The sequence below is a fragment of the Mizuhopecten yessoensis genome, unplaced genomic scaffold (assembly GCF_002113885.1).
Source record: "Mizuhopecten yessoensis strain PY_sf001 unplaced genomic scaffold, ASM211388v2 scaffold9157, whole genome shotgun sequence".
Classification (NCBI taxonomy): Eukaryota; Metazoa; Mollusca; class Bivalvia; order Pectinida; family Pectinidae; genus Mizuhopecten; species Mizuhopecten yessoensis.
In genome coordinates this window covers 502,818-627,651 of record NW_018407907.1, presented here as the reverse complement: position 1 = coordinate 627,651, position 124,834 = coordinate 502,818, and the positions used below count along the sequence as shown (strand labels likewise).

Sequence of the window (124,834 nt, the reverse complement as noted above, 5' to 3'; positions counted from 1 at the left end):
ATTTTCAGCAGAAAATTGCTCAAACTTAGTCAGAATCATCTTGGGTAAATGAGAGTTTTACTTTGTAAAATTAGGATTCCTGCCCCATCCCCAGGGGCTAGGGCGGGGCCCCAAAGGGAACATTTACCAATATTTTCAAATTCTTATCCATTGATGACATGACAAGTATTGTATTTCACTTAGTTTACATGCTGATTTCCACATCACATCTAAACAATAAAATAAAGCTACCAGTATCTATGATATAACTCAGGTGACCGCTAAGGCCCTTGGGCCTCTTGTTCATATAACTATGATACACCTTTATACCAAACTTCAGGTAAAAATTTGGATAAATGACCGAGTAATGATGTTTTTGATTATTACGATCGACAGCTTGGCACACGTGTGTGAATAGAACTCGACAGATTGTAAAGCGTCTTCAAACAAAATCTCTAAAATTAATCTATTAAGTAAGCGACATCAGAAGATATGTTATTCATATATTTTCACATCTTGAATCCCGTCTGGTAGGGGATGCGTAAGTGTTGTGAAAGCGTAAAAAAGTTCTTCTTTTAGCGTAATTGTCATCAGGTAACTTAGTTACAACTTTTGTTGTTAAACAGGACCGTGCGTTTCGGTGCAATTCAATTCGCGCGAACACGTTTTCGCGTCACTGTTTTTTTGCGATTGCTGCGGTTTTAAGTATTGTTAACATACCATTTGTAGATATTAAAAAGTATGTTTTCTTCCACACACTTTTCCAGTCCCCTAGAAGTTTGATGATGTGATTCATCAATTCGCAATTGTTGTTTTTCCAACCTTTTGGAATTGCACAATCTCGATTCAATCACCCTGCGCTTAATCGTTGGTAAAATCTGTACTGACCAATATCTTCCTAAACGTGTTCTTTACGACTCGTCAATCTTTTGTGCAATGGTATTGAATTCTTTTATTGAATCACAATTCAATAAATCATCTTCACCAAAGATTGATGACATGATCGGGGCCTTTTCTTTATCAGTCATGCCAATTTTAACTGACAAATGTCTCGACACATTTTCCTGTATGTGTCGTGTACAGAAAGGTTTTGACTAGCGTTGTTCTGTCAAAGACTGCGCTAGTCGCCTGCTTAAACGACCCTTTTCAGGGCCACCATCTAACTCAAAAAGTCATGAGAAACTTGAAAATTATGCATCCCCTCCCACTATATTAGTTATAATAAAAAAAATATAAAGATAATTAAACACATTGTTAATCGTAATTATTCTTAGTCGGTAACAGTTAAAATCTACATTGTTCAATAAATACGATATTGTTATTCTTGACACATCTGATTAAAGGGGTATCAATGTTTATATAGCAATATATTCTAACTGTGTTACCTATGCCAGAGACGTATAACACATACACGTCTCTGCCTTTGCGAAGCCCTACGTATACCCTACGTACACATATGTGGCACAGCGTATAGCTAAATATCTGTACATCGTATGAATTGAATTCACGATAACTCAATCATTTTTCAACAAATCAAATTAAAATTTGGTATATAATTGTATCATAGTCATATGAATAACATATATCTCATGATGTCGCTTACTTTATCAATTATTTTAAGAGGTAAAGTCTGAAGACGCTTCTTGATCTATAACAGTTTTATTAACACACGTGTGCCAAGCCGACGATAGTAAAATAATAAATTCACGATAACTCAGTCAATTTTTCATATATCTAAGTGAAATTTGACTCGATAACTTTTTCAAATATCGAGCTGAAATTTGGAATACATATCAATAAAAGTCTTAACTAATAACATATCCTCTGATGTCGCTTACTTTAGCGGGTAATTGTAACGATATTATCTGGCGACGCTTTCTTCACTTTACATGCTAATACACAAATATGTGCTACGCTGCAATCGTAAAAATTCAATTCATCATAACTCAGTCATTTTATCATATATCAAATTGAAATTTGGCACAGAGGTGTATTATAGTCATATTAGCAACATATCTTCTGATGTCGCTTACTTTATTCAGTATTTTAAAAGATTTTGTCTGGCAACACTTGTTGTCACTTGAAGACGCTTGTTGTCGGTTGAAGACGCTTTTAAGTGAGACCGCAAAATGTCTAATCTACATCTAATACTCCACAGAGACCAGATTGGCTTTAATGTGGAGGAGGTTAAGTATACATGCAATATTTACAAATGTAGCTTCAGTCCTGTCTCGATCATTTCTCTAAAGGTTTTAAGCTTGAATATACCTACTCCAGTATATTGGAATACATAAAAGTTGAGGGGAAATGCAGCCACAAATATGAAATTATAACCCTTTCTATAGCAAGCCTTCAACATTTCGAGGGTCAAAAGCCATTCAAGGAGGTCATTTACATAATGTACCCCAATGCCACATACAGGGGTTAACTGGAACCCTGTACTCTTGTAAAAGATGTTGATTAATTAGGTCGCCTTACAAGAGTCAGCTGTAGGAAATTTCTTTTTAGCTCAGCGGTCGAGCAATGGGCTGGATAGTCGAGGGTCACAGGTTCGATGCCCAGCGACGGCACTATCTTTATCACTATTCCTTTATCTTAGTACTTTATGCTAAAATTTTACTGGACAGCTATATAATGGCTATAAAGTTTTACTGTGTATTTTCCATAAATATCAGCAGCGTCGTTAGGTGTTGTGGTTTGAACAGTTTATGATATGATATATATATACTGTTAGCTCTTCCTCTTGAGTACCTTAATTATAAAGTTTTTGCCATTTTTCTGTGCTTTCTACTAACAGCAGAACAGAGAAATTAAGAGAACTAAATGCTATTTTTGTGTAGCCTTAAACCTGTTTTCTTGATGTAATGCATACTTGCCAACTCTCTATTTAGGAGGGGGGTTCTCGATTTTGGACACTTGGATTAAGTATATCCAACAAGTGAAATTGCTAAACTATTCCAACATTCTAAGATCTAATTATTTCATCGGAAAGAACGACTCAAATTGAGTCATTTTAAAGGTTTATTCAGTCCCGAGGGGGTTCATCTATGATTTAAATTTTGAGCACATGGACTCTCACACGTGAAAATTTCAAAAGGTTGGCAAGTATGGTCATATGTATTCAGCTGGACTACAACTGTTTTGACTTAAGTTTGTTTCTGTTGCACAGAAAAGCAGCTCTGCCCGAGACAAGGATAAGAGTGCTAACTTACCAATAGAGTACCACTGCCCGAAGACCTCATGTCCCTATAGCCTTTCCTCACCTAGACACTTCTCCTCCATGAAGCTGCTCAAACAGGTGAGCTACCACAATGCATGATATATATTTGTTATAAGGGGTAAAAGTGTTTGAAAAGTATTGTTATTTTTCAATCTCTGTATTTTGTTAGGTCATCAACTACAGTACATTCCTGATGGGAAAATGATATGACTTTGAGCTTTTTTTTGTGGCACAGTATCTGTCGTCCATCCGATTTCTTTAATTAACTTCTTATGAATTATTGACAGGATTACCAGGTATGGTCATGATCATTGCTAGTACTAATATTAAAACCGGGCCTCCTCTGACGTCGTCAGAAAGCTACAATATTGCAGCTAGATCATGGCATGTAGCTATAGCATGGTGGGAAGACAAGCTATGATTATTTATTTTTTTCAAATTAATAACTGAAACTTTACTGTCTTCAAAAATCAAATAGGTCAAAAATGTTAAAAATCAAAAAACAAGAAGCTTTTGATAATAATATGTATATTTGACATGTAGCTTGCCAGAGTGAAGGGCTCTCAACTTTTTCAAATAACCTAGACCAACTTTGAAGTAAAATCATTGAAATTAAAAAACACATTAGGTGTAGAATACTGATATTTAGTCAGTTTAAGGTAATAGGATTGTCGCCATTTCTCAGTAGAATTTATTCAAATTTTGTAGTTATATTGCTTTGAAGTAAAGAAAATGTTCTGCCACAAAAAACATAGGTTGTAAGAATTTGAAGGATTTTAAATGGAAATTTATGTAAAAAGGAGTGAATTTTTTTTTGCAAAATAATGTCAATAAAAATGATACTAACAAAGATTAGTATTGCATTAATGTATATCCATTTCATAAATGCTGAAATTGTGTAAAATTAATTATCTATAAACGATTAAAAATTGACATTTTATAATAAAACCATATACACATAGTAATTGCATGCAAGAGTTATCATTCTTGAAAAACTTCACAGTAGTAAAATAGGTAGCCGGTTTCCTGAAGTACAGAAAAATGGACACATGTGACTCATTGATTAAAAAACAACTGAATTAATGCCTGGATTGCTTTGCAATACTTTAATATTGAAAGAACACACTGTTCTGTCAATAATAAGTATACAATATTCATCAGTTTAATATTAAACATTAGAATATGCGGAAATTGTGATACTGTCTCCCTACATTGGATTTTTCGTTTAGCAATACACTCCTATGACCTTAAAAGAAGAAATACTTTACCTTGACCCACTTATCAGGTCACAGATGTTTCAGATGTGTTTTCCAAGATCATTGGATAAGAAAGTGAGCAATGTATACAGACCTTTTTTGCCTCTTGTCAAAATTTGCAGAACACCAGCACTGTGTTAAAGTCATATTGATCAATGTTTTATCTCTTTTTTTTAATTCTTTTGTTGTTACTACTTGATGTTTTCTTATATTATTATGTAATCGCTGTATCTTATTCGATCTAATAAGAATCCGGGCACTTCAGTTGCTTATGCGTATCCCAGTTGAAACAGTTCTGGTGGCATGTACAGAAATGCTCCGGGATAAACAAAGGCTCATTGACTGGATCAGTGCCGAAAATTACGAACGTAGCCAAAATGTATACCTTGTTTTTAACAAAGGATAGATAGCTTAGTAGGATGAATAGAATACAGTATGTAGAATTTGTATTATCATGAAATGGAGTAAGGCACTCTGAAAATTTGATATATTATTTTTCCTGCATTCACGTGCCTTATTAAATCTGTCATTTTATGAGATTATCTCCCCTTATTAAATCTGTCATTTTATGAGATTATCTCCCCTTATTAAATCTGTCATTTTATGAGATTATCTTCCCTGTTTTACAGCACTACAGTAAGGTCCATGCAGAGAAGAAACACAAGTGTGAGAAGTGTGGTGCTGGGTTTGGCTTGAGCCGAGACAAAGAACGTCACGAGGTTCGATGTGGCATCGTCTACAAGTGTGGGACCTGTCAGTGTCCCTACACGACGCGCGAGGCCATGCTCACACACTGTCAGCGCAAGTCACATGACCTGCCGGCCGAGATCATCAGGGCAAGAGAGGAACAATTGACTGCACAGTCAGTATATCATCCTGTTTCCATTTTGTTGAAATGTAAAGCATGAATTAGTGATGTGCTGATGATGATCTATTATAATCCAAAATAGGTCGGTTGGCTGGCCCTTTCCGATTCTGATTATCGATTACACATTCCATAATCGGTATATGGTTGATTCATTATTGAAATAAGAGTATTTAAATGTCTTCTAGTTAAAGTATGCTTTGAAAGTCACCTATTGTCAAGATTTATACTACCGTATATGATTGATAAAAATGCATAAAAGTTGCTTGGTATACTTTCATTATGAAAGAACAAAACCAAATGTATAGTGAACAACTCTGTCTATTGATGTAATAATAGTGTTCTCACTTTATTTGGGTTTCAGTCCCATAAAATCATAAATTGATTATGCAATTGATCTTTGATCGGTTTACTACTTCGGATTACAAACCGATCATCGGTTATGGTTTTAAACTGATTGCCCATCACTAGCATAGCTTCAATCAACCTGGTATTGATTCTGAAGTTAGCTTTAAGGGCCTTCTGTAGCAGCTGTAGCCTGGCCTTATTTTGACATCTACAGAGGGGTCTTTTATGTTGAGACATTGAGCCTACAGCTAAAAGCTTAAGGGGCAAGAATAATTGCAGGTCTGATCAATGCAAAAATTTCTATTGAAATGTCCTATTTTACAGCATGCTGTATTATAACTTGTCATATTAACAATGAACAGGCAAAATAGCTACTCTTAAAGAAATAGAAAGTTTACAGCTAATTTGGGGCAAATTAGAACTGAATTTGTTTTTATTATTTGTTTTCATAAAATGTACTGGTATATGTATGAAATTGTTTGGACCAGTATATTTCTCCTCATGGCAAGTACTTCTTTTACTTGCCAATGGTCCAAATACAAGTTCTTTTCCCTGTATAAAAAAGTACAAAATGGACACAGTTTATGAAATTAAGTATTTGCAAACTATAAGTTTATATCTACAGTATCTGGAAAATTGTAAAAGTTATCACTCACCAGATACACCTTGTAGGTGAAGTATGAAGTTAATTCTTATGTATGTATTGTGTGTTTACAGAAAGATGAAGAAGTTAAAGAGACGACAGGTAGAGAACCAACTTCCTGACCCCTTCAGGGGCCACCCACCTCCGAAAGTAATCCTGGTCAACATCCAACCGACCCCACCAAGTCTTCCAACAAAGCTGTGCGCACGTGGCACAAAAGTCACACACCACAAACCCATTCTCTGCAAGCCAACTCCAAACATCAATTTGATCCCCTTAACCAGGGTCACAGTGACTCTTGACAATGTTAAAGTAAACCAGAAGAAAGATAACGCTGAACGAAATATTGCCACTGTGAACAGTTCACAAGACAAGGGAGATAATTCAAGCGATGTGCAGAGTAACAAGAGTTGTGACACGAACATTGGTCAATTCCAGATTGCAAACACTCAAACACCAGCTCCAGTGATGGAGACGGGTATGCAGACAAATGTTACGATTCCCCTCAGGAAGACGACAGGTCATCAACGGAACGCTGCACAGACACAGACAACAGGGGACCTCATATTACAGGCTGCCATGGCAACTGCCAATATTCCAATTCATAAATCGTCTGTTGGGACACAGATGACCCCAAGGTCAAAGTTAAGGGCAATCAAACAAGGCAGTGTATGTTCCAGTGAGACACAGACAGTAAATGTTCAGGCAACCGCCAGGAAACGACGACGACGTAAAGGACCGATCCTCGGGGCGCCGTTGAGAATGGACTCGACCTGCCAGACAACTGCTGGTCGGCCACTTGCTCTGGTCACCATGACTAGTGATTCAACATGTCAGGTTGAGAGCGTGGGGATGATGAGTACGTGTGTTCAGACTAACAGGATGGTCGACAACATAAGTCAGACTCAAGATGTCAACCCTGACGATGTCTCCCTGTACGCCTCTTCCACTGCACAGCAAGTAGCAAGTAACAACCAATCAAAGACGAGACCTCTGTTTGTGTCTCCCATACCAGACACCACAGACAATGGAGTTAATGATACAAGTAGACACAGAGTTACACGAAAACGGTCGAGAGCCACAGTTAATAATCAACGTAGGAAAAGTACTTCAACGGCAACAAGTTGCTCAGCAATGAAAGTGCCGAAGAAACATTCTGGCAGCATGGCTGTGCAAACTACACCAAATGCTGTTCCCAACTTTGGTCCTAGAGTTTCATTGAATACCAGTAGTAATTTAAGCCAGGGAACATCAACAGATCTAGACCTTGGAGATGAGTTTCAGAACTTTCTGATGTCCACTTGTCGAGACATTTCTGTGGGGACGGATATTGACGACACCCAGCCTACCACTGCCAGTGACGCAGTTTATACAAAACGCATGTCTACTGCAACCTTTAATGCTTTTGTAGAAGCATCAACTCAAGTCACGGATATCAGGAACCCAACAACGTCCAGTGCTACACAGTTCAACGTTACACCAACCAGTGTGTTTTGTGGAGGCACTGCAAGGAGTCATGATGCTGGTTCAATGACCTGCGACCTGCAGCAGAGCATCAGCGGGTTTGTTTCGCTGACTGACTCGGAAGTGCAGACTTTGTCGTCTGCATCTGACCTTGACACGCTGTTACAGACAGCTCAGACTAACACTGATGCCCCGGACACGCTGATGGACATGCATACTCAGACCATCAACGACTTTGATGTGTTTGACTTGTTAATGAACAACATGGAAACCCAGACAACGGATGACCTTGACCTCGATACCTTCACCTTCACGGATATACAGACTCAGACCATGTTTGATTTCCAACCAATGGAAGACCCAATGTCTATTGTGGGAGAAGAAACTCAATGCTCTTCGACACAAACCACGGCCAACAAGAAAGGCGGGATCGTTGACACGGCACACCAGAGCGAGGCTACTCAGACCTCCCAGGTCGATTCGACATCTCTCACAGACACACATACACAAACGCCCCTCCCTGGTCTCTTTTCCTTGACCGACACTCACACACAGACCACTCTTGATGACCTAGCCAATATCTTTGCCCAATTTGATTAATGTTAACTTTGACTATGTAAGTGAAATTATTTATATATTATGTTGTTGTTTAAACTTGTATTGTACAAGGGAGTTAACCCACACAAATGTAAAACTTGGGTCTGAATTTTTAATACAAGAAAGTAAAAGATTTGAATGTTAGTCTAAACTGATCAAATTGAAAATAAATTAGTCTTTTTGTTTCTGTGTGATATAATACACTCTAATTCGTTTGAGATGTAACAGGCCATTTGAATGGGAGATCAAAAGAATTTACGACAATATAACCATGATATATTAATATGGCTATTGTTACTGACGTCAATGACCGTGAAACATCATAAAATGGATTATTAATGACCTCACAAACAATAGCTTGACCTATGTAGTTCTGCCTCAGTTTGAATGTGTAAAATTGTCGTTTCTTTCCTTGGCACTGGCTGATGTGAATTAGAGTGTGAATAATGGTATATCATGATTATATTACCGCAAATATCTATTTCACTGGCTCTGCTCAAAAACCCAATTTGCGAACGTATAATAACGATATACCTCCACAAATCTAAAACTACATTGGGTTATCCCTAAGTGTTGAATCTGATAATTTTGCAAAGTAACGCACAGAAAGGTGAAATTTGGGTCTAACTTTTCTTTCAAGAGAGTGGATATTTGAGTGTTACTCAAAGGCAACAATTCATCATTTTGTTATCTATTATTTATTAGAGTATTGAAACTTTTTACATCTTTGCACCAATTTTTTCTGTTGAAATATCAGCTGACCGCTCACTTTCACTCTCTGTGAAGAGTAGCTTGGTTAGCGAAGATGATTTTCCCCATAACAGAACAGATGTTCGAGGATTAAGTTTTTGGGGATAAAAAATATCAACAGTATATATATATATATAGTGCTACCTCACCATAAAAGTTATCGCCATTCTAGAAAAACATCAGGCAGACACACAATATTGGCCTCATTTTGTATCTAAATGTTTAAAAGAAGGCCATCTTGTACAATGTTTTTTTCAACTAGAAAAGAAATGATAAAATATAGTATGGGGTGCCCCCAAAATAGTTAATTCATATGACACTGTTATTAGGTGTTACTTCAAAAATATTTGCAAAAATTGGTGACCTATAGCAGTGCAGTGGATCTTTTCATCAACAGTGCATAATGTCAATGCATGACCCATAGCTTGTTTGAAAAAGTTTGTTAAAAAAACAAATTCCATAAAAAACTTAATTTATATAATATTGTACATGGCAGAAAAAGAATAGTTTAAGATCATTCAATGATATTCAATACTCATTTTTTGTATGATTGTGTTATACATGGTCATTTTTTGTTTATCATTCTACTGCACCTTTACTTATTCACGTAGGGACCCTTTAACTCATTCACCCCTGAAATTTCAAAATGAACTATTCCATCCTTTGAACTGGAAGAGTTCAAATGTGTCTTCAGGGGTGAATGAGTTCCACACTGGTCGTGGTGTGGAAATGTTCGGGTAAGGACCCTTTAACTCATTCACCCCAAAAATTTCATAATGAACTATATATTCCAACCTTTGAATTGGAGGAGTTCAAATGTGTCTTTAGTTTAACTGATCACGGTGTGAAATTTTTCGCATTGACACTGTTTCGGAAATGTAATTATTCTACATGTATATTTCAGTATTTTATATAATCTATGAAATATATATTCATGTGTGGATATTTTTCACACAAATTTACTCAACACAAACAAATGAAAAATTCCACACCGCAAAAAATCCCACTGTTACAGATCTTTTTAAATTCAGAGAACTTATACAGAAACATAGTCTTATCTCTTGGTGGTTTTTTTACTTGTATGTATTGCAATTTATTGATATATATATATATATATATATATAAACACAGGTAACTTTTCTTGTCGCATGTATATATTTATTAGGTTATACATGTACTTTACTGTAGTTGCTTTTTTATATATTTACATACATAGATCAGACTTGTTACATTGTTATTGTCAATTTGTGATAAAGATCTTATTGTGAATTCCCTTTTCTTTTTCTTTTTGCTGTATTTATTTTAGACCGAGTTAATTGTTAAAAATTAAATTATTAACTTGAAAGCTTGTCTTATGTTCTTATGTTGTTTTTCGTAATTCTATATTATTTTATTTATTATAATTATTATGCTTATTGTACTTAAAATTATGCAAATTTTCAACTTTTATTGTTGGGAAATTTTAAGTCAAATTCTATTTCTCATTCATTATACCGTATTTGACTTCAAGTAAGCGCCAGCCCCCCCCCCAAAAAAAAACCCACCCCCACACACTTTGATAATTGCTATTTCTTTTATACATCATAAACAATTATAAATATACATGAAATGTAACGTGCTCAGAGATGAAGCCATGAGAACATCCAAGTTGGCAGACTTCCATCATGCTAAATGTTTGTGAACAAGTGGGAATTCCCGTAATTAACCCCCCTCCTCTTCGACCATTTGGTAAGCCTTTATTCACTTTGGGTGGGGACCGATTTGCAGTCAAATACGGTGAAGGTATGTCCACATGTGCGCAAACTTCCACTGTACAGTAAAACCTCGTTATAATGCCATGATTTGTCAAGAAAAAAATTGGCGTTATAAAGGGCTTTGGCAATGAATTCAGGGAAACATACGAAGGAATTCTTAGGAAAATGAGAAAAATGGACCATGAAATATATTGGCGGTAAGTGGGGTTGAAAATGAAAGGAGGGGCATAATATCGAGGTTTTAATGTAACAGTTTGACGGACACAGAAATGTCTATTTCTTAAAGTGATTTTAAGAAGTCTCAGCTCTGTGTATAGTGTATCTCCAAAGGAGGATGAGTTCCAATTCGTTTTCTGAGTGACCATATATATTCTCTCCAATTTACTATTGGAAATGGTTGTGTACAAAAAATATTTTGATTTCCTTTTTCAACAAAACACCTCCATACCTCTGGATTATAAAGCAGGGAGCACTTTCCAGTTTAGATCTACAATGTATTGCTCACTGATTAAAATGAGTGATTTTGTGAAATTACTAAGAGACATGAATTGTATCCTAGTCAGGAGAATATGCACGATTCACTGTCCTATACCGGCCATACTATTTGTTTTAAGTTTGTTTTTATTTGTGGCCAAGTGGTTAAGACATCTGACATTCTGCTACCACTAGCCCTCCACCAGTGGGTCGCGGGTCCAAGACCTACATGGGGCAGTCGCCAGGTACTGGCCATTGGTAGGTGGTTTTTCTCTGGAAACTCTGGCTTTCCTCCACCATCAAAACCTGGCACGTCCTTAAATGACCATAGCTGCTAATAGGACGTAAAACACAAACAAACCAAAAGCCGAAAATTAAATATTTTTCTGAAAAATTACTGCAGACTATTTCAGAATGAATTATCTCTGCAACTCATATTCCAATTATATGCAAATACCTGGGATATAGAAAACTTTTTTGAAAAAGAGCTTACTGGTAACTTTGTAATGCCTATACACAAAAAAAGAATTGATGGGACTTTCTATAATGTACCTTACAAGCTATTTCAATGATAAATTTCAACAACAAAAAAAGAAACAGATTCATTTATGTTAAAAACATGGTTTATTGTCATAAATCAATAAAGTAATCTGATATATCAAGAAGTGAATTTTACAGAAGTCTCATACAAACTTTGCAGTTTGACTTATTGACTCATTCACCCCTGAAACTTCATAATGAAACATTCTAACCTTTGAATTGGAAGAGTTCAAGTGCGTTTTCAGGGGTAATTGAGTTCAATACTAGTGTGCTATACCCTGAGCATGGATCTAATGCAGTGTTATTTCCGCATTTATGTGGAAAATTATCAACTTGAGAAATGTTGGATTTGTGGTTCTAAAGATGGCCTGATCTGTATAGTTATTCCTTGACTGCAACTGTTAAATTCACATTTCCGCGGTAGTAACACTCCAATAATCCGGTAATACAAAAGTGCATTTAAAAACAAAAATAGACTTTTTTTTTAATACAAAAGTGCATTAAAAACAAAAATATACTTCGCTTCCGATTCCGACTGCAGTAATAATTAAAATTGTACACATCAGCCTGATCAACGGTTTCTTCCCGAAGAGAAGTCTGAAGTAAGAACATATTATCTGTGAAACCACTTTATACCCTAGTACATGTACATATGTGCTTGTGTCAAAACACTGGTTTCACCTTCTCTCTAAATCGGACAAAAAGACAGCTCAGAGGAAGACGTAAAATGCATTTGAAAATAGTATCTTGTCTAATAAATCAGTAAGGTGCCCTCTTGGGAAAATATTTTCCTTAACATTAGTTTAACAAACGTTTATAACTGTAAATGTACATATTTTAGCAGCATTCAAATTTTAGAAATTTCCATACGCTGATCACTGTGCTAATTCATGATTGCACCTATTGGGTTTCTGTTGAGTTTTCAATAGCATTCATTGTCAGTGTGCCAATTCAATGATACGCTAATCTGTTATAATTCAACAACACAGCATTACGCTGAAAAATTGTGTCAGCTGAAATAAGTACTCTTAACAGTTCTTTGTTAACTAATGTCGGATCTTATGATAAATTTGCCCCAGTTACAGAAGGGGGACAAAGGCGAAAGTTGAAATGTGGCGAAAATTTCCTGGTATATCGTACCTTCGCTTGAAATTGGTGATGCCCAACTTCACCGAACACTTACGAGCCACAACTGGTCAAAATGAACCAGGTACACAGGTTAGATTAACATAGAAACGTTACTATTAGACCAAAATATTAAGGTCACTTTGTTAAGGTTTCCTATTAAAATGCTCATTACTCTGAACTATCCCTAAAAAAAATCATAGAATTTTTTCAATAGAATGTCACCCTGGTAAAATGCTAGCCGCTTCCTACTGACTCGGCTAGGGAGAATTTCCCTTTAGCTCATTTGGTAGAGCATAAGACTAGTAAGCCAGAGGTCCCGGATTCGACTCCTACCAGAGGCATTGTAGATAGTAAATGCATATATTTGAGTGGTATACTGTAAGTTCAGCACTTATCCCCCTTTTCATAATTGTGCTAAAATTGAGCACAATATGAAAAGGGGGATAAGTGCTAAAATTACACATAAACTTCAATTGGTGCAATCATCACTTCTCTGTATATATAATTGCCTACAGCATGCATTGTGAGTGTGCTAATTCATCAATGCACTTATCTGTTAAATTCCATAATACACCAAAATTTGAGTCCACTAAAATAAGAACTTTTACAGTACCTGGTAATTCATAATTTAATACCTTGATATTACGGTATCTGTATTTTATTTTGAGCAAGCAATTGAAAAATTTTGAGTAGACTACAGAAGAACTACAACCAAATTTAACATTATATACATAACAATATGGTACACAGTGTCTAGAGTGGACTTGGTATTTTGTCTGGCTTGGTAGTGTCAATGTCTGGAGCGCTTTCACTGGTTGTCCGCGAGGCCCCTCTCTGTTTGTATTTCGGACTGTTGGATTTTACCGGCAAAACTCCCCGGTCGACCATGTCACAGATCTGTGCTACGAGTGAATTGAATGGTCCTGGTTGGTCGGCATAAACATGGTGACCCGCCCCCTTCACCACCTGTTTGAAACAGACATCACTACAGTTAGAACAACAGAATTATACACGGTGATACACCTAAACAAACGTCATTTATGAAGTCTTAAAAACAAAATACACGACACACATTTTTCCTACAGCCTCATTAGTTGGATCATAATCACATGGATGTTGGTGATTTGGGGCATTGACTTGGTGTTACTATTTTTAGAAACAGGTTAAAATTCACTTCCTGACATTTCAATCGTAACATTAAATGTTCTCTGCCAAATGTAGTACTTTCCTCCATTCAATTCCTTTCTTGTTAAATGATTAAAACTACATCTAATATAACAATTAAGGACTTTTATTTCACTGAATATGTGTTTCTATTGACCTGTTGAAGTGATGTCGACCTCAACTTCATCTCGGTCAATATTGCTTTCTTTGGTCTATAAAACCACATATTCACCTCAACAAAAGTCCATATAATATACAGTGTATCAATATTAGTGAGATTTAACTTGCTCTAGTACATCCTATTCAAATATCCCTGTGCACAACATTAAGCAGAACGCTGGAGACAGTTTAAACAAACACTTTAAGAAATAATAAACCTGAATTAATTAGCAAATTATAAACGAATGCCTAACATCTAAGTTGGTAAACACATTTGGAGCATGCATGGGGAAGGAGTGGGGGTGGTGGTGGTTTTAAAACTTTTCTATTCTTAAATGTTTTGGCAGCCTAATCGGACACCAAGGTAGAACCCAGAATTATGAATGGACCGAAACATATATCAGCACATTGTGAAGGCCATGAGAGGAACATTGTACAATTTTTAACCGAAATTCCGCAAATTTCACCTGTACGTCTACGTAGCTGGTGTTCCGTAGATACTTGACAAGATTCCCAGTGTTACTGTCCATCCATGATTTGGCTCCGTAGACCATCGTGATCGGGACGTGGTTCGCGATGTCAGTAACCCTGTGGATCATGGGTCTCTTGGCCCAGCCAATTCCCATTGTCATGTTCTTGAAGGCTGTCTCTCCACTAGTTATGTAATAAATGATAAAAAACGTTGCTTTTACCAACAACCATTCTTCCTATCAAACTGTACTAATTTAGCACATTATATACCAAATTATAAAGGATATATAATGGTTTCCCATTGAACACCATATAAATTTCATGATTTGACAGAAAACAAATACTTTTCAAAGGTGCAAAGCACGAGTGAAAGTATTGGTATGTAGCGGAACTACACTGGGTTGATCATCGGCAACCAGGCAGCTCAATTGGTTGAACGATGGTCTAGAGTTCTGAGGACCCAGGGTTTGAACCCCGGTCTGGCCATGCAATTTTTCAACTCCTACTACAGGTATATTCTGCCATACGAGTGAAATAAATATGGCATTCAACCAGGAAAACCAGGACATTTAATTTTCTAGTTATTACATTTTAAAACTACCTCTAATGAAAACAAGAGGCCCAAGGGCCTTAGCGGTCACCTTAGTTATATCATAGGTACTGGTAGCTTTATTTTATTGTTTAGATGTGATGTGGAAATCAGCATGTAAACTAAGTGAAATACAATACTTGTCATGTCATCAAAGGATAAGAATTTTAAAATATTGGTAAATGTTCCCTTTGGCGCCCCGCCCTAGCCCCTGAAAATATACCTAAAAGGGGGAACGGATGGCTCAGGGACCTGAAACTGACAATTTCAATAAAGCTCCTGATGATCTTTCTATCCATGCACTGAAATTGACTGTAGTACCTCTGAGTCTGGAGAAGATGATTTTTGAAATATTGGTAAATTTTCCCTATGGGGCCCGCCCTGGCCCCTAGAGTTGGGGTAGGAATCCCGATTTTACATTTTAAAACCATCTTCCTACAAAGATAATTCTCACCAAGTAAGAATAATTTCCTACAGAAAATTGTAAAAATATACACAAAAGTGTTATTTCCCTATATTAACTATAGTAAACTTTACCCCCTCCCACAGGGAGAATGGATGGTCCAGGGGTTCCTGAAATTTACAATTTAAATAAAGCCCCTGATGATCTTTCCATCCATACAGAGAAAATTACTGTACCTCTGAGTCTGGAGAAGATGATTTTTGAAATACTGGTTAATTTTCCCTTTTGGACCCCACCCTTGCCCCAGTGGTTGGGGTAGGAATCCCAATTTTACAATGTTGTAACCTCATCTACTAAGGATGATTCTGACCAAGTTTGAAAAAATTCCATCAAATGGTTCTTGAGAAGAAGTTGAAAATGTAAAAAGTTTATGCACAACAGACGACACACAAAGTGATCGGAATAGGTCACTTAAGCAAAGCTCAGGTGACCTAAAAATGTTACTACATCAAAACAGCTGGGGATATAATAGCGTAATATTTGGCACCATATTCTAATGGCAGAACAATGCTTGAATGAAGTAAAAACACAGTACCATTCTGATTGGTCCAAAAGTGATAAAGCATAGTCTCCTTATTTTTTAAAATTTTATTTTACCTACCCTGAACTATGTACATTTATATAACATTGATAATGACAGCAAATCTTAATAACAATAATGTTTGAAGGGAAAAATTAACACTGATAAAGTGTAAATTTATTAGTAAATTGTATTTTGGTGTACGCAACTTTAGCCTTTGCCAAGGCAGTTAGAGTTAGCTCCCTTAGCTCCCCATGCTAGTTCCGGTCTTTTAACAGCATTAGCAGAGCAAGATGGCAGTAGCCTCACAGTGCTTTATATAAATATAAAATCCAGCGACATCTCGATGAACGCTTACAATCTCAGAGAGCGATCAAGCTCACTAATGACATTCCTCCAAAATGGTGACAGCGAGGAGACCGATGATAATGTACATCGGAAAGAAAATGCTTCTCAATCTAGTGACGAACATCAGGGTGATGATGGCCGGCATGGTGCCTGTGGAGGCCCACCACCATCAGCGATGAGTGACAAACCAGAAGCCGAGCTCGAAAAGGAACTCGATAGTTTAAAAGCGGAGTTAAGAAAAGGGGCTCTCTGCAAGGAGATCGAATATTGTCGGCGGAAAATTTATGAACAAAATCGCCCCTTCGTCTCCGCCCCTCCACGTGATCGCCAGGAGGGTGGGTCATCAACAGAGAGAGAAAGACCCAGCACTTCAGGTATGAACAATTTAATTGACTTAAATTTCCAGACACTGCTGCAGAATGTGAACAATACAAAAAAGTCTAAACCCCGCCTTGTACACAATTATCTTTGGCGCGATCCCACATTGATAGACGAGGACGAAATCGTCACGTTCACCACCACAGGGGTCAAAGTAAACCGTAAAATGGACAAAGATTACTACAAAATCAGCGTTGAACAATGGGGCTATGGTAATAGCAGAATTTTAGAAGAAATGATCGAGGCAAACGAGGTGGATGTTCGTGGTATCCGTGACTACCTGGATTATACAAAAACGATAAATCGACTCTTCAGCAAGTATGTGCGCGGCAGTGTTATGCTGTATGACCGGGAATATCGGGAGGCCCAACATAGTGAAGGTTTTCGATGGGGAACGCCACAAACCGCGATACAGAACTTTCAACTTGTACCTAAGCCACCCCAAAATTGTGACAGCGAGGAGACCGATGATAATGTACATCGGAAAGAAAATGCTTCTCAATCTAGTGACGAACATCAGGGTGATGATGGCCGGCATGGTGCCTGTGGAGGCCCACCGCCATCAGCGATGAGTGACAAAAATCCATTGGTTATTGGACAAGCGATGCTGTGTTTAGATACATAGAAACAGATTTTTCGCAAAAATTGATAACGGCAATAAGGCATCAATGTCCAGAAATTGCAAGGGAAAGGGACTTTTTGTGCGAGTCCAAGACTTTTTTTTTTCTTTTTTTTTTTTTTATATTACAACAATAACGACCCCCTTAAATAGTTTTCTCCTAACTACAAGAACTGATTGGGTTGGGGATATTTTTTCATGATTTTTGTTAACTTTATTGTTTGAAAAGAAATAATTATTGTTAATGTTAATTGTGGTTGGGATAACCAAGTGAATAAATTTCTGCCCTGTTAACGTTTGTATTTGTTGATGTTTTCCACAAACTTTAGCTAGTGGAGGTTGAACCAAAATATTAATTTCACATTGTTCCAGTAAAGGGCAAATACAGGTATGTGACTGGGTGAATATGTACATTTCCTGGCAAAAAGGTCTTGGCTTACCTGGGAGTTTGTGCATTGCAGTGGTAAATATAGTCAAATATGGTATCATCATCATCCGAAAATCTGAGTTTTAAATCAGGCCGAAAGTTCCTAACAAGACTTTTACCTGGAAAAAAAAATCTATAATTATCAATAAGTAAATTATCAAGTGTTGAAATGTAATGCTTTGCCAATAACAAATTTAAATGTATGCAGATCTTATTTTTCAACATGACAGTAATTCAATGAGAGGAAATTAGGATGAATAAAAGGGCTGATTTTAATGTCATTAAATGTCATTTTTTTTTATCTTTACAAGCTTATCAGAAAAGGTAACAAAATAATCGTGAAAAAAAAATCTTCTTCATCAGAGATGGGTTGAATGGACCATAGACCTGTAAGTTAAACATATACATACATGTATACAAAAGTTGTCATCAAATGATTCAGTCAATAAAATCTGAAGTCTCATGATCAGTTTGGGCCAGCTTGTGAGACCAGAAGTGTTGTTTGATACTTTGATGTACCCGGTACATCAAAAGAATCTGTTGGTCGCGTGACAGTAACACTGACTTGCTTTGAAGTTGGGTGCCCTCCTCTTAAAGAGGACATGTATCAGTCTAGCGGTTGGTCAGATTTATTTTTACCCGACACCAATCAAATGGCTATAGCCGCTAGCTAATTTTGCTAGGACATATTCCAGGTGTGTAGAGAGTGAAAATGAGCATAACACCTGGCCCATATTCATGAAACCATTCTCATGCTCAAGTATGGATTTTGTGCTCAGGCCTAATTTCTTGTTCTTTTATAACTTAATGAATAAATCTTATTTTGTCAATGATTTGGAAACATTTTGAAGAAACTTAAAGCCAAATACTGTTTTCAATATTTACATTTGACTTTGTGATCATTTGACATTATCTAAGCGGGTTGCAAAAAAGAGGGTTTGAGCACAGAAATTGTGCTTGAGCATGAAAACGGTTTCATGAATACGGGCCCAGGAGTATCAAGGATGCTACATACCCAGAGGACCAGCTCCACGTATAGGGGCTAGTGGATTGAATGGAGACATTAGCGCTACAGAAACTTTGATCCAGAATGGAAGCTGCCGTCTTAGGTGTTTTGGAGGCTGCTCAGGAAAACCCCAAGGGTCAACCAGCACCAAATGTTTAACGCATTCCGGGTGTTTGATCGCAAACGAAGATGCTATATAACCGCCAAAACTGTGTCCAACTAGAATAAAACTGTCAAGTTTCATTTCTTTTCGCCATTCTTCCACGGAATCAACAAACTGCATCTCTGCCATGGTAGCATTCTTGCTGAAGGTGGGTCTGGCACTGTGACCGAAACCCAGCACGTCAAACGCATACACAGGTGCATTCTTGCCTAAAGAGTTCAAGTTTTGAGCCCAGAGACCTAAGCCACCCCCGAAACCATGCACAAGAACGATGGGGGTGGTTGGGCTCTTGTCAGTCCTCACAAAATCCTCATTGACTGCAATGGTCCAAATCCTCTGCTGACTTCGAGGTAACAGGACAAATTTCCCAGTAATTGCATGTTTCACACCTACAAAAGATATTTACAAGTTAAATTGTAACCTTGCAAATGTAATAGGAGCAGAGAAATGTACAACCAGACCAGAGTTCGAACCCAGGACCATTCAAACTCTAGACTGACGCTCTACCAATCGAGCTACCTTGCCACTGGCGATCGACCCAGTCCAGTTCCGCTACACAAAAACCAAAACTAATAAATATTCAATGCAGAAACTTTTATCTATAACATATTAGCTTTTAACTGAATTTCTTTGTAAATTGTAAGCTTTAAATAAATTGTTGAATCATGCTTTAACTCATTCACCCCTGCAACCTCATAATGAACTAGTCCACCCTTTGAATTGGAAGGGTTAAAATGTGTCTTCAGGGGTGAATGAGTTAAAGTAAAGTTAAACTGATCCAGATAATAATAACAGCATGTAATCAGCTTAAGTACTATTTACCTGATGAGGTGCAAACTACATGTACAAAAGTTTAAAAATTCTGAAAAATCATAAATTGTCTCTTTCATCAAACCCAAAATATTTTTTTTATCTAAATTACTTATACTTGTACAAATTACATACTAATATTCTAACATGCATGTCAACTATCCCTTTTTGCGACATCCTGACAATACTCCAGGGGTTTCACTCACCTACGCTCTCTGCACCTCTGGAATATGTCATAAAGCAAAATTGAAGTCACGCACCTATATTTGATTGGTCTCAGGTTAAACAAACCTGACCAATTGCTAAGCCTATACCATTAAATTTTAATTTACTGTCACGCATACACAGCAGCATTCATTTTATAAATATCAAGGATCCAACTAGTCTTTTCGTCTCAACCACAAGGTGGCGCATACTGAGCCTTCAATTTTGCTTTGTCATATCCCAGGGGTGCAGAGCATTTAAGTGAGCAAAACCCCTAGAATATCAAGGAAGTCTTTGAGAGGGATTGTCCCTCTCAACCTCAATATTTGCCATTTGATCCATCCAAAGGCATATAGGGCCCAGTCTGGTCCCCTATCTTGTAATTCTGACCAGATTTGTCCTTCTATGCAGACAAAGGTCCCTCTTAGAGGACAATGCCATCTTTGTATAGTTTATAATGCAAATTATACTATAAATAACTTTCAACAACACCTCATAAAGAGGTAAGAATGTCAGTCAGACCTGAACTTATTAACTCATCCACCCCTGAAGACACATAGGAACTCCTCAAATTCAAAGGTTGGAATTGTTCATTATGAAAATTCAGGGGTGAATGATTTAATTACCTCTAATTAACCTTAGAACCCCTGACTATGGATCACTGGTTGAATAGACAGGATAATATAGCTTATGAGTGCCACTGGAAGTGCAACTATATGATGATGTGAATTTAACTGTTCAAAATAATATAGGATTATAATTTAGTTGATAAAACAAAGTTTCATCCCAACACGGAACTGAGAAAGTCTCTAGAAAAGTTCCGTCTTGGGGAATTTGCTCAAAGGGACAAATTCATCTGAGGATGTGTAACATCAAATTTTACTTTATTCACAAATAATGACAAGTTTTGTACATTGTTTGTGCATAAACGATAAAATATACTTTGATATGACGTATTTCCAAACTGATGAATTTTATCGAAGACACAACATCTGAGGATGCATGGTCCAGAGGTTAAAACTTACATGTACATTAATGTATGTTCTAATAAAGTTTTTCAAATTAACAAAAAATAAAAACAAATTTGTATGTTATAGTGAAAAATACAAGATACTTACACTGCAAAAGTTTATTTTCTGCCTGAGCAAGTTGAGCCATTGATGTTGGTTTCCATGATATCCAGTTACTTGGAGCAAACCATCCTAACCTGAAACACACACATATATATATATATGTGTACCTACATTAATATAGCATCAAAGGTGAGGGTGGGGATTGGGATGCAGGGAACTCATAATCTCAGACTCAAAAATAGGGGGCTGGGCTTAGTATTTGTTGGGCCTATTAACAGAATCATATGGTACAGCATTATAATGAATTTTATTCAACCCATCCTCAAGACTCTAGGGTTAACGCTCACTTGCGCTTTCTGCACCACTGGGATATGTCATAGCAAAATTGAAGGCATGAAAATAGTTATTTGATAGGTCTTAAGGTAAAGAAACCGGACCAATTCCTAGGCTGATATATATATATATATACCTGCATGTCCTTTAATTTGCAGATAACAGAGGAGCGACACCCGACTTTAAAGCCAGTCAATTTTACCTAGACGCCCGTGAGATTCTTTTGATGTAGGATGAAGGATGAAACTAGTATTCTTGTCTCGTCTCATTCAAAAAGTGGCACACACGTGCACTGAGCCTTCGATTTTGTCATGACATATTAGGGGTGCAGAGAGCGGAAGTGAGCGTAACCCCTAGAGTATCTGGGGAAAACAAAGAACAATGTTTCCCTGCCACAACACAATAAATGTATATCATCATTAAAATAACTAAAATTTCATTTGATCGATCGCTGGTGACCAGGCATCCTCAAGCTTGATACCCCAGGGTTTACGCTCACTTACACTCTCCACAATAAGTGAGCATGTACCCCTGGAGTATTGATGATGGCAAACAGGTATCTCAATAGTTACAGCATTTGTCTAGTGTTTGGAGGGATCTTGGTTCGAATACAAGTCTGGCCGAGCATTTTTCTCTCCTGTTAAATTTAGCACCCACCTAAATATACCCACAGAACGGGTGATATTGCATGTCATGTTTATTAAGGGTCAAAGACTTTGATAGAACGGAGGTATGTAGCGGAACTGCATGAACGTTGTCGATTGCCATTTGAGGTAGCTCAATTGGTAGAGGGTCTGTCTAAAGTTGGAGGGTCCCAGGTTTGAATCCAGGTCAGGCTGTGCATTTTCCCTCTCCAGGTTCCTAGTCGGATGCTCTACCACTGAGCTAGAAGGCGACCTTAATCCTATGTACAATTAAAACCTGCCACACAATAATAACATATACATGGATATATGCTGTTATTGATAATAATTATAAGTTTCTGTGATAATTAAACACTGGAACAAATGTATCTGATTTTGAGCAAAGTAGATATGTAACTTATAAAGAAACATTGAAATATTACTTTTCAGAATGTTTTAAAAATCTGCTGGATATATGTACATGTACATGCAAGTGGTGATAATGATCTGCATGCACTTTTGGTATTTTGGGTAGGTAGAAAACTTTCAACAAAAAGACCTCAAAGACAGGCTGACCTATATATATATATGCCCGACTTCTATAGCTACAGTTCGTCTGCTGGATAACCGATACACCCGGTAGTGAAGCGGACGTAAAACCTATCAATCAATCAATCAATCAACTATAGCTACAGTTAAATTAGGACACAGGTACTAGCCTCATCTGTCATTACACCCATGATTAGTATTATGGGTGTATTGACAGACGAGGCTAGCACCTGTGTTAGGATGACCTGACACAATGACCTACAAAATGACCCAGTAAGATTAGAACGTCACGACCTCATTCCACTAAATAAACCGCTATGTCAACACTGACCCGGCTCCCCCCTTAGCTACCGTGTGTAGGCTAATTCCATAACTGGAATTAATGGACTAGGTCTGTATTATCATTCAACATTGAAAACCCATATCATCACCTTCTACCATGTCATGAAACAATGACGTCAATCGTACAACATCAACAGTGCATCGCTATTTTTAGCTATTGTTTACATTATAAACTTAAAGATTGCGAGGGTAAAGTTTGTCTTGAAGCTGTTAAATTAGTAATGGCGTTGGTGTAGCCTGGGTGGGTATATACTCACAGCAAACCGAGGGTGTGCATCAGCGCGTCTACGTAAGATCGAATAACTGTGGCCAAAAACCTACAGGGCATCATCACCGGGGGACATCACCGCATATCGTCCTCCTTTTCTAACCATGAACTAATAATGATAGGACGGATTTCTTCGTTGCTTATGGTGTACAATTCAGAGTGGTTCCGATCGGATAAATTAACCTTAATAATACGTGCGGTGATCTATGAACGGTCTTGTTACACGTTGTGAATGAAACGTAAACAATGCGTCAAATGCGTATACTAAACTAGTTGGTCGGGTATGTGATTTATCATCATGAACTGGATGGGCCTACTGTACTACGACGTACGTATACGTATAACGTATAGTACAGTAGGCCAATCGGGTTCTTTCCAAGTACGCTTGTACTGAGAAATATTTCGTAGTTTTCTGTTTGTAAATGGATATAATTTAAAGTAACTTTATCAACATAAATCAGTGGCGTACTGTAACTGTTAGGTGGGGCAGATATATTATGTAATAACTTGTAGAGGATTATTTAATGGTGTCTTCAGTATTAATAATAACAAATATATTTCACGAGTGTGACTAATATTTTGATATTTTTCTCGAGTGCGCAGCAAAATAAATGTCAAAATACTAGCCACCCTAGTGAAATATATTTGTTATAACTGAAGACACCATTCATATTTTCTATTTATTACATTTTTAAGGTATAAAACATGAAAAATGTTATGCATTAAAAACGCACGAGTGAAAAATATAAAAATAGTATAGCCACCCTCGTGAAATATATTTGGTATAACTGAAGACACCATTAAATTTGCTATTTATTACATTTTTAAAGTATAAAACATGAAAAATGTAATGTAGGGTGGGAACAGAGACGATTAATACACGTCTCTGGTGGGAATCAGAAGCGTAATAATTAGCGCCATATTCTAATGACGTCACGCTTGACAATTAAGGCTGCGCGCCATTTTTAATGGGATACTCAACGTAATTCCGACGTTTTCTGCTATTTTCTGGTATGATTGCTCATACAAAATGTTATTAATTGTATATTTATGTAAACTTAAATGCGTGTACCAAACATTTACCATAACAACCACTTATTCTACAATCCCTTCATTATGTTTCCCCTTCGAATAAAGGGAGACATATATTGTATTTGTACTGGATCTTCTTCTTCTGTCCGGGCCATAACTTTTCAACAATTAAAGATATCTTGATGAAACTTAAGATATGCATGCATAAGATGACCACTCACAGAAGGTGCATGTGCAGTGGACTGGAATTAGGTCATTGTGACCTTCAAACTTGAAGTATACCTGCATCACCCAGAGAATGTGTGCAGTGCACTGGAATTATGTCTCATGTTTCACTATACACAGAGTTATCACCCTTTGTTTAATTTTAATACCGAATTAGTTTGTCCGGAGCATAAGTTCCATGTTATTACACCTACAATGACCAATCTTACCATATTTATGTATCATGGGAAGGCGGAATCTCTCGCACTAAAATCAGGTTGTGTGCCCCACTATATACAGAGTTATGGCCCTTTGTTTTATTTTTAATACCGAAGTTTGTCCATGGTATAACTTCTAAACCATTAAAGATATTTTAATCAAACGTGAACTTTACCTGCAACACCCACAGAAGGTGTGCAGTGCACTGGAACTAGGTCTTGTGCTCAACTATATACAGAGTTATGGCCCTTTGTTTATTTTTAATACCGAAGTTTGTCCAGAGCATAAGTTCCATGTTATTTCACCTACGTTGACAAAACTTTTAAGTATCTTGGGAAGGTGGAATCTCTCGCACTAAAATCAGGTTTTGTGTCCTACTATATACAGAGTTATATCCCTTTGATTATTTCTAATACCAAAGTTTGTCCACGGCATAACTTCCATATTATTTCACCTACGTTGACCAAACTTGCTATAGTTTTAATGTATCTTGGGAAGTAGGAGAGTCGCATTCTGAATTCGGGTCTCGTGCCCCAGTATATACCGAAGTTTGTCTATTGGTTAATAAGGGGAGACATATGTTTTTGTTCACAAAAACAAAATACTAGTTTCAATCTGCATTTGAATCTGAACTAAAAAATCGTTGCCATTGGATGCAGCGAATGGAAGATACCGTTATAATTGGTCAATATCAAAAAGTGATATTTTTTGAAAATATCACTTTTGATATTTGTCACAGTGTGAAAGATATCAGTTTTATCAAGTTGATAGAATCCGATATTTCACTGGCAAAAATGTAATAAATACGTCTCTGACGTGGGTAGGCACTTGGACAAAAGGCTGGTAAGCCTGCTCTCCGAACCACGAGGTGCTACGGTGGCGATCCGAAGGGTCCGGTTAATCCCGTTGCATACGGCAATTAGATTCTTCTTTCCCTATTCTTCTTTTTATAATTAAAACATGTTCTGTAGTTTAGTTCTTTTTAAGGTAATTACGCTTTTAGCTTACCTGACAAGAAGTAGTGGCAGGTGATCCTGATTGATCCTATGTTCTGGTGTGTTGTCCGGCGTACGCGTCCGTCAACTTTTCAGGGGTCAAACAACTTTTGAATATTCAGGAGGCCCAGGGTAATACAACAAGGCCAGTAGGTATCTGGCATGAAGTGCTGTATATATATATTTCCTCAAATAAATGACCTTGACCTACCTTAAAGATCACAAGGGTCAAGTGTGTTTAAAACCTTTAAACAACTTCTTTTGAATAACTAGGAGGCCCAGAGTACTGATACTTGCCCAGTAATTACCTGGGACAAAGTGTTATAAAGTTTCCCCCAATAAATTATCTTTACCTACTTTCAAGGGTAAAAAAACACCCGACATGTTGACACCGAAGGTAGGGGATGTCTTGATGTTACTACCAAGAACAGGAAAGTTCTGTATAGGAAAATTGAAATTGTGTCGCTTATCGTACAGTTTAGAAGAAAAAAAACCCGTTCCAATGTTCGCTTTGGTTTAGCTGTCTGAGTAAGTGAGCCCATCCACGTTCTTAAGGACGCATAAAGACATACACATATCCAGCGCAAGTATCGATATAAAAATATCTGTATAAAAATAAAAACGATAATAGACCTAAGCTATTTACAACAAATAGTTTGACCACCGTGCCATTCTCTCTTGCAAACGGAAATGACTCCCTACATTTACTAACTGATTTAAACAAAAAGTGTGGCATCCTTGTCCCTGTTTCGACCTAAACATGACCAATAGTAAAATCAGAAGTAAGATTTTCTATTTCCGCAAATTTAGATCTCTCATTTGGAACTAGTATATCTATCCTCGTGTCCATAATCTGAAAAAATATCTTCGATATGTGCCGAACATCACTTTTTACAGGCCATCAAAATTGCTTCTTTGATCAATCCTCCATACCCCAGGGGTTACGCTCACTTTCACATTTACTTCCGAAAAACCGATGACGTCAACAAATTTGCGGTATGCGCGCTGCGATGCGCAAAAAAAAGGAGTCATATTCAGTATAGAATAACTGGACCTCTAACAATACCCAAGTCGATTTAACCATAATATCTGTGGAAACATTTTCTGTTTTATAATTTCTGACATGTTTCTCGTTTCCGTCTCCTGCCCAATAAATCACAACCTTTCCCGGTCCCCCTGACGGTGGCGTCCATACCGTTTGACTCAAAGCTCACGGTATCCATTCCCGTTCCCCGTCTCTCATCGGACCGCTGTCCGCCACTCTCTGAAAGACAAGATTTCTTGGGATACTTACATCTGAATATTTATGCTAAACTCTCCGAAACGGTTAGGATCCGGAAATATGGTTTAGTTCCAGGATTGTTCCCGTTGTATGTGTGACGTTTTTCATGACGTCATCAGTTAACTTCAAATACGTCAGCAACGTCATAGGCAACATGTGTATAGAGTTTTTAGTCCCTTCATGATCAGTTGACTTGCATCTCCGCTCACTCATGAATATATTCGTCCGCGCAATAAATGAGTGCTTTCTGATTCGTTAGAAAAATACAAGTGTGCAGTCTTGCATGTGTATAGTATAGGGTGGAGATCTCCACCTCGGGAGTCAACCCCTCCATGTGTACAAGTTTTAACCCCCAATATGTAACTACGGATGTTTTAAGTTTAATTTGGTGAAATTATGTCCAGTAGATCAGGAAAGGATGCCTTTTGTAGAGTTTGTTGGCGGATTAACGAAGCGGGTGAGCTAAAACTGAGTGGAAAAGGTCATCTTCTACCGTAGTAAGAAACTGTGCACTGCTAACCAAATGCCCTGTGTATCTCGACGTTTGGTTGCGACGTCCATATAACGAAGTTCGAATGTACAGTAAACCTACCTCATCCTAACCGTGATCTTTCCAATATAATCCTGATGATGTTATCGGCACTTTCAATTTACTTTATTCAAAACCGCAAATATTTTGTTTAGATACAGATGAAGCGATGGTAGAATAAGTCAAGGTTGTTTTAGTACATCTTTCCTATACATACACTTTGATAGGCAGCTTGAATGTTTTCCCATTGCAGTTTGTAATCAGTGTTTTGATTGGTCAAATCAGAAACAGTTATCGTTTTCACCAGTGAAATAATAAATCCCGAATTTTAAAACGGTAATTTTCATCTTTTCACTCGTGATTTGTTTTTTTGCACTAGTGAAAAATATCACTTTTATAGGATGAATAACTTTCAATATTTCAATGGTAAAAATGTAAAAATGTAGGCCTATGGTATTTAACGGTAAACCATTGGTCATCCACGGGCTGTTTTATTTCAGATGTTTTGTATAGTCTTATTTTCAAGTTGTCACAGATTGGAAGTATGCTTTTGGTTGATTTACTTGCAACATACATTATGGTATTCATTTTTTCAGGTAAAAAGATTATATTTACCGTTTTAGTATTACGTATCTATTATTTTTGTCATGTCGTCTAAAAAGATTCTACACAAAATTTCCAACACTTTTCTCACATGAGACGTGTACTGCCAGTCTTTATAGTAAAAAGATAATCTTAAGCTCTCGATGTTAATGCTTTTATTATTGCATAAAGTTCACATACCATATTAGAGTCCAGATTAAACACACACCTTTAAACCGTATACACACAACCGTATCTCGTCGATCCGGTGTTACGTGGAAATGTGACCCCTGTAGAACCGTACTCCGGGTTCAAAATTCAACGTTACACCGAGCTGTATTAACTTAAATCTATGTTCAGTTTTGTTTAGATGACAATTTCCTTCTTAATAAGCCACACAGTCTCCATTTGTAAAATTTTCTCCTGTTGGAATCAGCACCAGGGACTACGCATGCGTGGACAGGTGGTCCACACCTCAACAATCCCGTCGGCACTTTCCGTAATTTTCTCGTTCACGGAAAGTACCGTCGGTTCCCGATTGAATATTGGAAATAACCTATAGTTAGGATACTTTGGAGACTGAACCAGGGATCTGAAACTCTTGTGTGATTTTCAGTTCAGCAATGTCATCTTCGTGCTCGTCGTCACTGACATGTATACCACCGGTCAGTTCCTGATCTGCGGCACTGACCAAACCGGACTGGTCAGCGAGTAGCCGATCGCGCTCACGCTTTTCCTCAGAAGACACGCTGATAGTCCGAACAATTCCAGATTTACTGTCCACGATATTTGGATGTGGTAGATGGGTACACAGATAATCCGTAAGTTTAAATGTATCTATGTACTTTGTGACGTATGAGGGGCAACCACGGGGATCATGTGTACCCTGTTCCACTGGGGGGTTCCAGAATTCGAACTGTGTCTTTGAAAGCGGTTTGTTTTTGTTTAACCTTATTTCTTCCAGCAACCATTCTGTTAATTCCTCATTGAAATAAATCTCGAATAATTTCATATATTTGTCCTTAGAGCGCACGAGTTTCATTTTGGCCACTGTGTTTGGGTGCAGAAATACTTTGATGGCCTTCCAGACACCCTGGAACAAAGGGTTATGGTTGAGACAGATAACAAGTCCGAGGCGTTCCGGGTAAAAGTTAGACATGACTTGTGTGACCCCATAACCAAGCTTCGGGTTACATGCCGTCAGCGTCATACCTAAAAGTACAATAAAGCAATTTTCAATTAATATGAAACTAGTGGTGAAATATCTACCTATTTAAAACAGGATACCTTATTTCAAAGTGGGGATGTCACATGCTTTACGAGTATCTTGCACACAATGGAAAGCATTGCATTCTCTATGGTAATCTCCAGTAATGCTGACTCTACAAGTTACCAGATATATAGCATGTACAACACGCCAAAATTAATCGATAGTATGTCTAAAGAAAAGAAGTTGTCAGATTGCATTAGTTTTAGGCCATCTGCACAAATGACAAAGGGCGTTAATATAAACCAATTATGACTTTTGTTGAGGTGAATATGCGGTTATATAGAACTAAGATAGTTATATTAACGTCAAGGTTAAGCACCTTTTTAGGTCCATATAACCACTTATTATATGACTGGTGCTAATTCCCAGCCCTGATTGGAGGAGCGTCGTCATCTGACGAGTCTGTAAATATGTTACAGACCTCGTTCTATGAATAGAAAGTGTTACAGACCTCGACCTATAAATAGATAAGTGTTACAGACCGCTACTAATAATAGGCCTAGGTAATTTCCCAGTCATCGATTAACAGCTAATTGCAATCAAATCATCTGTTACAGACCTCGTTCTATGAATAGAAAAGTGTTACAGACCTCGACCTATCAATAGAAAAGTGTTACAGACCGCTACTAAAAATAGGCCTAGGTAATTTCCCAGCCATCGATAAACAGCCAATCGCAATCAAATAATCTGTTACAGACCGCGTTCGATGAATAGAAAAGTGTTACAGACCTCGACCTATTAATAGAAAAGTGTTACAGACCGTTACTGAAAATAGGCCTAGGTAATTTCCCAGCCAGTCTGTGATTCTGTTACCAATCACATTACTGAATTCAACTACAAATAAATTATCTCATCAAATTCTGAACTATGTGAATATTGATGATGTCGATTGTGCAAATATTATTTACTTGAAATTAAATACCACGTGAATTGAATCTGAAATTCAATTTTTGTGTATGTTATTTTGTATTTGAAGTCCTTCAGTCTGTGATTCCGGAAATGGTCCATGCCATCCATAATCTCATTGTAAAATGTCATATGATAAAACAATTGTGGATTTCAGTTTCGGTCTATCCCTGATTTACGGACCTGGTCTGAATACTATTCACCTCGGCCGAATATTGTTCAGACCAGGTCCGTAAATCAGGGATAGACCTCACCTGAAGTCCATAATTGTATAATATTCACCGAAATAAAAGTCCTTAATTGTTATATTAGATATAAAACATCTTTTCATTGTTACACTAAAAAGAACGTATGAAAATTTCAAGGAAAAAGGTACTGCGTTCGACAGAGAGCATTGTGATGTTACATTTGTCACAAGTGACATCACCAAGACAATATTGACCTACTGTTTCTGAAAATAGCTATACCGAGTCAATATCACAAATGATCGACCAAACACTTTTTACCACGGACTGTTCCTGACATATTTGTACCCAGCATGTTGTTGATTAAAATATTTATTCTTTTATTCCGTCTTTGCGTATTGCAGAGTAATCTTCTCTTGGGAGCAAGTATTCATTGTTACGTCATTGGTTTGTGTGAGAAAATTACGTCGTTTTCTCAAAAATTGATGACGTTACTCTCCCAAACCAATGACGTAACAATCAATAATTGCTCCAAAGAGAAGATAACTCTGCAATACGCAAAGACGGAATAGCCTCATGCAGTGCCTCTACCATCTCTACGTTAAGCCGTTTTCATTTTACAAAATACATGGATCTAGATAACGTCAATAAAACAAATAATTCTAATTAAATCACGTGACTGTGATTCTATTTCGTGTTGTAAAATACATCTGGTACTTCTATTCATGATTGCACGTGTACACGTATCTAAATATTAGCGGGAACCGCCGGTACTTTCCGGATACGAGAAACAGTTTATGGAAAGTGCCGACGATTCCCGATTTATCTATAAATCAACATGAGCAAATAGACAGGTTTTTGACCATATCAAAGCATAATTTCGATATTCTACCTCTTTAATGCAATAGACAAGAAATTAACCATATAAAAACTGAAACTCAGCGATGGACCGGCAGAAACGGAGCTGAGAAATAATAAAGTCTGTTTATTTAGCAGTGACAGCCTACATCAACTGGATCCCTGTAACGGTCAGACTATGAAGCTACAACAGCTGTTTCTCTACGTTCTGAAGCGACAACATCGATTGTGTGTAAATAATGGCCAACACCTACACAGAGATTGAATTTGTATAAAGGAGATTAATATGTTTTTCTGTTGAAGCTTATGGGATATATATATATATGTAGTCATTCAATTTGGCGTTGTGTCTCTCATCTTCAATGCAGTGCACAATCACAGGGACCTGATAATTTGGTATGTTAGTAAAATTATGTCATCTCTGTTTTCTCAAAAAGATCGCATTTCATTTCGATGTTTCAATTTTTTNTTTTTTAATTTTTTTTTCCTTTTTTTCCTTTTTTTTTTTTTTTTTTTTTTTACATATTTATGAATGTGACGTCGAACTTGGCTGGTAAGTTCTTGTGTCTTACCTCTTCGTCACACAATTGGTGTAAGATTAATTAATGTAATAGACATAAAATGAAGTTGGTTATTTTTTCGATAGAAATCAGGTGCAAACAAATAAATAAATAAAAAGGGAGTACTGAATGTATGTCTGCATATTTTTATATATATGGATTCACAAAACTAGCAAACGAGATTGGAGTTGTTCGCACAATTATGACGTCAGTCAATCCAGTGAATGAGAGAAAACGACACAATGACTGAGGGAGACTTTGACACAACGAAAAGGCGTGTGTTTTATTCGAGCAAACGGATACCATGGCTGTGTAAGGAGACCGCATTTTTTCGTAAAAGTACCGCAAAGTATAGTTATGTTTACCAAAGCTATAGCCATGCCGAAGAAAAACAGTTTCCAGCACCCAGTTACAGTTTTTTTTAGTGGTACGGGGATCCTTAAATCAATTAAATAGGCATAGCCGTTGGCGCTCAACATCTGGAACATGCTTCACCCGAACCTTGGTTCCCAACCAATCTAGTAGTGCCCGTCCCCCGGGTATACTATTTACCTGAGCAATCGATGACCCACACCCACGTGCTGACACCTAACGCCATCGTCCTCTTGGCGTTCTCTATGAGGTAAGTGCAGTGGGTGACAGAGTCTTCTACGGTGTTCTTATGTGTAGAGGCTTGGGCAAAACTCGAGTAGATGACAGGTCGGCCACTCTCGTCAAATCCCACTTGTCTCTGTAAGTGCACGAACGAAATACAGGTTATATAACATTTTATTGTTCATCTACATATATTTTTCGACAGTACCTAGGCCACGATTCTGTACCGGTAGTGACGTCATTGCACTTCTAGTAAATTGTCCAATCGGAAAACCACTCATGCCTTCCTTAGGAACTAAGGCAAACTCCCCAGGGGCACAAGGCGGTGCTTCTAATATCTAAAGGCCAACAGTACGTTTTTTATAGGTATGTAAAATTTGTTCGATCATATACTGTGAATAATAACAATAATAATAATGTTTATTTCAGGAAATGGATCATAGACATCACATGTAACATGACAGTTTACATACATATTACAGTACAGCATACATATATATTACTAAAAATATTAAACAGAATACCACAGGTTTTTGGGGCAGTCCAAGGAGCAGGTGATTGTGCATTCCCTTCCTACAAGCTCTCCGGACGCTCAAATATTAATGAACCTACATGCATTAACATTGTATTATCTTAGAATATTATATTATATATGAACTAAAATTCATAACGGAATAGCATTTTGACTTTAGATATGGGGTTATAACTTTCAACACGCCAATCACAGGGATTCAAATAACAAGAAGAGGAACGGAAGTGACGTCGTTGTAATCATGAGATTTTATTTCCCGTCGGCAAAGAATAGTATTTTGAAAAGTGGTAGTACTAACAGTTGAGACGATATTCAAATGCCTCATACATTTGGTAGTTTTTTCTATTAAACATGTAGACTTGCCATTGAATGAAAAGGCGACTTATATTACTGTACCATTGAATGATAGGGTGATTTAAATATATATATATATACCGTTAAACAACAGACTGACTTACCATTAATTGACGATGGACCTACCATAAAAATGACAATGTGGATTAAAATTGATTGACAGAGCGACTTACCATTGAATGACTGGGCGACTAACTATTGGATTACAGAGTGACTTACCACTGCATGACATGGCGACTAACCATTGAAGGACAGCGTGACTTACCATTGAATGATGTCCTGACCGCTCGTGGCACCAGTGACAGTCCATGTGAAGTGGTTTTGTGCTTCTGCGATGTTCCACTGCGGACTTGAGAAGGACTTCTGCGTTATCCACATTCCATTCACGGGCTTTCAGGAACCGGACTAGCCTGTAAACCCCACAAACATCCTTTTATAGAAAATAAACACATTCAATGAACCAGGGTGAACAAAACATGTGGGTTTTAAGAGTCTTGTGCAAGTGTTTGGGGATCATATTGTCCGTTACATCTAAATGGATATGTCGGGCTTGCGCAAGTCTAGGGACATCCCTAATTTTTGAACTGCTCGATTTGCGCACAACGGTCAACCACTGGCGTTCTCTTCAGATTTTCAGTTTCAAATTTCTTAAATTTCAGTTTTATAAGAATGAAAATATCATAATCACCTACTGACCGGTAAGGCGGGCAAATCGTTTGATTGCAATAAATGTTAAGCCGGTGGAAGCTAGATCTGCATGTTTTACCCGCTAAAGATGGCGGCTTAAGGACGCATAGGTAGTTTTCTAATCCTTCGTTGCAGGTATTACAACCCCTACATGATGTTGGATTCAGTGCTCGATTCAAATATCAGCTGCTTTCATATACTGGCGTAAGCCGGTTCCTTCTATATGTAGTAGACTTTACACAACGAATCGTTACATTGCAACCCATAGACTTGCACAAGACTACGGAAAATCAATGTGTCCTTGCCCTGTCATGACATGACCGAACCAGTTTTATCAGTTCAATTTTTAAAATATCATTCAGATATTGCCGGATATATCATAAGCTTATACGATAACGTTCCCTATCATATGTTTATTGAAATGTACATTGAACTCCTTAACTATGCACACTCATTATTTCCCAATACTTAAATAAATATATTTATGCAAAGTCTACATCTATTATCAAACAATATACGTACGTCTGGTCATTATTGAAGAAGTCCTCCTCATCCTGTAAGGGGGGCACTTCTAGCATCCGTAACCGAAACTCGGCTACCTTCTCCATGCTGAGTACAGGGGTGCGGAGTACAAGTACCCGGATGTACCTCGAGAGGTACAGAGTCTGTCCGTGTACTGGTCTGACGGAGCCACAGGAGCATCCTCTACACGTCAGGAGATCGATCGTTTATCTGAAAAATCGAAAGTTGCATGTTACGTAGAGACGTCCCCGACGCACCGTATGCAAACACAGGGACGCGATAATTTGTTACAGTTGGTACGCTAAGACGCCAACCTATACATATTTAAAAAGGTGACTGAATGCACGAGAAAAACTTTGAAAGATCGAATGAAATCGCGTGTGTTTTCGTTGGAACCGGACATCATTTCTGTAAAAGGGGAATACATTTTTTTCGTGCATAAAGAAAGATTGTAAAAGAAAATGTATCCATCATTTCCATCTTTTTAAAAAAATGTGTCTTTTTATGCGAGGAAGTGAGGTCAGTTGGGGTGGGTTTTTTGACAAAAGTCGGTATAAACCCTTCAAACCTCGAACATTACTCTTTATACACATCAGGATAGGTCCAAACATTCGAACTGCTACAAATTATCGGGACCTTGTGCATACGTTCCCATGCAGTATCACGTGAAACCGGATGTCGACAGTTCGCTATAAGTTTACATTCCCATAGGAACACTTCCATGTCATACAGAACAATGTTGTAAGGTTAGCAGTCTATCGACCTGACCATTGTTTTAGAACGTTGTCTCGATGATGCTCAATTCGCTTTATTAACCAGAATAAAAACTCCATTCATTGAAATGTCGCAACCCCATGTGTTTTATTTGTTAAATGTCGGGTATGACGTTTTGATCGGTGTACGCCCCTTCTGGAATAAACATGTTTAGTGCCGAGATCGACATGAGTTCTGCATTGATGATTGATTGATTGATAGGTTTTACGTCCGCCCCACTACCGTGTATTTCGGTTATCCAGCAGACGAAGAACAGAAAGGAAAATGAGTAGAAGGGATTAAGTATGGAGTAAAAGAGTAGAGGGGGCAGATAGGTTAGAGAAGGGGCCGTCTATCCTATATATATTAACTGTACATAACTGTACAAGTCTAGTTTTTGTAAGACGGCTCCTATGCCTAATAATGCTTTAACCTAACACTCATCGTACAGCATCACCAAGTCAGGACCGGAAGTGGGGTACTGTGCCGCCTTCAGCCACACCAGTCCCTGCCTGTTCTATGAATTTGGTTTGTATATAAAATTTGGAAGTCCATCTAAATGTCTTAATAACGAGACCCTATTTCTAACGATCTAAAGTTTTGGATAAAATTTTCGCTATCCTCTGTGTCGGCGTTTACGCGCCTACTCTTTATCGAAAAACCCAGAGGGATGTTTTTTCCGTGCGAGATTGGACAGTTCTCACACGGGTCACCATTTATAGTCCCATCCGACGGACTGTATATTAGAGGTTAGTGTCATGCATGTGTTGTTTTTTTGTTGTCCGTTCCATGTACTCCTCTCCTCATCATTCGTCACTGAGAATAAACCTGACTATACTTGTACCAATGTCATCTTTCTCATAAAACTCGACTTGTCTTTCACTTATTTCTGCTCATCGTTTCGACATTAATGATTTTTAGTGAATAGTTTGATTATTAGTATGGGTTTAAAGAGGGAAAACGGGGAGGGTGTGTGGAGGGTGGGGGTGGGTGATTAGTGTTATAGTTGTGTTATAACCTGGATGGGGGCTGGAGGGGATGGGGGTTGAAAAGACGTGCTGTGTGTCATGAGATGTGCAGAAGGGTTTATGGGTTTTATAAATTGCTGGGGATGGTTTGTGGGATGGGACCTGATCGCTTTTGTAAGCTCGTTTTTGATTGGTTATGTGTCTAAAGTAGGAGGTGTTTTCTAAGAGTTGGTTCGAGTGAATTTCGATCCCACCTGGTCGGAATTGTGTGTCCAGAAAGTCTTTTTTTATAGATTTCATTAGTCGTAGCTTTCTTACCTCAACCTGAAGTGTTATGTTTTAGGTGTTTTTGAATTTACTATATGTTTATTATCTTTTAAGATTAATTTACTTTGTTTATTATTTGGAGTGATTGGGTATTGTTGTTATTACACTATTCGCTGTGTTAGATAAACAGATATTAATTTATTAGTTCGCTATTTGTTTATCTCGTTATTCCTACCTAACTAATAGGTCCATATAGCACCATTGGCCTCCCTCCTTTACCCGCGCTAACCTTGTAGGGTTTGACGCCGAATGAGCGAGAGGACATAATTTAAGGGTCGTATTATACAGTTTATAGTGGTAACACAGTTCTATCCTATTTTATATCCACCGTTTAAGCTTTGTTCACTCTAAAAACGGCGTACCGCTTCAGATTATACATCGCCCCACGGTGGTACATATATATATATCCATTTGTAGGTACTCATGTATATATATATATGAACGGCTAGACATAAGATTGCTGTGGGGTGGCAGACTCGTTATATGTCTGTAAAGGGATCACGGGATGGCGCAGAGCCAGTTAAACCTGTAATCCCATCGGGAACCCTCGGCGTTTTCAATAAACGAGAAAATGATTCGTTTACGGAAAGTGCCGACTGTTCCCGATTACTTCAAACCCATGGCATGTAGTACACAATATCATCAACAACGCTCATGTCGGCTCCAAGTTTGCCACTATTAGGGTCTGACAGAAATCAATGTTGATATTTAAGATATGGAAGGTGACCCTTTTATAAACAACCGACATTATGGTCTAACTTTTAATCGTTAGCTTTAAATGGATGGTACAGCATATCTGGTTTCTAATGTTATTTTCGGTTTTTGAACTATCAAAATTTACTTCGACAAAATATACTGTAGCCTACGTTTGAGTTTGACCTTAGTGTGAAGCTACAAGCTTGAATGTGCAATCTTCATGTCATATTGTTAGCTATTAAATTTTCATCATTTTGTTTTAGATCATAACGTACAGAATCTTGCCAGCAATATTGAGTCACACACTAGAAAACAACATAATACACTCGTGAGAACTTCACTATACACGAAGTTCTCAGATGAATAGCTATGTATAAAAGTGCGTCTTATTGGGTTAAACTGATCATATGACGGAGAAACAAAACATTGTGTTTCCCTCATGCGCTCGAGTTTCCTCGGTCATAGTTCCAAGAGACTGAAGCAGACGACAACTACGGCGCGTAGGAATGATCATCTATGCTGCTGTGTTCGTGTCATAATACGTTGTACATTGTTATACACGACCCTTTGTTTCCCCGAGATTATTAATGTTTAACAAGAGCCGCAAATATACAACGTTTATGAAGCACCTAACATCTGTACGACGTTTATGAAGCACCTAACATCTGTACATGATTTCTGAAATTACTGTAGAGTTTCTTATTTTAATGTGAGACATAGATCTATTTGATTGTGTTATTCTTATTTTATTTTTTTCGTATTCAACGATTTAATCTCAAAGTCATATGTACTCTGTATGTCTAATAATGACTATCACTTTAAGGTTGATCTATCGATTTTACTAATAATTGATACCACTAGATTGATGTGCGTCTATATCTTTACCCTTGGTAAATTACATATGTAAATATGTCAATTCTAAGATTAAAACCATTATTCTTTTATAAGTGCATCAACGATGATTTAATCCATGAGTATTACAAGAATAAAGATGGGTCCGTATATATGAAACCTTTTTCATGCTCAAACTCAAACTTTGTGCTCATGCCAAGTTTCTTATTCCGCTGATGACGTAAAAAAGTTCACATTTTGTCAAAGATTCGGAAGAATTTTAGAGGGATTTATGGGCGAATACTATTTTCAATATATAGACTTGACTTTTTGACCATAAAACGTTTTATGGAAGTTACAATAAAAATGGCTAAACCACATAATTGCTGCTACACCATGAGAACGGTTTCAGGAATACGGACCATGATTAAAGCTCTATGCTTTGTTTTCCAACATTTTCAATGAAATATCAACTAGAACTTAAAACAGAAGATTTTCCAAATTTTGGTTATTACCTTATTAATGACCGGATTGATTATTCATAATATTTGAAATAAACCTCTTAAAATGTCGAAACGCAAAGCATTTGACGGACGGACTAACGGACGGATAGTAATAGTACGGACTCAAAGACGGATGTCACATCTGGTATGGGCCATTTATTTGCTGAAACTTCTCTTTGGTCAAGAGCAGGGTTTTTTTCTGTCCATATACTAGTATATTGCTATGTATAGAGTAGACTACATACTTTGGAGTGACTTGACATGACAATGAGTAGCCATGACAATGTATTTAGGTCTCAATCTGCTGTACAGTTTATTAAGAAGTATTTACGACAGAAAATTCGATTGATCCAATATACAATATGTATCAAACGTAAACACACAAGTAGCAGCGATATGACTTAACAACATAAAATGCTTATTGAACATTTAAGTTTTGATATAAATCGATGCCTAGTGTAAATAGCTAGAAGACAGCTGCGCCAATGAAACCCTGTGTAGAATCGTGCCCCGCAATTCCTACGTGTATGTAATGTAGATAGCTGCGGACGATATAGCTTTTTATCTTTAAGTTTGGACCGTTCTGTATTCTGATACGCTTCGGTGTCTTTTGTCCTATCAAGACTGCCTATTTTTTCCACAGTTTTTTGCTTTCGCTTTCCTTTTATGTTTTGCTGGGGGTTTAACGTCCTTGCCGAACACCTAAAATGATATAAAGAAAGATGCCTAAAGACACACCGTCGATAAAAAGAGCAGGGCCAAGTGAGAAAAGGGGAGATGGAGATCAAAATAGTTGCAGAGTAGGGCAGCAAATCATAGTTGATTTCTTTAATCTTCCCTAAGCAGAATAAAAACCCTGATCTTGCATTGGTCCCACATTAGTCGCCTCTTGCGAATTACCGTTGGGTATAGTATACCTATTATATCTCCTATACTTCCGGGGATTGTTTGGTTTGGTTTGGTTTGGTGTAACTTCCTATTAACAGCGTGTAATGGTTTGTTATACCAGACGTATACACCCATTGTATAGTTTAATCAACTGACAATCGCTTGTTCTATATAGGAAATATCCCGAGGGGTTCCGATAATATTATTATATTACGCATGGCCAAGTACAATAGATCAAATCGGCTTTAAAAAGATTTCAGCTTGGGGCATCTATAAATTCTGTTGATTGTGAGGGTTAAAATGGAAATGACAATGATTTGTACGTTTCACGCTAAACAATAGTTACCAAACGATCAATTTATCTTTAGTATCAAGTGAAGCTGTCAGGAATAATGAAAGGTTCCTGTTAATTGCCACATTCTAGTTCACGATAGTCCGCCATTACAGCAAGTAAATAATTCTATTAATGGATTTCAAATGTTATAGGGAAATCAAATCAAACGGATATTTGATGCGGACCGAAATAGTCCTAATGACCCCCAAAAAGGTAAACGACGCATTAAATTAAGTAAAATTATTTGTATGCAGTACATGAACACGTGACCGGAAGTAAACGAAAATGGGTCCACCAATATTTTTTGTTGCAGATTTGAGTCGGCATTCTTATCATATTAAATCAAAATCATTTGTTTATTTGTATTGCTGACATGACCTCTTTGCAACAATTAGGGTCAAATGACGACGGTGTTCAATCACTGAAGATGGGGCCATTCCGAGCCATCTTTTTTTTTAAACCGCTACGTACACCAACATGTAATAATTTTGACACGTGATGGCGTGACATCACAGCTGTTGACATTATTCCGACTGCAAGCTACACAGTCAGATGTTCCTAGAGAAACACCACAGTCGGTAACAGGGAGGCACGGTAGCTAGTCTAGTGGTAGGACGCCGGGCTCGTGATCGAAGGGTTGCGGGTTCGAGTCACGGTACGACACTATGTTGTATCTTTGAGCAAGATACTTAACTCCGCTTGTTCCAGTCTACTCATGATCAGTTGTTAATGAGTACGTGGTTTGTCAGTGCTAGAATGGTTGAATGCGAGCTGTGAGCGCCGAAATGGCAGCACCGACTGTATGCTCCCCCAGGGAGTTGAGAAAGCTATCGGCTGGTCATGGTTGCAAATACCCTATAACCGCTTGTGACCTCTTGTCATACACGTAGTGTGTCTAAGTGTAAAGAAAATATCTGATGAAGCATTCACATCTGGCAAAAACCTAAATGTTGTCATTCTAAAATATTCGTTGACTCCACGTACTTTTAATCAAATCATAAGTGTTCGGTTCTTTGTTGCTTTAAAAACTACGTAAAACCTGCCTTTGTATAACAGAATATAAGTGATTTTACTGTGATCGGACATCAGGACACCGAGGCAGATACCGAGTTGCCGACAATAATGGTTTTGTGATATTGTACAAAATATACTGACCTATCTTACATTTATTTGTAGGATAAATTAATTGCAAATGTCACGTACTTGAGACAGATACCAAAACGCAAGTTAACATATCATATACGAAAGTTTGAAACTAAAAAGTTCATGTGTAGTACGATGACGTAAAATAGGTTGAAATGCTGTGAAATCAGATATTTTCGTTGGGCCCAAATTTCGTGATTTTCCTGACATATTTTCGTTGGGCCCAAATTTCGTGATTTCCTGACAAAACCCCATTTTGTGGGTGAAAGAATTCTAGAATTACGAATACCCACTCAAACGGAGAATTGCTTTATATAGAACTTGTAATTACTTCGTCGACCTTTGAAGATTACACACGAAATCAGCAAAATTGAAAACCCCTCGAAAATTAAAGATTTTGCAGTACCAATCACTAATCATCGAGATAAAGATAGAACCATCGTACACATATTCATGTAAACAAGAGTGAAATCTACCTTATTGAGGACAGATGCTGAGAGACACGTAAATATCATTAAATTTTAAGAAAAGATTCAATTAAAATGTATTTGTCATGTGCAATATTTCCTAAAGAGTGATTGTATTTAAGGTATATGCTTCCGTAAACATTATTCCGTCTTTGCGTATTGCAGAGTTATCTTCTCTTGGGAGCAGGTATTGATTGTTACGTCACTTGTTTGTGAGAGTAACGTCATCAATTTTTGAGAAAACGACGTAATTTTCTCACACAAACCAATGACGTAACAATCAATACCTGCCCCAAAGAGAAGATAACTCTGCAATACGCAAAGACGGAATACATGTACAGGTAAAGGAAGTAATAATTCATAACTGCATTGGCGTTATTAAAGCATGTATTCCTTTGTACTATCAAATGTTTCATTAGTAAATTAACTTATTCCCTAATTAGTATCCATAAGACATATTTACCATGTTTCGCAGTGTGGAAATCTTTCGGAAAAAAGCATACCAGTAAGATAGCATACATCCTTAATATCCTTTAAAAATAGGGAAATTCACTTTGTGTATAGTCTTTGTCAACACGTGTGTTTGGTAGATAACTGACAAGCGTGTAATTGAATCAGACTCGGTAGCTTGAAAACCATTAATGTGTATATAATTGAGCCAGTCATTTTAATAAATATGTGTTGCGTAACTTAAATGCCGCGTCAATTAACTTCAGATTACAGGCAGTCGTTTAAATAAGACTCACCATTTATAAGTGCAATTAACATGCTATGACTGCATGTAGTTATTAGAAATTATTGTCGCTATGACAACTGGGCGTTCTATCGGAATATGACCTCGTCCCTATGTGTTCACTGATTCGAATTAAATGTCAGCGAAAACATCGACTCTAACAAACATTCAAGGGAGTCTGAGTCCCCCCCACGGCTCTATACCGAAAACGGATGTATGATATGCCCATCCGAATATAACCTTGAGTTGTTGTGTGATGCATCACACACACACAGGTAATAGACACAACATATCCTATGCCTATATTCTAATATGTAATTAGTAATTACTAATTACATATTAGAATATAGGCATAGGATATGTTGTGTCTATTACCTGTGATCACACAGGGACATGATAATTTGTTACAGCTTTATTTGGACCTAAACTAATAAAGGTGTTCAGAGTTTGTTAAGTCCAAACATAGCTGTAACAAATTCTCAGGTCCCTGTGATGCATCCCAATGACTAAAAAAAATATGATTTGTATAATGAACTCCAAGTACAGTACTAAAACTGTTGCAGGCCTATCTGACGAGTTTGACAGACATTTATCGTAAAAGAAATATAAACCTCCTACACCCGTTTTAATAAACTGAACTTATAGGTAAATATTATTATGGCTAATTCATGTGATGAGTTTTGGGAAACCACTTGGTATAATATCTTATATCTGGCTTGTGAAGAAAAATTAACTGTTAAAACAAAATAGATTTTGTAGCAGTTTTGAAAAACGCCGAAACATATATAGTCAGTTAGAGATCGACGATGCTCTGTCCATACATGCATGTTTCGTCCGATTGTATATGTTTGATCATAAAAAAAATACTTACCGCACGTAGTGTTTGTTCGGTCCCGTGGATAATTTGTCTGTGTGTCACAGGATCTGTCTGTGCGTCCTAGGCCTGCCGATGACCTGTTGTGATTGTATGTACTATACCAGCCAGCCGTGTGGGAGTTTGCCTATCAATACCAGCTGTCGCTTTGAGGTAATTATTGTCCTGTACACTACAGTATCACTCAATACGTGTCCTATTACTGAATACATGTATGTACGTGGTGGCCTGTCACCAAATCACTCGAGTATACTGATACGTGTGTATATTTACAAACATTTACCCACATGTCAGTGTTATTTTCAATAAAAGCACCCTTTTTAATATTTAATGCATCGTAGCTAGCATACCAATGGTATAATTTTTATGCATGTGTGACATTTAATCCGTGACATCTTTTTGCGTTATACAATATTTAAATATCTATTCATTTCACGAAAACAGTCCTGAATATATAGTTCACAACACCCCCAAGCGCATATTATAAACATATATATGGTAGCCGGTTAGCGCCAAGCATCAAATCTCGTAATCTCGCTCTCTCGACGTAAGAACGAGAAAGCAGTAATTAATACGACCGGGTGACACTAACCTCGCTTTCCCACCTACATCATTTGGTCTGTCTCTTGTCGCATTGTCGCTTAAAGGTATGTAGCATTAGAGTACACTCAAGCCGTATCTTGAGGGATCAAGACAACGCGATTTGTTATTAGGTCCTCATCGGTCACCGTACATTCAACAAACATACAGATATGATCTTAAATCTTTAAAATTTCATCTAGGCTCCATCGAGCTATAAAACAAACAACCTCGGGTGCGGTTGTATATATCAAGTCTGAATTAGAATGAAATTTAATTCAATACCTTTTAGTTTCAATTTTACAAGAATGTATGTGTATGTTGCAAAAAAATCTCTCTGACCATTGTCAATTCTTGAGCGTCGCCATTTTGACTTCGTATCTTACTGCCTGCTATTCGGTATCACAATATAGTGACGTCATTTCGTTCTTATTATAACGTCAAAATAGGGAAATGTGCAAAACATATGACATGAATATATATGCACTGCGCAGCTAAGTAATCTAGTCACGCGATGTCGGTGAGTAATAAATATAATCACACCTTTTTACATTTGCACCGCATACTTAAGATAGATTTGGCGGGGTGGCCAAGTGGTTAAGGCGTCTACGATCACTAAGCCCTTTACTATTGGGTCGCGGGTTGGAGGTCAGCTAGGTACTGGTCGCAGGTCGGTGGTTTTTCTTCGGGTACTCCGGTTTTCCTCCCTCACCAAAACCCGGTACGCACTTAAATGACAATTGGAAGAGCGATGTGAAAAATTATCGCCCTACTGCTCTTTTAGTATTTTACGATGGTGGACGTAGCAAAGCAGCTTATACTTTCGTGCAAGGAGAAAACACTTGTGTACAAGATATCTGATAAAATAGGGACCGGTTTGAGTTCATCTTTTGTGAATCTTGTCGGGTGGAAGCTAGACGGACCTTATTTATTTTGAAGGTTGGGTGATGACTATCAAATACTACTAATAATTATAATAAAAATTCGAGGTTCTTATAATGCCGCTTTATTACAACCTAGGTCGTAGGTCTTCTCAAATCGTTTCACAAATTAGTATCCGTGGTTATAGGGCCTCTGGAACAAGCCTATATCTTTTTCAACTCCCTGTGGAGCATACAGACGGTGCTGCCATTTCGACGTTCACAGCTGTCATTCTACAATTCTAGCACTGCCCAACTACGTACTCGTTTACAGCTGAGTAGACTGGAACAAGCGGAGTAAAGTATCATGCTCAACACAGTGCCGTGCCGTGACTCGAACCAGCAACCCTTCGGTCACGAGCCTGGCGTCCTACCACTAGACTACCGTGCCTCCATAATCACTGGATGAATCGTCGTGCCACTTTGGTTAAGCTTCAACAATTTTCTTCACGCTTCAATTTTTCCGGTATAATATAATCTCTTTGTTGTTGTTCGCACACACTCAATTCAATTCATTTATTAACTTTCGGCCTTACGGCCCATCAGTACAAACATATCAATACAATGCATAATATACACAATAACACGGCTCACAATACACAGTGAGAGAGTGGAGTAAATAAATAAGATTTTTAACTTATTAGCTTCAAAAATATATTTACCAAGTTGACATAATTCCTTAGTATTGTTAACACACAATAATTGTATAAATTTAAACATGGATAGCTTTTTCCAATAGTACTTTTTAATAAGGCGACTTCTTAAGTTTTGGTTGGTTTTACATATCAGAATGAAATGGTATTCATCTTCGACTTCTGTAGCCAAATTACAGTTCGTACAATATCTCTGTTCTCGAATAACATTGCGATATCTACCGGTCTCGATTGCTAATGAATGTGCAGACATTCGTAACTTTGTTAGACTAATTCTATAATTCTTAGGAATATATTTGGTTAAATAATACTGAATGGAAAAGTGGTCTACGATACACTTGTATAAAAAAAAACACTTAGAGGAAGTCTCTAGTAAACCTCTTAAATGTTGTTGACCTTGGTCAAAAATTCTTTGACGAATAAGCGGTAAAATTAATTTAACATTAGTCGACGATTGGCTGTGCATGTGTCATTGGTCAACGTCGAGGTCTGTTTAAATTCTGCTTTCCGCTTACGTTGACGCGCGGCCTATTGTTTTCAAATATTAATTATATCCTATTATATTTCCATCTTGTTTTTTGATGTAATGTAAGTGTTCTGTGTTTTTCTCTGTGTCGATAAAGGAGCAGATTGCTCCACAAATATGACAACCTAATATTGCCTACACTGTTTTAATTACTTCCTTGCCCACTATATATGTAGATTTATATATGCACAAATTTGTGCTTAAATAGTGTCAAGAGCAAGGTGTATCCGTGTGGTGTCTGTCGTCTGCTTGGTATATTTACTTTAATTCATACTGTCAGTGTAATTGATATCGCCAACAAGGTCATTGGCGTCAGGTGCGAATAAGTAGAATTTGGCTTCATAATGCAATGTTGTAATCCGCCCGAACGATGTGGTTTGGGAAGTGCAATTGAGTTGATTTGGGAAGAGCTTATCTTGTGTTTTGTGATATAAGCAAGATATCTGACCGTCTGCAGCACAAAGGGGCTAGATACAAATTTGTCAATATTGGATTCAACGGTAAATTGGTTCAATGGTAAAATAAATTTAAAGATCAGAAAACAAAAGTAACGGGTTGGAACCGTACTTTGCAAATACCGAGACTGGAGCGCCACAAGGTTCGATATTAGGACCTCTTATATTTGATTAGTATAAATATCATTGCTAATTATATTGATTGGTTGAGTAAGCTCTGTGCTGACGATACATTTATTAACATTATTGTTAAACTAACCTTGTAGGCAGTTGAGCGACTGAACAATGATTTAGAAAGAAATGCGAGTTAAAGTTTGGTTATTGGGTTTTAATTCACGGATGGATCGAGTGTATGACTATATCAAAGAAACGAAATTATTTTATCAATCTGGGCCTCTATCTTAATAATATCCGCTGAGAAGTCGAGAACTCTCAAAATATTTTGGTGTTACTCTGTTCGGAGAATGTAGCTGAGCCAGACATATTGATGATATCATTAACAAGGCATAGAAGGCGAAGACCGAACTTTAATATGTTACGGGAATACGATTTACCGTCGATAGAAAACGCTTATAGATAGCGTAAAAACCAAGGAGTAAGCGAACAAAATGCTGCCTTATTGGCAAGCTATAGTTTTTTAACGAGGCGAGTTCAGTAACGTCGAGCGGTCATAGTTAGTGGCTAGATGGATGCCCGATTGCGCGTTGCGTTATTATACTTAACTATTTTTAAGATGTGCTTTTGAGATTTTTGTAATCTAAGTGCATGTAATGAATATATAAACAGACTCGAGAAGAGGTAAGAATAGTATGTGATACAACAAAACTTACAAAAATTGGAAAAACTGTATGTAGAAATCGGTTGGAGATATTAAGTGGGAAAAAAGAGGTTACGTAAATTTCAATTACCATTCAAAGTGCTTTATCGTTTCACTTCTGGTTATCTTTCCCAGCTTGCGCCTTCAAGTATTTCTGAAATATATTACTACAATACAAGGCAAGGGAACGATCTTTCAGATGTAATACGTACAACTGAGTTTTTAGAGCGAGTTCTGAATATCTGTGGGATACAGTTGGCGTTTTACATGTGAATAAGATCATGAAATAAATTCCAACTCAAGTTATTCCGTCTTTGCGTATTGCAGAGTTATCTTCTCTTGGGAACAGGTATTGATTGTTACGTCATTGGTTTGTGTGAAAAAAATACGTCGTTTTCTCAAAAATTGATGACGTTACTCTCACAAACAAGTGACGTAACAATCAATCCCTGCTCCCAAGAGAAGATAACTCTGTAATATGCAAAGACGGAATTCCCGGAAAGAGTTTGGTCCTTCCGGAAGATAGGTAGCTGCGCACACACTTGAAGCCGCCCAAAGGCTTGCTGATAGCTTATCCTGCAAAATGTCTTCACAAAAAATCCAACAATATCATACTCTCTATCATCCTCGAAAGTCCAAGGGTTACGCTCACTTATATGTACGTTCTGTGTATGGTTCGAATTAACATTTGTGAGTTACTTATAGTAACTGCAGTACAATCTACCAGATATTTCAGCTCTTTTTAGGATTCTCGTTCCTCAGCCAAAAACTGTAACTTAGTATTGAAATATGATTTTTCAGGCATGACTTTTTCTTTGATAAATCATTTCTGAAAAGAAAAGAAAAGAAATACCCTGCAGGACTTGTATGAGAAGTAACGAAGATCGAAAAAAATAATTTTGTAATCAACAATTGTGTTCTGATTAAAAATGAATATACAACGGGCTAGACCAGCATATGACCATTTGACTTCAAATTGATATACTTTCGCGCTAGGCGATTGAGCTACCTGGTCAATGGAAGTGTCCTGGTCCAATTGTTCTGCCGTTATACTGTATAGGTACGGTAGTCTAGTGGTAGGACGCCGGGCTCGTGACCGAAGGGTTGAGCGTTCTAGTCATGGCATGGCACTGTGTTGTATCTTTGAAGAAGATACTTTACTCCGCTTGTTCCAGTCTACTCAGCTGTAAATGAGTACGTGGTTGGGGAGTGCTAGAGTTGTTGAATGCTAGCTGTTATCGCCGAAATGGCAGCACCGGCTGTATGCTCCCCAGGGAGTTAAGAAAGGTATTGACTTATTGCAAAGGCTCTACCGCTTCGAGACCACCTACGAACTAGGTTGTGATAGAGCGGTATATAAGAACCTCGAATTATTATTATTACTATTATTATACTAAAAATAACAGTGCAGTGGGATAAGGATCCTTAAAGAAGCAGCCTACGAAACACGACCACTTTTAAAAAGCTCAATTGCAGCATTTTCATATAGTATAAGATACAATATGCAGTAAAAGCTCACTTTATGCTGGTTTCCAAATGGTGATATCTCAATATGACTTGGATTGCAATTAAATAGATTTGTCCAATTTGAAATAACACAACGCCATGTGCGGTAAATTGAACATAGTGTTAAGCGTGGGGGCCTTATGCGCCTACTGGCGCGGATAGACTTAAGGTTGTGGTAAGGTAAGACATAGTGTTTAGCGTGGAGGCCTTTTGCGCCTACTGGTGCGGAGAGATTTAAGGTTGTGGTAAGGTAAGACATGGTGTTTAGCGTGGAGTCCTTTTGCGTCTACTGGCGCGAAGAGACTTAAGTTTGTGGTAAGGTAAGACAAGGTGTTTAGCGTGGAGGTCTTTTGCGCCTACTGGCTCGGAGAGACTTAAGGTTGAGGGAAGGGAAGATATAGTGTTTAGCGTGGAGTCCTTTTGCGCCTAATGGCGCGGAGAGACTTAAGGTTGAGGTAAGGTAAGATATAGTGTTTAGCGTGGAGTCCTTTTGCGCCTAGTGGCGCGGAGAGACTTAAGATTGTGGTAAGGTAAGACATAGTGTTTGTATATTTTGGTGAAGTTTGTAATTGTTACTCTGTGCTTTTCCATTAGTTTTATGGTTTCTTTTGTCTTATGACAAGTTGTATGCAATACATCCTTTATGTGAACTATCCATATGAACTATTTGTCGGACTTTTCTGAAGTCGAGATATCTGTCATGTGACCCAGACTTTCCCAGTTTTCTGTATAAATTTCGGAAAATAAAGCAATCGGATGTTTTTAAATGTTCAACTAGAAATGATCGTTCAGGACGAGAGTGGTACAAACATCGAAATGTATGGCTGTGTTAAAGATGAGGTCATTGTGTTTTTCGGGGTATTATCTTATGTCCCCAAACGAAGTGGGGGACTTATGATTTTTGCTGTGTTCCTTTTTCTTCGTTTTTATCTTCTCCTACTTTCGCCTTCTTTTCTTTTTTCTTCCGGGTGTGTTCTCAGAAACTACTGGTCGCATACTTTACCACGGCCGCCTGGCGTCTGATTTATGGACACATTTATGTGTGTTCGTCAAGGCTACGCCAAGTTGCCAACAGTCCTTCTCTTTATCTGATTTTGCTCAAACATATTATGTACATTGGACATGAATTATTATATTGAAAGTTTTATCTGGTGCCTCATTTGCGTCTATGGGAGCAGTTTTGGGGACTTGTGTAACGGTCTCCGTTACAACTTAAGCTTGTTCACAAAGATCTTACAGATACACGTATCTTAGCGAGTTTCTAATCTTCATATAAACAACAGAATACCATCTCAAAATTCGCTGACTGTTGATCAACTTTATGATGGGAGTTACTTCCCGTGTATTGTTTCTGTTGATTGACGTTCAATTGAATTAAATAACTCGCGAAATATACCGGTTGTTCAGTCGTCAGTAATAGCGATACAAACGTATTTCCCATCTGATTTGCCTATGATGTGTATGAAATCTAATAAGCTAGTGAAAATTGCCACGTTTTCTTATGCTACATTCAAAAAAGAGAGCGGAAATCCTTGGCAAGACTTGCCAGCATTTCTTGTGTTTCTCTGTACATTGAATAAATGTTATCATTTTTTGTGTGTGTCATATTATATTAAAATTACTACTTCTATTGAATTAAGATTACGCAAAAAATGCCGATTCGGTATATCCATCGCTATTCAAGTACCTGCATACAGCTGCTGTTGTTGCTGCTTAACCGTTGTTGTCATCAGACAGGTCCATCCATCGTCGAGGGTTTCAACCCCTTTCCTGGAACTCTCTCCGGATGGTGGGTCAGCAGGGGTGATCAGTCCCTACTCTTCGACGGTTGGCTTCCAGCTACTGTCTTCTCCCCGCATCCATAGCCATCGTGATGACCGTTCCGTTTCATTCCCCAACTCTCTCACTGCCGGCTTCCTTACTCCTCCCGTGATACCGAGGGCTCCTAGCATTCTCCAGCATGATTGGGCCGGGAATCCTCTGCAGCCTACTTCCAAAGGAAAGTTCCATGCCTGCCAGTCTTTTCTGCCAAACTCCTCTGTCAGCTCCGCATACTTGCTCTTCTTCCGTTCGTGCGCTGATTCACACCTCGTTTCCCACGGCACAGTCAGTTCCACTATCACCAGTTTCTTCTTGCTGGGTGATAACAACACTATGTCTGGTCGTAGTGTTGTATCCAGGATATCCAGAAAAAACAATTTCCTCCCTCCAAGATCCACACGTATCTCGCAGTCTCCTGCACCTCCAAGAATACCCAGGTTGGTATTCCTTGCTGTTCCCGATGGTGTCTGTCCCTCTCTGTGGAACCGATTGAACGTTGGTCCCTTTTGTATTCCATGTGTTTTCTTCTTCCTTTCCCTCTCAAGTGTGTGAGCAAGTTGCCCTAACACCTGGTTATGTATTCAAGTGTATCGGCCCTGTGCCAGCGCTACATCGCAGGAAGAGAGAAGGTGTTCCAGATTTCCGGGTCTTCCACATTGGTGACATGTGGGATCTTCCACCAATCCCCATCTGTGAAGATTTGTCGGTGTTGGAAGCACATCATACACAGCCCTGAGAATGAACTGTAGCTGCCATGGTGTGTATCTCCAGATTTCTGCCCATGTCATATTCCTCTCTTCCGTCTCCCATCGGGTCCATGCCCTTTGACTTCCCATCTCCACTGCTTGCACCTTCCTTGCTTCCTCTCCCTGTTGCCTGATCTCTCCTTGTTCTTGCTTTCTCCTCTCTGCTGCATTAGCATATTTCCATCTCGCCGACTGCCCTCTTCCTAATCATTGCCTTCCACTGCACACTGTCCTCACAATGTCCTTGTGCCGGAGTCTGCTCTCTGCCTCTGTAACTGCCTTGCTGGCTGACCACTTCCGTCCGGTTTTCACCTCCACTCCTGCTTTCCTGACTTTCTCGTCCCTGGAGTCTTTCAATGTCATGATCAGTCAATTTGGCCTAACTCATTTGACAATATAGAAACTGAGTAGATTGTCCTAGACAATATGAGCGCGTCAACAAAGGAAATGGCGACACAATCGCCCATTGACAATACATTGCTGAATAGAGATTGAATAAATATTCTTCGTCAGCAAGGACGAGTACTTGTTTTAACATTCATCATATTGTTCAACTGAGATATTTGATTCTGTTTCAGATACGTCATACAATTAACCGTATGAGAAAGGTTGTCTGACTGAAATGCAGTTTACGTGGAAGTTATTAAACCAAAATTAATAACAAAGACATTGATTTAGATAGCAAATTTATTATTAAAAAACGATTTCTAAAAATACTATGCGTAAATGATAACGACAGAGGTTTTCTGTTGGAACCTCCCTGATCCGATATCAATATGAAATGTGTCATGTTTTAATCAAAACAGTATTTTTTACCTTAAAACATAAGTTTGTTTAACTAAGGAATACGTGATCTGTTTATTTTGTCATTTTTATCGATGGCAAATTCATTTCCTGCTTCTTCGTAAAATAAGGCTATTTTTAAGTTCATCGATATTGTTTACAAGGAACAATAATGAAGATTGGTCGATTATAAGGTTAAGGGACCCACTGCATCACTTAAAATCGCTAGGATGTGTTCCTCTCAGAGCTTTTTTAGACGATGAAGCAACAAAATGCTTTTTTCCTTGCTCAGGGTGACTTCCCCTGTCAAGTTTTTCAAATGTTTTGTGACCCAGAAATTGGACGCTCATTTTGATTCCAAGGTTGTATAATTTCTATATGGCAACATTGGTTAAGTGTAGCCTTTGCACGATAAAGGTCCCGAGTTCGAGCCTTGCATTTTCTTATTACAATTTTTTTCATTTTCTATTTTCAAAAATTGAAATTTCGAAGAATGAAATTTTGTTAAATGCATGGCAATATATGATATTTATGGAACCTTTCATTTTTAAAAAGGGGATTTACCCAAACTTTCTTAAAAGTGACAATGGTAATACTATGATTGAACGTGTTGGTAACCTTTACCTTTATATACTTTATAACGTCTTTTCATCTAGCTACCAAGTTTTCTGAGCGATTTTTTTTTGTATATGAAATACTTTAATAAATGCTTCAATATTCTTTTTAAAATACGTCAAAATATTGTGCGTCTGTTATTTTCACCGTAATAAATGGAACGCGAAATCAACAAATGTGTTTTCCTTTTCAGTACCTATTTCATTAAAGACATACCGCACAACTAGACTATATTGTTCACAGAACAAAATGATAGCTATCGATCACTTGGTGTCGAATAGAATATTTTATCTATATAGTCATCCTTGAAATTCCATGGGTTACGCTTATTTTCGTTCACTGTACCCCTGGGATATCATGACGAAATTGAAGGCTCGACATTAGCTGTTTAATTGGTTCAGGTAAAAAAAAAAGTGACCATATATGTCCTTTGAAGCTTACAGAGATGCTACACCCGACTTCATAGCCGGTCAGATTTACCGTTATGCTGACGCACGATTGTTTTGAAATACATCAAAGCATCAAACTAGTCTACTTGTCTCATTCACAAGGTGGCTCGTACAGAACCTTCGATTTCGTCATTATGTGTTCCAACAGTGCAGAGAACGCAAGAGAGCAAAACCCATGTTAATTCGAGGATGGCCTATAGTACGAATTTGCATATATACATTTATATATGAATACGAATTTGCTTATATACATATATATATTACTTTCACGGTGACGTGTTATGCTGCCAGTATATACCGTAAATATGAACCTGATTACATTATTTTAATGACAAGTTATTGGAACATTTGATCTTACATATACTTCATTAACGATAATTCAATTAAAAAGAAACTTTCATGACTTTTCACTTGATACTCCAGGGGTTACGATCACTTACTCTCTCTGCAACCCTGGAGCAGGTCATATAAGAATAGAAGGCTCAGTGGGCACCATCTTATGGGAGATGAGAAGACTAGCTTGATCCTTTGACTACTTGAATGGTTTTGAAGTCGGGTATTGCTCCTCTGTAGTCTTCAAAAGAAAGATATCAGCCATGCGATTGGTCATGTGCTTTTTTTTACCCGAGACCAATCAAACAGCTAGCTAGCCGCGTGCTTTCATCTTAGCTATGACATATTCCAGGGGTGCAGAGAGCGATGATGACTCTGTTTCTTTGGCCGTAATGCTAATATTGACATAAATTGGACAGTCAATGACATATGCTTTCGTTTGAATTGTCTCCCTCAGCACATTTTCTGTTTAATAGCATTTAATGAATCAGAAATTCCCGAGGTTATCGATTAATTCAATTAACAAATTCAAAAACAATTTATAAAAAACTATTTTACCAATATCTTGCCGGGGAACTCTTTTGAAATATGACATGCATGTAAATGTAAGATAAGGTGCATCATTAAGATAAAAACAAACCTCAATATTTTAAAGATAGGTTACCTTAGACGATAGGCAATAATATATTATTTAAATCATACAAATCGTTTTGGCCATTTTTTACTTAAGGATTCCTGTCCCACTGCAGATCAAAAAGTAGGTAATTCCATTTTATTAATTTATTAATATTTGTACATGCAGCACATTCCTTTGGATGTAGCTTTACCGTAACTCTTACACAAAGGCACTGTCGCTGTCTAGATACATGCAGCTTAGGTAGTTAAAGCAACAGTATACTTGATTAAACATATAGTTAATGCAAAAAATAGCTATTTTTTTGGTCGGAATCCTTACAGGAGTTCTAATCTTAACATAAATACCACAAGTTTATAGATGCGTCTAAGAATAATAATAACCCATGCTACCTGACTTAATTCAGTCGAACCATTGAATGTAGATCCGTCCTTTACCACACAAAGAAATGGCGTATTGCTGGTAAGGGTATAGCATGCGATATGTTTGAATCATAACATCTTTTTGTTCACATTTTATATACTGTGAAGTCACTGATTTTCGTGGGTTTATTTTAGGTAAAGTTCGTTAATTTCTTGGGTAATCTTCATCAATGAATCCATGCAAAGGTGAACGTTGGAATTTCAAGTTTGATATTAAGCAATTCGCCGTTTGAGTGGTTACTCGTTATCCACGAGCTCATCGGGAAACAACGAAATTTTGGCCCCACGAAAATATCTTATCTCACAGTATCAGTTTGTAACTCATAATAACAAGTAATGTTTTAAAAATTAACGAGAATCAGAGGGAGGCAATCTTTAACGTCATTTAGGCAATTCCCAAAGGCCATTTTTGCTGTTAAACATACAGATGTATTTTATTTTCATAGCATCGTTAATTGATTCCTGCATGCTACTGAAAGGGGGGGGGGGGATTGTAATTAATTAAAATTGAATCCTTTGGAACATAATATCGATGAAGTTTTTACCTTGATTTCTTATCAGGTTGACAACGACACACAGTGATTCTACTGATACATATAAGGATTGCTAATACGCTAATGCGAATAAGAATAATAAAAGCAATCTCAACACATTTCATCAACGACAAAAATCAAAACGAATTGACGTCATACTAAAATGTATGACATATCACTACCTAATGATCACGTCACAATAAAGTCAATTAAATAAATGTAAGCTGCCACCAATACTAGTATTGCTTGGTAATATAACAAAAGGCCGATATATCTAGTCTAGGATATGGAAGTATGAACATTCTACTCGAGGATGTCCGAGTTTTAGCTCTTTGTTCAGGATAGAATCTTCGTGTCCCCAATCATACATGCTAATGTGCTATTTTCTCCCGTTTCTTACTAAGTATTTTGGGTAAATATCTAACATATTTGGAATTTTCAAAGCAGTCTGTAAAAGTATCATTACAAATTTGTTCAATGGTTGGTCATTCTCATAAGGCTTTATCAGTTTCAACAGTGTTTCGGAGGTAAATGTGTTTCCGCATTTTGGAGGTATATATTCTTCCCTCTCACATAAAATTATGATACATTGAAATGACATCATGATATAAAATATCTGCCGACAAGACACCAAACGATCGTTGTGTTACTGATTGATATTGTTAAAATGCAGCCCCCTTAGATGTTCGGGAATCACTAAATTGGATCAATAGAATCCATCGCTCAGAAACATATAAGCCCGAATGTAGTAAGGTTTTCGAATTGCCGATTTCTTAACTATAAAATATTTTTTCCCGAGAGTTGATATTTTTCATTATGCATCACATAGGAGTGTTATTGATCATTGTTCTCACTCAACCCCTTAGTGTTGATTTCATTGATTCCCACCATCGCCAAGGGCGCCTGACAAGTGTGACAAAACCTATGACGAAACCCTGATTACGTTGCAAAAAATAGCACTTAGTAATGACGTTTTCAAAATAAAAGAGCATGTGATCTACCTTTCAAAAGGAAAGTAAACATAGTCTTATTTTTTTTATATAAAACCCCCTTGAATAAATCTGTGACGTTTATGAGAAAAAAGAATTAAATGGATATTTCAAAGTGAACACGAGATTTTTCTAAAGCAGATGAGGAAAAAAGCTAGTGTACGGATATTTGTATTAATCACTAAATGTACGCAATGTAAATACTTTTATAGTAAAGCAGTAGATTTTTCTAAGTCGAACAATTCCTCAGTCTCTTCCTCCTCATCCTCAGCGATTATGACAGATCTGCACAACCCTTCGGATTTCCAGGCCTTCGGGATCTGTTTCTTTTTTAGAATGGGTATTACTGACGCTCGTAATCGCTGAAATATAAGATGAGGAGGTTTATGAAAAACATTTCTAACATTTTTTTTTCACGAGAATATTTACACTACTGAAATAGATTAGGATTAGCAAATATTAACTATTGTATATCATAAATCTTACACAAGGAGTCAATGCTACTTCTAGTGACCATCGTGTCATAACGTAAATTACTTATATTGACCTGGATATTAAAGCTAGTACCCATTGTTTTCCCAGCTTGCCAAGAATTTTCTCTTGTTTTACCTGTTCAGGGTTTCCTCTGTCACAACTTACGGTATGACAAGTAGCACACGGAAATAAATACTATGACGTCATTGCAAAAACGAGCATGACGTCATGACCGGGTTTTTTTCACGGGAAAGTTTATGTGCAAGTCAGGATTAAGAACAGATTATCACAAATGCTGAGAACAATTTTTGTCAAACGTACCGAGTAAATGAATTTATTCCTTGTGGCTAGGGTATGCCAGAGAAATCACTTTCACTGGGATGAAAATCTTGAATGACAAACTCTCCACTTAAAGGGACCCTTTATACGTTTGTACAACTACGACTTTGTCAATTAATACCAATTAACACCCAACGCTGAAAGAAGCAAACTCAGCACTTAAGCCGAATCAGAATCCGTTGATTTGTTTAAGTTAACATCTTACAACTACTCCTTTTGAAACTTAAGGTGAAACTTTTAGTGTTAGTAACAAAATCATGTTGTCGTCGTAGGTTGAAATGAATTTGCATTCAAGCGAACATGACATTGTAAAATCAGATAAAAAAAATCGTCCATTTTATCATCGTATAACACAAGATAACAACGGCAACAGAAAAACCACAAATGACATCAATAATGCGGTGGTGATGAGTTGCACTTTTACCTCAAGTAGAGTTCCTGGAAGCTGCCGAAGCTTTATCACCATGGTGATTGGAATACAGATCATCGACGCCATTGCCATCAGGAGGCCGAAAGCTTCCCCAAGGGGAGGGTACTCGTAGTTACCAACCTTGGCTGACTTAAATGTTGACACTTGGAAAATGAAAATACCCTGAAAAAACATAAATATGATATCTTCCATAAACAAGTGACGTCCAAAATGGTTTGCCAAATGTCAGGGTTACGCAGCTACCTTTGTGATTGGTTTTTATTTGATCGGTTTTACCGTCACGTGACCGCGATATTCTTTTGATGTACATCAAAGGATCAAGTAAGTCTTCTTGTCTCATCAACCAGGTGGCACACACTGACCCTTCTAATTTGCATATGCATATAGCTTGGGTGCGGAGAGCGAAAGTGATCGCAACCCTTGGATATCGAGGATGACGAGAGGTTACCTTGATATCAATGTTAATATTGTACTTTTAAGGATCCCTGTCCCACTGCAATGTCGTTTTCTATATACAGTAACCTCCCCTTAACTTCCGTTTGAATTTAACCGTAGCACAGTTGCGCCAGGAAAATTCCGTTGTCCGGGTCGCGCAATCGGTTAGAGGAATGGTATTACCTAAATAAGTTCAGGGTTCGATTCCAGGTCTAGCCCTGCTTAATGTTTACACTCAGAACGCTGTTAATGATTATTTTTGGTTTATTTCATTTTTATTATTTCATATATAAGTCCCACTAGTTTTGGTTTTCTTTTCAGAAATGATTTATCAAAGCTGTAGTCATGCGTGATAAAAGAGTTTCCAATATTTTGTTACATTTTTTTGGCAGTGGTACTGATATCCTTAATTCATTTCTCAATATCTCATGTTACTGAAATTACTATAACGAAAACTCGATTGAAGCATTAAGTAATATTATTTTCAAGTGCAGACATTAAAAATCCTTTATATAGGTACATTTATATATAAGATCTACTGAAGGTAATGAGAACTCCTTTGAAACTTTAAATGAATGTTCTGGGAGTCAAAAATGGTTTTTTTGGGAAATTATAAGCACAACGTTAGACTTGACGTTTCACGAGTACGAGATAGTAAGGGAAAGTACGAGATAGTACGAGACAGAACTAGACATATCGAGATAGAACGCTCATACATACCGCTGTTACAGCAGGTGTGACAAATTTCAGGCAAATCCACAAAAACATATTGATCCTGTAGCCCAGCATGAGCTCGAGGACATCATAGAACCTATGTGCTCCTGTAATTTTGACAAAAATATTGTATTCCACAATGTTAAGTAAATATGGTTGTGAAAGTCACAAAGATGTCATAAACACAAAAAATATGAATTCTAGTTAAACAATCTTCGACTTCGAATGAAGGGAATAGAAAGCTCTGTTCTGATTGGTCCATATGGAAGATGACGTCAGCGTTATCAAAGTGATATGATGCAATATCTCACCGGCAAAAACAATTGAAATTTATGTACTTACCGAAAATCCATCCTATGGCAATACATTCCCAGAAGCATACCCACAGCATTACCATACCACTGGCCGAATAGTAATCAAACAAGGTGAAGATGTATATACCTCCCTGTAGTGATAGAAAACATGTTTTATACAACAAATAACATTACTCACTTTACGGTTGAACATGACAAAGAGTCAACAATCGATAAAGTAAACTAAATGTAAAGTACTAGAGTGCAATTGGACGAAATGTCTCTATGATTTTTGACAGCTGACTTTACTGATTCGGCACACTGTGGCTTAGAGAGTTGTTTTCAGCGGTTTAGAGTCGGGACACCGGTCATTTACATTGACAGAGGAAACAGACGTTTCCGAAAGCTCGCAAAATAAGTGTTCAATTCTTGTTTGTGTTCAAAACAAAAATAGCCTTTATCATCAATGTATATTAAATTATGTGTTTGACTGGATGAAGGAATATTTACTTCCGTTTTATCTTAAAGACATATCAAACCTTAATTTCAATATATGTATATACATATAAGGTCACGTCAACAATGCAAAATTACATCACGTCTTATGCAACAATTTATATTACTTACCTAACGGCTAAACGTTCATTCGAGTCAACAATTGTTAAATATATATTAGATATATGCATGTCCAATCGGGTGAATTAATATTTGCTTTCCTTTGATCTTAAAGACAAAGGAATTAATTCAATGTAGTATTTCCATTACGTTTCATGAGAAAACGTATTTAGGTCTACGCATAAATTGTTGACGTCATAGTACAAGGACATTTGAAAGTCACGCTGAAATCTTTGCCTGACAGAAGAAAGGGTTATACGTTAATAAGATATTAGGTCACATCAACAATACAAAACGTCGTCACGTCAAGAATGAAAACGACGTAAAGTAAATATAATATTCAATCTGTCATATGATACATTTGTGTACCTATATGTTCAGCTGTTTGGCGGTATGGATATAGTTTTTTTAAGTATCAATGCTCACGTTGCTGTTTGATGAAGCCTACCTTTGTTGTCATTGACAGGCCTATCAGAAAGGCACCTACGCAGTATACTGCTGTGACGGCCATACGGTGCCAAGGTTTGTTAAGGTGCTTTGGAAACATGTCTAAAATCGGAGTGATGACTGCCTCTACATGTACGAACTAAAAAAAGAAAAAAGAGACGCACACTTGATTAAAATCAAGTAAAACATTTATATTCATATTTGATTAATGCTAATCTACAGTCTAACATCCACGACGATTTTAAAGGGAAATTACCGTGTATTATCATCTGATAAATACATGCATCATTTTATCCAAACGGTTTGTTATTCTCTTCAAATAATTTGTCCGTAATTAATCCTAATAGGATGACATATTGACATGATAGTTTTCTGGTGACAAAATACACAAATGTATTCAACTCAGATTCGTATCTGCTGGTGAACCTTACAACCAGTACCTTTTACGTATGGATAGTATTTGGTATTTTCTTCCTTTTTTCAACTATAAATCTGATTTGTAAACAATAAACTGAACGAAGACAATCTGTCATACACATTTGCTTTGCGTTTGCTCATATCTGGAAATGTTAATGTTGTCATACTTGACTTGAACCATGACGCCCTTAATCAATAGGGTTCCCAGCAGAAGATTAATTACTTATAGGAATATGAAGTGAAAATTCAATCCGAATGAACTTAACATAACCAAGAAACAGCAGTACCTGGCTATCAATACCAACGAGGAAGAGCATAAAGAAAAATAGTGCGGACCACAAGTGGGAGAAGGGCATGCTGAGGACTGCCTTCGGGTAGGTGATGAAGGCTAAACCAGCACCTGCAAAAGAAACCAATTGGCATTAAAGGTGGTTAGCAACACACTCAGAACTATCTTCGGTAGGGAATGAAGGCAAACCAAGCGTCTGTAAAAGAAACTAATCGATATTGTAGTTTGTTTGAAGCATGCTCATATCTGTAATTGGTAAGAAATGAAAGCTAACGCAGGGCATGTAAAAGAAAATACTCGATATTGTAGTTGAAGCATACTCAGAACTGCCTTCAATAGAGAATGAAGGCTAACCCAGCGCATGTAAAAATAATGCTCAGCACAACCTTCAGTAGGGTATGAAGCCAAACCCGACGCCTGTAAAAATGTGCGATATTGTAGTTTGTTAGAAGCATACTTGGAACAGTCTTTGGTAGGTAGGAAATAAAAGCTAACGCAGCACATGTAATAGTATTCGGTGTCAAAGTTGGAGGTTGAAGACAAAGACATGTGTTTATCAAGTTCAAGACTCACAGCCAATGTTTGGGCGTATCTTGAAGTTAGGAGTAATTTTAGACGTATTGTTGAAGAGTTAGATCAACCCTTGGAAAAAATGTCACGGCCCCCATACCTACCACACTTCTAATAGATGTTACAAAAATGTTCGATACTGTTGGTAAGAAGTGTCGGTTGTTTAAAATAACATTTGAAAAACGTACTGTCTTGCTATTTGAAAATTCAATTGTTGTATTGGCATTGCCGCCTCCATTGACTTACACAACCTCTATTGCAACTGCACAAGTTGATTTGGCATACATAGCAACAATGGTTATTTGTAATATTTGTTTTATTTTTATTTTTGAGATCTTATTAAACTTGCCTGACGACACAACTTCTGATATATCGACTCCTTGTTCCGTCGCCATAAATCCCAGGATAGAGAAAACAGTAAATCCACCGAGAAGGCTTGTGCCACTATTGATGCACATGATGAAAAAGCAATCCCTGAAACAAAACAAAACAAATGTTACGTTATTATGTCAAATAAACGTTAAAAGTTTTAGTATTTGATTGGTAAAATATAATTAATACTCAATATACTGCTACAAACGTTGATAACTTTTGTCCATAATTCTTATGCATGAATTGTATACATATTCAAATACTTTGAATTTCTGCCGCTTGCAGTTACACTTATAAGACATTGTTATTGTTATATTTCTCTGGTTATACTGTGTCCATATCACTGTATTATCGCAAAAAGGGAATGCTGATATAAATAAACATTATAAAATTTCAAACGGAATTATATATGTGAGATGTGAGTTCAGCTGAACAGATGTACCATACATTCCCTTTGCGATATGAATACCTGTAAAAGTTATTGTCAAACTTCTTGTAGCTTCCGAGTGTAATCATGGCTCCTAGTGCAATTGCGAGGGAGAAAAATATCTGAGTCCCTCCATCGACCCAAACCTGTAAAATGAATCAGTCCTAGAACACACAGCCTCTCAGGGTAACACGGCCTGTAAATTGATCAGATCTTAAACAGCTTACAGAGGCAGATGGACGCACTTTCCTGTGAAAAATACTCAGGTCTCGTTTTAGCGTTTAAGCCATACAGTTGTACGTGGACCAAACTTTTTTCTGCAAAATAAAAAGAACTCTGACCCCCACATGTTGCCAGACAGAACAGGGCGGCAAACCTTCCTGGTGTTAAGTATTCAAATCCCAAAATTCTTTCAGTGGTGGGTCGGTGAATCTTCTATCTGTAAACCAATAGGGGCCCTTATTCATTATAACCGTTCTCATACTCAAGTATAAATTCAGTACTCAAACTAGCTTTCTGCTAACTTGCATAAACCATGTGACACTGTCAAACAGTCTAGACAATGAAAACGGTATTCGGCTATCAGTCTCTCTCCAAGATTCTTCAAAATTATTGACGAAAACGTGGATATTTATTATTTTATCACAAGAAAAAGAAGTCAGACTTGAGCACAGAATCTAAGTTTGAGCATGAAAACGTTTTTATGAATACGGACCTTGAATTCGAACGTTCCCAGCCTTACAGTGATGGAAGGACCATTCTTTCGCGTGCAAAAAAAGGCAAAGAACTGCATGATATCTATAATGCAACAAAGGAAAATAGAAATGTTTTAAACACCGACAGCTTCATCTCAGTTGGCCGTAGAACACCTCCTGCATGCAAAATGTGCGTTTTAAAATAAGTGTGCAAATCTGTGTAGGGCTAAACACGTTAACCCTTATATCAGTGAAATAAGAAGTATGCAAAGAGTCACAATCCCCTGGGGCTAGGCAGGACGAATAATATACCTGTAAAATAATATAACAATTCAAACAGTTATCAAACTGAATAGGACGTACCCTCCAAGAACTAAACTAGCCGGACCTCCTAAACGTTTTGGTAAATTTGCTTGCGAACTCGGACGACTGCATAAAACAGTTATTTTTTCTCAACTGTACGATTATGTGACTTCCGATGATGCAGTTTTGGTTTTAAACACTTCCTTGTTATCATTGTCTGAACCGGACCTGACCTCAATACACTATCATTTTGTTGAAACAATATTTTATTAAATAATACAAAATGTCCATTACATACATACGATTGCATAAGGATTGGAAGACAATTTCAGAGCTTATATTAATAAACATTATGTAATATTAGTAACGCTAGTTATTAATTTTTCAAAACGATAACTCTTTTTACATGGTTAAGCAAACGAAAAAATATATTCGAAAACATGCATTTAATGTAAGAAAACTTCAATGGTATATACCACAAAATACATTTAAGCATTTCTTTAGAAGCAAAACGTTTGGATAATGACTTGTGTGTTCCCTTTTCAGCTATGCACCTGGAACAAGATCTTCACCTGGTAAAAGAATATTGGAAAGATAATCATCCTATTGAAAAGATGCACCTGTCCGTGCGAATGTGGGCGTGTCCGATTCAAACCCCTAGGGACCGAGACGTACCTGGGCCTCGGCGAGCTTGCTGAAGTCCGGTATGAGGAAGTACTTGATGCCGTAGAGAGCCCCGTCCAGGGTGAGACCACGAATCAACAGCGTGATGAGAACCACGTACGGGAATGTGGCGGTGAAATACACAACCTGAAAAACGGTATTCATTTCAATTTTTCTTTATTGAATATTGCATCTGATACAAATTTCAAAAGGAATTGGGCAACAGCCGTAATGCCTATACAAACCCTCTCCTATTGTATGGACTATGTATATTATAATATATTTATTGTGAAATAATTTAAAAGATTTTTCTACATCTAGGACATTTAGGTATAAGATAGATAGATTTCTTTATTTCCTCACGGTAAAGAGATCACAATTATTGTATTAACTAATACACAATATACGAACATATTTCCATGTTAAAAATTAAAGAGAAAAACAGCACAATTCATTTGCTTCTACACTGAATATTTCACATTTAGTTTAATTGTTAGCAACTACTGAGTATTTACCTTTTATATAAACTCATTTAAGAAGCACTCTCACGTGGATAAGTATAAACACCAGATATTTGGTATTTCATTTACGTACAATATATATACACTAATATTATACTATTATTATCCATTACAATCGAATCTTCAACAATGTAAAGAGTTGAACACTTATTTAACACTTAAAAACGACTAATCCTTTAATATCAGTTCTATATCAGTCATAATTTGCTTCAGAAATATGCCGATCATAAAATTCTCCCAGTAATCACCATTCATAACCTGAAAAAAGGTATTACCAAAATAACATCTATATAAGTTGAGAATGTATAATACCTGAATAATTGTACTTTTGATTTGTGTTAGATATATCTCCCTTAATGAGTTATAGTCCATTATGTATACTATATATCTTATTTATGTAAGAGTTAGTATCACCCTAAATGAATTATTCCATCTTGATGTATATTACATCTCTTTTTTTATGTAGCCCTTAATGAATAATGCTTGCTTAATGTTTATTATATAGTTTTGTTTAAGAATGAATTCCCTTAATAAATAATAGTAACCTAACGTATATTTTCATCTCTTATATGTGTTAGAGTTATCTCCCTTAACGAATTGTATATGGTTTTGAATAATCTACCTTTATGAATGAAACTAATCTAATGTATCTTATAAATTTATTTGTGGTAGAGGTTTTTCCCTTAAACAGGTTTACTACTTTTTACATATCATCTGGTCTTATATTTATTTTTTATCATTACACATTGCTATTCAAAACATTTCTAGTGTTGTGTTGCTTCCAAGTTGCGTCATTATGTATATTACATCAGTTTAAGGTACTTTTCGTTAACATCTTCTTGAATTTTGGTTTGTTTAGAATTTTTTTTATCAAAAGATTAATTTTTCAATAAGACAGCTAATAACCGTTATCAAATAGCATCACACACAATACCTCTAAGCATTATATCAATGCATATTGTCACTTTGACATACGGTATACACAATTATTGATTCTGATGTTCTCAACAAGAAACCTATTTTTTTATAAGCATTATAAAGGAACAGTACAAATGACATATTGTTTAAAATAAAATAAAAACTCACTGTTGGATATGTCTAAATCGTTACAACATTATTGCGTTATCGCAAAGTAGATGTTTGTAGACAGCGACATTTTGTATTTGTACATGTATTCATGAAAACAGTATCAGTGTAAGGTATAGATAATAAATGATAAATTCATGTCCTCAATGTCATTCTATTCAAGTATTCTTAAGCTGATTTTATCATGCTGCTAACGATTTACTGATGATTTATATTAATGAAGTTATAGTCTGTCCTCGAAGCTTTTAATGTACTGACCTTGCCCGTCCACTTGATTCCCTTCCAGACACAAAAGTAGACAAACACCCAGACAAAGAGAAGGCACAGAGCCATATCTCGTATAATTCCTCCACTCTCCTCGATACCATCGGACATCTGAAGAACTTTCCGTCTGTACTCAAACAGAAAAGATATCAGCGATTAGAAATTCTTACATGTAAAAGCTCTATTCCCATTATATTTTTATTCTTCATAAAACTCAGTTTATTAGTCATGTAACCGTTTACGACTACCATATCAACCTTTTTATATTTCCCTTTTCGTGTTATGATAAGCACTTTTTTTTCTTTCTTTTTTTCAATCACGTATATTTCCTTCAAATAGCAAAAACATAACCATTTGGAAAAGTAACAGGTAGTACAGTACGGATCATGTAAAACTCATACATCTTACTTGCGGATAATTGACATTCCAGTGGTATCAAATACATTTGTTTCAAATGACTCCATTTTACAAAGAGTGTGGCTTAATACGTAAACTTTCGACCAGAAAGGAAGTGAAAAAAGATAATGATATGCTTATAGAATAACAATGATTTGAGACACTGTCAGTCATTAATGTTTTGCGTAAATGCCTTATTTTTTTGGTTGTTTTTCAAACGCTCTATTCAAGCCATTTTTTTATATTTTTTTTGTCTTCACAGATACATCATGTAAAATATCATAAGAGTATACATATATCACGTAAACATATCCTCTCACATGAGTCACATCTTTGATTTTTTTTCTTTGCTTGGGATGAGTTCTTGAGTTTTTTTTTAACCAAACATTACTTATAACTCAACGTCACATACTGTATACATTTACATCACACCACAAAGACATAAACTATTACAAGGCAATATATATATCCATAGCGATTTTGAATTAATTGATATATCTAAAACATTCTGGTTTGAATTAAATTAAACAAATATTTACGGAACATTGCGATCCTCTGACTTCGTGAAATAACGCAGTAAATATGTATTTCCAGACATGTGACTTACAGTGAGAAGGCATCTTGTATCGCATTACATTACTTACTCCCAGAACTCCACCGAGGGATCCACGGTGGATGTCGTATTGTCTCTGACACAAGCGACAAGGGACATGTTTAATGTGTTATTAAACGTCCCGTTAGTGACGTCACAAGGAATATGTTTTGTAAGACTGCATCTGAAAAACCACGAGGAAGGATTAGTACAATATTAGTATATGAATAAATATATAAACATAACATATATAACAAGACTGTCACAAAAGGTAGGTGATATCTTGCATTCTAATTGCACTTACTAAACAAAACAAGAATTCAATTTTTTTATTTAAATTACATATCTGACAATTATTTTCAGTATGAAGTACTGATATATATATATATATATATATTTAATTGAATAACGTTTTAAGTTTGGAATATATAAGGATTGCACGTTATTTTTCAATGTCCATGCTGATATGAACGCAAATCGGTTACATACACATAGTAAATATGTTTGTAACCAATTTGCATTCATACCGTTATGGGTATTGAAGACCGTAATATAGATATTCCCTTATATTTTCGATATAGAAGGGTGTCGTTAGTTCAAACAAGATTCCCGGAACCGCCCTAACGTCACTGAAATGTTTCCTTCTAATGGTTGTCTCAGGTTATTCAAGTTTAAAGGAGATATTGAAAAATGACACTGATAGACACGCGTTCATAGCTCTATGACAGCAATTTCTTTAGGAAAGGCATTCATTGGAAAAGTAAATATAATCTCAATAACCTTTTAAAGCACTGCACATGAAACGTGCTTTAAACAATTTTTCACTTTCAAATCAAACGGTTATACGTTTTTAATTGGACTCATTCAATACCTGTTGTTCATCACCATCATTGAGATTGCTATATATATATATGATATACACGAATTATATAAAAGTAAACATGGCTTAAGCAAAGTGATTGGTTCAAGGTCACGTTGATACATTTAGCACGCTCCATCATCAACACCCGTCAACATTTACAGAAAGTCGTTCAAGCTTACTGTGAAGATAAATAAGTACAGTGCCTGGGGGAGTTTAAAATGTAGACAGAAAAATAGGCACGGCCACTTGTAAAGGTAATTTCGGTTTACGAAAACACTGATACTGATATACTTATTACGTTTAGGTTCACAAAGACGCAAATATTTATGAAAGGTGCTGCAGGCAAAAATGAAATAGGATAGTGACAGGGCTGAATAATTTAACAAGTGGCGGGGTTAATGTGACACGTGAGTTGAATCAGATATGGGATATCAAAACTAAAAGGAACGGTCTGTAAGAAACATGTATTCAATTTGCTCAACGACCTATATTTAAGCGTAGAACGTAGAAACAGTAAATGTAAACACTTTATGGCTTCGCATTGTCGATCAATTTGAAAGGTCGTGCTTTCGTTAACTTTTCATTCGTGCTTGATTTAGTAAGATGAGTTTCTATCGCGCATTGCATATCCTGCTTATCTGCATTAAATGAATCATTAAGATTACCAGTTCATGTAGCGGTGAGGACAAATATGACCTCGTCTTTTACCTCATTAAATAAAGTCAATGTATAATGAACTTTTGTATAATGCTTTTTTATCACATAGGTTTCGTGAATATGTTCGTGGTATTTGGTCAAATGTTATTAGAGATACATAATATCCAAATATATCATAATGCCAAGAATAATTATGATAATAATTCGAGGTTCTTTTATACCGCCTTATCACAACCTAGTTCGTAGGTCGTCTCAAAGCGATTCACAAATTATTATCCGTGGTTATAGGGCCTTTGCAACCAGACAATACCTTCCTCAACTCCCTGGGGAGCATACAGCCGGAGCTGCCATTTCGGCGCTAACAGCTAGCATTCAACAGTTCAAGCTCTGCCCTACCACGTACTCATTTACAGCTGAGTAGACTGGAACAAGTGGAGTAAAGTATCTTGCTCAAAGATACAACACAGTGCCGTGCCGTGACTCGAACACGCAAACCTTCGGTCACGAGCCCGGCGTCCTACCACTCGACTGCCGTGTCTCCATAATAGGTAAAGAATTAGACATGGAAGCGTGAAATGTCATCAAAATAATATGCGTTACTTCTAATGGTATAAATGTTGATATTGCATTTACGCTATATTGACATAAAATATTGGCAAAGCGATATAAAATAATTTTGGTATTTCTCTAAAATTTTAACTGAAATTCATATATAGATTTATAAACATACAACTTATATTATTCACTCTTGTTGCCCCGGATGTTAGCGCTCGGGGTACTAAGTGTGGGAGGAAATCGGAGTACCCGGCAGAAACCCACGTGGACGGAAAGGTAATCCAATCCTCATCACGAATTCATTAAATTCACATATCTTACCTGGGAGTGTTCCAAGGATTGTCACAGTGTGACCAGGGTAGCACGGTCTGGAAACTCATGACGAAGTAATAACAACCCCAGGCTAGTACGACAATGTAATACACGTTCACCAGCACCATCATCACCAGGTTTGCCACCCCTATACCTGTAGAAAATAAATATCTATCGTATACCGGGAAACGTACGCAGCAATTCGAAATTCGCCCTATGCGACGAGGGCGAAATCATGAAGACGGCGAATAGCAGAACAAAGCTTATCATGTTTATTTACCAGTATCAACATCACCAGGTATGCTACCCCTATACATGTGCAAAAAGAAATATATATCGTAAACCGGGAATGATAGCAGGATTTTTATCATTTCGCCCTATGCAATAAGAACGAAATTATAAAGACGGCGAAATTAATACACAGCCTATTATGCTAATATGACCATGGAAGGGCGAAATTAACGCAGGTATAAAACGGAATATTTCTATAGGCGAAATTTCATGTGGTGGAAAAAAGTAATATTCCCAGGATAACGTCTTTATGCCAAGAATAGGTCCAGAGTATAATAGCATACTGACAAGCTCACTGGGTACAATATATTTAAAAATAAAATATCTTCAATAAATAAGAACGTAGACAAGACTAATATCAACAATACTTCTATTATGTCCAAGGCAATGGATAGTCAATCTATAAACAGCATAATATACATCTATTTGGAATTGCCAACAGAAAAACCCGCTTTTAATTTGTAGCTGATATCTGAAATGAATTAACAGTAGGATATAATAAGAAAATATACATACATATTGCATTGTGAATGTGCATGTTTTCTGTGTCAAGATTTTGTTTATGACGTCACTATGATTGTTTATTAAAGACGTCACTACAACTGTTCCCTGCGCAACTATTGATAACGTCTTGTAACTAACGGTGACTATTAAACACCAGTCGGCCTGAAGAGGCCAAAAGAAAGCAGAAATGCCTACCAATCAGTTTTGTTTATTTGTTGTTTTATATTTCATGTATATGTATATATACATAACAGTTACTTTAGTTGTCTGCTACAGATCGAGTGTACGCTTACCTTGGAATAAAGGACATATATTCCATGCTCCCGTTCCACTTTTACTCATAAACTGGCCAAGACCTATTTCTAAAATCAGGACAGGTGCGGCTCCAAATACCAAAAATAGTAGATAAGGAACCAGGAATGCGCCTGCAATGAAAAAAAGTTATGTAAGTTCAAATGTTAAATACAGAGCTATCTTTTCAGGTTTTGTTTTTTATTATTTTTCTCCAGAATCTTTTTGAGGAATACAAGAATTGGTAATTTGATTCGTCCCTCTTACAGCATAGAACCTCGCACAGGAGATCTCAAGATGAAGGGAAAATCCCTTACTTTTCAGTTGGTAATGTTCGCGGGGGTTTTAATTTCGCTTTTTGGCAGTCATTTAGATAGCGTGAAATTAAAAACCCAATGCAGAATTATTACCATGAATATACAGAAATAAAAGAAAAAAAGACCGAAACACAAAAGTACCTTCTTGATCACGATATTTTTTACCTGGCAATTATGCGCGAAATTGAAACCCTGCTACCTGATTATGATTGGAATATTCGCGAAAAATTAGACCCCCGAAACAACAATACAGTATTTTATTGCTTATGTCTCCCAGGTAAAATACAAAACTCTTACAGAGATGAAATTATAATTATGTTTTTAAACGTTCAAAAACTGTCATAGTAATTGTCGTATTACACTATGTTTACTGGTAACTACATGTAATAGAATGTCAGACACTAATATACCAGGTAAAAATATACTGTGAAATCAGATGTTTTCGCGAGGCCATAATTTCCTAGTTTCTCGAAAAACAACATTTCGTGAGTACATGAAATGGTAGTGTGCCCACTCAAACAGAGAATAGCTTTATATTAAACTAGTAATTACTTCGTTGACCTACCAATTCGTGGGTGAAAATTACCCATGAAATCAACGAAATTAAAAAAAAACCACGAAAACTAGCGATGTCACAGTACTGTTTCATTCGCTTCATTTTTAAGATTTTGTATAGATATTTTTTGCTTTAAATATATTTTTAGAGATTATTTTAGGTGACAAGGTGGTTGAATCTACTTGTAGACTATAAGTCCCTTTGGTTGGACGTATCTTTGTACATGTAGCTGGAAGTTACTATAGCATTATCAACCTTAGTATTAAGAATAAAGCAACAGCTTACGGTAATCACTCAAATGACGTGACGTCACAATTTATCTATCAACCTTAGTTTCATGTGTGAAGCAACATATTAAGCTTATGGTAATCATCACGTGACGTGACATCACAATTTATCTATTAACCTTAGTATTATGAATGAAGTAAAATATTGAGTTTATGACAATCACACACATGACGTGACGTCACAATTTATTTGTTAACCTTAGTGTCATGTGTGCAGCAACATATTGAGCTTACGGTAATCACTCACGTGACATGAAATCGTGACGTGACGTCACAGTTTATTAAGTTACCTTAGTATTGTGAATGAAGTAATAAATTGAGATAATTGCAATCATCACATGACGTGACGTCACAGTTTATTTGTTTACCTTAGTGTCATGGGTGAAGCAACATATCGAGCTTACGATAGTCAATAACCACGTTGAATTAAGCACAGCTACCAGCTGAAAGTCGTTGATAATAATGGCTCATTAATTCACTCCAATGGAAATCGATTTTGAGTTGCCGGTTAATCTCTATGAATCTCTATACATTTCTTCATCCCACAAAGGTGAACGGGACATACAATACCTAGGATTATTTCTGCTTACAGTTTCCTTTGGAGCTGCTATTTTCTGATAAGGTGGTATCACATTGTTTGCTTTCAGCGAACATTAGTAAATCAATATACATCCATCGATTCGTAGGTTTCAACAAAGCAATAATTATAGTGCAGACTATAGATATTAATTGGTTGACGAATGAAGGAGTCAAATACATTTTTATGATAAAAGGAAATATCACGAACCCATGTAGATCTTACTTTCAACTGCCTATAATTTATATTGCTTGGTTAAGGCAAAGAGTGTCTTTTAAAAGTAGTTTCCCAGGGAAGAGCTGTTTTGTGCCTTTGACTATCAACCAAAGAAGTCATGTCCATGTCCCAAATTCGAGATGTAACGATTTTGACGATATTCCTTAAATTCCACACAAATTATACCTATATGTCATGGTCTATTATCAACGAATTTAAACACAGCTATCTAGTACTGGATACTACACAGGTTGAGTCCCTGTCACGTATACCCTCTGATTAAGCCCCTAAACTTTCTCGCATTGCATGATTGTATGATTGGACTTATCATGAAGCCCTTTGTATGATTATGGGTTTTTCTTGCAGTTTTTCCCCCTCATAAGGTGACATTTTAAAGACTACATTTGCTATTTTGTTCTTTACGCAAAACAATTAATTCATTAACCGTTTGTGTTATAGCGCGGCGTCCGTATTCCGTTTCCCGTTCAATGTTTAATGTTTCCCTTCAAACGACCAAGAGATCTGCAGCCATTGCTATAAAAATGCGCAAGACCTATCCATTTCTTTCAAATAAATGACATTGATTTGCATTCCATGTCATACAGGTCAAACGTATTTAATAGATACAAATGTATTTCCTTGACCTATATTCACTGCACATGGATCGGTTAATCTTTAGGCCTAGAAAAATGCTTTTAGGATGCATTTTACTTCATACAATAAGGTCAACTGTCCTTTGATTGGCTGAACCAATCACATATTCAGATTCTACTTGACCAATTTTATGAGATTAATACAAACGGGTATACTTTAAAAGTGTACGACCGACTTTATAGATTTGAAATCTAAGATGGCAGCCATGACCAGCGATTGGCTGGGTATCAACGGTTATGGCTTGACTACCATATATGTTAACTTTGCTTTAAACACAGAATAAGACACAAGGAGTGGGTTTATTTTACATCAATCAATTAAGTTCAGGTAACGAACATGGCCACCACGTTTCTTTGGTGACCTGATGCTTTTATGCCCAGTCAGTGCGTAAAGCGAATTCGAATGCCAGTATTTACATATCCCCATGTGCCACTGCGAAATGGCTAAGAGGATATGTGTAACATGTACTGTTACAGTAATGATAGATTCTTAAGTTGGCTAAAGAAATCAATGACACACTAACATGTGTTTGTTCTTATTCATGTCAAGGTGCTTTAGTTTGTGAATTACATAAGAGATATGACCACAACTAAAACTGAGGTGTTTAAATTATTTCAACTATGCATACATGAATAATATTTTCTCAGAATAAAAGCTTCTGTCCTTCATAGAATCAAATTTTCACATTGTGTGTGAATTCAGATGACACAACTATCCGTGATTGTCAATAAATGCAAAGGCAGATGTAAACTACTTTATATAAATATGTGTTCAGACATGATTTCGTTCCAGTTACCTTGAACTTTTGAAAAACAAATAAATACAGATTTTCAAATACAATTATAATATATATATCAAAGGTTGTGCGTGTATCAAAAATGTGTTTCTTGCATTAAATACAATGGATTGGTTTACTTAGTAGCAGAATCTCATACATAAGTCAATTTTACCACTGCATTACTTAAAATTGAGAAGGCTTGTTTTTCTTAAGAGTTGTTTTCGCATAGTCTTATTATGCTCATTTAAATACAAAAAATAAGGTAACACAAACAATCTCTCTGACTTAGAGTTACTTCCCTTGCAAAGGTGTCCATTTCTCATTTTCATGCTGCGCATTTATAAGTCTGATAGCAACATTGGCAAAGCGTAGGATTGGCAGTGTATTATACATCTAGTTTGTCCCCTGCAGTTCTTGTTTTACTTTTCATTTTTTGACCACAATACTCAAATTTCAAACAGTTGTTATTGCTTATCCTCTGTAAAATGAACGCTTTAAGTTATTTCTTATGAAATACTTATATAGAGATTGACTTTAGAAACAAATATTTCCAAATAGTGACAATGTTATGAATATATTGGACTTTATGGTACAGTTACTTTTTGCTGATTATACAATTACCATGACTTACAGCAAATATATCAGATCACAAAATAATACCCTTGAATGATAAATTCCCAAAATATTGCTAAATACATCAGCAATTGTGTATGTTTTCACTATCAATTGATTGTACTAAAAAAATCATGTTATTGATAGCCCATTCAGTCAAACGCCGAAAGCCTATTAAATGTTTAAATGATACAAATATGCATAAAAATCAGAACTTTAATATTCAACATAAAATAAAGTCGAATAATTCGGGTAAAGTTTTAATTAATCATCCTCTCACGCAGTACGGAATAGAACGCATTATCAACGTTTCGACAAACTATCTCTTTTCTAATATAGAAAAATACAAAATATTTGAGATAATTATGTATGATGTATTGGAACGAAATGTGATTGATCTCAAACAGATAAGGAGGGATTAGATTAGACTGTTGAAATGCCAAGGTTTCCTCCGCTTGAGATGGTTCAGTTGGAGGTCGCCAAAATATAAAACAATGAAATAAAAATAGAATCACCTAATGTTGAAGATAAGTTGTAGGGTCTGAGGTATAAAATTATCATTTCATTTAATCTATTATATCTTTTTTTTTTCATTTTATATCATTATTTTATCTTTGTAATTAACAACGACATAATTTCCAATGCCAATATTTCAAACATTTCATTTTTTATAAAAATAATAATAATAAAAAAGATAAGAGTCATCAAAACCAATTTCAACTGACGCAACGTGCTTGGACTTTGTGCAGAGCAACTGCATCTTAGCTATCGTAAGTTATCTAAACATTCCTCTTAGTTATCTCTTAAATAGTTCAAAACCTCTACAAGTTTCATACACTTAAGTCGCTGCAGGGTTAGAGAAAGAGTCTACCTGCTGTTTTCCACTACATGTTATCCAAAGAGGCGACTAATATGGGGCACACTGAAGATTCGGACCAAAATTGATCTGATGTCCTCCTTGCAGCACTTCGGTTTTACATCTTTTCTTGTATCATTTCCCACCCTTTTATTCGGCTGTGTCTTCTTTTCCACCCATTGTCATATGATCTTAGCTGTTAAAAGGACGTTAAACCTCCAGCAAATCATTTCAAACACAACAGTTTGCTATTTTTATCAGAAATTAATCATATTTGATATCCTTATATACTGCATAATGTTGTTGTTAAGGGACTGACACAAGGCAGAAAAAAATATTTGAAACTTATAAGCATTGGATTTAATGAAATTAAAAATATGTCGCATGTTTTCATGCACTTTGCTATTGATATTTATATAGTAAAATGACCCTGCTGCTGACCTACATAATTTGGTTTACTGCTTTTAATTGGAAATAACCCTGGAAGGCAACGGTTTCACGAAACATCTTCAATGAACAGTTTGGCTGTGAGACATATTTTGTAGCAGGGAAATGGTTCATGAATTCTTTCCGTTTGTTTTAATGCCTTCCGATGTTTTGTTGTCTTCTGGTAAGAAGCTTGTACTCTGTCCTTATATGTAAACGCCGTGATATATTTAGTCCTTATTTTATAATAACCCTGGTATATCACCAAGAGCGATACACACAAACAATTCCGAGGTCAGCCCTATCATTATTGTGCAATGCTTCTCAGCTGGTTTTAATTCATAAATAGGCCTAACCCTCCTAATAGGTGCTATTAGCGAATACTTCAATTTCGGACTTCAGTGGTAACAGAAGTGCATCTATCTGTATAGCACGTATAGCACTGATGGCTTCGTGCTGTGCTTATTCAGTACCACGAGCTATTATCCTTATGTGTTCTCTAGTTAAACGAGCTAGATTAGTAAAACGAGCTAGATCAAGTCTTGTGGAGTTTTTTAGTTAGCTGTTTGGGAATATGTTTTTGTCTTAAAATAGCAAAACAAAAAACAAAACAAAAACGGATTTTTTAACACAAAATATGACCCCAGCAGATGGATTTTCTTTCTCAAAAGGCATTATGTTTTTTATAAGGTCCCATGCGATACATGATCCTATTTGGAAATATTTATTATTCCGCTGTTGTTTTGATGTCTCTATCCAGGTTCTGGCTTTGCGGACAGTTTATTGTACTTGTATCCCCCCAATTCTGGCAAGCTGCCTCTTGCTCTATTACATGTATATTGTAATGACATGGAGGATATCACACCAACATACCCAGCCTCCAGCTCACAAACACACCTGCACGCATACACAAAACACATAGGGACACGTCCTGAAATGACCTTACCTGTTTGATAGGACGTGAAACCCTGTACAGCCAACAAACAAACCAACAGGGAATTGCCTGTCCAGGGAGCTACACAATAAATGCATTTAATCATATGTGTCCACAAATGCGACACAACATGTGTTCCGAAGTTTTATTAGAGTCTATAAACATGACTTATCAGGGGATGACTATACCATCTTTTAGGGGACTTGTTGAGCCTTACTGAATACATGTAGTTATGAAATAGCAATGAATATATATATTCACTCTAACCTATCAAAAGTGTTGTTGTCGATAAAAAATTTTAAAAGTGATATAATATTTTACATAAATCTATACTCTCCAAACGGTTATGATTTTGCTCATGTCTAAATCTGCACATTAATCTCGGTAGCAACGGCTGAATTGATTTGTTGCAAACAACGGATGATATTTTCGATATGGGGAACTTTTTCCTTGTTGTAAAGGTCACAGTGACCTTCTGCCATACACATTTTACAAAAATTGAGGTAGGAGGTCAAATAAAGGACATATTGACCTATTTCAGATATGAGGCATTATAAAATTTGAAAATTATACCAATGTATCAGTTACCCATGCGAAACATAATAAAGGGCATACAGTCTGGAAAAACAGATTTAATGTACTGGGTTTGTAGTGTTGAAAGTAAATCAGTTACCTTCTTAGTAGAGGACATTTTGTAATCGTATTGTATACTCGTGTTCCAAATTTGAATAATCGATGTGAAAAAAGTATGGATTAAAATATGTCTTGGACAAATCTCGTGGCGAAAGGTAGGCGTATGTAATACGGAAAACGGAAGGGCGGAATGTTGACCTGTAGTCCTCTTCAGTAATACCGACGAGGGATTAACAACTGATGAAAGAATCTTTTCCATTAGAATTGATTAAAATGATCGATACCATATATATTCAGCTTGTAATTATGAATTTTGAGATATTTTTATTCGGATGGTTCCTGAATATTAAACACGAGATTCAAACAGTAGGTAGAACATTTTTATAATTCTTTATTTATTATAGAAAGGTTATGTATCACAACCAGTAAGTGTTTATATGTGACGTTTCGGTGACTAGTACGGTCCGTGCATTGTCACCTTCATCAAACCATTATCATTGGTATTTGGTCTGAAGAAGGTGACAGAATCCATACCGTACTAGTAATCTATACGTCACACATAAACACGTACAGGTTGTGATACATTACCTTTCTATAATTCATACTTAACTCATACCGAAGAAAATGCTTAAATCCATATTTTTTTTAATATGTATTGTAATATGTATATAATAAATCAATATATGGATCTAATGAACTCATTCAGTGTTATGGAAATGTGAGGTGTGATATTTCACAATGTTCATAAAAGGCTGTTAATGAATTCAACTTTATAATCAATATACAACAACAATTAGTATTATATGAACAATACGTTAACCAGTGTTAATGTCTTTCCTGTTAAATGGCGAGTTGTTCAATAGTACCGTTCTGTTTTCAATGAACATCTGCAAGATCTGGAGGAAGAATAGACTTGTTGTCACCCACTGGAGGATAGCGAAAGGCGCCCTATTTGGTGCCTTTGCAGAAATGTTTTTTTTCTGTTTAAGAGAAATTGGAAGTGGCAACACTTGACCTGCTGCAACCATTGCAAGCTTTGGGATTTCTATTTTTTTCTTTTCTCTCATACTAAATCTTTCTCGTCAGTGTAACCCTAAGCACGTGTGCATATAACCTGGCTGTAGCCAGGGCATAACCCCCTTGATTAGAAAATGAGACAAAGGAACATTTAAAAATTCCGTTGATTTCTGGTATTTTAAGGATCGTTATCCCTTGGCAGGCAAAATAGAAATGATTTTTATCTTTTTAAATCTTACAGATCAAGAAATTTGTACAGAGATCCTAAACACCTTATGTTTTCATTTACAACGAAGGCAAGAAGCCAAAAAAGTTATTCTCTATCCAATTACAGGTCAATATGAGAAAACTATTAAATAAGAATCTTCTTTCATACATTACTTTTTCATTTTACGCCTCCTTGACTCGATGAATCCTTCTTGGCTTTTTGCGTTCGTTGTGAATGAAAACAAATGACAAACTCAAGACACGGACAGAACAGCATAAACAATAAAATAGGTGCCCAATGTATCCCTTTGCCCCGCAGAGTAGGAATATTCTAGTTTTCTACTATAAGAACACTGTTGTTGATTTCGTTTTGTTACTTTGCTAATTTCATCTCTAAAGCATTTTTTTTTTTTTATAAAAGTCACGTTTTGTAAAGTTTTCTCTTCAGAAATGACTCAACGCTTTCTTCATGCCGGAAAATCCGTTTCCAATACGTAGTGTGCGAAGACCCTTACGATACAATTTTTATGAATGGTTCGGATTTCATGTCCTGTTATACTGTAACAGTGTACTAATACTTTCACGGGTGAAATCTTTTCCTAAATTCCTAGCTTTTGTTTGCATGGTCGTCCTTTTTTCAAAATACAAGAAATGTAACTAATACATACAATACACAGCAAGACAGGGTGTCATCAGATGATTTATTATCACACGCACTGCAAGATGCACGAGGCCGCAAAATATTACTGGACCATGTAGACATTGCATTCATTACATGTATACTAAGTGTACATTCCTCGCATTTCATGAGACACACGCGGGTTAATTAACCAACGTTTAGCCTACATTTCGTTAAAACGTGCGTCTGTTAACCAATGGACAATGTGGAAATAATAAATTATCCTAGTGCGTGTACAATATATCAACAGAACGAATAGAACTTTGTACTTTCTGAGAGAGATTTCCATGCAAGATGGTAACAAATTATCATCAGTTTTTGTCGACATGAATTTTAATTGATGAATTTAACATACCGTTCTCAACCCAAATGTTATTTATCAAATGTTTTTGTAGGAAATGAAAGAAATAATTAAACATTTTATGAGGATAATTAGTTTTGTTATTGTATATCAAATATCTGCTGTTCACATAGGAATGCGCCTATATTTGTGTAGACACACTAGGTGGTGTTAAGTATATATTACTACTCTATAATACATGTCGTGTTTAAATAATGCAATTATAAATTTACGTTAAGGATGCTTAAGCATTGATTGTCTAGGTTTTGTTTTCAAATATTATTTGGTCACAAGTGAAAATCCATTGATCAAGTACTAAAAAATATCATTAAATTTTTACCGTTGAAATATCAGGAATTATTATCTGATTAAAGCTTTTATCACATAATGTACTTTGTTATCCAGTGAATATACCTATGTCATATTTTTTTGCTTATTAACTCATGTACTATGACCTATTCCGTCTTTGCATATTGCAGAGTTATCTTCTCTTGTGAACAGGTATTGATTGTTACGTCATTGGTTTGTGTAAGAAATTTACGTCATTTTCTCAAAAATTGATGCCGTTACTCTCACAAACCAATGACGTAACAATCAATCCCTGCTCACAAGAGCAGATAACTCTGCAATACGCAAAGACGGAATAAGCCCAGTGATTAGTTGAAAGTTTCAATTGTTTCAATTGTGACGTCACGCCTAGGACAATTACATGACGTCATAGACTTACGCACTGGAGTCAAAATGGCGACTTTTTACATTTCAAGGTTGCATTGTCGTTTTACACGAATAAATGCCACAAATCTTGATTATGTGATAAAAATGAGCTTATACTCGTTTTTCAATTCATCTGAAATTGATTCACTGTAGTGAAGATATACGAAATATTGAATCACTTGTGAATCTATCAGTTTAAGTATTACCCAATCAGAACGGTTCTTACTATTCACTGCCTTTATTTTCAGTTTCAAGTTTAGCTGAAGCGACAGCAGAATACGTGGTTGTTTCAGTGTAACCTTTGTTGCATATATTGTGGTATTTACACAACTACATAAGTAAGTTTAGCTTGGAAAGCTTATCAGAGTGTGCGCTGAGTATCCATTTCATAATGACGCTCTACCTTGTTATCAAAAGTTACGACTTTATACTAGTAATCTCGCACTTTTCTGATGCAGCAGTATTTGCATCGTGTTACTTAACAAAATATAATAAATTGAAAATGTAATGGTTTCCCATTAAAAAGCAGATGTATTTCACGAGAACGGTAGAGTATACTAAACTATATTTCATGTACCCACGAAATGGTTTTTTTTTTTTTTTTGGAAACCACGAAATTTGAGCCCAACCAAAATATTTGATTTCACATTACTTTGAAAAGAGGCACATTTTTCTTTATCAAATGATGTACTACTACAAAATATAATATTATAAAAAGATGTCAACGGAGATACACTTAGTAAAATTAACTTTCTAAAATGAAAAAATAAAAAAATGTTTGCGCGGAATGATATTATATTTTGACGTGAAATCCCAGCCAACCCCTAACAGATATGTGTATCAAAGAGGATTGTTGGGGGGGGGGGGGGGGGGGGGGGGGGGGGGGGGGGGGGGGGGTAAGTAAGGAGCTGTAATACAGTACAATCGGATGTCGTGGCCTTTGGCAGTCTGACAGACAAGTTAATATATATAGGGATGACCTTTGTTGCTTACGTCATGAATTACTCGGTGTCAAAACCCTGTATGAACTCATTTCTCAGATCATGATTATGAAGTGCAAATATACTCGGCCATTGCAGAAACCTGTTTGTGAATAAAAAAAAAAAGTAAAAAAAAAAAAAATGGTACAAAACTCCACCAATGCATGACATACAATAGACTACGCCCCTATTCTAGAATCTTTCATTTATAGCGGGAAAACGGAACTTTCTAAAATTGTGATTACTGCTGTGGCTGAGCGTCTAAGAAATGCATTTATTTATATTTATTTTTGTTATTTATTTTATTAATTTATATAAAATCTGTGTCATTTATTGAGTGTTCGTATTTGAAATATTGGATCTTTTATTACCAAAAAAAATTCCCATTTTGTATAACGAGACATTTCCGCTGCAGTTTAATGTTCGCCCTTTTCGCCCACTGAAATGAGGGCGAAGATATCATTATAGCGAACATTAGTCAACAATATCAGTACTGAAAGGTGAAAGGCGAGATTAGAACTGGGATGATTTGGATTTCAGGCAACAGTTTGACAGGGCGAAAATTCTCCGTTTATCATATACTTCTTGTTATGATAATACATTCATTTATACGTGTAAGTACAGTGTAAAAAGGCTATTCACTAGACGACCTGTAGTAATGAATAAAACAGCTGCTGAAAAGCTGACATTGTATGGTCAGTTTTATGAAGGCTAGCAGAGTCCAGCGTCCGGAATTAGACAGTCATGCTGGTAGACACCTGATTTATGACTACCTAAGGTCAGACTGACCTGCAACATCACACACTTTACAGAGTATACCCTTACCATAGTGACCGGGTGTGTCAATGCCATAGCTAAAACCAGTTACTTAGTAACTGGCACTAACAAAACATGGCAACACGTAGAAACTAGTATGAATGGGAAAAACACAAAATTATAGGAGGAGAAGATCATATCATGATCAGGAGAAGAAGCAACCAAACAGAACAACACAAAGGATGAGGCTTTGGCAAACAGCTTAGGCAAACTATTAACGCGAACTTGGAATTCCAGACATATATCCTGGACGTAAAGTATTCCGATGACTGTGTTTAACACACGCTCTTCTTGTGCACAAAGTGCTTTTAATTTAAGGCTGTAATAAAAAAAAAATGTAGATTAACTTATTAAGTGACACATTGTCAACAGAACATTAGGGCTCGCACTACCAGAGCCATATTTGATATTTGGAACATATATCTCTGTATAACCTTCTTCAAAAGACATTAGACGGTACACATAGTCTGCTAGTAACAAAATAAAGGCACATGTTGTAGTAGATTATCCTAATCATTGGAATTCCCAACGTAAAACAAATTATCAAAAGCAATATGCACCAGTGCACGTGTATTAATGATATTTAGCACAACCCCTTCATTTATCACGGCGTAAGAAGAACTGAACAAAACATTACATGTTAACTGCACTTTTGACTAGGTGTTATGTCAGAATATACAGTCAGATATGGTTTGAAGGGATTGAAACAGTTAAATCGTTCCCAAAGACTTCAATAGCGTGGTCTATATTCCATTTCCGGCTTTCCTCCACCACCAAAACCTGGCACGTCCTTAAATGACCATAGCTGTTAATAGGATATAGAACGTTAATAAACCAACTTAAATCAATGTATTCTGCTATCTGTATTCAATTATGCAATACAACAGATTTTATAGTCTCAACCCAATAAACAGTTTGTCATTTAATGAATATTCTACACTCCAAGTCAATCGTGGCTAAGAGATATTTGAGATATCATATGGGTTTTTTCTTTTCGTACACTGTACAGCTTTTTAGCATAACCAATGACGTTAAAATCATTTTAATAGATCCAGAATATTTACTTATCATCGTTTACATACAAAGTAGATATGATAATCGTTATACACACGTGCACATTACGATGAAAAACAACTTAAAAAATGGGATAAAAATATAAAAGTTAGTTGGTGTTTTTGTGACCACCTGGAACGGACACTGATTAATTATAATATGGAGATCACTTGTAATGCAATATTCTCACCGTGGTTTTTTTAATAAGGCTTTAGACATTTAAAAGTGTTTGATACCGCTCTTGGCATCGGGGAAAACTTGTCACGGGTAATTAATTAAATAAACTAATATTGTTTATCTTTGTGGGGGCCTTCCTGGCATTACCACTCTTCTGATTCTTAGTTAATGAGATAAGAACGTGTATTACTGAAATACCAACAGAGGAGAGGTGCCTAAGGGATTTTTTCTCTTTTTTGAAAAGTATGATTCAACAATAGTGACCTGCATATTTACCTGAGTTCATCGAACAGTATCAGGATGGATGCCAGGCGTGGGGTCGGACACTCTTATACTTCCGGTAAACCTGGTTCCGCTTCCGGTTTTTATTTCAGTTTTCCTAAAGTCTTTCGCTTCCGGTTCCTATTTTAAAGTTTGTGAAGTGTTTCCTTGCATTCTCTTTTGTCTCATGAGCTGTTTTAATCATACTATTTATTTGTTTCTTTACAATAATTTTTTGCCGTTTTTCTTTTTTTGTTTAATTTCTTTCTTCTCTTTTTCTTTGTTTTTCTCATTTTTCTTGGGTAATCATTTTGAGTTTAAACGTTGTCTTTGTGTATTTACGACTATGGTTTGGTTCTATTCAGCTGAGTTATATCATCGTTTACGTTTTTTGTATCTCCACCGTTCGTGTTACTTGAATAGATTCATGTACAAGGTAACAACAATAAATATAGAACGTTGCTAGTTGCAGTGTACTAAACAATCGACGTATTCAAAATCGATTGAGCTGCTACCCTACAGCGTTTCACTTTTACCTTAATCCCTTCACTGATGATTTACCGATTCATCCCGTTTTGTTGGCAGGACGCTTCATGTGTCGGCAGTATTGACCTTATATATTATTGAACGTTACGGAACCTAGGAAACTCCAGTACGCATCGCCAGTTCACATTGTCAGCTTTCATCGCATGGGCTCTGTGTTATACAACGAATACACATATGTTACATGTGGCCCTATCTCATTAAATGTATAGCATTATGACGTCAGAACTTCAACATTAAACGTGACGTCGTGATCTTATGACGTCACATTGAAAACAATAAACATGACTTCAAATCACGATGTTGAAAACATGACGACGAACACTTTTAAAAGGTCTTGTGGTACATAAAATATTAAGCTCGTTTAAATTTTATATGAAACATGTTATACTCGTCCCAAAGATTTCCTATCGCCAATTTCATATGTAATTGAATATTTTCAAGATTCTTTATTCATTACTTGTTTACAAGTGAAACAAAGAGAGGCTACTTAATGAATGAATGTTAAATATCATTTATATACTGTAAATTTACAAATGTTAGCGGTATTATTATTCTAACACTTTTGCGCTCTAAATTTTGCGCTAAATCATAGCTGCGCTAAATCAAGGTTATGCATATAGTTTCCTGTTGCAAATATTATGAGTGCGCCAAGCCAATTCATCAATGCGCTGATCTGTCAAGATTCGATATTAAGCTTGAATTTGAGCTGGCTTAGATAGCGCTTTTACAGTATTTTACATGTTTTGTTTCGATAATAATATTTTCACAAGTGGCAAGCACTATGAGATTTTCACTGACCTATTCTGACAACCGCTAAAGTTAGTTATATAATTATAGTAAACGGATAACCCTCAAACGTTTTATCATCACATTGTAGTAACTCAAAACTATCAAAACTATCTTTCCAAATTTGCGTTAAGTAGTTTGCCTTTATCTCATGATGATTCAGTGACGTCATTTGACGTTAATGCTGCTGAGTGCCGTTTGTAAATGAAAATGACGATTTTGTTTATCGAATATAAAGTTGGTTTATGCAGATGCTGTATATCTATATTTATTAAATCTGAACATTCATGTACGTCATGACAGTCTCCATTTTGCGGAAGGCGAAGTGACACACTTCTCATTGGCCAATACTTACATAAAGGCAATATCATGTGTCATTGCTTTGACATGAATATCAGGTTTTGCACCAGATTATAGATGCTTAGGAAAGCTCCAACTAAAACTGAGTAAACCATAATTTCAGGAAATACAACGTGTATACTGTAAGAAGACGTAGACGAGAAACCAGGTTATTTCGAGCGGTAGTTACTAAAATGTGTATCAAGTAATTGTGGACACCGGAAATCATGTCATGATGCAGAGTAGATTGGTGACTCTCAGGTAGGAAACCCTGGGTAAGTAAATTATGAATCAACTGTTTCATGTACATCTATACATTAATTCCCGATACCTAAAACAGGTTTTAAATAAAGGAAACAGTTATCGTGTGTAAATATGGAATCTCTGAGAGATGGAGAGGATCGCCATGTGTACTGCTGCGAATAAGGAAATGTAGTGATCGTTAAATTAAAACTGTCATAATATCAGTTAAATGCTAAGAAAGCAAGAATAAGGACAGTACTATTAATCATTTTATTTTTTGCAAAAAGTTTTATATTCCAAATGTTTTATTCGCGAAAAGTAGAAAATTTGTGAAGACTTCCTGCAACGTTTAATTGTGGTTACAAGTAAATAAATATTCGCGAAATTTCTTAATTTGCGTTCGGCTGTTATCGCGATTTGTACTGTCGATAGTAAACATACCGGGGTAATAAATGTGATATACCGCATCAATTCGGCCAGTCACGCTTCAACAGTTAACAAAATCGATTTGGTCGCCATAGTAGCTATGCAATGGCCGGCCCAAACATGTTTAGCTCAGATATCACCTTTATAGACTGTCAATTCAGTCGTTCAATGCGTGGCTTTTAGAAACGTTATATACATGATTTCCTCCTTATTTTGATTATCATCAATCATAGTCAAGGAAATAGCATTAATTATATATATATTGCGCTCGTGCATGCGACCTTCAAAGTATTCACATCAGTAAAAGATTTACAATTATTTTTGGTGAAAGAAGCTACCGCTCTGATGAATGACAGCCGGTATCCATCCGTGCACAAAGAACATATTTCATTTGTTATATTTAAAACGCATTAAAATAGATTGTTTTGTCCTGGTAAAAGTATTATGTTTTCTAATAATGGCAAGGCATTGGTGTATTTGGCAGAAAATCGCAAATATGAAAAGGCAACAACTACCCTGCCTTATATATCATTAATAAGCTAGCATGAAATTATATTAATTAACGATAAAAGTAAAAATTAATATATTTATTGTGATGAAATGCTGAGTGAGGTATTAACTTCTATATATAGTTCGTATTGTGCTATGGCATTGTTAATATATAACCCTACAAAACTCATATGGTAATTCTATTAGCTCTGAATACAAAAGACCACGTGCTGATAATGTCTTTTCTATGAGTGTGAATGTTTAGTTCATTAAAAAGCCCAAACGATTGTACCTATTGGAATGAAAACTGCAATTTGGAAAAAAAATATGAAATTTTATGTGTGTACGTGTGTGTGAGAGAGAGAGAGAGATGGTGTGTATGTATGCTATGTATGTATGTATGTATGTATGTATGTATGTATGTATGTACGAACGTATGTATGCATGCATGTATGTATTATGTATGTATGTATGTATGTATGTATGCATACAAACATACATACATGCACGTACGTATGTATGTCTGACTTGTTCCGCCCATGTATAACGAGTGTGAGCATTTTTGTACTGAAGATCCAATTGATGTTATTTTTCATAACCATCTTCAACCATATACGTATACATGTATGTACTTACCCCCGCCGTTTCTGTAGCATAGGTAAGGGAACCTCCAGATGTTACCAAGCCCGACAGCGAACCCTATACAAGACAGCAGGAACTCCGAGTTCCTCGCCCACTGGTCCCGCACCATCACAATTTACAATCTTAATTCCACACGGAAAGTTACCTCCCAAGGAAACGCTTAGAGTTCGTATAAGACAGGCAATGCCGTGAGGAAGCAAGGAAGATGTAATACCAATAGTTTAGAATGTTGCTGATAACATGAATCCTGCTGATGTAGGTAAGCAAACGTGAACACCTATAAAACAGTACCCTAGTAACACTGATTTAAGTGTAGAAGGCTAAAACTTATATGGTACAACTTAATGAATTAAACGAGATTTAGCTTGACGAAGCAAATATCGATTCTACCACACACGGGTACACTACAAACAACGATTGCCTTGATCAATACACGACTATGATACTGAATGAAAACAATCCGTGGCGCATATGTATATCTGTATAGCTTTTACCTTCCACTGTGTGTGCTAGTACCGTCCGCGCTCACCGCGCACTGGTTATGATGAAGTTAAGATAATGAATGTTCTAGCTTGCCTGTCTACACAATTGCACTACATCCGAGCAAAATTCAAGAATCATCTCACTGCTGATGATATATGTTTACACTCCCTCCTAACAAACTTTAACCTTAATGTGGCAAAAGAAACCACGCATTGAAACATTATAGCGACCACTTTGTAACATACGCTAACGGTCCTGTGCTGACATTTAATTTATCAATGGTCGCGTTGTGCCTAGAACCACCGTCAACATACGATACAACGGGAGTATTTAAATACGAGAGGTGAACCTTATTATACTAACTCTCTAAATTAAATACATACACGCAACGGAAGGGGATATAAAGAGGAGGCCATGTTTTCTGTGCCACACTATGTACGATGCATGTACATACTTCCATACGTTATATATATTTTACTACAATTATTAAACAAGTTATTAAAGTTTATATTAATCACACTTGTTGATACGGATTTTAGCATGCGCGGGTCTTAATGTGAGAGGTGAACCGGAGTACCCGAAGAAACACCCACGTGGTCGGGCAGGCGTTCAGATACCTTTTTCATGTCCGATCAGGAATCGGACCCTGGCCGCCTTGGTGAAAGGCGAGTCCTTTATCCACTGCGCCACCTGACCACACATATGTTTGTATTAACACATAGACTGCTTGCCTGTACAGAAAGTCACATTAACGTTAAGTGCGTATGTGTACTATGCATGGCGTAATCTTATTTCGAATCTTGAATATTACACGCATTGTCTATTTATAGCCGTTTCTACCTGGTACAGTGTAAGAATGTTCATTGGAACATGCGTTTAAGACCACGACGTAAGGACCCACGTACTTCTGCCAAAGTTTTAGACATGCATTGGAATTTTCCCGGCATGGCTTTAACTTTAACGAATCATTTATGAAAAGAACACCATATCCTGCTTAACTTAAAGAAACGAATAAATGAATAACAAATAAACAAAAAGGAAATATTTAAAAAATGCATTTTGAGTGTAGAAAATACAATTGGGTAAGAGAAGGATTCGAACCCTTGACATCCGACGTTAATACTTTACCTGCAACTATCTTACTTATACTTGGTCAACGGTAGTTCCTTGATCCTAGATTCTTTTGATGTACATCAAAGGATCGAACTAGTCGTCTTGTCTCATCAACAAGGTAGTGCACACGAAACCTCCAATATTGTTATGACGTATTCCAGGGGTGCAGAGAGCGAAAGTCAAGGTAACCCCTGGAGTGTCGAGGATGTTCCTTAATATGAAAATCTAAAAAAGAAATTATTTTATGATTTAACTGCAGTGAGACAATGGTACACAAATAACATGTATGGGAGGGGCATGGATAAATTGGTTGGGATTGAGCGTTTAATAAAACCACGTGCAGATCCTAGATTCAACTTATAATAATAATATACAACATTTATATAGCGCCCTATATAATTTGTTAAATTACTCTAAAGCGCTGTACAACATATGGATACTAGTAATGGTTAAAATTGTGAAAACAAAAAACAAAGGCTTACAATCACTTTTATACATTTAAGCAGGCATTGTGCACATCATTGAACAAATAAAAGGGTAGTGTTTACATGACGTCTTTGCAAGGATTCTAAAATGCAGACGTGAAGAGGTGAGTTTTGATGTCCCTCTTAAACTTGGCCAGGGTATTTAACTTTCTAATAGCAGATCGTAAGCTATTCCACAACGTAGCCGAAACACTCCCAAAGCATCTGTTTCCGTAGGTCACAGTACGGGATTTTGGGACACACAACAGAGAGTCTGACTCTGACCGCAGTGATCGTGACGGCTGATACAGGGTAACAAGCTCCTGTACTGAGGAGCTGTTCCATTCAGTGCCTTGTATGTGTACCCCTGAATTTTGTACTGCGACCTGTATCGTACAGGTAACCAGTGCAACGAATAAAGCGCAGGTGTGATGTGCTCTCTCTTTCGAGTACGAGTAACAAGCCGTGCTGCAGTGTTGTGGACCCTCTGCAGACGACTAGTTAGTTTGTCAGATATACCACAGAGCAGGGCGTTACCATAATCCAACCGAGAGGTAACAAGTGAATGCACCAAATTCTTGCATGCATCTGCAGTTATAAACTGCCGAACCTGGTAGTAACAGGATTTGGCAATAGCGTTCACTTGTTTCTCCATGTTCAGTGAACTATCAAAGTATACACCTAGGTTTTTAACGGCTGGGACTGTCTCAATAGTTCTGGCACCGACCTTGAGCAGGGGAGCCATTGTTTGTTGACACTTTGGGGAAAAGACGATTAGTTCCGTCTTTTCCTGATTAAGCTTAAGCATGTTGGCGTTCATCCAGGTACTGACATCCGTTAGGAGACTTTCTGTATTCCAACTGTTCTGTGGTTTGATGACCATGTACATTTGTGTGTCATCTGCATAGCAATGATAGCGAAGGCTATGTCGACGACAAATCTCTCCAATCGGTTTGGAGTACATACAATATTAACACCGACCCTTGAGGAACTCCGAAATCTAGTACTGTCATGTGAGGTGGAAGATCCGATGGCAAAATAATCGTATATACAGTCACCTCCCCTTAATTTAGTTTTGAATATAACTGTAGAGAGCCAAGAGGACAATAATAACAATTTGGGGTCCTTGGTTCGAATCCTGATTAAAGTAAAGAGTCAGTGATCTAATACACAGAGCCGCCTCAAGTTGAAATATCGTTTATCGTGAGAATTTCGTGTAATATCGGACGCGCTTATTTATGTATTTCACTAACTACAATACATGCATTTAAAAGATCTTTTGATCAAGTAAAGAGTCGATGTGCTACACATCGTGCCGTCTCAAGGTTTGGTTTCATAAGGTTTACCGTCCTATCAACGGCTAAGGTCATTTAAGGACGTGCCTCCATGTGTGTTGTGTAAGCGTGTATGTGTGCCGGAGACAGGTTATGTTAGTGTACTTGCCTTCTTTTGATAGCGCGGAAGTGATGCCGACTTTAGTTTAAACTATGTTTTATTTCATTTCTTTTTTATGTCATACATAATATACATAAGTTAATACAGGTTTCAGGAAAAAGGGTATTTGAATATTTATATGAATCTGTCTCCTTAATTAATGACAAGCGGATGACAACACTACAAATCGAGAGAGAGAGGTGTGTGCGTGTGTGTGTGTGTGTGTGTGTGTGTGTGTGTGTGTCTGTGTCTGTCTCTGTCTCTCTCTCTCTCTCTCTCTCTCTCTCTCTCTCTCTCTCTTAAATCGTGACTTAATGAAATTACAAACAGTTGCTACATACAAATGCCGACTTTATAGTGCTTTCTCGCTGAAATACCATGAAACACCGAAGACTCCCAACACAGTATTCCACCCGGTCACATTATACTTACAACGGCTGAACCAATTGTGGTCATTCCCCTAAATCCAGAATGTTAAGCAGGGAATAACAGCTACCATTTTTTTAGGAACTTGGGGATGTCCCGGCCTGGGGACAGAACCCACTCCCTTCCTCACCTGGGCAAACGTTCAACATTAAAGACAAAGGTCAGGTATTGCCAAGCAAGGCGCTAAGAAATAAAAGGCAGTGATACATAGAGAGATTTATCGCAATTGGTGCACCAGATGGTGTGATATCGTCAGAGTATGAGGATCCATAATAACAATGAAAATATTGACTTGAAATACTAAAAAATGAAGCTTCTATTTAAACAAAATTATTAATCTATATGCAAACATTCAAACAAAGTAAAAATGTTATTATACTATATTGTTATTTCGTCCATTTAGTACTCATCAGTAACACGAAAGGGCATTTAAAACAAACCGCCTTGTCTAAAATGTTCCGAAACAACTTTAGCCCAGTTTCAAGTGAAGGATATCACAAAACATTTTACATTTTATTGATGTGCGTGTGGAGGAAGCAATGCGTGCTTTCACCCCTTTTTTCCTGAATTCTATAAGATAAAACCCTTTAAAAAGAATTGAAATGTTCAACTTTGGGCTACAAACTACAATATTTTATGTAAATCTGCTAGTAAATTCCAGCAAGAGGGCTTCGACCATCCTCGAGGACTGATAGACATTTACCACACCGTTGCATAAAACAATCACAAGAAACACTATTAAAAGAAACCCATTTTTGATGGACCTGTTTGTTAATGTAATATACACAATTGACGCTTCATCAACAGTCATCGCTTCTGACGTTATACGTTTATACTTAAACAATGGTTATTGAACCTGTCATAGAATGTTTCTCGTTTGATATTTTCTGCTTCCTGCCCTTCAACAGTCATGTTGAGTGGAAAATGTGTAAATTATATGTCGTGTCTTTTCGATTTGCTGCAATGAAGAACAAGTCAAAACATCTTCAATTAGTAACATTCTATGAAATTTGATAAATATATTTTCCCTTTGGAGACTTCTCTAAATAATTTATTATGCATTGTTTAGAAACATAACAAAATATTGACCCATTAGTATATATATATGTAACTATATTACAACACTCAAAATACTGAATATTAATTTGATAGAATGGGTAATGGCCATTTATCAACATGGCTGTTTTTTTGGTAACATATGTGATATGCCTTCCAGTGCTTTCACTTTTTACAACTGAAAGAGGTATTCAACACTTCATGAAAACACCCTCACTGGAAAATAATAAAAATCATAACAATACGATATAGAACCTGTTGTGGATTCTACGAAAGTAAAACAGTTTTTGCATGTAAAATCATAGGGATAGACCAGGGCCCATATTCATGAAACTGTTCTCATGTTCAAGCATGGGTTTTGTGCCGAAACCTTCTTTATCGTAACTCACCTAAATGATGTCAAACAAGCAAAACGTAAAACGTAAACATTAAAAGTAGTACTCGGCTTTAAGTCTCTTCAAAACATTTCAAAATCATGGCCAAAAGAAGATTTTATTATTTAGTTATAACCGGAATACGAAATCAGGCTTGAGCACAAAATCCATGCTTGAGCATGAGAACAGGTTCATGAATACCGGCACTGGAATTCAGCTTTTGACTTCGACCGTTATAATGTGGCTGTAACCCACTGATCTACATAGTAAACGGTAGTACCCTGGCCTACTTGAGTTACAGATATATCCAAAAGACAATTAAGGGAAGTTTATCGTGTTGAAAAATGTGGTATTCTTCAGATTTTTTGCCTGCAATGGGATACAGATCTTTAATTTAAATTGAGTATAGTACATTCAAAAGTTCTATCGCTACATTCATGAGACATAATCTAAAACTATTGCGATGAGATATGATTTGCAATCCTGATTTTTTTCTCTCTCAAAATGTTTCAATTTGAATAATTTGTCAATGTAATTTTGTGATTTACATATAGTTTTCACGTTATGTCTTAGCGGGAATCCATGTCCGGGTATCGATCGTAATATCAGAGATCATGTAATCAGTGACGCGGTTATATAGATGATCTGATACGAGTGTTTATATAAATATAATTTCAAATTTATTAGACGAGCTTATCAAATATATATGAAATTAATAAACGTTATATTGCAGTTATATGGAAGCATCGGTTCTGAGTTTGATTTTTAACCTTGTTAATACACGATGTGGTAAAACATTTTATAACTTTAAGTTTAGAATGTTGTTGTTGTCACTTTAACTGGTTTCTGCTCGTTAACAAGTATAATTTTAGTATCTGCAGACATTATTATTTAATAGATATACGCAGAAACCAATACACACAAAAAAATGAATTTGTTCACTTGGAACTTGGAATGACATTGTCGGTGTTACATGTGTATAAAGCCGTGATTCGTTATTGCAAAAACATATACAGAATTAATATTATTTATTATTACAGTAATTCAGTAAAAACGTTGCAATTTTTAACATGACTAAAGAATGCATAAAAAAATATGCAGTTTTGTGACACATATGTTTAAGCCGGAAACAATCGAACACGACCGCAAAAACCCTTGTTTAAATAATGCCAAAATAAAGACTTTCAAGATACTCGGTGCTCTTCAATAGGATTGCACGTGTGCATTTGAGTAAATTTAGACTCAGTCATATGCTAATTTTGTTATCTGATGTCCTGTTTCATACAAAACACATATGTATACAAGTGTTTTAAAGCCACGTTGTGCTATCTTGCTTACAATTAATTGTGGCTGTCCCCGATGGCGAAATAACTTTTTTTCCTAACATACCGGGGAAACTCACATTACTTCATTCACAGCGAGGAGCTATATGTTTTAAATTCCAGAGCTTCGTCCAGCTGTGACATAATTGATAAGCCTCATCCGGAACCCGAGAGGTACATATATTTTAACTTCAGGATGAAGTTGGCGTACTTAATATCTATAACTTCTGGGCCCGTATTCATGAAACCGGTCTCGTGCTAACGCAAGGAATTTATACTCAAGCCTAATTTCTTGTTCCGTTGATATATTAATAACAAAATCTTTATTTTGTCAATGATTTGGAAAAGCATTGAAGAGACTTAAAGCCGAAAACTTTTTGATCGTTCGATTTAACCGGCTTTCAAGAAAGTTGGTTTGAGCACAGAATCCATGCCTGAGCACGAAAACGGTTTCATGAATACGGACCTTTTCCTACTGTCTGATCGGAATAAAACTAATGTTTTTTTCTGAAACTATCTATATATATCACACACAGCATCATCGGAATTCCAGAGGTAATGTTCACTTTTGTTCTCTATACCCCTGGAATATGTCATCCATGACGAATTCAAATACTCTGTACGCGCCACCTGGTGGATGATACAAGTCAGACTAGTTTAATCTCTTGATGTACCTCAGAAGATCTGCGCGGCAGCATAACGGTAAACTTTTCTGGCTTTGACAGTTTAAAGCATTATACATTTGTATTTATCTACCTCATACCTGTGAATAATTAACGAAAATTGAAAGAATTGTTTAGTGTTAAATATTTATGTTTTATTTTTAAATACTTTAAACTAAACGATCGGCATCCATTTCAAATTATTTTAGTGTTATCAAAGGCAAAGGAGTTTACGTTGTTATGAAACTAAAATATACGAAGTGTGAAGTTTGACTTTTTTTCTAAGAATTGGGTAATTCCAACAAGACAGTATATGATATAATTTTTGAAGATATGAAGTAGTTTGAAGAAGTGTAAATATTATGTTAACACAAAATGCATTTTTAAGATTGTTCGGTCGAAAACCAGTCTCACATGATTAATGGTGGTAGGACATTGTGATTTGTAAAACACGACGCCTCCAAAGGTAATTAACAGTTCTTAGAATGAAATTGACATATCCAACGAACTATAAACATCACTTCGATTGGTTGTGAATATTTTGTCTTAATAAAGTCCCATGTTTTACCATTGATATTAATTGCACTTTGCCTAGGGATGTTCTATTTCATATATCAATATCATTTATCATTTTAGTCTCCGCCCGATCGGGTAAATTTTGTTTTACATATATTACACATTCTTTTACTCAGAGATGTCCACTTCCATTTCGCTATATTGATTAATAATGATTAGTCCAAGTATAGTTATGTAGCATTTAACCAAGAATAGAGTAAAAAGATATATGATTTGGATAAAGATCAAAGAAACACAAGACCCAATGAGAGTGCGTGACTTTCCTTTGGTGAAAAAAAACGAAATAACATTAACCGTACACAGTAATGTCCTTCACAAGTTTGGTTTGGTTTAGTTTAGTATTGTTTAACGTCCTATCAACATCTATGGTCATTTAAGGACAGCCTCCCCTGTGTGCGAGATGCATGCGTGTAGTGTATGCGTGTGTGTTTTGGGAGGCTGTGATATGTTCGTGTTTGTCTCCTTGTGATAGAGCGGAACTGACGCCGACTTAATAGTGCTACCTAAATGAAACATACTGCCGAAGACACCCAGCAGACTTATCAGAAAGGCCATCATAAGCTACAACAAACAAATTCAGATATTAAAAAAAATAAACAAAGGATTTGAAATTACCGCTGTCATGACTACAGGACAATAAGATTACCCAAAACAAAATACACAAGGTTAAGAAATAGATCCATGTCACGAGCATACACCTTGAAACGTACAACGGTATTCAGAAGTATCCACAGGTTCAATGCATATCACTATCATTCCACTTTACATTGGAAAAACCCGTTTTAGATATATTAATGGATTACATATGCAAAAGGAAAGTAGGAAATTACATCCGGTAGTATCAATATTGCAGATGCCAACACGTTAAAGCAATATAGGGGTATGTAACAATAACAGTTCACAGATAAACCATAGGAGGGCCGTTGTGAACAGAAACAGGGGACGTGCATCGTCCGTACATGTTATACAACGACTTAAAGATAGCACATTTCAGGCTCCCAATATGAAACCACAAAAAAACAGCCAAATATATGGTGGCTATACTAGAGAATGTGTTCGAAATGTGAAACCTTAAAAAGATTATTACTTTTTCTGTTCTGTGTTAAATGCTAGTAGAGTAGGAAAAATCAGTGTTAATGTCTTTTTCTTTAAACGCGGTGGTAAATTTTTCACAAGACACAAAGCAAACTACATTCTGACAATATCCACAATGACAGAAAGGCCCATAAATAGCATCTCTACCTGGATTATACATCCATAATTCAAAATAGTTTGATATTCCCCATCAAATCATGGACTGTTCCTTAGTTGAGTGAAATCTGGAAATTCGTTTATCACAAATCAACATCATTCAAGACGCGAAAATGTGAACTCAGACAGCAATTAAATGCGAGAGGGAAGGGGAAGTGTCTGAGACGTGCGCCAGCCCGATATGAGGGCGAACGAGAGCACACGTCACCAAACAGGGGGATATTTCAAGTGGACACTGAAGAACCGGAACACATGGCCGCCATGCCGGACACCAGCTCGGAAACTGGAGTGGGAGATGATGATGACAATTCCCAAGGGCAGGAACACTCGGAGGGAGACACTCGGCCGGTGGATTTTGACAACGAACGGACAGGTATAAGCGGCAATATTAAGATCCCTACTTAGTGGGTTATGCTCCTCAATATGCCCCAGGCGAATCGGCCCCCACTAATCTACACAGAGAGGGGTCTCCATACAACAGAACTCTGGGGCTGATCCCCAACAAACCTCGGGTCAAGGCAAATAGAAAATGATTGGAAAGTCAACCAACTCTTTTCGTAACCCCCGGGCAAAACAAATGTTGGGATATAACGAGGGGAACTGCTCGTTTGGTTCCACCTGTAGATTCAGCCATGCATGTGTAGCATGCAAAGGGCGACACCCAAAACTCCATTGCAGCACTAGCTAGAAGCAGGTCATTAGGACATACCACTGTTAACGTACAAAGACAGTTAGCTTTAGAACATACATACCCAATCAAAAAACATAGGGACAGAACTGCGAGATGGGTTTCAGTTAGGGTTTCCATTTCAATATCATGGACCACGTGTTCCTAAAGACGCAATGTCCTTGTATCCCAAGATATTTTTGGGGAAAATCCACAAAGAATTACAGGCCGGGTGTATTGCCGGCCCCTTTCATTATCACCCACTTTCCACCCTACGGGTATCTCCGTTGGGCTTGGTGCCCCCAAAGGATAGCGACTACAGAGTTATCCTTCACTTATATTTTCCCGAGGAGTTGTCTATTAATGACTTCATAGATGAAGCTGCCTGTTCAGCATAATATACTAGTGTAGACGATGCTATAGAAATGGTCAGAACTCTTTGTCCAGGTTCACTGCTTAGTAAAGAATATATTAAGTCGGCATTTAGATTGCCTAGCAATTTTGATCTTCTATGTTTTCAAGTCGGGGGTTTATTCTATATTGACATATGTCTGCCTTTGGGGGTGAGTATTAGCTGAGCATTATTTGAAAAAAATGCTACATTTTTTTAATGAGTTGTTCGGGAATAGCAGATGGGAATACACTACCCTGTCCCAGCATTGCTAGATTACCTTGATGATTTTTTGTTCAGAGGTAAACCGGGTACAACTCAGTGTGGTTATACAATGAATTCGTTTCAGCACACATGCTCATCACTGGGTGTTCCCCTCGCTGAAGATAACATGAAATAACCCGTACTAGGCACTTACAAATCAGAAATGACATCATAAGCTTCTACAAACAACTATTTATATTAAAGATATAACAAGGGAATGGGCCATACTAATACCATAACTACAGGACAATAAAATTACCCAATATAAAATACACCAAGTCAGAAATAGTTCCTTGTCACGAACAAACACATTGAAACGTACACCGATGTTGATCAGTATTACAAAGGTTCAATGCATGTCACTAGCATGTATGTGTAGACATACACCTCTCCCCAATTTAAAATACACCCAGTCAGAAATGGTTCTTTGTCACGAACATATATTTTGAAAGGTATCTCGGTTTTAAAAATATAACAAAAGTTCAATGCATAACATTAAGATGTGTGTACACCTACGGTACTCTCTATTTCAATATGCACAATGACATGAATCGATACACGTCATAAACATTTGACTAGAAATTTCCACTCATCACTGGAAATACCCGTTTTGAATAAACCAATGCATTTTATATACGAAGTGAAAGTAGGAAATTCCACTTTGTTGTATAAATATTGCAATTGCCAACACGGTTTGGGGTATATATAAACAGAAAGGCCATATGAGGTTTGTTGTGTACGAGAACAGGGTGTTTTTTATCGTCCCTTTGTGTTAAAACAAGGACTTAAAAAGGCTCGTATACCGATATCGCCACACAGACCTAAAAAACATAAACTTGTGTTTATATACTTGAAAATGTGTTCGAAATGTGAAACATGAAACTTATTAAAAAAATCTGTTCTATGCTAAATTGTTGTAGTGTGAAAAAACAATGTTATGATGTTAATCTTGAAACAGTTCTATTAGATTTTTCACCAACTCTTTTTCAGTGATTTCAAGTTTTGTGATATAGATGTAATATTTTTTCCACTGATTGTCATTATAACCAAATTCTGTTGAAATCATATTTTTGTTGTTTACTCCTGAAAACATCAACTTTGGAATAGTGAACATTATTTTTATAACGGTGAATTCCTTCGGCTAAGGGATGCTTATGCAATTTTATATACTCAACAGAGATTTCCCCGTTTGGGCCCCGACATTTTTTGTTCCAAAGGGAACACGATCTTTCATTTAACGTTGAGTTTAATTTGCGAATGGATATTCTGTTTCAAATAATCACTATTTCTTACTTTGGTCTCCTACTGATCAGGTATTGTTCCTTTACATATACATCATTCTTGTTTTCATTCACAGAGATGTCCCTTGCCGTATTGATTCATTTGAGAAATTCAGTTTGATTTAAAAAAAAAATTAAGCTTAATCCCTCTTTCCCGTTATAAGCCTTGCTTCTATGCTCCAAGGATTTTTTACAAGTTTTCCTGGGGAACCCTATATTTTTATAAAAACAACATTCTCCTAAGTACAGATACGTGGCATAAAACCAAACTTAGAGTTAAAAGATATTCGAAAATACTCAAACTTCGGTATTGCTAAAAGTGCAAGCGTCATAGGACAACTTCAAGTACACAACGCTCGATACCTGTGTAAATAACATCATATGCTTCTTCAAAAACAACTATTTATATTAAAGATATGTAACAAGGGAATGGACCATACTAATACCATAACTACAGGACAATAACATTACCAAATACAAAATACACCAAGTCAGGAATAGTTCCATGTCACGAACAAACACATTGAAAAGTACACCGATGTTGATAAGTATTTGCAAAGGTTCAATGGATATAATTATCATGCATGTGTAGACCCACAGTACTCCCCAATTAAAAATACACCAAGTCAGAAATGGTTCTTTGTCACGAACATATCCCTTGAAAAGTATCTCGGTTTTTAAAAGTATTGCAAAGGTTCAATGCATAACATTATAATGTGTGTACACCTAAATTACTCCCCATTTCAATATACACAATGATATAAACAGATCCACGTCAGAAACACTAGAAACACCCGTTTTAAAAACACCAATATGTTCTGTTAGCTAACGGAAAGCAGGAGTGTCGTACTGGTTGTATAAATGTTGCTGTTGCCAACACTGTATGGGGTATATAGCAACAACTGTCAACAGACAAACAGGGTGTGTTTCTCGACTGTATGTGTTACAACAAGGACTTTAAAAGGCTCTTATGCCGATATCGCCACACAGACCTGAAGTACATAACTGGTGTTTATACACTTGACAATGTATTCGAAATGTGAAACATGAAGCAGACTATGATTTATTCTGTTCTTTGTTAAAATTCTAGTAGTGTGAAAAAAACAATGATGCGGTCTTATTTTTGAAACACTTAGGTATATTCGTCAGGTTACAAGTTACATTCTGACAAAAGCCACAATAATGGAAACAGTACACAACTGTACATCTTGGATTAACCATGGTGCGTTACAAACCATCTTAACATTCTTCATCAAATCATGGATTGTTCCTTAGTTGAAAACGTTCGGGTAAGTTGTAAAATATTTTGTATTTCATTTATCATACCCTTCACATATATCTAAGTTAATAAGTTGCTAACAAAGTCTAAAAGAAGATAAAAGAAAAACTAATCTGTGTATAGATAGATTGAAATTGCTTCTTACTCCCCCATACTATGGGTTTAAACTCCGTTCCTCCGGATTCTGCCAGTCCGAAAAGGTTTTCCGGGGCATACATGTAATATCTTTTAACCATATTTGGTATGCATGCACATCTTGGGATCGGGAGTCCAGTGTACGAGACCTAGGTAACTGTGATCTGTACTGTGACCTTTGACCTTACCTTCACTAGAGTTCGTCTGCTGCATATCTTCAATGTTTTTTGACCATGATTAACCAAATTCAGAAGGCATGTATATCTGAAAACGGCAGAGTGCAATATATGAAAATTAGGTCAACTCTAAACTCAGTTATAGAAAAAAGTTTGTCCGGAGTATATCTCAATTGATATTTCACCCGAAGTAAACTATCCATTGTATTCCCTAGGGATGTCCGCACTTAAACTGAATACCTCAAACGAATTTTACGATGATTTGTTCAAAGATTTATCGAAAGTTTCAATCATGTATTCTATTTTTAAGAATTCCATTCAAGCTTTTGAAATCTGCGAATTTGATGTATGTTCCCAGATCTTTAAAACGTTTTAGACCGGAAAAAATAATGCACTGTTCCGTTTGAGAAAGGGATTGCATATTTGCACGGGTTATGATTATGTAACGTGCTTTTATGTTGTTGGAATGAGGACTTTTTTTCGTCTTTAAGTATATATCAAACAATCAACACAGCCCATTAATCTACCTTAGAGCTGACAGTGCAAGTTTTTAATAAAACAAAATCTGGTTTTAAGATCTTCCTCAGTAATAATATTTTCCGACTGTCGTATCTAAGGATGCGCCGACATTTTATAATGCACTTGCTTGGTAACGTGTATGGGTCTGGCTGTGTATAAAAAGCGAATTACCCGTCAAACCGGTTATCATTTGTTCAACGTGTGCGCAAAGTGAAAAAAATGAAATGGAACACATCAAAGATATCAGTTATCAAAGAAACTTGAAAATAATAGTGAAATACAACCAATTAAAATATATAATACACAATCCCTACGCCCCCTTCCCCCTCCCAAACAAAACCAAAACAAACGGCCCTAAAAGAAACAAGTATACGACTAACGTTGATGCCTACTTTTTAGATATCCAACTAGTAATAACAGCCTGTGTGAAAACAACACTAATTCAAATTATCTGCATAAAACAGTTCAATTATCTTTCACAATGGTTACTACATACCTTGGAATGTCGTATTTTGCACGTGTTTTGCTTGCAAAGCGTTTACACGACAAAGACTAAGAGTTCATAATAAAGATTTCGTGTGTAGGTGCAGTTCTATGCACGTGAATGACCGATGATATATATAGGATTTTCAGTAATATACCTCTTATTTTGGACTAACAATTTTCAAGAAACCACCAGCTTGGCAGTGTTTCAAAGTCTTCAGGTGAGTGCGTTGGATTTTGATATGAGTTGCGGTGCATTGAATCGCAAGACGGTCAGTTGTAGAATGCTAACCGATTTGACAGGTAATTCGTTTTTAATACCCAGTGATGCCCATATTCGTTACCAAGCAAGGACAAATAAAATGTTGGCACTTCCTTAGAAACGATAGTCGGAAGAACTGAGGAAGATCTCCAAACTTTTTTTATATCTCAATTGAAAGCTTTTTAACTTGCACTGTCGGCTTTAATTCGATTAACGTGCAGATACATTTTGAAAATATTGCGTATACATTTCCTACATGTATTCTACTACACTTAGCAGTGAGATATTTCGTATACACGTCTTTCCTGTAATCGACTATCGTGTGCAGTGAGGCATTGCATATACGGGTCTGACCTGTAATCGACTGTCGTGTGCAGGGAGGCATTGCGTATTCAGGTCTTACCTGTAATCGACTGTCGTGTGCAGTGAGGCATTGCGTATTCAGGTCTTACCTGTATTAAACCATGGTGTGCAGTGAGGCATTGCATATACAGGTCTTACCTGTAATCGACTGTGGTGTGCAGTGAGGCATTGCGTATTCAGGTCTTACCTGTAATCGACTGTCGTGTGCAGTGAGGCATTGCGTATTCAGGTCTTACCTGTAATCGAATGTCGTGTGCAGTGAGACATTGCGTATTCAGGTCTTACCTGTATTAAACCATGGTGTGCAGTGAGTCATTGCATATACAGGTCTTACCTGTAATCGACTATCGTGTGCAGTGAGACTTTCCATAAACAGGTCCTACCTTTATTCGACTATCGTGGTCATTGAGCATTGCGTATTCAGGTCTTACCTGTAATCGACTATCGTGTGCAGTGAGACCTACCATAAACAGGTCCTACCTTTATTCGACTATCGTGGTCATTGAGCATTGCGTATTCAGGTCTTACCTGTAATCGACTGTCGTGTGCAGTAAGGCATTGCATATACAGGTGTTACCTGTAATCGACTGTCGAGTGCAGTAAGGCATTGCATATACAGGTTTTTCCTGTAATCGACTATCGTGTGCAGTGAGGCCTACCATAAACAGGTCCTACCTTTATTCGACTATCGTGGGCATTGAGCATTGCGTATTCAGGTCTTACCTGTAATCGACTGTCGTGTGCAGAAAGGCATTGCATATACAGGTTTTACCTGTAATCGACTATCGTGTGCAGTCAGGCATTGCGTATTCCGGTCTTTCCTGTAATCGACTTTCGTGTGCAGTAAGGCATTTCATGTACAGGTTTGACCTGTAATCGACTGTCGTGTGCAGTAAGGCATTGCAGATACAGGTTTTACCTGTAATCGACTATCGTGTGCAGTGAGACCTACCATAAACAGGTACTACCTTTATTCGACTATCGTGGTCATTGAGCATTGCGTATTCAGGTCTTACCTGTAATCGAATGTCGTGTGCAGTGAGACATTGCGTATTCAGGTCTTACCTGTATTAAACCATGGTGTGCAGTGAGGCATTGCATATACAGGTTTTACCTGTAATCGACTATCGTGTGCAGTAAGGCATCGCGTATTCAATTTATTTTCCGTAAGTTTTACAACTTATAGGATTTGCATTTGTACAACAACAAATACTTTCATATTACTGGCACATTCATTACAAATCAGCAGCAACAACAAAATCATCACTTTCGTCATTATCATCATCATCAGCGACGTCGTCGTCGTCTTAAAAATCATCATCAAGATAATAATCATCATCGTTTTCATCTTTTAAAATTAACATCAACGTCTACATCATCATCATCATCATCATTGTCTACATCATCAAATACAACAACATTGAGTATTTACCATATAAACATGAAAGGTTGTATGAACAAAACATGGACATGAACGATTGAGTAATACAAAATTAGGTAAAACAAAATTAGAAGTTAAACACTCCTTCATTTGTTAGCTTCAATAATAAATTTACCCAACAAATTCAGTTCTTTTACATTGTGTGTATTTACTAATTCGATAAGTTTTAATACAGATGGTTTTAGCCAGTAATACTTTTTGATATATTTTCTCCTAATATCTAGATGACGTGGGCAGGAAAATAAAAAATGAAATTCATCTTCTATCTCTATAAGGTCACAGTTACTGCAATATACACTTATTGCACTGGTTTGAGGGAGACCTGAATAGTTGTTTCCCCGAGATAAATCATGTTTCCCGAGGGCGAAGCCCAAGGGAAACATGATTTGTCGATGGGGAACAACTATTCAGTTTTCCCTCGCACCAGGGCAATAACTGTTTTATTATTCCGAAATTCCATCTGTGGAGTCTGTGTTATATACTGTACACAAAACAAAAATACATCAACATTAGGCAATGTAACGAGCCTCTGTGTTGTCACTGTTGTGACTGACCTGTTCGCCCGTAATTCATTAGGTCTGGTAGCATATATATACTACAAAAACTATCACTGTCAGTGTTTTGATTGTGTATCTAATTTAACAACAATAACAGTCCTTCAAGTTCTTCAGCTGTTGGAAGGTGGAATATCCCGTTCGCAGCCATTGGTGATGGTGTCATCCGGAACACATCGGGCGTTCTTTAATCTGCAACAAAAAGGTATTTTGACAGAAAATAAAATGTATCATTTATATCTTATAATTGGCACAAACATGTCCAGTATATAAAACCGTCCTTTTGTATGGTGACTATATGTAGTTTCTTTCAGATATAAGATAAGCAACTGATTCGTGTGTCAAGAGGTTGAATGAGTTTAGTATTCATCCCAAATTTCAACAGAACAAATCAAACATTACACTTTATCTAACAAAATCATATTTTTCAACTTCTTTTACATCTCTAAGCACATTTTATTCTACTTAAAAATCATAAATTTATGTTTCTAATTGTAACTATTTTATGATAATTTCAGCAAAATCACAATGTAAATCCTAACGTGTGAAGTCATCTTAATATAAAATCCTTTTTGCTAATTTACCTGGATATGTAAACCAGAACAGACCGGTGTGTTAGTTACGATGACCATGATCGTTATCAGGGGTGGCCTTAGCTCAGCGGGGGTGCACTACCTCTCACCGGTACCTCACGTTTAGCCCCCTGGGCATCCCCATTTCAGTAAAGCCAGAGCACACACATGTACGTACTGCTTGGTCGTCTACTGAAAGGTCGCGAGGCCGTACGTATAATACCGGACGTAAAACCATCAAAATCAATCTGTACTGGCTTTTATTAAGATTCAGCTACCGTTTTTTTGTCAGCACATATGATCAGACCAGAAACGTAAACGTCTCTGATCAGACACTTTATTTAAAAAAATTTTGTTTTAAAAAATAATCATCGGGCGGTTCAAACAGAGGCGTATAAAACCAGTATATACCCAGTACATACACTATAGTAACTCGGTAGTGAATCGGACGTAAAACCTATCAATCAATCAATCAATCAATTATAGTATAGTATATATGTCTCTAGTTAAAGGATTTTAAAAGGGGATGGCCGGGGTAGTTTTTGGAAGTGATCTCTTCTGTGTTGTGGTCCTTACGCCAAAGGTACATGTACGAACTTTTTTTTATATGGTTTAGATGTAAATTGAAGAATTTCGTCGGTATCACCCGGGTGTTACGGCACGATTTCTCACCCCGACACGATTTCTCACCCGGGTGAGACATCGTGCTAAAAGTGCTGCGGTCGCAACACGATTTCTCACCCTAGCACGATTTCTCACCCGGGTGAGAAATCGTGCAAAACATATGGGCATAGGTGACACGTTTTCTCACCCGGCACAATATCTCGCCCCAACTCTCAATTAGGGATGGATTTTGTCCGTGGTGTCTTAAAACTTGCCTTAGTGTACATGTAATATATGAGCTGACATGATTTCAAATGAGTAGTAGTTCACTGTACAACATGCCTTACATTTATTGGTTGATTTATCTATCAATATTCATATATTATCATATAATTTATTGCTTTTTACCGGAAGTCGATCTAAAACCCTAAAACATATAAAAATTACATTTTATGACTACTTGTTTCTATGCTACGACTATTGGATTACATTTTCAAGGGGTTTGTCTATATAAATAAATGCACTTCTGTTGTTTATAGCATATACAAGTTATTTTGTTATATAATGTTGTTTGAAACGTTTAATATGTAAGATTTCAATTATCTTAAAAGTAAGCCAAGTGTGCTGCAACCGTTCAAGGTATCTGCTGGTCAAATATTAAGACTACTTGGCACAGGTGGTACATAAAAATAGTTGATAAGACTACTGACGTACGATACCACAGCATAGCATTACAGACACTTAGAGGTAGGAGAGTAAAAATATTTGATAAACAATGAAATATAGTAACTTGAAACTAAATAAAAAGACCACAACAGGATCCGAGAAGAGACATATAAACAAACCAGTGTTAACAAATTACTGAGACTGTAATAGGTGTTGCAGAAAGTTAAACGCATTTTACATCATATTATGTAATACCTGTCGTAATGTCAGTCACCTTCTTGAAGGTCAACAGCTTTCTTAACTCAAGTGAATATGATTTTGTTTTGTTATATAATGTTGTTTGAAACGTTTAACATGTAAGATTTCAATTATCTTAAAAGTAAGCTCCAGTGTGCTGCAACCGTTCAAGGTATCTGCTGGTCAAATATTAAGACTACTTGGCACAGGTGGTACATAAAAATAGTTGATAAGACTACTGACGTACGATACCACAGCATAGCATTACAGACACTTCGAGGCAGGTGCAAACAAAATCCGATTCTCTTTGTTATGATAAAGTGAACCTTATTTTTTAATCATACCATATGTATTTTGTTCACAGATTCAGTGAGGCGACAAACCGGTAGACATTTACGGTGACCCGTTAGAGCTATAATATGAAAATGATTTATCAATTACTGCCACTACTTTATCTGGAAACGAGGCCGCCAATTGCTTATCACACGGAAGTTTATATCAAATCTATAATTTATTCATTTACTTTTGAAATGCGCAAACGAAGTCTTAAAAAAATCTTCACAGATTCAATTAGACGATAAAAAAACAACTGTTGCCCGACTCATACAACGCACGTGCGCGCACCTTCTTTAACACATTCAAACGCAATCCAGCTCACCTAAATTATTCCGTTACGATACTTCAACACGGATTCCGACATCATCAGTATCGTCCGAGAATCTACATGTCATCAAGCCAACAACAGCTGGTCGCTGTAAGTAATTTATTCCTCTGAATTTAGTGTCCTTAAACTGTCGCTCGGTGCCCGAATGCCCCGTGGTATAATGAAAATCTCCGCGGGGAAAACAGAACCGTAGAAAAGCAGAGAAACAGTGGCGAAGGCCCAAAATAACCGTTAATTAACAGGTGTAAAGGGGACAATGTCGGCTAATTGGTTCACTTTTCATTCAGTCAAAGAAGACTTATTATTTCGAAACGATTGAAGAATGTAGTTGACCATAGACAGCTTTTTAGACTAGTTAAATCTTAATGGTTCAGAAAGGTGAAACTGTCCTACCAATCTGTCATTCTGAAAAAGACTTGTCGAACAAGTTCAGTGATAACTTTCTAAGTAAAATCAGCTCGATCAGGAAAAATATGCCGGAAGTGAACTCTACTGCTGACAATGATATCCTTGTCATGATTGCTGACATTAAATTTGATGGAGAACCATAGACAAAGCTCTCACCAACAACCCAGGACGAGTTTCGCAATATCATTGTGACCTCGCAATCGAAGTCTTGTGAGCTTGATCCACTGCCTACAGACCTATTAAATCAATGTCTGGAAGCACTGCTTTCCTTGATAACCTCAATCATGAACAAATCAATGGCTGATTCAAAGGTTCCATGGTGTTTCAAGAAGGTACATGTTAGACCATTGTTGAAAAAGCCTGGAATGGACAAGGAGGAGTTGAAGAACTACCGCCCAGTATCAAATCTGCCTTTTCTATCTAAGATCTTGGAGAAGGTTGTGTCCCGGCGATTAGAGGTTCTCCATGCAAACAGTCTCCATGACACCCTGCAATCGGCCTACCGCATGGGACACTACTGAGACGGCCCCCTACGTATACATAATGACATAGCTTCTGCCTTGGATAACAAGTGCAGAGCGGTGCTTGTCATGCTGGATTTGTCAGCTGCATTTGACGTCATCGACCATGACATACTTTATAAACGTCTTGAGTACTCTTGTGGAGTGGTTGATACCGCACTATGCTGGATACAGTCTTATCTGAGTTAACGACAACTGTGTGTTGCCATCGGATGTACCACATCACAAGAAAAAATACTAGATTTCAGGGTTCCTCAAGGGTCGGTGTTAGGACCACGAAAATATTGCCTGTACTCTAATCCGATCGGAGAGATTTGCCGTCGCCAAAGCCTTCGCTATCATGCTGATGACACACAAATGTACATGGTCGTCAAACCACAGGACAGTTGGGATGCAATTACAGAAAACCTGAAAGCTTGAACGCAAACATTCTAAAGCCTAATCCGGAAAAGACGAAACTAATCGTCTTTCCCCCAAAGTTTCAGCAAACAATTGCTCTCCAGCTCAAGATCGATGCCAGAACTATTTAGACTGTCCAATCTGTTAAAAACCTAGGGGTATACTTTGATTGAACGCTATTGCCAAATCCTGTTACCACCAGATCAGGAACATCGGCTGTATCCGGAAGTTTATAACTGCAGATGCATGTAATATGTTGGGTCATTCACGTGTTACCTGTCGGTTGGATTACTGTAACGCCCTGCTCTGTGGTATATCCGACAAACTAACTAGTCGTCTGCAGAGGGTCCAGAACACTGAAGCACGGCTGGTTACTCGTACTCGAAAGAGAGAGCACATCACACCTGTGCTATATTCATTGCACTGGTTACCTGTACGATAAAGGGTCGGAGTCAGAATCATTGTTGTGTGTCCCAAAATCTCATACTGTGACCTATGGAAACCGGTGCTTTAGGAGGGTTTCAGCCACGTTGTTGAATGGCTTACCATCTCCTATTAGAAAGTTAAATACCCTGGCAAAATTCAAGATAGACATCAAAACTCACCTCTTCATGTTTTGGCTCTTTGCAAAGACGTTATGTAAATACCACCCTTTGTTTATTCATTTATGTGCACATTGCTTTGATTGTCTGCTTGCTTAATGTATAAAAGTGATAGTAAGCCTTTGTTTTTGTTCCACACTTATAACTAATTATATATAATACTATTATCCATATGGTGTAAAGCGCTTTAGAGTAATTTTACAAATTATATAGGGCGTTATATAAATGTTGTATATTAGAGGGCGGAGCTCTCTCACGGGCCCGAAGGTCTCCGCCATCTTGATCTCGAAACAAGTTCTCGTTTGTCGAATCTCGAACAAACGTTACATTTTTGTAAAATTCAAAACTTATATCTAACTATAGGATACTTAAATATTTGATACTTTCCGGTTAAAGATGTAAATTCTCTTGACATTACGCTACCGGCTACATTGCTCTAGTTCTGAATGGTCGAAAAATTATTGTATCGGCAGTGTAGTCTCGTTCAATCAGACGCTTGCGCAGACAACAAGAGTCTGGTTGAACGAGACTATCACGCAGAGTTACGGTCCTTGCACTCACTACGACAACTCTGGGTAGGGATTGCAGTGGTATATATTTAGAAAACGGAATATCAACAAAACAATTATACTTGCTGGTTGTCAACAAAAAGGGAGTTTATCACAGTGACGCAAAATGATAGGATAAAAAAACATACAAGTATTTTCATATAAGAATTTTTTGATTGATATTTTGCACGAAAAAATAGAAGTAAAAAATTGAATCCATACTGTAACATTTTCATTTTTGATTACTATCTCACAGCTTTTTTTTATTCATAAAAGAAAATCTGCTGTTTCACAAATCTGCACGATTTAAAAAAACAATCTATACAGTGGTATGTGCTGATCTGATTCAATTTCTAATTGAGGAAACAATACATTTTCTTTATTTCTAAAACTATACATAAATCAGAGAAATATAAAGCATGTAGTCAGTAAGTTGCTGAAACAAATGTATTCATCCACAATATATATATGATGTATAGATCTATTGACTCTCTTGGCTGCAATGATGGATATTGAAAAATGACAAAAAATGTGATATCGCATATTCTTCTTATTTTTAATAGAAACTTCATTTATATACATGCAGTTTTTATAGCATTGAACAAATTAATTTTTACACATAAAAAGCACAAAAAAATGTAAAATACTATGCATAAATTCTCTCTGGATACAATATTTATAAATCATTGAAGTTAAGTTTGAAGTAATCCCAAGGGCTTATTCGTAAAGATATATACATATATCTGTATATATATCTGTATATCTTTTCGTGGATATTAGATAACTATGCTATTATACATGATTAACAATATCCATCCTAATAGCGAACGCAGCGAGCTCTTTTTGTATCGTATGCGTGGTATATATAATGCTTGAACTATATTATATAGTTCAAGCAAAAATCTATATATAGTAACACAAAACGAAACTACAATACTATGCGATCTTTTTTCTTTACATCGTTCAGAACGGACTTTAAAATTTGCGACGCTCTGATTGGTTAGAAATAGATCAGAAGTTAAAAAATCACCGTTTTAAACATCTCTGTGGGAATAGAAAATATGTTTCACATCGTAACTTATTTGCGTAAACTTTGCAAACGTATTTGTTATGATTTGAAATGTTTCTTCATGAAAACGGGTTTAAAAATTAAAGTTTTCGATGTTTGTGACGAATCAGGTTAGGCAATAAAAATATTTGTGGTCTGAAAGTCGCGGGCTTCAAATTTTGCTACATTTTGATTGGTTGAAAAGACCGCAACAGGTCAACTTCGCCGGGAATAAGAACACGGGAGGGTAAAGGCCTACTGATCGACAATAGTAGCTATTGAGCGAATTTTACCAGTATTGACCTCTCACAGACAGGTATTATGTTTGACTCTAAGGTCTACTAGTTTCAATATGTGCCTGTCACTCTATCATCAAGAAAACAGTCGTCAGCTTCACGAAAGCTAGGCCTGTGCAAGTCTAGTCTCAACGACAATGCTGATGTGCCGCCTGGGGTATGTCACTATGTACGTGCATAAATGTGTACTTTTATGTGGGTTAAAGGTGATTGAAATAATTTATGCTTTGCCTACTTNCCAACCTTTTGAAATTTCTAACGTAACATCACGGACTTAGATAATCTAATTCCTTGGTAACATAAATAATCATAAAAAAATGTCACATGTTTATGCCCCCTAGGTAAAAATAACACTTGAGTGTACATCAATCATCTTTTGAGTTCTTTCTGATGAAACCATTAGGTCTTATACTCAATCAGAATAAGTTTATTGAGCAAGTTTATTGGCTGAAAATGGTCAATTTTAGCAAGACAAGCCTAAATATCAACTGTGTCACATTGTATGTACAGTAATTAATAGCTTCTAGCCAGGCTATAACTTCATTAATTAAACATCCATGCTAGAAGATTTCCTACACTGTAAATATTTTGAGAAATCTTGTCTAAGAAATTTAGGAAATATTTATATATACATTATAATTTTGAAATATTTCAACATAAAACAAAAAAATATTCAAGAACAAAGCAGCCTCAAGATTTTCTAAATCAGAATATAACAAAACATAACAAGCAAGTCAACATTATTACCAGGGTTTTTGCCAGCTATTTTGGGAAAGGGTCCCTGAGCAGGAATTGGGAAAATATCATTGGCATTTGGCAAAAATTGGGAAATTTCATCAGTATTCCCACGTTAAGGGAAATTTTAGTTTTTATCAAATAAAACCTTCAATGTGATTTGCAAAAATTTTTCATCTAACTGTTTCTTACAGTAAAATGTATAGCAATAAATAGACACGTCACTTATTTATGCTTTCTGTCCATCTATACCGGTTAAGAGAAGACTTATATAGGCTAAGCCACTTGTTCATTTTTTTTGTCCAATACAATTTGTTGAAATAAATAAGTCCCCTTTACATGTACAATGTCTTTTACCATAAACGTTATTATTTCTGATATTTGTTCTACCTTTAATTGTATCTGTATTTAATAAAGGCGTTAATTGCACTTTTTTTTTTTTGGAAACAAATGATATATGGTTATAAATGATAAATGCATACTTGCCAACCTTTTTATTTTTTTTTATGGGGGAGAAGCTGTGTGCTCAAAATAAAATATTACAAAATATGAATAATCATAAAAGATGTGTATATAAAAAAAACCACTTTAGAGTGTCAAATTGCCAATCGTCTTTTTAGTTGTTTTCATGATGAAATCATTAGGTAACAGAATAATTAAGCAAGTTTAATTACTGGCTGAAAATGGTCAATTCTAGCACGGACTTAGATAGCAATTTAATTCCATGGTCTGACCTACGAGTCGAAAGGTGTTAAGGGGACGTAACTCACGAGATCTGGAAAAATAAGCTACATGTAGATATGATTCGTCAATCCACCAAGGAATTGGACTAGACCTGGGTCCATGACTTTGACTAATTTGTATATGTTTCACTTTTCGAAACGTGTGAAATAATCAGTTCTTAAATATGAAAATGAAAAATTGATTAACTGATTACTTGTAACGTTTTAGTCAATTTTCAACTACATGTATAATCCATTCAGATACGTGGTCACTCACAAACTCTACTTACAGGTCATTGATATATCTGGTAACACTCTAATTATACTATAAACCACTGAGATACCTGGTCACAATCACTGGTAATAGTTCACTGAGTTACATGTACCTAGTCACGAACAGTAACAGACGCACTACCTATGGACAACTGAGATACCTGATCACAAAAAATATAGTTCACTGAGATACCTTTACACAAAAACTTACTATAGACCACTGAGATACCTGGTTACAAACTATCACTATAGACCACTGAGATACCTGGTTACAAACACTTATCATAGATCATTGAGATACCTGGTCACAACACCTACATAAAGACTATTGATGCAACACTTCCTCAGAGATCAAGTTCAGTCAAGATAAGTATTTTTTTTTAAATATCACGTTTGTGAGGTGTTTACATAATTGAGTTGTTAGTTTGTAAACAAATTCATGACGAGCACTGCTTTGATATGTTATTTGCATTCATAGCCTTACGCATCAAGATGTACACAGGTGTGAAAGTTAAGTGTATAATTCAAAAAAACATATATAATATGTAGTGTGGCAGGTTTTGACTGTATTGTATTGGAGGTAATTTAAAAGCCTTGCAGCTGTGAACACGTCAGGTTTGTTTTCAAAAGCTGAAATCATTAATATTATCTTGAGCAAATCTAAATAATTTCATAACTGACGCACCCTAAACAACTTTTAACATTTTGATGTTTTTGTTTTGTGCATCCAATAAAGTTTGTTATAGTCATGAATATGAATAACATATCTTCTGATGTCGATTACATTTTAGATTAATTTTAAAGATACAGTTTGAAGATGCTTCACGATCTGTAGATTTCTTTACACACATGTACCACGCCACCAATTGTAAAAGTTCAATTTATCATAACTCTGTCAAATTTAAATATCTAGCTGAAGTTTGGTACATAGGTGTATCATAGTCATATGGATAACACACAGGGGCTCAGTTTCAGGATACTAGTACTTTCGGTTACGCCAGTAAATAACAACACTTTTTATCCGGTGTTTACACATCCTAAAACTTATACCCTCAATTTTTATAAGGTTTATCATTTTGATAACTAAATTTATGAGATATCTAAAATTGAAACATATTGTATGAAGGTTCTTATAATTATGGGAATTTAAGGGGTTTCCCCTGTCAACTACAAGTAAATGTAGAGATTCAACTGAGGAAAATTTACTGTGATAACTTGTCATGAATAACCTGAATGTACCAGTATATGTGTGCAATCTTATTTTTGACAATTATATTGCAGAATCATAATTAACATTAATGGAAAATTAAGGATCTTTTTATTTTACTGGTATATATCTTGGAATAAAAAAAAAGTCATAATTAATTTTTACACATTGCAAATTGTAGTTCTGAACCTGGCATAAACTTGGATAATACCGGTATATTAATTTCAAATGTGATAAGAAAAGCAGAAGGAGAATGTAAATATAAATGCAAAGGTTAAAACATTTTAAAAATGGAAATAAATCTTGAAAGAAAAGGTTAGTTGTGCTATATATATTTCTATAGTGTAGTGGTCATCACACTCGCCACTCTTTGGTGGGAGACCCAGGTTCAAATCCTGGTGGAAATAATAGTACAGCTTGAAATTATGTTAATACTACATGTACAAACATATATAGGTAAACATAAACTACTAATTATATACAACTAATTTCCCTTTACTTGGTACATTTCATATGAATATATATATATACATGTTAATTTGTTCTTTACTGTATACAACAACAGGACATTCAAACATCTTGGTAGGCAGTGAGTATTACATTTATGATTTGTGAACTTAAGCTAGGAAATGGATATTTTTTTTGTTTTCAAAGTCTTGGTGTTGACCTCTTGTGAATGCCTTTTGTCCATCATAGCAACCACTTCAGTTATTTTTATGCCGACGCCATAAAATGGGGGGGGGGGGGGGGGCATATAGTGTTGCCCATGTCCGTCCCATCGCGATTCAATGTAAACGCTTAGCAACTTTATTCCTTCATGGATTTTGGTCAAACTTTATGCAAAGGTCAAGTATGAGTATACTTCAAACATTGTTGTGTTGCAGGGTTCCAAGGCCAAGGTCACATTTGCTATATATAGATTATCATCAACTGATTCTTTTTAAACACTTAGCAATCTCATTCTTTCACAGATTTTGGACAAACTTTATACAAGGGTCAAATATGGGTATACCTCTGACATCCTTGTGTTTCAGGGTTCCAAGGTCAAGGCCAAGGTCACTGTTGCTATATATAGAAAATCATCAACTGATTCATTTTAAACACTTAGCAACTTCATTCTCTCATGGGTTTTGGTCAAACTTTATGCAAAGGTCAAGTATGAGCATACTTCAGACGTTTTGTTTCGGGGTTCCAAGGTCAAGGCCAAGGTCACTGTTGTTTTATATAGAAAATCGTCAACTGATTCAATTTAAACACTTCGCAACTTAATTCAATAAGTTATGGAGATGGTAATTAAATACCGAAAAAACATGAATATTAAAATCAACTTATCAGTTTTAAGTGTAGTACCTTGTGTGTGCATGTTTCAGGGCATCAAGATCAAAGTGGTCGTAACTTTTTATAGAACACTGAACTAATTTTACATGGCAGGGGGGCATTTATGTCTTACAGAGACAACATTTGTTGTAGTTATTGCACGGAAACGAAGCGTGACAGACGGACAGACGGACGGACGGACGGACAAACCCATATTAATATCCCCCGTTTCGGTGAAAGTGGGGGATAATAATAAACAGCAACAAATACTTTATATGTTTGGAAAATGTTCTATCTAAAACGTATTTACACCACAAATATACATGTATATATTAAAAAGCATGCTCGTTTACTCGTGTATTCCAAGGTTAACACAGGAAATAATTGCATGTAACTTCAGTAAGTATTTTTTTATGGACAACGCATGTCTGAATGCAGTTAGACGGATTCAATTGCAGTTATCTGTACTCTAAATCATATGCGGTAATATTATTCTTTAGAACAAAATTTGCTTGACAAACGTTTCAAGACATGCCTGCTCATTCAAGTGTGTACTCTTCATTCTCGCATGTAAAGGCGCGTTCTATCTGAAATTTGATATATCACAGCTTTGTATTCTGGCTTCCTTTTAAATTGTTTTCAGATTTTTTATGGTGTTGGCGGCATCCCTTTGTCAGTATTTAAATTAGAGTACAAAATTAACAGTAACATGTAATCCCTCAACACTGTTTTATTACAAAACTATCCAATTTCGGTCGCATCTATACAAATGCAGATAGTTCTAAGCCAGGGAAACATGGGGCTCCCAAAAGGGGTAAGTAAATGTCCGACTTTTCGGTTAAGGTTTTGGTAACCGGTTCGCGGTCTTTCGCCCGAGTAACCGGATAACCGGCTAACCGTTGACAACCGTACATAATACATCTACATACCAAATCAATAACATCGGTCAATATCTAAATGTCGACCAATCAGGACCCGACCTAACACGGACATTTTGTCAAATAAAAAAATCAACGCAGATCGCAGTAGTGTTCGTAGTGACACTGCACACTTTTACATAGGGACATTGGACAATGCATACATTTTGACATATCAGAAACCAGGCTGCAGCGGCCATTTTGCGGAGGATGTTGACCGTTTTTCCCATCTTCAAGAACACAATTAAAATATTCAATTAAACAACATTTATTATGGTCCATAAATCTGAGCAGAAATTGTTATAGTCTGAAATGACTTAGCAAGTGATGGGCCATGCTTTAGATCTGTTCGGAAACTTAACATCGAATATCATTGGTGACTACATGTATTAAACAGTATGTAACTGCATACACCTCTATTACTATGATACTTGTATCCCTCTGTACAACCACGCATGCTTATACATTATATCTGTGTATGTTACATATCTTTGTATACCATTGTAAGTCAAAGATGATAAGATAAAATAAAACAAGAGGCCCAGAGGGCCTGTATCGCTCACATGGATAATTAAGCAACCATGGGAAATTATTCTTATTACAAACAATCCATCCAATGGTACAGAAGAAGAGGTATTTTAAAGAATTAAATCTCAAATTCCTTTTTGAGCCCCGCAACTCTTCACCCAAAGGAGCCATACCTATCATTTATACAAAATTAAGACCCCTTTGCACAAAGATATTTTAGGCCAAATTCGGATAAAATCCCTCAAATGGTACATGAGAAGGATTTTAAAGATTTCAACCTCAGTTTCCCTTTTGGGTCCCGCCCTCAGCATCCAAAGGGGCCACACCCACCGTTTATACAAGATCAAGTCCTTTTTGCCCAAGGATGATCAATTAGGATAAAAAACCCATTACCCCTACGGTAGAAGCAGGGTTTTAAAGGTTTTGCCTCCATTGCCTCTATTGGGGCCCGCCCCTCTCCGTCCAGGGGGTCCAACCCCACCATTTTAACAAGATTGAGTCCCCTTTTCCCAAGGATGCTCCAGACTGAATTGGGACGAAATCCCTAAATCTATGTGGTAGAAGAAGGATTTCAAAGGTTTTACCTCTATTTCCCCTATGGGGCCCCGTCCCTCTGCCACCAGGGGGGAGGCACCCCCACCGTTTATGCAAATTTAGTGCCCTTGGCCAAAGGAAGTTACAGACTGAATTGGGATGAACCTACTTCATCCCTATGGTAGAAGAAGGATTCAAAAGGTTTTCCCTCTATTTCCCCTATTTGTACCAGCCCATCTGCCCCAAGGGGAGGGGGCACACCCATCGTTTATACAAAATTGAGTGTCTTGGTCTCGGGATGCTCCAGGCCAAATTAAGTCAAAGTCTACTGGGTTGTTCAGGACAAGTGGCATTTTAAAGAAAAAGTTGACGGACGGACGGACGGACGGACGACGGACGTTGCGTTTATGGCATACACTCACAATGTTCCTTCGGACCGGGTGAGCTAAATATTGAAGTTCGAACAAGTTTGAAGTTTGTACAGTAGTAAACAAGTCTAAATATACCACAATCCCCCAAAATCAATTTCAGTGTTCGTACTCATGACAACGGGCAATATGCCTACTCCTAACACGGTTTCTCACCCGGGTGAGAAATCGTGTAGAGGTGAGAAATCGTGTCGGGGTGAGAAATCGTGTCGTTACACCCGGGACAGATTTTGAGTACAATTGATTTTTTTAGGTTTCTTAAATGTTAATCGTTTTTTAATATATGAAGCATAACTTGTACAATGGAAACATAATAATGCTTATAATTATTTCACTATGATTAACAATACAGTAAAACCTCACTCCGGACATTAAGTCTAGTTGACATTTCCTGTTGTCTGCAATATTAGTGAGGAAATATAGACAATCCGAAACTTTTGAACCCCACCGTTGTTTCCGTCTCTGCCTCTAGATTCGTTGATGGGGGCATTTTAATCCAAAATGAAATTCGTCATCCACGTTAATTTGAATGGACAAAGTCTAACGAACGGAACCTACATTCCGACTTTTTCAAGATTCAATTAAAATTTTGTTTACCTTGTCCTCCATGTTAGATAAAAAGCCGGACGGACCGCTCCGTTAGTTGTAGCGATTGTTTAAGATCCCCGATGTACACGAGAGTACTATGTACGTGTGTGAGAAAGGGCTGAAGGAATGAAACACTGCTGGGGTGGCTCAACCCGAATACAGTTTATAAAAGGCGTTTGAAAAAATACAATCAAATCATCTCTATATTTGTAACTAAATCTGTGTCGCTTTACGTAAAACAGCTACGGCTAAATCATGAGACATTTGCAGATTTGATACAAATAAACTTTTATATTTCGATTTCTATTCGCAGACAATATTCCCCATTATGTAATTTTCTTGTGAGATACAATAATACGTACTTTATTGTGTATTATATTGTAAACTAGTAATCGTGCAAAATAATCAGGAACCGCTTGAATACTATACAAAAATAGCACCTCCATACCTGAGGCACGTGTCAACGTCGTAGCTGTTGGTTTGTGTACTGGACACGTCGATCCCTTTATGGAATACAATATAGCAGATATACATATTGCAAATTAAGTACAAGCTATATAGGAAGACTACATGCAATGACTTGTTTCTAAGCCTTTCCTGGACTTACCACCTAACTGCTAATCAGGGACCGGATCACCATTCCAGATTTCCAATTTTGTGGATACATTTGGACTGAATCACGTCAGGTTACGTCAAGATAAACAACCAAAAACGTCTCTGCTAATATTCCTCAGGTTCATATTTTTCTCTAGTTATCGATGTCGAATTCGAATTATACTTCGATATTCTCTATCTCTTTTCTATACCTCAGCGGATTGAAACATTGTTATTATATATAATACTTCTAGAAATGTATAAGCTGTAGCATATCAATTCATAAAGAAAGCTCAATTGCTGTATTAATGTACCATTACTTTCTTTACCACCTATACCATCCTATAGCATCTATATTTCCTATATCACCTATACCCTCCAACCGTAACTAAACGTCCTATACCACCTATACCTTTCTTCATCATATATACTTCCTAAACCACCTGTACCCTCCTACATCACATTTACTTCCTATATCACATATACCCTCCTACATCACCTATACACGTCATATACCACCTATACCCTCAAACATCAACTATACGTCCTATATCACCTATACCCTTTTACATTACCTATACGTCCTATATCCCCTTTTCCCTCCTACTTCACCTTTACTTCCTATACCCCTTTGCCCTCCTACATCATATTTACTTCCTATTCCATCTATACCCTCATACATCACCTATACGTCCTTTACCACCTTTACTCTTCTACATCATCTTTACCTCCTAAACCATCTATACCCTCCTACATCAACTATACTCCCTATATCGGCTTTACTTCATATACCACCTATACCTATCACATACCCTTTACTTCCTATACAACCTATACCATCCTACATCACCTTTACCTACTATACCACCTATACCCTACTACATCATCTATACCCTCTTACACCACCTATACCATCCTACGTCACCTTCACTTTCTATACCTTCATACGTCACCTGAACTTCATATACCACCTATACCCTCCTACATCATATAGATTCTTCCTAACCCACCTATACCTTCCTACATCACCTTTACTTCCTATATCACATATACCCTCCTACATCACCTATACACGTCATATACCACCTAAACCCTCAAACATCACCTATACGTCCTATACCACCTATACCCTCCTACATTACCTATACGTCCTATATCCCCTTTTCCCTCCTACTTCACCTTTACTTCCTATACCCCTTTGCCCTCCTACATCATATTTACTTCCTATTCCATCTATACCCTCATACAGCACCTATACGTCCTTTACCACCTTTACTCTTCTACATCATCTTTACCTCCTAAACCATCTATACCCTCCTACATCAACTATACTCCCTATATCGGCTTTACTTCATATACCACCTATACCTATCACATACCCTTTACTTCCTATACAACCTATACCATCCTACATCACCTTTACCTACTATACCACCTATACCCTACTACATCATCTATACCCTCTTACACCACCTATACCATCCTACGTCACCTTCACTTTCTATACCTTCATACGTCACCTGAACTTCATATACCACCTATACCCTCCTACATCATATATACTTCCTAACCCACCTATACCTTCCTACATCACCTTTACTTCCTATATCACATATACCCTCCTACATCACCTATACACGTCATATACCACCTAAACCCTCAAACATCACCTATACGTCCTATACCACCTATACCCTCCTACATTACCTATACGTCCTATATCCCCTTTTCCCTCCTACTTCACCTTTACTTCCTATACCCCTTTGCCCTCCTACATCATATTTACTTCCTATTCCATCTATACCCTCATACATCACCTATACGTCCTTTACCACCTTTACTCTTCTACATCATCTTTACCTCCTAAACCATCTATACCCTCCTACATCAACTATACTCCCTATATCGGCTTTACTTCATATACCACCTATACCTATCACATACCCTTTACTTCCTATACAACCTATACCATCCTACATCACCTTTACCTACTATACCACCTATACCCTACTACATCATCTATACCCTCTTACACCACCTATACCATCCTACGTCACCTTTACTTTCTATACCTTCATACGTCACCTGAACTTCATATACCACCTATACCCTCCTACATCACCTATACTTCCTAACCCACCTATACCCTCCAACTTCATCTATACTTCATATACCACCTATACCCTCCTACGTCATCTATACTTTCTAAACCACCTATAACTTCCTATACCACCTTTACCATCCTACATCATCTTTACTTCATATACCACATATACTCTCCTACATCACATTTACTTCCTATACCACTTTTATTATCAAATAAGGGGGAATTTCAATGTGCTTATGGGTACAATCAAGTATCCTGAAATTTGCTTTAGTTAAAATAGAAATATATATCATGTTGATTGAAACCGAGTTGTCAATTTCCCCTTTAACCTTTTGAAAACATTTCCATTGACGTTTTGATAAACCTTTTCCTATGATAAAAATGTACGATTAGAAAGCAAAAAATATTGATCGATATTTTATGATTAGATTGAATTCGATGTCAATGTGAATGGATTTATGTTTTCTCTTCAATTTAAAATTATTAATTACGGGGTTTCACGCACCTGTCTTTTTGTTTCAACATTAGTTTAGAGAATTTGGATTTCCTATTTTAAGGCCTCTACATGTAGCTTCATCCATGTGTCATGGAAAAACAAAGCAGGAGTTTTATGATGCAGTTTAATTCATTTTTGTTTTTACGTTTTGTATCTATTACCAAATGTGCAAGGTGCACTCATCTGTGTCTGTGTTACAATCATCTTTCAATGTTAATTTTGTTGACCAAAAGAAATAGCAAAAGAGAATATATCTTTGTGAATTAAATTTCTATTCAAGAATGATAGCACTTACTGATTGTCTTTAAGATTCTATTACGTAATAAAATACTGATTCTGAATATCTTGTTTATTTGTTTTTAAAGGATTGTAAACACTTGAATGTTAAATTAAGGCATGTGATTCAGGGTGAAAAACATACAAATTGAGCTGTTGGCTTCGAGGCAACTGGTAAGCGTCATCACAATATTACGCCAATATCCATCAACAAGCAGCAACGTAAATATGTTACAAAATATTGTCGTCATCTTTTTATTGTGTACTTTTTGTGAATATTAATTTGAAATCTTTCAAAAAAAAGCGGCTTAAAGTGTATCTATACATATTTATTAATTATAAATGTGAAATACGTGCATCACCACTGCAAACAAACTGAATGTTAACACACAATAAAAGGAAAAAGAAACAACCTTACGGATCCCTGTTCCTTCCTATGCAAAACACTAGAGCATTCCACTGAAGATTTCCATATAAACAAAGTAACCTCCCTTCATGTGTTCTTTAATCGTGGCATACATTGAAATCCTAATATTTTAGTTAGGGCAGGCACTCAAATATCCGTCTTCTTTAGTAACTGAAATCTCAGTCTTTCATCTTGACAGGCAATACATCGCAGTTTTGAATAAGGACAGGAATTGAAATCAAAGTCTTGAATTAAGACAAGCACTTAAGTTCCAGCTTTTGAATGGGACATGAATTTTGAAATCCCGGTCTTCATTTAAGACAGACACAATGGTCGTATTCTTTAATCAGGTCAGACACTGAAATCCAAGTCTTCAATTTGGACAAGTACTTAAAGCTAAGTCTACATTTAAGACAGACACTGAAACCAAGTCTTAAATTAGGACAGGCATTGGAATCTCACTCTTAAATTAGGATATGCACTAAGGTCCCGGTCTCAAATTAGGACAGACACTGAAAGCTCATAGTTGGAAAACAGGTCACAAATATGGCCTGATCGAGTAACTAAGCGTATAACGCACCATCCTTTAGGTAGAAAATCTCTAGCTAAGTATTTTGGTCAATCGAATATTCTGAGCCGAACGGTGTTGTTCACAAGGATAGATTGAGTTGTCCCCCTTCACATGTAAAAAGCACACTCTTCTTGATTGATTCTTTCACCAGGAATTGCGGCAAAGAGTAATTCTATACACAAAATATAGCTGATAAATTCATCATGAATACCATTGTGTTTTAAACATCAAACGTAATAAGCAAAAATATGCTACCATCATTTTTAAATGTTAATTAATTACTTAATACGTTATGTCATCAGTTTGAAATATTACCACGGAGATAAGACCGATAATACTAGAAAACACACGACAGTTATATATCCTCATTTATCACAGTCGTTAATTAAAGTGACACACTTTCAAAAACACTCATATTTTCTTTAAAGGAACACATTTAACGCCATTCAACAATTGACTTTAATAAATATATCTGATATCAATTTGATTTTGTATGTTATACCTCACGACGGGTGTACTTGGTGTATTCTTTTGTTCATTTTTTTTATCGTCGGTTCAATTGTTTTCTTGTGTTTGAACGTTATGATTTATTTCAAATTCTACTCTATACCGCCGTAAATCCATACTGAATATTACATCAATATTCGAAATGGTTGAAAGGAAACAAGTTTCTATGTTTCCCCGAGATGAATCATGGTTATCATGTTACATCTGGATCACAAAAATAAACAGAAACATTTTTTTTATACCGAAAAAAACCCACCAATAGCCCAACGGTTAATAGCGGCTTAATGAATACGGGTTCACTTTTCCTAGAGCATAGGTGTCATTCGAGAGTTAGTAGTTCAAAATGTTTCATGTTTTTTTTATTTTGTGAGGGAAGTGAAGAACATATCCATCTTAAATATAAAATATTAAAATATAAAAATGATTTATGTTTTTCAATAAGAAAAAATACGTTAATATATACTGTGGTATTCATTACCAAATACATAGTAAACCTATGTTCATTTGCCGTATATTATTTACTATTGCCCATGTCGCGTCACAATATAGACATTATTTAACGTCATATACTTCCTACCGTCTTATATCATCAATAGCTAAGCGATGAAGTAACCCGTATCGTATTTCCAACGAGAGATGAAGTAAGAACTAATGAAAATAAAATTTCACAAAATCAAAAGTCTATTAATAATACTGTTAAACATTTGAATTCAAAGTTGAAACCGAAGCACGAACTACAGTGTATACGCGGAAGCATTCAAACCTAGTTGTAGCAGAGCAGAGGAAATAGTGAATTGAGGACCGAGACGGGATACTTGTAAAGTACTAGTGAGAATGAAAAAATCGACTTAATGAGGTGCGAGAGAAAACAATCAAATAACTGAGATTCGGTTATCTTAGTCACGAACTAAGTTACTTTAGCACCCCATCATCGGCTTACGCCTCCCTATGGGATCATGCTACAGAATACTCATCCTCGACTAACATGACGTATCGCATTCAATTACAGGTTATATGTTTTATCAAAAAGGTAAAAGTCAACGCTCCGAATCCAGGCGGTTCCATTTCCTGCACCGCATGTGGTGCTCTTCATGACATCTTTCCAGGAGAGTGAATAGAACCTATAATTATGTGACGATCTGGAAGTCTGTTTAACACATCTTCGATCATAGTTGGACAATAAAATCACTGATCGGTTTTAAGGCCGGGTGCAGTTTAAAGCAATAAATGACAGAAATGAGAAGTAATCTAAGTGTAAAAACATTTTGTCTAAGATTACAAACTGAGACTAAATAAGAATATCAACGACGATGTATACTTGCATGAAGAATATTGGATGAGTGGCAGCCTGTTATCATTGGAAAACAACAAAGAGAACGTCACCAAGGGAGGGAACTCAATCATTCTCTCTCTCACAGTCTCTTTTTTGTGAGAAAATACAGGTAAGCTAATTCTAATAGTTGGAAACAAGCTCTGGAAAAATAAATGAATAAAATAACCTGTTATATGTAAATACAAGAAGAAGACAGGGGAGACTAGTATAATACTTTAAAAAAAGGGAAAGTTAATTGTCAAGAAATAAATATCTTAATATTTAAACAATAATGTGGAAGTGGTGTATCAATTGCAACCATAGTGTAGTCTCACATTTAATATGGCATCAACATTAAAGATAATAGACACACAGTTGTAGACTTTGTATTATTTACATTGTATGTAAACGGCAACATGATGTCACTCCGGCCTGTGTCTCTACCTTGCTTCTTTTTTAGTCTGAACAAACAGGAAGATAAAAAAAGCTTTTGGTTCCTTAAGACCATAGTCGCCATATTTATTTCCTTAATGATTAAAATAACAATATTTACTGAGTGCAACCGCATGCTATCGTTTTGGTAAAATTTGTTTGAGAATTAGTAAAAAGTGTTTTATTCAAAATCATATATGAATCATTTTACAACAATTGTGAAACAAGTATTTTTTTTCTCAAACTGATATTAATCACTTATGAAGGACTTGATAGAAGAGCATAACTGATCTTAATGTGGAGGGAACCGGGAACTCGGAAGAAAGCCGTGAATTATCTTGGTCGTGTGTTTGTGTAACAGTCTTTTAAGGATGAACGTCTGTTCCCATAGATGAATCCTATCGTTCCCCCCCACCCCAACCCACCCACACTTCATTTATTCTGCACTAATCCATATATATAGTACGATTCCATGTCAAATTAGGAAAAAATCTCTTAACACGTTCTTAACGAGCAGTTTAAAAAAACCAACCCACCCCTCCAACCCCTCTCCCACTTTTTGCAAAATTCTTTAACGCATAGCTTTGTGACAAGGGGAGCCATATCCAGGGGGGAGTCAATACGTATAATCCCCATATTTTATAGTATACTAATCATTTACAGAACACATAATGAGGCCCGCGAGTACATAATTCCGGCAATAAACGAAATCGAAAATTTGAAACCTGAACTTCTGTATTAACGAACAAACAAAATGTCAAAACTCTTTATAATGTGGGCTCGGTTTTTTAAATGTACGATCTGCTTCCCACGATACATACATAATATGTTTGA

At 36.6% G+C, this 124,834-nt stretch overlaps 4 protein-coding genes across 6 annotated transcripts in view; 1 reads left to right on the top strand and 3 right to left on the bottom strand.

The window, feature by feature from the left end:
• LOC110457497 (ATM interactor-like) overlaps positions 1–9,798 on the top strand; it is a 13,233-nt gene extending 3,435 nt beyond the window's left edge. The window contains exons 2-4 of the mRNA XM_021508806.1: positions 3,149–3,277; positions 5,085–5,317; positions 6,386–9,798. Coding sequence (XP_021364481.1) covers positions 3,149–3,277; positions 5,085–5,317; positions 6,386–8,375 — 2,352 coding nt within the window. The 3' untranslated portion in view covers positions 8,376–9,798. The remainder of the gene's footprint in view (positions 1–3,148; positions 3,278–5,084; positions 5,318–6,385) is intronic.
• A 2,161-nt stretch (positions 9,799–11,959) lies between these two features.
• Positions 11,960–23,688, bottom strand: LOC110457465 (protein ABHD4-like). The gene is made up of 6 exons (XM_021508761.1): positions 23,517–23,688; positions 21,458–21,546; positions 19,172–19,714; positions 18,170–18,275; positions 14,809–14,995; positions 11,960–13,984 (listed from the first exon to the last, which is right to left on the bottom strand). Exons 1-6 carry the CDS (start codon positions 23,588–23,590, stop codon positions 13,772–13,774), a joined length of 1,212 nt encoding a protein of 403 aa, XP_021364436.1. The 5' UTR covers positions 23,591–23,688; the 3' UTR covers positions 11,960–13,771.
• Positions 23,689–28,529: 4,841 nt separating this feature from the next.
• LOC110457500 lies at positions 28,530–43,645 on the bottom strand. Its single transcript, XM_021508812.1, has 5 exons — positions 43,353–43,645; positions 34,839–35,048; positions 33,895–34,039; positions 32,702–32,879; positions 28,530–29,582 (listed from the first exon to the last, which is right to left on the bottom strand). The coding sequence occupies exons 2-5, from the start codon at positions 34,922–34,924 to the stop codon at positions 28,933–28,935; spliced, it is 1,059 nt and encodes a 352-aa protein (XP_021364487.1). The 5' UTR covers positions 34,925–35,048; positions 43,353–43,645; the 3' UTR covers positions 28,530–28,932.
• An 8,406-nt stretch (positions 43,646–52,051) lies between these two features.
• LOC110457499 (sodium- and chloride-dependent creatine transporter 1-like) lies at positions 52,052–87,733 on the bottom strand. 3 transcript variants are annotated; one of them, XM_021508809.1, is made up of 14 exons: positions 87,612–87,733; positions 69,953–70,084; positions 68,874–69,018; positions 66,531–66,662; positions 65,485–65,617; positions 63,632–63,766; positions 62,001–62,104; positions 61,509–61,633; positions 60,588–60,700; positions 59,885–60,022; positions 58,871–58,973; positions 58,535–58,635; positions 57,374–57,541; positions 52,052–56,498 (listed from the first exon to the last, which is right to left on the bottom strand). In XM_021508809.1, exons 1-14 carry the CDS (start codon positions 87,694–87,696, stop codon positions 56,343–56,345), a joined length of 1,770 nt encoding a protein of 589 aa, XP_021364484.1. In that variant the 5' UTR covers positions 87,697–87,733; the 3' UTR covers positions 52,052–56,342. The 3 variants fall into 3 exon arrangements, with proteins under 3 accessions (XP_021364484.1, XP_021364483.1, XP_021364485.1); XM_021508808.1 differs by lacking the exon at positions 87,612–87,733 and adding an exon at positions 86,506–87,329; XM_021508810.1 differs by lacking the exon at positions 87,612–87,733 and adding an exon at positions 80,747–80,870.
• Between the last annotated feature and the right edge of the window lie 37,101 nt (positions 87,734–124,834).

Bases quoted from the DNA above. Each gene is read 5' to 3' on its own strand.
- LOC110457465 (XM_021508761.1), bottom strand. From the start codon at position 23,590: ATGATGCCCTGTAGGTTTTTGGCCACAGTTATTCGATCTTACGTAGAC. The intron at 21,547-23,516 runs GTGAGTATATAC...TGTGTGTTTCAG, and splicing joins ATGCACACCCTCGGTTTGCT to GTTAGGATGGTTTGCTCCAA. The intron at 19,715-21,457 runs GTAAGTATCTTG...TATCTTTTGTAG, and splicing joins AGAAAATAAACTTTTGCAGT to GTGTGAAACATGCAATTACT.
- LOC110457500 (XM_021508812.1), bottom strand. From the start codon at position 34,924: ATGGAGAAGGTAGCCGAGTTTCGGTTACGGATGCTAGAAGTGCCCCCC. The intron at 32,880-33,894 runs GTAAGTCACGCT...GTGCACTTACAG, and splicing joins GGTCAGGACATCATTCAATG to AGACAAGTGGGATTTGACGA. The intron at 29,583-32,701 runs GTAAATAGTATA...TTGTACTTTTAG, and splicing joins GTGGGTCATCGATTGCTCAG to GTATGACGCTGACGGCATGT.
- LOC110457499 (XM_021508808.1), bottom strand. From the start codon at position 86,620: ATGGTGCGGGACCAGTGGGCGAGGAACTCGGAGTTCCTGCTGTCTTGT. The intron at 70,085-86,505 runs GTAAGTACATAC...TTTTCATTGCAG, and splicing joins ATGCTACAGAAACGGCGGGG to GCGCATTCCTGGTTCCTTAT. The intron at 56,499-57,373 runs GTAAAAGTGCAA...CTTATATTTCAG, and splicing joins TTCCAGGAACTCTACTTGAG to CGATTACGAGCGTCAGTAAT.